The 134940-nt window shown below is 51.4% G+C and overlaps 14 protein-coding genes across 14 annotated transcripts; 5 read left to right on the top strand and 9 right to left on the bottom strand.

Moving 5' to 3' along the window:
• Nucleotides 1-9453: 9453 nt before the first annotated feature.
• Nucleotides 9454-14867, bottom strand: LOC100904009 (ras-responsive element-binding protein 1-like). Its single transcript, XM_003748375.1, has 4 exons — nucleotides 14618-14867; nucleotides 10020-10162; nucleotides 9731-9858; nucleotides 9454-9619 (listed from the first exon to the last, which is right to left on the bottom strand). The coding sequence occupies exons 1-4, from the start codon at nucleotides 14865-14867 to the stop codon at nucleotides 9454-9456; spliced, it is 687 nt and encodes a 228-aa protein (XP_003748423.1).
• A 22092-nt stretch (nucleotides 14868-36959) lies between these two features.
• LOC100904059 (transcription factor Sp8) lies at nucleotides 36960-49379 on the bottom strand. The gene is made up of 4 exons (XM_003748293.3): nucleotides 49322-49379; nucleotides 38770-39128; nucleotides 38396-38652; nucleotides 36960-38236 (listed from the first exon to the last, which is right to left on the bottom strand). Exons 1-4 carry the CDS (start codon nucleotides 49377-49379, stop codon nucleotides 38182-38184), a joined length of 729 nt encoding a protein of 242 aa, XP_003748341.2. The 3' UTR covers nucleotides 36960-38181.
• A 1038-nt stretch (nucleotides 49380-50417) lies between these two features.
• On the top strand, nucleotides 50418-55030 carry LOC100903860 (uncharacterized). The gene is made up of 12 exons (XM_003748374.1): nucleotides 50418-50605; nucleotides 51472-51598; nucleotides 51761-51917; nucleotides 52011-52248; nucleotides 52441-52660; nucleotides 52806-53024; nucleotides 53125-53232; nucleotides 53339-53488; nucleotides 53619-53840; nucleotides 53977-54359; nucleotides 54524-54688; nucleotides 54805-55030. The coding sequence occupies exons 2-12, from the start codon at nucleotides 51521-51523 to the stop codon at nucleotides 55028-55030; spliced, it is 2166 nt and encodes a 721-aa protein (XP_003748422.1). The 5' UTR covers nucleotides 50418-50605; nucleotides 51472-51520.
• A 1170-nt stretch (nucleotides 55031-56200) lies between these two features.
• On the bottom strand, nucleotides 56201-57827 carry LOC100903910 (uncharacterized). Its single transcript, XM_018641409.1, has 5 exons — nucleotides 57611-57827; nucleotides 57222-57529; nucleotides 56852-57040; nucleotides 56659-56719; nucleotides 56201-56571 (listed from the first exon to the last, which is right to left on the bottom strand). The coding sequence occupies exons 2-5, from the start codon at nucleotides 57468-57470 to the stop codon at nucleotides 56441-56443; spliced, it is 630 nt and encodes a 209-aa protein (XP_018496925.1). The 5' UTR covers nucleotides 57471-57529; nucleotides 57611-57827; the 3' UTR covers nucleotides 56201-56440.
• Nucleotides 57828-60314: 2487 nt separating this feature from the next.
• Nucleotides 60315-87901, top strand: LOC100903629 (CD63 antigen). The gene is made up of 4 exons (XM_003748290.2): nucleotides 60315-60739; nucleotides 85093-85281; nucleotides 85413-85592; nucleotides 85779-87901. The coding sequence occupies exons 1-4, from the start codon at nucleotides 60674-60676 to the stop codon at nucleotides 86001-86003; spliced, it is 660 nt and encodes a 219-aa protein (XP_003748338.1). The 5' UTR covers nucleotides 60315-60673; the 3' UTR covers nucleotides 86004-87901.
• An 86-nt stretch (nucleotides 87902-87987) lies between these two features.
• LOC100903767 (uncharacterized) lies at nucleotides 87988-88755 on the bottom strand. The gene is made up of 2 exons (XM_003748291.2): nucleotides 88545-88755; nucleotides 87988-88382 (listed from the first exon to the last, which is right to left on the bottom strand). The coding sequence occupies exons 1-2, from the start codon at nucleotides 88751-88753 to the stop codon at nucleotides 88286-88288; spliced, it is 306 nt and encodes a 101-aa protein (XP_003748339.1). The 5' UTR covers nucleotides 88754-88755; the 3' UTR covers nucleotides 87988-88285.
• A 928-nt stretch (nucleotides 88756-89683) lies between these two features.
• On the top strand, nucleotides 89684-92530 carry gkt (tyrosyl-DNA phosphodiesterase glaikit). The gene is made up of 11 exons (XM_018641369.1): nucleotides 89684-89810; nucleotides 90022-90204; nucleotides 90324-90534; nucleotides 90641-90761; nucleotides 90857-91070; nucleotides 91154-91267; nucleotides 91384-91521; nucleotides 91636-91733; nucleotides 91848-91928; nucleotides 92052-92335; nucleotides 92422-92530. The coding sequence occupies exons 1-11, from the start codon at nucleotides 89684-89686 to the stop codon at nucleotides 92528-92530; spliced, it is 1680 nt and encodes a 559-aa protein (XP_018496885.1).
• A 2053-nt stretch (nucleotides 92531-94583) lies between these two features.
• Nucleotides 94584-97021, top strand: LOC100903482 (probable serine carboxypeptidase CPVL). Its single transcript, XM_018641400.1, has 8 exons — nucleotides 94584-94900; nucleotides 95041-95151; nucleotides 95285-95504; nucleotides 95612-95786; nucleotides 95910-96069; nucleotides 96234-96410; nucleotides 96558-96689; nucleotides 96778-97021. The coding sequence occupies exons 1-8, from the start codon at nucleotides 94661-94663 to the stop codon at nucleotides 96922-96924; spliced, it is 1362 nt and encodes a 453-aa protein (XP_018496916.1). The 5' UTR covers nucleotides 94584-94660; the 3' UTR covers nucleotides 96925-97021.
• A 762-nt stretch (nucleotides 97022-97783) lies between these two features.
• Nucleotides 97784-99475, bottom strand: LOC100903721 (lipid droplet-associated hydrolase-like). Its single transcript, XM_029112858.1, has 5 exons — nucleotides 99253-99475; nucleotides 98945-99092; nucleotides 98679-98823; nucleotides 98178-98491; nucleotides 97784-98090 (listed from the first exon to the last, which is right to left on the bottom strand). The coding sequence occupies exons 1-5, from the start codon at nucleotides 99473-99475 to the stop codon at nucleotides 97784-97786; spliced, it is 1137 nt and encodes a 378-aa protein (XP_028968691.1).
• A 1166-nt stretch (nucleotides 99476-100641) lies between these two features.
• Nucleotides 100642-106952, bottom strand: LOC100903338 (protein CNPPD1). Its single transcript, XM_003748288.1, has 6 exons — nucleotides 106577-106952; nucleotides 102329-102516; nucleotides 101938-102202; nucleotides 101553-101726; nucleotides 101187-101457; nucleotides 100642-101059 (listed from the first exon to the last, which is right to left on the bottom strand). Exons 1-6 carry the CDS (start codon nucleotides 106670-106672, stop codon nucleotides 100902-100904), a joined length of 1152 nt encoding a protein of 383 aa, XP_003748336.1. The 5' UTR covers nucleotides 106673-106952; the 3' UTR covers nucleotides 100642-100901.
• A 6020-nt stretch (nucleotides 106953-112972) lies between these two features.
• On the top strand, nucleotides 112973-118227 carry LOC100903193 (lysosomal-associated transmembrane protein 4A). The gene is made up of 2 exons (XM_003748287.2): nucleotides 112973-113260; nucleotides 116487-118227. Exons 1-2 carry the CDS (start codon nucleotides 113167-113169, stop codon nucleotides 117404-117406), a joined length of 1014 nt encoding a protein of 337 aa, XP_003748335.1. The 5' UTR covers nucleotides 112973-113166; the 3' UTR covers nucleotides 117407-118227.
• Nucleotides 118228-118352: 125 nt separating this feature from the next.
• Nucleotides 118353-121874, bottom strand: LOC114828498 (uncharacterized). The gene is made up of 3 exons (XM_029112857.1): nucleotides 121726-121874; nucleotides 118831-118984; nucleotides 118353-118703 (listed from the first exon to the last, which is right to left on the bottom strand). The coding sequence occupies exons 1-3, from the start codon at nucleotides 121872-121874 to the stop codon at nucleotides 118353-118355; spliced, it is 654 nt and encodes a 217-aa protein (XP_028968690.1).
• A 1772-nt stretch (nucleotides 121875-123646) lies between these two features.
• LOC100902957 (probable serine carboxypeptidase CPVL) lies at nucleotides 123647-125864 on the bottom strand. The gene is made up of 4 exons (XM_003748285.2): nucleotides 125557-125864; nucleotides 124847-125177; nucleotides 124315-124655; nucleotides 123647-124179 (listed from the first exon to the last, which is right to left on the bottom strand). Exons 1-4 carry the CDS (start codon nucleotides 125842-125844, stop codon nucleotides 123727-123729), a joined length of 1413 nt encoding a protein of 470 aa, XP_003748333.1. The 5' UTR covers nucleotides 125845-125864; the 3' UTR covers nucleotides 123647-123726.
• Nucleotides 125865-126946: 1082 nt separating this feature from the next.
• On the bottom strand, nucleotides 126947-133489 carry LOC100903434 (activating signal cointegrator 1 complex subunit 3). The gene has a single exon (XM_029112856.1). It carries the CDS (start codon nucleotides 133487-133489, stop codon nucleotides 126947-126949), a length of 6543 nt encoding a protein of 2180 aa, XP_028968689.1.
• Nucleotides 133490-134940: the final 1451 nt, after the last annotated feature.

The following is a 134940-nucleotide window of genomic DNA, read 5'->3' as shown; positions in this document are numbered from 1 at the left end:
CTCGTAGCTGGACAGATCAGCCGTGGACTTTGTGGAGATGGATGATTTTTTCCTCATATACCAATCCGCGAGGATTTCCGCGTGCGAAGCGCCTTACATTCCAATCGTTTCGTTCAACTTCGAAGGAGCTCCTCCCTCATAAGCTTGCTCTCCCAATCAATCACCACTGAAGCGGCTCGGAACAATCAGCTCGACCTCCCATTCGATTCAGTAATCGTAGGTGTTTTCTTCATGTCTTTATTGATATATATTAGATTGCATTATAAAGACTTCTAGATCGATGATTAATCGCGTCGCAATACACAATCAGTCCTGTGCGGTGATCATATAAGCAGGCTCGATCTACATCAGCTTGAAAGACGAAGATACTTCGGTTTCTGTGAAACTCTGTCCTTCATTAAATTGCGTTTTCAATAGGGACCACTTTCTCACGGAGAATACCGGGAAAGCGAGTCCTTCATCCACTTTTCCGCATAGCTCTGGATTGTCATGTCATTGCACTATTGCACTATCGGATCGCACTGCTCTCGCTGCGCACTTTTTCGCCCTCGGAAACGATGGGTATTATTGCTCAGTTCGACAGCAAATCAAAGAGAGTTTGGATCCAGGTATAGCCACTCTCACTCGGTCAAGCGGCCTGCACGTGTATAGCTTAAATAATAATAATGATCTAATATTATTACTTCGGGATAAGTGATACGAATGAAGAAAAATCATAATTATTATCAAGATATCATATTAAAAAGTATCCATACTCGAATAATGAAACTATGAAGAATGGTATGTTAACGGTGTGTGGATATACTCGAAGTGATCGAAGCATGACTAGGTAAAATGCCAGTATGGATCAGCATCTCAACAGCTTGTTCGTCGGTATCATCTGTTATACCTTAGGGTGATTAGGGTATTATTCGATTCGACTCAAGTGTTCAAATGCCAAAGACGAGGCAAGAAGCTTAATCGTCCTTAAAAGATGTCACGTAGCGTCGGAGCCGTGAGATCGTATGGTTCCTCAAAATTGTAGCCCCGCTGATAAACCAGGTTCAGTGAGGGCTGTAGCTCTGCTTCCGGGAATTTCTTCGAATAATGAATCGTCTGAGCACGCTGCTGAGATGCGATCGAACCAAATATTGCAATGCCCGCTCTTAGCTCTTGACTCGCATAAGAACTCTTGCACCAGAAAGACTTCGCACGCTTCCCGCGCCGCGAACGATCCTTGCAGGAAGCGTGACGATCATGAAATCCCGCCCAGCTCTAGTCTAAGATTTCATAATTGTTAGCTTCTCCATGATCGGCCATCTACTGTGTATAAGCGGATAAATGCTCTCGCAGATATAGCATCGGGACAACCGATTCCATGGTGGCGTTCCCTTTGTACCGCCGCTGGCTATTGATATCTTTGCCGTAGATAATAATGATAAGAAGATATGATCATGAGAGCACGGCTGCTTAAACTCAAATTGTGGTACAGGCACCGACGTTCGGGTCCGACGCTCGTGGACTTCAGGGATGATAAATATATGGGGGAACATGACGAGAACGGACTTCGTATTGTTCATATGTTTTTTCTGCAGTAGATGATTGATGTGAGCTCAGTTCAAGAGCTCGGCCGCTTGATTCTTCAGCGTCCCCGCTCGGGAGTTGCTTTCTCATCGATTTCCGGGCGGGACGGAATAATGGAGTTGATCTCGATTCGATGTTCTGGTTGATCGAGTCAGTCGCGGAAGAATTTGGAATAGACGTGATGGGTATATATTATGTAAGCTTTTTTTGCTTCCGTTTTCCAGCTCTCGAACTTAGCTTGCGCGTCTATGGTAGATATTGCACTCATTGAAATCATATACACCAGGCTGTACGGCGCAGGGGCGGGAAACTTCGGTGGATGGGCTCGGCGTTGTTCATTAGTCGGGATCAGACCCGGTGATGATTCTCGAAACGTCCTTCTCCTTTCGAATCTCCTTATCAGGGACTTTCTTCTTCTTTTTGCTCTCGCGAGCGCGCACAAAGTAAGCGCCACCACCGCCGCGCCGCCGACGCAGTGCCACCCCCTCCCCTCGCTTGAATCCATCTATCGACGACAACGAGAGAAACTAGCGGTCAGTAAGTCACGTTTCTAGGCGGCTGCGTAAAGGCACAGAGCAATTACAACAACGGGTGGTAGAAGGCGACCCCATTATTTGCACTGACGACGTTCAGATGGGATGGGGGACCGAAGGACGGCCGGTCGCTTGGATGGATGGATGGGCGGGAAAGGGGGGCGGGCACTAAGCAGCGAACAATTCGTTGGAAAGCACGTTCGATGCAACGATGACTGCTGCTGCTCCTGCTTCACTTAAATTCGGCTAGCTATTTTTTCTCGGACTACATCGGACCAAACTCAAGGCACTGTGCTTGGCGGGGACGGCGTCACCACAATTGATGAGGGCAGACTGTCGATAGGACCTCTGAGAGCACTGATTATTGCACGAGGAGGAGAGTTGGTTCCCGAATCTCCGGGAGGCGGTGAAACGATCCCCACGCGCATCAGATCGACATCAGGTGGCATTCGGGAATTGGCGGGCATATCGGCAGGAAGAGTTTCCGGATGCTTCCTATAGGAAATGAAAACGTGAAATGAACAAAAAAAGCGAACGGAAAGGAATCAAGGAATCAATTGAATAATAATCAAATAACCAGTCAAGAGAGCTCGTGTAAGAGGGACGGATATCGAGTCGAATATGACGAAAACCAAACTTTATCATCTCAAGACGAAGAAATCAGAGAAAAGAACGAAATATCAATCAACCGAGAGGGGGGATCGCCATCGGAGGGCGCGGCATCCACGAGGAGCTTCCGAGTCCGATCCATCTTCATCACCGGCGCACCGCGCTCGCGTGTCGAGATCGTACCACATTTGGGAAATGTTCTCTCGGTCGAACTTGCCTTCTGATGTGCCTCCACAGGTGATCCTTCCGGCTTACGGCAGCGTTGCAGAAATGACAAGTGAAGGTGGTTCTGAACGGCGAGTGGATGTTGGCAATGTGACGGTTCAGAGCGCTTCTCGAACCGACAACTACCGTGCAGTAGGCGCAAGGCCATGACGCTGGTGTGTTGTCTCCCAGCTGCTTGCTGACGGCCAACATCTGCAAACCTTGGGGAGTGGCTGGTGTCAGCGGACCTGTTGGGACTACGTCACCTGCAAGGGTCGCACAGAGAGGTTATGAGAGATCGTCTGTCATTATATCGCTCGTTGTTCACCTCTGGTCGAGGTGATTCCGGAGTTTAATCGGAAATCCTCAAACGCCCAAGCAAGAAAGTAGGTCAGAGTGCATGACGCCAGCGGTGGTGAAGAAGACTGTTTTATTATTGAAGTTTTTTCCGACCATATTTACTGCTTCGAGGTAATAGAGCCGAGAGAGGTGATACTTTCTGTTAAGGTATAATAGAATAATGATAATAATAATAATGATAATATGATTCGTACTCGTCGTGGTTGAGGCTGCTGATCTCAGGCGTAAGTGTCGATCGATCTAGAGGTATAGTGGCATTCTCTGCGTTTGAATTGAATGTGTGCCGAAGTGTATACAAAATTTGTACTAAAAATAAGTCTTGTGGAAAGTCTACTCAATACTGATCTCTCACCAGCAATCAATATTCTTGAACCAAGCTTTTTTCTAGTTAGCCAAAGCTAACAAATGACAGGCGAAAAGCAGCCGAATCGGGGAGTCGAGGACTGGACTCATTGATTCATGATTTGATCGGCGCATTCACGGCTCGATTTGGGACCATCTTGCCGACTCTGGGATCTTTCCCGAAAGAATTCGCTCCGTGTGAGGAAGACTCAACCTTGCCGACTCGAACAGAGGAATCTTCAACCAAGAGCAAATTCATTGAATCAATATAGGTCATCGGATTGATAGAAGATGACGGAATGTTTTTGCTCTCGACGAACTCTCAGCTCGCGAGGAGGATCCGTGGATTCGATTTTCGTCTGAACTCAGCTCTAACGCTCGTGCCGAACGCGTTTCGCTGAATCGACGCAAAAGAATTCTGAGAGACTCGGGAAGTTTTTTGCAGACTATACCATTGAAGTGAATTCTCTCGAGCGATTTGTATTGTACAACAGGTATGTAAAATGTTCTATATGTATATGCATATATTAGCTCGACGACGATCGAAGTTGTATCTAGGTATGTATGCTTGGGTCTGGGGTGTAATCGATTGATTGTCAACTCGTCGGTCTCGAGTCTGATCCGTGTTTGTCTCTCCCCGTCATTGCGTTTGTCGCGCTGTGACTTTTTTTTCCAACTGTACCGGTTTGCATATCTAGTTACCGCTGGATCTCTCGACTCGCCCACGGTTCGTCAGATTGTACGTGAACGAAAGGAAGCTAGGTATGTTTATGTTTGTTTCCGACCGTACCCCAAGAGCAGCCTAAGGCACCTAATTCCTCTCCCCTGTACGATGATCAACGTGATTTGTTCTCGATGCTTCCTAGCTCTTTGGACTTTCATTGGAATTTTAACTTTCAAAGAGAGCTGCTCTGATAACTTCGGGGAATGTACAAGGGTTCTTTGGTTGTTATTGCACGCCTTCGTTTGAGCACAATAATACACTGAGACAGTGTTCTTGAACGCCATCAGTCCGACTGAAATCAAGCTTTTCCTTGACTGCTTACTAGTTTGAAGCGAGGAAAACTTGTCTGTGAATAGATAGCGCCCTGATTGGCGTCGATTGGACTAGCACGACCGAACGACCTGCGAAGTCAATGACGATTCGGATGACTCCTCCGAGACCGCTCAAATGAGTGGCTACGAGAAATTTTGATGGGTTTCGCTGAGACTCCCGCGAGGAACAGCCAACGATGGCTGTCAGCACCGATTAACCACCTAGGCGTATGATACGCATCATTTTCGATTTTCCGACGGAAGACCAATCGAGCGTCGAATCGATCGCCTCCATCGGATGGATTGATTGCCATCAGATTCAGGCGACGCATAAGCTATTGAGCGCGATAATCGACGCGACGCCAAATCAGATGGTCTGCCTGGTGTGAAAACCGACTGGCATTCGTGCCCTCCACCTGCGTTATTGTTACGGCGATTTGAAGTAGTTATTCCATGATCTTGTTTGAGTGCAAGTAGCAACAGCAGCGAAACAATCATCACGCGCATTTCTCCAACCCTCCACACCAGTGCGTATGATGTTTCAGCACAGAAACATTTTGTGAGGCTTTTCTCCGAAAAGTGCAAACTCCACTGCAATTCTTCGTGCAAGGAAGAAAAAAACATAGGTGCTAGTATGAGGGAGCAAAGCGTATAATAGAGACACGACAGGTGGCGCGGTGACTCTAAGAACAACGACGACGGCAGCTGCTGCGGCGGCCGCGGCGACAACTGCAGCGGCGATGGCGACGACAAATCGACGACTGATCCTGAGGAGTCCGTTGATCCTGCAACGAGACGAAAAAACAAAGATTCCCGTCATTCGAGCGATCGCAAGGAAGCAGGAACGACGATTCCGAGTCCTTCTCCGTCGCAGGGCCATTGATTGAGAAGCCGAAACTACGACGACTCCGAAGCGCACAGACACAACAGGCATTGCGGACATTGCAGGACGGGACCCGAACGTGCCGGCCGGAGAGATCAGACCGTGCCGTGGGCACTCACGGAGATTTACGCGTAGTTAGGCAGCTGATCAGGGTGTCGCATCCTGATGTGAACCTTCAAGTCTTGCTCCCACGAAAAACGTTTTTCACAAAGGGGGCACGTATGTTTCACTCTTATCGCTTGGTGAACCTGTTGATGTCTTTTCATGTTGTTCTTCGCGGTAAATAATCGCCCACATTCGGGACAAGAATACCGCTTGCGTTCTTCGAAGCCTAAAAAAAGAGAAGAGTTTAGATTTCATCCCTGAGAGAGCCAAGAGAATCCGGCCGAAATCGACGATTGGAAAACGGGTCGAACGGTGCAGCCTGATGGAAATAGGTAAGTGATTCCAGGATTGCTCGATGCGCCATGGATCAATCCTCATCTGGACACATCTTTTGTGCACCAATTAATCGATCCGTTCCCCCATCGTCGTTTCGACAATTGGATTGCAATATAGACGATACCCCGAAGCTCGGCTGACATACACATCGGACAAACGAAACGTACGAAAAGGAACTGATACCAACTGAGCAGAACTGACGCTAAGAGCCCTCGAATCCGAGTCCGAGAAGCTGGATACCGACTAGACAATTGAGAGGAGACTTGAGAAATCGGGTAAAAAATACTCCGGATCGACTGTCAGTGGGCGAACCAGTTCCAAGTCGGCAGTTCTCAGAGGACGAGACACAGTCTCACCTACCGACACGAACAACACCAGCTGAGGCAGCGAACATAAACCTGACAACAGAACACAAAACGCAGGGGGGAACCGAGTAGAGGAGGAGTTTTCGACAACACGATGACGACCAGAGAAGAAATCATAAGCATAACGGGTCCGATGATGTAGACGGCGCAGGGTATCCAATAGAGTTCTGAAAGGAAAAGCTTCGTTAGAATCTGCTCGTAATAGCACGATTCTGCTCACATCGACACTTGTGAGGAGATTGTCGGCAGACGGCTTCTGGCGCGGTCCGAGTATCTTGGTTCTCGGCGAACACGATAAAGAGACACATTTTGTTCCGATAGATCATAAAATCCTCGTTTTATTCAATGGGGCATGACTACTTAGTTCTCCTCTGCATCTGTGTTTGTCACTGCTTCCTATTTAAGTACTTCGATCATATACATTGCCCATTTGGGTGCGCAGTGTTCGAAACCCATCGATGGATGGAAACTCCTGGATGAGGCTGGGGCTTCTCGATAGAGGTTCTCGAAAATTAAACTTCCAGAACGATGAACGCGTAGGCATCGGCAAAACGAGCCTCGTGTCTCATGTTCGGCACTCGGGCTCCCCTCTTGCGTCGACCTGGGGTTCGAACACTGCGTTTCTTCCCACAATCTTCAGTTTGTCCTTAATATCATCATAGCGCCTAACTCAGAATGATTGACAGTAAAAACTCAGGCAACCGATCCCGAGGGAGAAAAAAAAGACATCGAATCGGAGAGGGAACTACTGGAGACCTGACAGGATACTTAAAATAGTGGGGATGGGTGAGATACTCAGAATCACAGAGAATATCGATTTCGGGCTTCGGATATAACTTTCCCCTATGTTGACAATGATATCTCCCTTCCACCGAGCTCGATTCCGTTTGAGGCGACCCTAGGTACGTTAGGATCGACTCTCAGGTAGAAGGGACCAGGTGAGTAGTTAACAGATCTCAAAACATAACTCAAGTCAAAATTAAAAACTCATAACATCGATTAACAAGAAAACCATGAAACAGAACCTCTGTCTCGTCTCGGTCTCCGATAATGCATGATTGATCGAGGCACATCATCGATCCATCAACGGAGCATACGATCTCGAAATTCATCAACGGTTGAGGGGATTGAGCGAGAGATGAGCAGCCTGAGCAGCAAAGGGTTCGTTGTGGATATGATGAGGAGGATCTCGATCAGGCGAGATGTTTCGCGAGGCCTCGAGACGAGCTGTCTAATCAGGCCAAGGGATACTCCGATGATTCATGGAGCGGGTAAGGAAGAACATGAAACATCAACTCAGTGATTGAGGTGAGATGAGAAGAAATCATGACTTCATGAGTTGATCGATGGATGAATGAAGGGCGCGTGATCAATCGATCGGTCGGTCGGTCGGTCAACAGGGGAGCAAACAGAAATTAATCGAAGAAGCGCTCCTACTCGGTCTGTCTCACAATACTTGCCCTACGACATCTGACCGACAAACTTTTCTTCGCTTGTCTCCTGTCTATATGTTCGTTCCATTAGGTAGTTGTCTCATTCGACAGAAACTATCGGGACTGTTCAAACAACCGGTTCCGCAGTTCCAGCGTTCCTGTATCTCACATTCGATATTTACAAAACTATCATCGTTATCTAGGATAATAATAATTATCTGCTTGGATAATAGATCATAATCGTCGCCGTCTTCGTCACCGCCAGGTGGTCATAGTCATTTTGACCATCATCGTATCATGGTATGAACAGCAAACTGGTCGGAGTTCTTCGACTGAGGGAGAGTGCTCACACCGTCAGGGACGCTTCTCGAACCCATGGAGGTCCACATTTCCAGCGATGCCGGGGGAGAGAAGCGAGGCAGTCGGGAGTTTGACAGACAGAGGCGAGACCTCACGGAATAGCCTAGCGAGTGTGCATGAGTTTGCCAGAGGCTATGAACTTCTTGTAGGACACGCTGTCGACGATATGAGCGGCTCGATGTCGAGCAGAGAGGATAGCAAACCATCCATCAATCAAGAATGATCGCGCTCTTGAGTGCTCAAGAGATATCAAAGTTTCGAATCATTCATTGATGGGTTTGTGGGCCTTGTGAGTCAATCGGTGGGCAAACGGTCGGCTGCGTTGACCGGTTCATGCGTGAGTTGATAAATTAACCGATTGTGAGAAAATATTAGGGACTAAATTAACGAGCAACTCATTAAAGGATGGCATCGACTTCCAATGAGAAAGGAAAGTAACGCAGGCAAGCCACCACGACAGACCATCAGGGGATCTCCCAAAATTGACTAGTTCATTGAATACTAAAATAAATAGAGATAAACACAACAAAAACAAATCTCGCGTATACTGAGTATATACGACGCTTAGGCAAAAGACTAGGACGAGACGCCGGCTCTGATGCTCAAAAGAGAACGGCTCATTTGGACTAGATTTGTTTTCTCTTCTGCGTGGGTTCTCCCGTGTGCTCTTCCCGCGGATTCCAGACTTGAGTCGGTGAGGGTTCATGAGGAACGTTCTGAAATGGTCCTGCTCTTCGATCAGATCGAGTCGTTCGCCGATGAGCCTTCACAAGCGATCACTGGATCGATGAGGAAATTTCGTGGATGATTCTACCCTTCGAATCCATCGAGCAGGGACCGGAGTGTACAGGGCATGACGAACACACCGATGAACGTGCGAGCACATCGGAAGTTCGACCTGTCGACTCGTCACCGACTTCATCCAAACAGAAATCTAATTTTCCTCCAGATTCTATCAGAATAACTTATCGATGATCGCCCCGAATTCATCGACGATCAGTTCCAAGATCAGCTGATCGACGAACCATATCGAGCAGGTCTGGATTCTTCACGGAGAAGCTCGCGGAAAATTGTGAGTTCTATGTGTGACCATTCAGTAGTATCTGCCTGCATGACTGTGGCGCCTTTCCGCGAACCGATTTCCTTAGGGCTGGGAACTTGCGTTTTTCCGCAAAAAGCTCACGGGCGCAGTCAGGCTAGGCGCGGCTTTGCGCGTAGGCATGACCGGCGGGTGACAGGTGGAATCGGGAGAGCAGTTTTCCGAGCGTCTGTCTCTGAGTATGTTCCATTCGTGACAAGGCGGAGATTATTCAGGATATTTCAACTTATTGGTTTCCAGCGGCGGAAGCTTCCAAAATTATTTCCTCTGGCTCGGGGAACTTGTAGTTTTTGAACTCGAACTCTTCAGGTCGCATCTGATGAATCGTTTGCAAATGGGTGCGAAGGTTTCCGGGCCAATTGAACATTTTCTGGCAGATGACGCATTCGAATCTGCGGGAGAAGAGAAGAATTCAGTGGACCTGCCCGACTGTCATCGATGGTCAGGGGGAAGCAGCGAGCTCATTAATTGAAAACTCCCTCAGTCCCCTCCGCGAGACGTACCTCCTATTGAAAGGCTTATGCATGAGCATATGCCTGCGCATCGAGTGTTTGGTTGAATAGGATTTCTTGCAGATCGGACATTGGTTGTCGCTGGTGGCGTTGCGATTCGCGCTGCCGGTGAAGTCGGTCTAAAAAGGAAATAATCACGTCTTAACCGCTGCTCGAATCCAGGATGAATGAGATCCCGAGAAAGCCATGGGAAGATCATCATAGGGTAGGCTCATTGATATTCTGTCTAAGATGAGATGTAGAATCAGTGTTCGAAAGCGGGCTTCAAACATTCCCGTACCTTGCCCTGGACAGAGGACTGCATATTGTTGATGAAACTGTTGTACCGCGTGAGGAATTCATCTTCGACCTCGTCGACGATCTCCTGTTTGATAGCTTTCGGACTGATAATTTTCAGCTCGCGGCTTTCTCTTCTGAGCGTAGCTGTGAATTACATCGAGTTTCCCCTATTAGTTCAGGAAGGAGACGCTAGATGGCACGAGCTTTCAAGAGCTTTCTCACTGACTGACTGAAAGCGGCATTCGCCTCGGCTCTGCTAGTAGTAATCGTAGTAGAAACAGCTCTGAAACCCCGTGAGAGGCGCCAGTAATGGATAAGATATCGTGGTCAGCAACGACAAGGAGAGGACGACGACGGCCAAGAACTAGCAGACAGCGACAAGTAGCATGGATGAGAGAACGTTGCCTCGAGACCTCGTACGGGAGACTTCCGAGAGTGGGCTCGACGGGTCTTCCTTCCGGTCGGCATGAAATCATGCGCGCGGGAAGACCCAAGTTCAAGGTGAACGAAAGTCAAAGTTCACAGAAAGGAGAAGGTTTCCTTTTCACTTCTGCGAAGGAGGCGCCACATGGCTCCGAGGCTTTTTATTTCCCCATTGGAATAACATCTCTCAGGGGCCCTAGAGCGAGGGAGAGAGGGAGCAAACTAATGAAGGACAGGTTAGGCTCGGTTGACCGAGTTCAATGCCAGAACGTGGCCACGACTCCGGTAAGATTAGTCGAGCCGGATGCTGCCGTCGCCGCGGTCCTCCTGACTGTATAACGTGCAGAGGCGTTTCCAATGCGGCGGGCAACGCTGCGACGGAAACGTGGTCCACCCCAGGGTTCATCCACCTTTCGGTGCCCCAAGCTCACTTGTGTTCGCTGCCGGTGCGTCTCCAGCGAGTGAGCCAGCCAGCCGAGCAACAGGCGGCAACGGTGGCCATGACACAGGCGGGCAGGCGGCAGGCAGGCCGGCAACACCCCTAGAACCGGCCGAAAAAGCGAGCGAGCGAGCGAGAACGGCTTCTTCTCGAAGCGACCGAACGACCGAATAGCAACCATGCCGTCGGCGGCGATCCCAGAAGAATCTGACTGAGTTGGTTCGGGGGAGAATCAAGAGTGGCTACACCACCATGGCACGGTTAACGCGGGTTCGGCTTCCATGCGTTCCCGCCCGAACTCGTCCGAAATTCTTGAGCAGCTGCGATTGACGGCACTTGCGTCGTTTGCTCCGGTTGCGAGAACGTGCCGTCTCCTCATCGATTGCACGCGCTTCGAGATAGCGTCACGGTGGGGAATCCCCTGAATCTACGGCAATCTCCCGGTCAGCACCTCCATTACTGATCGGGGTCTTCGAGCTGAAGTTCCTACTATGATTATTCCACCCTTACTTAGTCTAGCCGGTTGGGATGAACTGAGGAAATCTTCCTAGGTAGAAGATATACTTGCGGATCTTCACGGTGCACGCACGGTAGCAGAACGGTAGCTGACCAAGGGTAAAAACTCAACAGAACTCAATGGTGGGGATACATGCTAAACATATGGCGGCACCAAAATACAATACACGCGCCGCGTGACACTGCAAAACAGAAACGAGAAAAAACAACGTGCGTTAATGTAGCTCAAAGAGATGGTGGGCGACTAGGCAACGACAATTTCTTCTTCTTCGTCTTGCTTTCTTGCAGCAGGACGACCCGAAGAGAATATTATCGTTGCGACATCGAAATTTTCAGATTTGACGAAGATCCCTGAAACGAGAACTCCAAGTTAGTATCTGCAGAAATGAATCACTTTTACTCTCGGCAAAAATTTCCTCTTCAGTTCGGCATCCGGCAGCATGTGTTGCCAAGCATCGAACAGTTCGCCATCTGTTCTGAGCTGCCCGGGTACGCCTTCAGCCTGAAATGGACAACAAACGTTTTAGCGGATAAGGTCTGCAATGCTCTCTTAGTTCCGTTCGATCTGCGACGGCAGCGCAAGGAGCCGTGCAGAATCGCTGCGCGGAAGAGAGCGACGGATGAAAATCAAGATTAAGATCATGACCAAATCCACGATGCGTCGTCGCGGCTATCGTTGAAGTTCTGATGGGATCGAATGGAAATAAACACCGGTCTTTCGAACGAATCATCAACGAATGAAGTAAGTCGAACAAAGGTTTTGGTCGATGTATAGAACGGCGAACAAAAACAAACTGAAAATTTATGAAATGATATAATGGTTTATTAAAATATTCCTCGAACTATCAGAAAGAGGAGCTATGGATAAACTTATGCACATATCATTTGCACACTTTGCGAGCCCCGTAGACTTTCAGCAACTTCAGCCTCCTCTTTCACTCATCTACTTGAAAATTCTAGAGCTGTACTTCGTATTTAATGCTTCTTGCTGTTTTCTTGTTATCTCAAGAGGGTTGACAAGTAACCTCAAATCTGTGGGAACCGCCCCGCACTGGCAGAGATCGCGTGTTTTTCGCTCGCAATTGATCAATAGAGCACCATACAAATTGCAGCTCGACTCCATCTTCACACGTGGTAGGTTATATCGAGCATCATCTTCAAGATCATCGAACCATCTTCATTAATTACTGGATAAATGGAGCATGCTTCTCATCTATTTCCGTCAGGATCGGCGCCATGGTACTCGCCTTTGTCTTACATCTTAGTTGTCGGTTTTCAGTTGGACCATTCAAGGCACGCTTTGGTATGACAGTCCGCAACGATGCGGTTCTATGAAACAGCGATTACGGGTTTATAATATGTCGGCTTTTGGTGGGCAAAAAAGGTAAATCTTTGGTTTTTCTCAGTGTGGGGGTATTGGCAAGTGGGTCTACCTACGCGTAGCGGGACTGGACACAAATCGTCAGGCTTTGAGCGTTCGCGCGTCATTGTTTGAAGTCGTCGGTCGTCGAATCCGGCGTAACTCGAAGACTAGGAAGGATACCAATTTTGAACAACTACGACGAAAACATGCGTGACGGCAGCGACGAAACTCGCGCTCAACACTCGCATACGTTTGATTGCTTTTCTTTTGATTGTAATTGTAATGCATCAGTGATGTATAGATACCCTTAGTTTGATTTTGGCAACAGAAAATATCCCGGGACCCATGCGAGCATGGGTTCACTCCCCGTATTTCCGTTAGTTTCTGTACCGTCGCGCAGACTGCTATCGAATCCTCAAAACATGGAGCCAAGTGAGGGCGCATAACAAACAGTACGCCGTCAAAAAATGCATCTCGAATGCTGATCCAATGTGGAATTGTCTGTAGTTCCTCATCTCACGTTCGGGAATGGACGTTTGAGCCTCATAATGTGAATTGCTTATTCTCAAGCGTAATTAATGCTTTAAGGTATTGAGACCGATCGACCGACCAGCCGATCGATCCGACGCTCGACTCTGCGGGCGCAAATCTTTGGTTGCTGGACTTTTTCTGAGCTCGCAAACCTGGTCTTAACGTTTTTTCTCGTTCGAGATAGGAATTGCGCAGGAATCCATTTGCACATGAAAAATTGCGATTCTTCTCCGTTAACGCTGCGATGATGTAAAATAATAATAATCGTTATAATTATAGTCAGCGGAATAACCAGCGGAAATGTCTCTGAAACTCACTTACAGTTAACTCCAACCGCCTTCAATCAAAATATTATCGAATCTCTGTTCGTTGTATCTTTGGCAGCGAGACCGAGCAGAAGACGACAAACAGGGAACGTGAATTTACACAGATTCGTCAGTTTTGTCTTGATTGAGCTGAGAGGGGCTGGCGCAGCTTTAGCAGAATCCCGCCTCCCTCGAGGAAAAAAAACTTCAAAGTTGCTTTTGATTATTCGATGCTTCGAGTCCGAATGCAAGAGAATGTCTAAAGGGTCGCTTGCTGATTCCAGCCGGTTCCACTACTTGCCGCTCGGATCCACAACACGGTATTCATGCGAGAAAGAAAATAATCATGTCGGTTAATCCACTCTGAACTCCTGAGCCTCCGGCGTAGCTTTTTTCTCTAATACTTCCTTCGTGTTCTCGAACGCCTGCTCGACTGCCTCACACCTCTACCTACAATAGTTAACTAAGGTTCTTCGGAGGAGTATACCTAGTAAAAACAGTCCCACAACGAATTTTGGTCCTACCAAGCCAACCTCCGCTTGGCAATACTTTGCAACAATACTGCCATTCGCTTTAAAAGGCTCGGATTTCCAGGATTGACGAGGATTAGACATCCAGAGTCGAGTATGGGGAAGTCAGAGTCTAGACCGAAAGGTTCTCTGAGAGACCACCCCCGGGTCGAGAGTTCCGAAACCGGTGTCAATCGGTTCGATGAATGTATATTCAATCGGTGAATTATTCAATCGATATTCAGAGGAGAAGCTCGAATGGTTCACACTGTGAACCGATGATCGATCGAGCCCTTCCTTCCTATATCCATCCGTGAAGTGATGGTGAATTCGATGTGGGTTCTCTCTGAATGTGTTTACAATGAGATACGCAGATTTAAATGGTCGGTTGCCCCCTTGTTTTCGTCTGGGTAAGCGACGAGAGAAAACGTGTAGAGAAACGAACATCCCTACCGACGCCCTAGAAGTTGAATGTAGGCATTATAGCCACAGAGTTCGTCGAATTGTTATTACTGTTACTGCCAGGTGAGGTCGCGAGCGGGGCCTGTCTGGCGTGCACCGTTGCGATGTGTCGTTTCAGGTTGAACCCGAAGTTGCAGGTGTATGAGCAAAGCTGGCAATCGTAGATTTTACGGTTTCGGTCGTGGAGTTTCATGTGCTTCATCAGAACCGGCCGGGACTTCAGTGATCGGTTGCACGTTGGGCACACGAATGCTAGTCCGGGGGATGATAACGTCAAACCTAGAGGAAGAGAATGAACCATCGTGAGTGAAGTATTGCCAAGCATCGCACGAGCAAATGCGAAGCTCGATACACACGGAAGATCCCTCATCCGCTGGGAGAAGCATGCACGTCGTGCAGCGAGTCCCCTCAAGGGAACGGCTTCAACGACCGAACCTCCCTGATTTTAGGACACTACGACTACGGTTAGCGCTACTATGACAGCCTGTACTAGGAAACTCGCTAAGGCATGCGAAGCACAGTACGCTTTGGAAAGCGGTCTGGTGCCCGGGAGTATGCGTAACGAGCGTGTACGCAACCGAACCGCAGCTACGCGCTGCTACCAAGTCTCGAATTTCATCCGATCCCGTGAAGCTATGCTTCCGGAATCGTGAAGTCCAAAACTCCTGGCGTTCCAGAACCGGAGCGTCTGGGAAAATGTCATGCTCTCCTGCCGTAAGTCTCTTTCACACTAGTGGAACAGGGACATTGGAACCGAGGGAACTGGAGGAGACACAAACTCAAAAATGCACAGATAGCAAAGAAGGACGGCGGGAAAAAAAACGAGTAATTAATTCGACGATGATTCTGATCGACCCCTCTTCGGATAAAATTCCCGCGAGTTGTGCCTGTAATGAACCAAGAAAAAAACGAAAAAATCCTCGGAAAACCAGAAGTTGCAAATTAAACTGGAGGCATAAGAGGAATGAGAATCGAATTGTTCACCATACGGTATTTGAAAATCCTGGAATTGAAATGTTAAAGGTTAGTCACCTGTTACTCCAGTGGAAATACGGTTAGCTGGTGCCGGGTGCGCATCTATACCTATGACTCGTGAGAACAAAAATGATTCCAGAATCGGAGATAGTGAGCTCATTCATTCCTTATCCAAATAATCTCGGAGACGGTGCGTTTCTTCGCAGAAACTCGGATGTCGGTTTCTCCTTTCAGCGTTGCGTAAGAAGCAACACAACCACAAGTCCTTGTCGGCTCGTGGTCGAGTGCATCTACCGCGCTTAACTCAGTCAGAGAAGGTGCGGACGCAACTGAGGACCATCTATCTACAACACCATCACCAGTATCGCTAACAGATTCCATCAGGGATTGACTGAGCTGGCGCTATCGATCGGTCTGGTCGTCGTATGAGTACTGAGACGAGGTCGCGAGCGAACATGATAATCTCACGCAGCGCGCGTGAGATCTGAGATGAGGCCGATTCTTCGGTTTATTTACATCTGTGGAAACATTTCCTGCTTTTCACGCGAAATGCTCCGAGGCTACGAGAGGAATGCATCGAGGAGGAGGTGACGATCGATCAGTGAAATCGAAAACGCTCCTCGTATTACAGCCGAGGTAACCCAAAAAGAGAGAGAATCTCGGACCGAGAGTTCGAGCGGGTATGCGTCAGTTCACGAGTTCCGCCGGCGGATTCGATCGCTCCAAGTCTAACCAAAAGGTAATTCAGATGTCGACCGCTTCCTTAGATTCGATTACCAGAGACATCTCGAATTCCCTCCGTTTCCAAGCGATTAACGCATTCTGAATGTTCCGAGGCTCTTTCTCTCTCGGTGAATTTGGAGTACAGAATCCGGATTCCGTGAATATTGATGTCGACCCGCCGTCGAGTGTCGAATTCAAAGGCTCGAAACTAGCGGGGTGAAGGATAATTAAATCGCTTTCTGGGCCAGGAGGAAGCACCCGAAGACCCCGAGAGTAAAATGAATGCAGCATGAGCTACGGAAATCCTTCGATTTCTGTTCGCCGAAGCAGCGTCCGCGACAGGAAATTCTCGTTGCATGGGTGTCGCTAAACGTTCGCGTGAGAGAGTCGAGGGGTCTGCTGCTATTGCAGCAGCAACGGTCGTAGTCGTTGTTGTAGCATTGATGTTGCTGCTGCAGCTAGGTACAGGGAAGCGGACTGACAAACCGACGAGGCGCTCTACGTATTGTGTGAGCGGCGATGATGACGCCCTTCGTTCGTCAGTCGGCCCTCCGCCTATCTGTCGGTCTGTCTGTCCGTCCGCCGGAAAAAATCGTAAGTGGCAATATTGAAGTTTCTAGTGACGGACCGCCAGGGAGCGCTGCCATGCCTGTATCCAATCAGGGGCAAACACCCGCCGCCGCCGTAACCGCCCCCGCTCGGTATGTGAGCGGACGGACGAGTGAGTGAGTGAGGGAGTTTGTGTGTGAGTCCATCGTTGGCTTTACGCTGACGCTTAAGTCCACAAGTGCCGGCCCTCTGCGTGCCGAAGGATGATGACGACGACGGCGATCACAATAATCATCATCTTAGAGCGAAGGCTTTAGAGACCAACAACAGACTAGCTGTTGTTGGCGGTGTCGACGCAGCACGCCGCCTAGCGGTGAGCGCACGATGGGTTCCTCGCTGCCATGATGGCCGTTCTTTCCGAATCCTGGCGGTGGCATGGCCACCGACGACGACAGCCACAACGATGATGATGACGTCAGCGGCCGTAGCCATCGTCGCAGCACAATGCCGGAAAGCGTAACCAGCGCTCTCGAGGACTTTCCGCTCACTCGCGGCTTCTGCCGCCGCTGCAAGTTCGCGGAATGTCTGATTTTGGAAATATCGTATCCACCGCGACCGAAGTTTACTTTCTGAACGACACCTCGATCCACGCTCTTTTGGGAGCCGCCCGTACGATGGGAAGAATATTTCGAGCTCCCACCTCGGACGGAAGATCATCGGGGCGTCTCCAGGGCTTCCCCTTCGTGCAATTGGTTTCGAAGTGGAGCCATGCCGTGGGGAGCTGGATTTTTATTGGTTTATCGACCTCTAAATAGATCGATCGATCGAATCATCAAGCGCTCGAAATACTCGGGGCTCAATGAGTTAGAGGAAGACCATATCTGAATCTTCACGTCAGGCGTGACCTCGAGCCGCGAGTAGCTTTCTCGACTCGCTGCTCGTGGAACCGCGTCCGACAAGCGCCGCGACGCAATGTCGTCCTTGCATGGATTCGCCACGGTGAGGGAGAACAACAAACAACCCTTCGTGACGTCCGAGTCCCCTAATCTTCTTTATTTCCTCCCGAATAAATAGCCAATACTGGCGTGGCCGGAATTCTTTCCTCATTGAGGGTGAAGTTCGTTCGCAGAAGGCCCGTTCCATGTCCACCGGGAAAAGGTGACGGCGACTGGAAATAATTCCTGCTTCGACAGGCCGTCCACGGAATTCGGTGCTCGACTTGGGCAATATAGGAAATTATTCTGGGAAATCTGCTCCGCTCAGCTCCGCGCATGGAGTGCCGAGCCTCGAGTAATTCATTCAAGATTAGCTGCCCGCCTGCTTGTCTGACTGCTTGCATACAATCCACGATGGTGATCGATGCCTCAAACGGAGTGCCTAAGGAAATTCATCCAACTGCTGCTTGCTGGCTGGCCGATCGGTCGAGCCGACCGACGCACCATCGCGCCGGTTCGTTCGATATTTGGTTGTGCTCTGCAGCCGGCTGCGCTTGGTGGGCTGGGTGAGTGCGCGGGCATAATCCCCATCAGGGAGGGCCTCTTGGACTTTTCCTTTTCTCTCGTTCTTCTTCTTCCAACCCCTAGTCTCAAGGCTTCCCGATGCGCACAGCCAACCACTTGTACGCCTCCCTGCACACCGAAAGCATTGGTGGCAGAACGATTCGCTCATAGGAGGATGTTTCTCACAGAATCGAAGTGTATCCGCGATCCCGAAGCTAATGGGGAAAAGCAGCTGGATCGGCAGGGGACTTGGACGGAAATCGATCGCTCGGGCAGCCAGCCCTGCCACCAACACGAAAGTCGCCCCTGGGATGGAAGCGCTCCTGATATCATTCACCGGTCATCTTCGACGACATTCCGTCAACGGGAAGGCGATCACGCGCCATTTTCCAGTGGAGGACATCCGTGAGGAGAAAGCGCTCTACGGGGAAAATCTACGGAGCGGAAAACACTCCCGAAAAGTTACCCCTTAGTTCTTTGAGAAGAGCTTCGAGGAAGCGGATCGGGAGCGGCTCAAGGTTACAGGAAACTTCGTTTACCGCGGCCATTGAATCTCTTCAGCTTCTTTTTCCGCTGCGTTCAACTTCCTCCTCTCGCCCCTTCTCCACGATATCATTCAACTGGTTCAATTATCCCCAAATGGATCACCTCGACCTCGGAATCCCGATTTTGCTCCGTATACTTCAATCCTGACTCGGTCAGTCGGAATGCGGGATTGCCGACTCACTCGGTTCGTTGCCACTCGACCTATACGGAAGCATAACGTCTGCGTGGCCGCGAATCGCAATTCAAAGCACCCTGACTCTTCTGTTCTCACCACGAATCATGTGACAACCTAGCTCCCCTGTGAGATCATGATGGCAGATTGGCACCGTCACGAAGATTGCATCGGCGACTCCTTGACATCATATCGGATCTTTGTAGGGCCCGATTTGAACCCTCTACCCTCGCTCAAATCCTCGCGATGGATTATGGCGATATTAATTTCAGGTCGAGGAACCTCACGACCCTCGAACCAAATCTGGTAGCCACGATATTTCACGAATGAAATCCCACGTCCGACAGTTCTGGGAAATCTATGTAGGTATCATGCGAATGCAATGAATGGCATCGGGTTTTGAGATTTGAACCGGGGGTAGACTCTGCGGGAGTCCGGAAGGACGACGACTCCCCATCGATCCCCCGCCGATCCACGCAACCGAGAAACCTGCTCTGTCCTCGACAATCATGCCGATTGATTGGAGTGGATGTTTTTTTTCCTTTCTCGTTAATCCCCGTCCCGTCGAGGATTCGAAGCTCCGAGCTCCAGAATGGGATTAACGCAGCACTGAAGCGTTGAAGAGCGGTCTAAAATCCTACTATTCTACCTACTATGAATTCTTCCGTCTTTTGATCCATTCAAACGAACGTCGTTGGCGCGGCTTTTGCTTCGTTCGTCCGCATTGAGCCCGTCTTGGCGTGGCCTTCTGTGGCAAGCGTTCGTTGAGGCTAGGTCGTGCCTCACGCGTTTCGGCCGTGGCCCTAAAAGACGTAGGCGGCCGCTTGCCTGCCTGCCGACCTGCCTCGTTGACTAGCTGCTTGGTTGTTTAACTGGTTGGCTATCTATTGAGCTGGGGATCTCAGTCGGCAAGCGAAGTTGGAGGATTGGCCCGGCTCACTTCTGCCAATTACGACATCACAGCTAATCCACCGGAAACCGAGACGATTCCGTCAAGAACTCGGGTTTCCCGAGGCATTGACGACCGAGGGGTTCTACTCGTCTCAGTCTGCGAACCGTGTACTAGACTTCGGATTAGGCGCTATGGAGCTTTGATATTTCGAGAGAATTCCACAAACCCACGAATCAATAGCCGGCATTCCAGATCGATGGCAAGAGCTTCGATCCAAGAATTCGAATTATCCCCTTCCCCCCCCCATATTCGATCCTCCATTCTTCCTTTGAGACGAGACCCTGACAGCGAAGAGCTCCTTGCCCCACGAGCAAGCCTCGATAGTCAACACTTCAGTGATCAGCGACTCTGAGTCCCGATGCTAATGTTGAAGCAGCGCATGAGCCTGACTGCGAACGCCTACCCGCCCGCTTGCCCGGCTGCCTGAGTGAGTGACTGCCTAGTTTCCTGACTGTGGCTGTTTCTCCGTGTCGGCTTCGAGCTGGTATAGACACTCAATAGCAACACACCAAACTCAGCAGCCATTGAGCAGTTATTCGACGACCTCGCTGCCGCAGCGGCAGAACAGCCGCCACCATAGGCAGCCTGCACAAAGTTGGATGGTTCGATGGATGGCACACGAGCACAGATGGCCAACTCCCAGCGGCTCCTCTTGAATCCCCGCACATCATCCCACCAGCGGCAGCAGCAGCACCACCACCATCGCTACGACCAGTACCGTCGTCGATACGACCGCTACCACCAGCAGCTAGGTTCGCTTCAACATTTAGAGCTTCAGCTGACTCAGTCAGCCACTCAGAAATTTCTTTTAATTTTGGGTTCCGGAACCGGAGACGGCTCCGGGGATCAATCCCGAGGTCGTCGCAAGTCGAGGAGGAAACTCCGACCGGATAAACGCTCTTCTACGTCAGACAGAGCTTAGCCCGGGTGGTTTCCGCGAATGTGTTCCATGGGGGAAAAATAATGTGATTTTCAGCGACATCGGGCGCCCAGTTCTCCTCCGGGTGCGAGTTTTCGGGCACATCAAGTGGGAGCGATCGGACCCTTCCCGAAAACGTCAAGGTCTCCCCGGTCCTGTCAGGAACCCTGAAGACACGCGAAGCCGCCGAAACTCGATCAATTCCTCAGCCTCTGTCCTTGCCGCCGCCGCCGCCCCCATCCGCATGGTAGAGCATCGTCAGCGACACGCGCATACAGAAAATTGCAGGATCCGCGGAAGGATCCCTTCTTGTGCAACTACTCAAAATCTGTTTGGCAACGGCCTCAGCCGAAGCTGAAGTCGCTGCCGCAGCAGCGAGCACCGCCGTATTCGTCGTCACTGCCGTCGAGTTCTGGAGGAAGTGCTGCTGATTGTCGACGGAAACTCACGAGCAGATCAACCGACATCTAGGCGAGCCGCCGAACAAACCATCGGAGAAAGTGGAAACGGCCTCACTGGAAGACCAACAGACCGACCCCATCGGTGAGCCATCATCACGGACTTGGAAGTTTTCCAAGCACTTCCACGCCGGGCCTTCGTGTTTACCATCACGAGAGAGTTCTTCACTCAACCTGCTGCTGCGGCTACCGCCGCCGCCTGCGTGCTGTCTGTCTGCTCGGTTTCACTTATATGTCAGTATATGTTTCTGGCGCGGTCGACGCCACCGCATCATTTTCTTGTTCTACCCCAGTGTTGGAAGACCTTGAGCCACCCCGGCGACCGACCGACCGACCGACCGACGGTGGTGTTAGCACCAAGCAAGCGAACAGTCAGACAGCTCGCAAGCGAGCCGGACGACCTACGGAGAATCACACGATCGTCAGGCGTAGCGAAAATCCGCGTAGAAATATCCATGTGACAATGGCAAGTCGCGAACAGTCAAAACTATCGGAGGATCACGCCGACTTCAGTCGCCATTTCCCGGACCAGAAATCCCCCAGCTCGCGAGACATGACAATATGATTACATTATCAAAAATATGAAGGCTCCCCGAATCTCATTATTTTCAATTGGATATCGAGGGCACGAGAGTCGAGATCCTTCCACCGCTGCTCCCAGGAAGGGAATGGGACTAAAGTTCACGGATCGGTATCGGATAAACTGATATCACGGTTTTCGAGAAGACAGAACAAAGATCGGCACACTCGGACCTCCGATGACTGCCGATAGCCGAGAATCATTTCGGAGAATTCACTCATCGGAATTCATTCGATGATTATTATCCAAGAAGACGACGACGGCGGCCAGAGTTCGACAGCCCCACGACGCGAACCACTCGGATCCTTGACTATTGGTCGCAGCAGCCGAGACTAGCGGCGGCTTCACAGCGCGTGCTTTCTATTGTCAACCTTATTTATCGACAGCTACGAACTCGCCCCTATATGGGATCAAAGGACGTTCTGAACTCACCGATGAACCGTCTTTACTCCAATTCGTTGCAAGCTCCACGAACGAGCTATATGCGCACAAATACACCTTAGGAACCCAGACGCTGGCTAGAACCGCAGTCGACTTGATGACGCTCTTCGCGTTCACGCAGCAGAATCTCCGATCAGGGCTCTCCCGAATTTTCGCACACACGGTCTTCAACATAACAGCGGGGGCACCGACGGACGACGAGACTCGAAATCGAAGAACCAAGAACAACGACAGCGATTATCACAGTGTTCGATGGAAAACAAATCGTCCGTCAACTGTGTCCACTTCTCCACTTTGGGGAAACTCCCGAACTCGAACACCACACCTCCTCAACGACCGTAGGGATCCGTGGAGAGAACATCTCCCGGTCGATGGGATCGCACAGAGTTCAAAACCGACATTCCTCAGAGTTTTCCCGAGCGCGACCGTTGCGTCGTCGACGAGTAGAGAGCGCATCATGCTTGAGGCGAAGAGCCAAATGCGATCGAGCTTTCGAATGTGCAAGCGCTAAGCGCCATGCGCTAACTGCGGCCCCCAGCAGCTGACCTCAGCTGATCGTCGCGAGGCCAGCGGCGTGAGCGAGGTGGGGCATCGTGCGACTCTGAACTCGGTCCAGTTCTACAGTACCCGAGCGACTTCACTCCCTGCTGCCGCCACAGCAGCCGTTACCGCTCAACATGGGGTTGTGTTGTTGGGTTCGCTCGCTTGCTCTCTGCTAGCCGCTTGGCTGACTGGCAGCAGCGGCAGCCGCAGCAGCGAGCTAACAGACAGACAGTCAGTCAGTCAGGCTGGATGGCTCCGCTAGCTGTTAGCGCGAGCGATAGGCCGAGCGAGCGCTGAGGTTCTCTTGGCTCATGTCTAAATAGCGCATGCCCGACCAGCGGTGAGCATGCCGGACATGATCCCGACATGAAAGTTCCGAGCTCTCCGTGACGAGCCGAATTCGTGAGCGGTCGGTCCGAGGGTTCGATTCGATCGTCGAACCGGAGTCCGTTGGCGGGGAATCCAACACATTTTCCAGCGAGACTTCAGAATCGGATGTTGGAACTTCGGAGCGCTTTGTGCATCTAGTCAACACTCGGGAGATGAGAGCAAAGCGACGATGGTGCCCGCTTGCTGGTTGGTCGCTACGGCAGCAGCTCCTCTGCTGTCGATGCGACTAGATCAAGTGAGGACGCGCCGATTGTCATGGCTTGCCTTGGCTCACTAGTGCTCACTTGGCACACCGAGCGGGTGGGTAGCAGGCCCAGCGAGCGAGCGACCGGCCGGTCGTTACCACTCAGTCAGTCAGGCTATCTGGGAGGGAGGCATGCAGCGGACGAGCAGGCGCTGCTGCCACATCGGCGCGCGTTCATTGACTCCGGGGGCTCCCCATGAGCAAAGAGAGAGAAACATGCGCAGGGGTCCGTCCGCTCAACAATGCTACGGCAGTGCACTTCGTCGGCGGAACAGTCGTCGGCGGCGGCGGCGGCACGGCCAATATTCCGCCGCCGCTGCGCGCGATTCTTACTTACCGAGAGGCGAAAGACGAAGCCCTCTCAGCCTCATCAAGCCGTCGTCGACGATAAGAGGCATCCTCATGAATAATGATACCTAGTGATAATTCATATATGTTCTACGATAAGTTTCCTATTCCGAATTGTGATAAAGTCTAATTCCCGATTTTGACGGGAACTCGACGAAGCCGTCTTCGTGTATTCAGCGATCACGGCTCTCGATTCCACTCGTGATCAGCTGGCCATGCGCGCTCGCTCGATCTCGATTTCTCGATGCTGTCATTGTCGATGGCGTTGGGGAGCGCAGCATCACAATGTGTGCCGCCTCGACTCCCCAAGCAGCGAGCCATGCGAATGAATCATGTTCTCCGACGGCGCTCACTCCATGCTTCGGAAGTCTAACGGGGAGGTTGGGCGGCCAGGCATGGGCCGAGAGACGGGACTCTTGAACGAGAGGGAGTCACGCGGGGAGAAGCTACGAGAGCCGTTAGCATTGCGAGCAGCGGGGCTCGTTCGATACGGAGCCCGATTTAAAATCCATTCTCTCTCACGATTGACTTCGAGAGCCCTAGAGGTGGGTGAAAATATATAGATCCTCGACCCCATCGTCAACGTCGCCGATCGCGATTGGATTGTTTCCCGCTTACTTCGCGCGAACATATTTATCGGATCTCTAGCGTCAGATCCGCCTTCCTCCGATACGGCCGTACTTCGCGTGGGTAAACACCGCGTTTCGACGGATGCTGCTCACTCAGTACAGGCCTCAGAGATGATCCAGAAGGAAAGATTATGGTTTCGTTGGTTTTTGAACGGATATTGAGGCTCGCATATCACGTGAAGAATCCGGAGAAGACCAATGGGATGCTTGGAACGGGGTTATGTAAACGACAACGTGCCACTGAGCGATGTTCGCTGTTTGCCGACGCAGTTCGGCTCAGCTCCAGACTTTGAACTCTACACCGAACGCTCGGCTCCTATTTCGTTCCGTGAAGTTCTCGTCTTCGACGGCCCTCCAAAAGCGGACGAGCGAGCAATCAAGTCGAGACCTCGACTTCTCCCACCCCTCCTTGTCTGAAGAGCGAGGATTATTCATCGATGAATAATAATAATCGAGACCATCTCCATCGAAGCTCATGGGTCTAGGCAAGAAAACATTAGGTTCACCAGAGCTCTGAATTCCCGGATCTCAGCGAAATCTCCTGATCGACAGACGTACGAAGTATCTCATCTCCTCGAACTGCCCCGTGCTGAATATCAACCACGATCTTGTGGAGCTCTATCCCGTTGCTTCCACATTTCTGTACGTACGGAATGACGAGATATGAGAATTATACTATCTAGAGAGGGGGAGCATGTGACCGCAGGCAGTCATGCACGGAAGTTTCTACTTCAATCTCGTAACTCACGAAAACCTCTCGTACGAATGAGTTGTTTGCCGCGTTTCTTTCCAGCTGTGGTCAGAAGTGGAGAAGTCACGCGCGCAACCCTCTGCCAGCTCGAGAGACAGCCCTCGCGGTATAGTAGGGTTTTTACCGATGGGTCTCAGCCGCCGTGAGCGCCGACAATGATTACATGTCGATTGATTGCTCTCTGTCAGAGATGGAGGAAAAACAAATCAGACGTCCGCGGACAGAGTGGATATATTGGATTGATGATGGACCCGTGTGCATAACCCTCGTCGGTTCCGGCCGCGAGCGATGAATGGACCCACGCATAGCAGTCCACCTGCCGTCCTATCGTCTGACAAATAAGCGGAGTCTACTCGGCCGGGATCTCAACGAGCCGATTCGCTCGAGGAGGCCAGCGTCAGGGCAACTGGGTCCATGAATAGCTCCGGTCGACAAGGAAAAGTTCTGTGCTCCATCCATCGGTAAAACGCCCGCCTGCGCACCGACGCTCTCGTCGCTCGCCGTGTACTCAGCGCAGCTCAGGTGAGCCTGCCAGAACGCAAGAGAACCACCGAGTGAGCAGAGAGAAGCTCCTTATCGCTGCAGATAGCAGCCGAGAGCTAAAGCAAAGTGCGCGCCTGCTTGTCCGTTCGTTTGTCCAACGTTACTGACTCGACGGCCCTCCGGCGGACGCTCGTCGTCGAGTCGGCTCTCTGTTGAGCCACCGCACCGAAATCACCGATCCTTGGTCGCCTGCTGCGGCTGGATCGAGAATCGCAGGCAAGCAGGAAGGCTGGCTCGCTCGCTCGCTCTCTGGAGAAGGAAGGCAATCGCTGACTCAGACTCATTGAATAGGAGGTTCGCGATTGCCGTCAGTCAGTCAGCCAGCCAGTCCATAGGTCCGTCTATCTGTCCTTCTGCCCAGAGGCGCGTCCTGATATACGGCGCCACGTTGTCGAGAAACTGTTTTCGACGCTGTTCCGTCAACTCTGCCGTCGCCGAGCGACCGAGCGATCGACGGACCGACTGAGCGCAGTCGCGCTCGCAGTAACCTCCAAGGAGACGCTCGGTCGAAGTCAACACGCGAGACGGAGGATGACTGACGCAGCGATAAATTTCAGGATTTCGTTCGATCTCACTGCTGGGTGGCCAGAACGGGATCGGTCCCGATGGGGAGCATATTCCGAGAGACGAGACCAGCTCAGCGGCCAACTCCTGGTTGGTTGAACCCCCGAAGCACGCAACGACATCACGATATCATCTCTGCCGATGACTGGGGTCGGAGAGGGAGTCGAATCTGAGCATCATCAATCCATCTTCCAATCAGTTGCACCAAATGGATCGACGGGGCTGAGTTACGATCGGAACTCCCTGACCCTGATGAGCGCGAATGTCACAAAGCTCCCCGGGTCAGCTCCCACCTCGGATCGGAGCCGAGGCCGCCGTTTATATCTTTACTGAGATTCAATAAAGTGAATGAAGTAGCTCGAATAATTCAAGACATGATCATTCTTCGGCGATGAATGGAGCTCGCTCTCCTCTGTCGGCCGGCCGCCCGGTCTCCCTCGGAACCTCTCCCGATGGGTTGAGTGGCCTCCTCCCTCAATCTCTGCGAGATGTATACGGCAACTGTGTATGTTTCTGACTGAGTTAGTGAACAGCGGCTCGGAACATCTTCCTCGCGAATCTCTTTCTCCAGACATCGGGAAACTCAAGTCAGGCGAGCGCGCCGGCGAGCAGGCGGGCGGACAGGCGGCGACCAGTCAGTCAGCCAGTCGAGCTATCCTCATGATGGCGTGCAGAGTAAGAAACCTCCCATCTTCCCCCTGCTGCAGCAGCAGCGACGGCGGCTGCTGTCTTTCGTCCTCCGCCTCCCTCAGCTTCCATCTCGTGGAGAGTATTTTTAAACTATCCAGAAAGCCTCCCGAAGACCGGCTGATGCTGGATATCGGCTCGTCGTGATGTCAGCCGTGATGATGGTTGCGCTCGCCAGAAGAGGAGGCCCAGTTACTCGAATATCTGCCTATCCATCTATCCGTCCGTCCATCGCTGTTGGCTGAATCGTCACTCCTCCCTCACTTCTTCTAGAACTTCTATGGCCATTCCTCGTCGTCGTTTTTGGGATGAGCTCGGTTCCGCTCGGGGATCCCGACGAATGACGGACCCACAGACCGACCGAGCGACCGACCCAGCGACAGACCGATCAACGCTCTTGACTTGAGCTCCGCGATCTCAAGAAGAGCGCCCCAAATGTCTGAGGTGGGAGAAAGCCTCGGTCACCATCTGGAAGAAGTCTCTCTGAGAGAGTTCTCTCAAGAGGCAGATGTCGTCGCACGCTAGCGACATAATCACACGGTGTGAAGATGAGGGTGAGGAGGAGACCTCTTGGGGTTCTGGAATTCAAGGGAACTCCGGACCGTCCCCAAAGTCCTCGTCTCGCTGCTTATGGCTTTCACGCGACAATCGACATCAGATGTTCACGAAGTGGAATCGAGACCGCCCTTCGCAGAAAGCTATTCCACATCGGCCCCGAACGAACTCAAATAAAGATGAGGAGGAATGCGATGGTCTTCTGCATCTGATTGTCTGTACGTGCACATATACGCCCCGAGACCGGAAACCGACTTGGAACAAAAACACCAGTCTCCTAATTAATGCTTCCCCGAGCTCCATGCAGGGGGAGAGCGACTGCTCGTTGATTTTCTCGAGAGCTTCAAACATGTGCGTTCCCCCAATCTCGTGTACGATTATTCCGATTACGGTCCGATGTCTCGCTTTCGAATCGGCATGGGAAGACCGAGAATGTGAAAAGGGACGACGACATAGAAAACCGAAGCAAGCAGAGCCGCTTCGCTCTGATCTCATGGTCCGGCTTCGTTCTCCGAACATGAGCTTCCAAAACAACCACCGAGGTCATATCCAGTGCTTTCCGTCGGTTCTATCTAGACGAGGGGGAAGGAAGCGCCAGAATGCCTCGAAATCCTATCTCGGGAAAGAGCGTGTTCTTCGAAGGCGTTGAAGTTTTCCCGAACGAAGTTTCCAGAGCGAATGATACAATCATCGATCGAGCCTAGAGCCTGCCGGGTAAAGAAGAGTCCGACCGGAGGCCACCAGCCCCTCCACCCGCTGAACGGCAGTCTCCATTCGCTGGGGAAGAGCTCTCCTCCGAATCGAGCGAATTTCACGTCTGGGGATCGATTAGAGAGCTAGTACGTGTCGATGTCACCGTCGGTTCAACGGCCCGGAGAAGGAAGCTGCTCGCTTTCGGCAGCCCGCATAGAATCGTTCCCGAATTCGAGACCTCGGAGGTTTATTGTTGAGAATGTTCCTCCGGCGAGCGCAGCTCTGGCCGTTCGTTCCCTCACTCGCTCTTTCCCCTGTTTGCCTCTATCTATCGCATGTCGGTCGGTAGATCCATCCGCGAGTGCTGGCATCGTCGTTCTGCGCGAGCGATATATTTAGCTTTCCTCAAAGAAAGGAAGGAAGCCAGCTACTCTAGCCAGCAGCGGTGCAGTCAGCCGGCCAGCCAGTCAGTCAGTCAGTCGAGGGGAGGAGAGACAGACGAGCCAGTTGAATGGCTGAGGGAGGGAGGGAGGAGGGATGGGGAAACGTCGCCGACCAGAATGTTTCTCGGTTCGCCTCGTCTCCACATCATCCTCATCATCATCATCGCCACCATCCTCGTCGGCAATAACATCTTCTTCGAGGAAGAAGGATCTTAGAAATAGAAGCAGCACCCCTCGAGTTGGCGGCTGGAATCATCGGCCGATGCTTCTGACGCCGCCATCGCCTGCTGCAACCGTCGGTCGGTCGTCGTCGTCGTCGTCGCTTTCTACGGAGCGCTTCTGGGACGGACACAGCCGGCATCGCCGCCGAGCACGACCTAGAAGCGAGCTAGTAAGCAAACGAACGAACAAACGAGTGAGCAAGCAGAATCCACTTCGCTCAGTCCGATATTTGAGCTCAGTCCGCCGCCGACGACGACGACCATCAACAGATTAGATAGTCTCATCCAAGCAGCGGCCAGCGGACGGACAGGAAGGAAGGACAGGACTTCTTCATCTCTGTCCATCGGCAGCACCGATTCTCGGTGGCTCCCTGCCCACTCCATGTGGCCGCTCGCGAAGCCGGCGGCCGAGCGCTCTCGCCGGCAGAACCCGTGTGCCGGCAGCGGAAACGTCGCTATAAAGTCCACTTGGACAGCATGCGTCTTCTCCAGATGCAGCACGCCCGCGCGCTCTATCGCTCCGTCGGCCGGTCGCCCGCCTGACCGCCCTCCCGCCAGTCAGCCTGCCTGCCGGGCAGCTCGCTCACTCGCCCGCTACTTCCCTAACAGCCCGCCAACGGCATCACTTCGGGAGCAAGTCCACGACGCGGCAGACTCGCGAGGCCCCTTGGCCAGTTGGTCGAACCATCCAGCCTCGTAGGAAGTAAGGCGGGCGGGCAACAACATCTTGAGTCATCATCACACGGACTCCGCCCTATGGACAGAGTGCCGGAGAGCTCTCATTGTTTCATGCCGCGAACTCCTCGTTCCCATCCGCTTCATTGTTCCTACCAAGAGGCTTTCATGTTCATCATGAGCGTCGCCTCGCTCCCGATGACGATGCTCGTCGCGAAGCTTCTCGTCGCGAAGGTGGCGGCGGACTTTCACCGGAATCCGATGCGGAACAAAATCCATATGACTTCGCGCCTCCTCATATGGTCTCAATGAAGCGAGGACCGCGAAGATGTACTGCGTTCTATTCGTTTATCGCTCGGCGATGATGACGGCGACGACGACGACGACGATGATGTAGGACTATGTGAGAGTCGTCCTCATGTGGCGAACACGTGCGAACATTCTAACAGACTCACGCAGAGGAGGACGACGACGACGACGCCCACCGTCGACAACAGAACATCGGACTTCGCTTCAGACAGTTCTTCGAATGTTTGACCAGGCATCCGTTGCCATGCGAAGCCGATGACAAACGCTCTCTCGATCTTGGGTGTACTGGAACGTCAGACGGGGGAATAAAATCGAATTCCGTCGAGAACTCCGATCGAATCCTATCCGAAGAGTCCGTAGGCCATCGTCACCACTGCCGTCGCCAGTGCCGCTAGTTTTGCCGTCGCCGGAGCGAGGAGGAACAAGAGCCACATTCTATATGGAACACATGTGGCTCTCTTGCAGTAGCCATGGACGGACCCGGCGAGCAGCCGACGACCGACCGACCGATTGTCTGTCTGTCCGTCGATCCGCCCGTCCGTGCGTCTATCCGACCATCCATCTATCCATCCATCTACCAACGCCACAAACAGAACTATCCAACATACGGAGAGATCTGAGCAGCCGCTGTTTTACGTAGTTCCCAGGTCGGCTCGGACGGAATCGCGGCCGACGACGACGACGTTGCCACGGTAGCAGAGGTCTCGACCACTTCAGCTCTCGCTCGACGCGTCTCCTTCCGGCGGCAAATCGATGCTGTCGGTCTCCATCCTTGCATCGCCTCCGACTTGAAAAGTTTCGAAGCCGTGCAGCCACAGTCGGTCACTTCGGCTTCTGCTCTGCGTGCACCGCAAGCGAAGCTGAATGGCGTCGTGCCCGAGGCTCATTTCACTCGATCGACGAGTCGTGGTCGTCGAGAGAACGTTCCGTGTCACTCAATTCTTTTTTGTCGGGGAGAATTATTTCTCGATCTGCATTCTGAGAACGCAGCCGCCGCCGCCGCTACCGCCTCTCTCGAGAGGTGGTAGACCACCCGTAGCAGCCTCAGAGTGAACATGAACCGAGGGTATGCATTTGGCAAGCAACCAAAACCCGTCAAAACCCGCTCGATCCCTCCGATATCGGCGTCACACTAAGCCTCTTACAGAGAGTTCCTCAGCGTCGTCGTCTGCGGCGGCGGCGGCGGCAGCGGGGGCTTAGAACGAACACGACGATCCCTCCAAAGTAATCTACACTAGGTCGATGGAATCGGGGAGTCGACCCGGAGATCTTTCTGAATTTCATCGCTGCGAACTCGATGAACTCCGTCGAGAAGAAATCCGGTGACGAAGACGCCGAACACCGAATCGTTCTGCTCCGGAGCGAGCGACATCCGGGAAACTTGGGCCGTCGAGAAGTTCCGCGGTGCTCGCTGCGTCGATCGCGGCTTCGCGTCCGAAATCGCTCGAGTCTGACGTGACTCAAACCACCGCGAGTCGGAGAGCGTTCCTTCACCGCACTTATTGAAATCGGGAAAGGCGTGGATCTTACCATGGGCTGGGCCGATCTGATCTCCGGATCGATTCGGATACCTTACTTCGGAACAGCTCGGAATCCAGGTCTTCGGAGGCGCACATGAGGACAGAGCTCCGAGACACTCGTATCTTACCACTCGAGTGTCGAGCTCCGTCGGAGGTACCGTTATTCGAACGCTTGGCTCACCACTTCGATTACGGTGACGTCACTAGCACGCACGATGCAAACACTAGAAAAAAGAAACACATGAACACTTTCACATGAGCATGGAAAACGGCGCGGCACGTAAAACTTGGGCTGGCTCGTTCGCCAGCGTTCGAGATTGCGTGGAGTCCTGTCGAGGGTGACGGCGGCGTCGAGTCACCAATCGACGGGTTCCCTCGTCGTTGAAGCGAGTAGTAGAGTTCACAGCATTTCATTCCAGGGGCCAATCGGGGTACCGTCGTCGTGTTGAGGTTGTGGAAGGCAGATCTACCGCAACTGGTCGAGTGCTTTGGGAAAGAGTCGAGAGAGGAGACCACTGCTGCTGCCTGACTGCCTAGTCGCTCTACAACTCGCTTCTAGCTGCGGCGGCGGCGACGACGACGGCGGTTGCGGCCGCGGCGGCGGCTGCTGCCGCCGTCAGAACGTAACCTCTGCTGGGGCCATTTGTTGACCGTTTCTTCTAAACTCGCCTTCTCCCTTTCTCCCTGTCACGCCGTTCAGTCGCTGCCTGAGGCCGTCCTCCGGCCGCCTGAAGAGGTGCTGAAGTTCGTCGGCGGGCAGCTGAATTTTCCCTCCAGGGGTTCCGCTCACGGACCGGCGGAGATTGAGGAAGTCGGCAGGCCTCGAGCGTCGACGCCAGATCCTCACTCGGCGCCCAAGACCTCGCTCCGGGGAACTACGCGAGGGGCGAAGTTCCACATGAGGTCGCGGTAGATCCGACCACCCGGGTGGAGCCTCCCATCCGGCAAGTTAGTCCGTGCGTACGCTCTCGATGATCGCCGAGTAAGTTCCTCCGGTGGGTCTGACTCGGTCCGTGCTCCACTGAGTTGTGTTCAAGTGCGAGTGGACCGGTCGTCAAATGTTTCCGCTGCCGCCGCCGCCGACGACGTCGATCGCCGAGCTCGGCTACTCCAGCAACAACTGTTGGCACTTCGACGGCGCATGCCCAGTCCGCTCGCAGAACCTCATCACAGGGACCCCTGGCGGGAAATGGCGAAAGCTAAATGCGACTTCCTTACTCCGTCCTCGAAAGTCGTCGCTGTTGTCGTCGTCGTCGTCGTCGGAATCTAGGATCAAAATTACGCCACGAGCGTTCTCGGCCGGCACAAGTCGCTGGTCCCGTTGCACTCGAACCCAAGGAACTGGCAGATTCGTCTCATCCGGGGAGCTTGGCACTCGATTCGTACAGGGGAATCAAGTTGTGAAGCGATAGGTCGAAATTGTCCTTCTCGTCGACCGCTGAGTCGGAATCTTGATCCGAAAAGCCGCGCCGCAGAAGGAAACGCATGCAGAGCGTGACAAGAGGGCCCGCACGACCCCACTGCTACTTTTTCTCGACGACAATGACCGCGTTGCCTCAATGATGATGACTGAGATGACGCTGACACCGTGTGCGATCGTTGGAATCTCTGCTCGGAGGGAACCAGTGTTCGACGATTTAATGAGCGGAACCCGAGCGGAGATCCCCGACTGTTTTTCTTTCGGTGCAGATAAGCTTGCGGGTCAGACTCCCGGTTCGTTCGAGAAGGTCTGGATAGAGGATATTGAGAGCCGAGTGGCATCGCTCGTAATACTGGGCTCCGGAAGAGCGATAACCTTTCAAGTGCCCCCTGGAGACCCCAAATCCGGGATAAAAGAAGAGAGCTCTCTCGGTCAGGACGGTGGATATAAGTCGAGAAATTCAGAGGGAATCGCTCCAAAGAATCGCTCAAATAGCGTGAGATATTTTTCCCTTGAACATGCGAGGCATCCTTGGGCCCCGACGCGGCCTTGAGGCCGTGAACGGCCCTCAGTCAATGACTCGGGCCATGGTTCACGCACGGGACTCGAATGATTCGTTCTTATCCCTCGAGAGGACTATCTTCAGATTCTCGGGGCTGCGATGAGTTCGGCTGGACGAGAAGCATCTGCGGACGCCTGCGCCGTCAAACGTCCGGAGTTCTCAAATCTCTATCTGAATGAGTATCACGATTCTCTTCAAACAGACGGAGCTTCAGCGAGCGATCGGACGTTCACGAGCTTCAGATGTTTGTTGGCGAACACTCGTGTGATATCAAGACAGCGAGTTCTTTCATCCGGAACCGTATTGAAGGCACATGCCGTCCATACTGCAGAAAAGCACACATGTTCACAGACAACGGTTTCGAACAGCCCTCGAGAGAACTGATGCGGCTTCGGGAAATTCACGCATGTTGGCGGCATCATTCGGTGGAAGCGTTCTCTCTAACGTTATAACGTTCAGCTCTCCGAATCCTTCGGCTGAGTTATCCGGAGCTGGGACTGGATGCTGTCGTACATTAGGTCGCGGCTTCAGAGAGGGGAGGCGGGGCTTCGGTCGCACTTCACCGCTTCGTTCGTGTCGACCGGGTGTCGGCATCGAGTAGATTGCCGCATAATCACCTATGCTAGATTTCTGAAGATGTGACGTATCGAAAGCGAGAGAGGGAGAAAGCGTCTCCGGTACTCCCGTTCATCCGATTTTTTTTGTGAAGACTCCGAGATGGGCCGGCTGGAGAATGTCCCAGAGGGAGAGGCAGTCGATTGACACACGCATATTCCTTCCGGAAGTCTATAGGTAAGATCGGATACTCATTCCTGTAAAGCACGCCGGAACGAATTACCTATTCTACGCGGAGTTGATCCTTCGCCCCGATGGGATGCTCCGGGGAACTGTATCCGCTTCGTCCGGAGAAATCTTCAGGATTCGGAGGAGGGACCACCACGACGGAATGATGATCGACCTAGTGCTTGTGATAAGAGCCTCCGTGTCGAGTCTCGACAATGCCGGCTGGTCCGGAGAAAAAATCAAGCCGAAAATCCCCCCATGATCAGGCTACAGTTTCCACAGGTATGGGGGTATACGGCTGCCCCGAGCTTGGGGAATACGTGAGAATAAGTCGGGGATCCGCAGGATGGTTTCGCAATCGATAGCGGTACATCAGACAGAACACGATTGGTTCCCCGGATAATCTTGTGGCGCCAATGTTCGGAGAATTTCCTCACCGACTCGCTCACGAGTCGGAGATTCCTCCTGCTAAGATCAGCCAGACGGAAGCTTCCAGATTAGGCGCCTTCCATTCCATCGACGGGATTTCGGGGGATTCTTCCGATGCCACCGAGGCGGCAAGCGGTGATCAGCTCAATCCGTTCCCCCTCGATTCCATAGAACCTCCTTCACGTTCATCTGGATTGTCGTAGATGCGTCCTTCTCTTGTCAGTATCGTAGCGTGATCCTGTCACACGCTCCGAAAGCCTGGAAGAGCTCGCATAATCCAGCTGGTCGCAATCCTGGCTCGTCTTCAGGAAGAGGATGGGAGACACTAAGTGGGGAAGAAATTCGGCACTTCATGCGGGGATCGAGTCGGAGAATCCCCGCGAAAACCCACTCGTCATGATGAATTGTTCAATCGGGTCCACATACCACTGGGACGCCGCGTGACAACTCTTCTAAACCCAGCTGCCGATCCGTCCGTCCGACGAAGCCGAGCACCATGCCGACGGCTCGGTGTGGGCAAAGCGATGCAAACTGATGATTCCTGTGCCGACGAGCACAATGAGACGCCACTTGAGCTCTCATGTCTCGCAAGCGTATCCTGAGTCGCGTTGCCCCCTTCCCCCCGCCTGATCGATCTCCCAGAAGGCGATCGAGGGCGAATTTCATCGAGGACCAAGGCTCCTTTGGAGCTTCGGCTCCCGAAGATAATCTATTGTATCTTCTATTTCATTAGAAGAACCTGCAAGGTCCCTCTCGCGGAGCCGAGCTCAAAACGTATCGTCCCCGAAGATCTCGGGATCTTCGCCCACACGCGAATTTCGACGCTGAAAGCGACCGTCGCTCCATCAGACGATCCGTCTCGAGGAAGACAGGAGTCAGATGGCTCAATGCCGAGCGATGTCCTCCCGATTAAGGCAGATCTCTCGGTAGATGAGCTCTCGAAGTAAGCTCCTGGAAAGTACTCCTATCTGTATATCCCTAAGGATCTACGGAGGAGCAGCTACCCGAGGACTCTCCTAGCGGGAAGCTCGCTGCCGACCTGACTCATCCAGAACTTTAAGGTGTAAAAGTCGCTACTCTCATCATCCAAACTGACGCTCACTGAGGAAGGAGCGGAGTTCTGGTCGCAGTGGGACCAGAGTTCCAAACTCCGAGCCCTTTTGTTCCATGCTTTTGCCCTCGATCGGGTCCAGATCACTTCAGGAAAACCTCTCCCGAGGAATTAAAGTGAGTGACGAAAGTTTTGACAGATGCTCGCCTGAGGCGATCGAATATATCGTTCTTTATCCGTCGATGGAGACTTCGGGAGGTCTGATTTCGAAGTTCTTCATCGACGAATTAGTTCTCGATACGTACGTGCATATCGATTCACTCATTTGGGGACAATCTCTGCATACTCAAGCGTGATGTCTCCCACGCTATCCAGAAAGAGAGCCCAGTGGGTTTTGATGAAGCGCTCCACGGAAACTCCAACCGATAGCTGAGGAGTCGAAGCGGCCCCGCACATCGGATGCAGATACCCAGACACCTCATGAGACTTCCGTCGCTCGCTCGGACTAGGGCACAGGGTCGGGAATCGATCTCATTCAGAGTCGAGTTAATCGCATTTCATGGATCATTGGAATCATGAAATCCCTATTCGCCTCGAATCGGTACCGCAGACGTCTCTCCTAGGTATGGTGAAACAATCCTGATTGCGCCGGCACTCGGACTGCTCGCGGGTCCCCTTAGCATGTTCGGGTAAGACGTCCTTTGTCCACATGCTGCTCAATGAGGATCTGCATGCCGATGCATCTCGTGAGGGCGCTTCTCCCGAGCAGTCTCGATCGGGGAATCGTTTCCGGATTCTGCTTAGGGGAAGCCTACGGGGAACTAGCTGCTCTAAGAAAGGATCACCCGAAATGCACCGGGATCATCGCGCTCCTGTTTGTATCTTTGGGAAGCTTCTACAGGGAATAGAATATTGATCAATATTCTGCTCATGATATTGGCTCTCAGGCTCGCCCCGTATTCATCAACTGAGTATATGATATCACTGCGGCGGAAATCAAGAGCTATATCACCCCGCAATCGATTTCTACTTCTCCGGAAATCTGCGATCTCGGGAATATCCCTGCTAACGAGAAATTTCTTCCCTGCAGAGGCCGAGCATCCCCATCCATGGGTCGATAATACGAAGGTTTGGCATATGTACTTTTGATAGCCTGTCAATATAAATATCCTTTCGAGGTGGGGCCGACTTTGCTGAAGAACTGCGCCAATTCGTCGTCTTTAATTATTATTATCCGTCTCGCTTTATTATTGTAGTCGTCTGTTACTCGTGCTCCTTAATTACATGTTTCAAAGTCGCCTCTGCTGCAAACGTTTCACTCATGTCGAGACTTCTTCGTAACAGCAGTCGTTATGGTTAAAAACATTCATGCCTGTAGTAGAGGATTAGGACTGGTGTTCGAATGCCGTCGGAAAAATAGGCACCGATCCCGGCAGCCCCCTATGGCACTGTCCACTCTGGTCGAGAAAAATGAGATCATCGCTGTTTTCGTTCGTTCGCTAGCTCGAATGCTCGCTTCTACCTATAATACGAAATAGTTTGGCACACTCCTTGTGGAGTTCGCTTATCTGCCAACATCGAGCAGCCAGAGCACAAGGGATCTGAGCTGCTTATTGAGATCATGTTGCCGGAGGAAAACCATCTTTGGATATCGACTCTGCTTTACATGCGGTACTTTTTTCCCTGCGGTTATTTTCCTTCCTCGTACTCGTCCGAGACAAGCTATTGCCCCCCAAAAGTTCGCTTCGCCTAAACGTACACCCTGCTTCAGAACTCGGGGTCCTAGCTCCTTGTCTCTCGTAAGAGACAACGGTGTAGAGGTTCCTTCCTTCTACCTCTTGTCGCCCTACGAAGGACACCTTTGATATTTGTACTTTCCACTGTGTGTAAAACGGCTCCGATTTACTCGGAACTCCAAGCCCCATCTCTCCGCGATTGTTGTGCTAGCCGTGGCCTGTTCTATCGCACAATTATCGGAGCATTGACCAAAATAGGTCGCAGCCCGAGCGGCTCCGGGTGATGGTTGATGAACAATAGAAAAATAGTTTGAGCAATCGGTTCTCATTGCTACCACGACTTTGATTCGGTACGACGACACAATCGATGAGGTAGAGAACTATGTTGCTGGAAATGTTTGACAGCAGAAGACTCCGGTAGAAAATATAGACTTTGCAAAGATAACTTTGAGCAAGGACGGTGTGTATCTGACAAAGGGTGCTTTTGATGCTCTCCATCGGTTTACCTCTAATCATTCGCAGTGGATACCCATGCGAACGCGCTCGTTTCTTCTCCTTCATTCGCCCGACTGCGGGACTCCTGATGCGGATTTTCGGTGTTGTCGATTCCGGCTTGAGCGGAATTTCTCGCTCCAAACCGCGAGAGGGGCTCGACGGCTGAAAGATCGTGGCACAGCTCGTCGAAGACCCTATCCCAGAAGTCACTTATGAAGATTCGTTCGCCGATGACAGACTCAGAGGAGGTGATTCCACGGGGACTCTGCGCAGGAGAAAAAAATTAAGAATTTCGAAACTCAGAGAAACAAGCTTTTTAGCCGGGGTCCACTTGTATCAGAATTATGGTGGAATTCGGGCGAATTGTGATACTTCAGGAATATTCCTCAAGGCGTTGAATTACGGGACGTCTCCGGAAACTCACCTGTCGTGCCCGTTCTCGGGTTCCGGTTCGGCCTCCCCTTCATTGTCGGAAATGATGTTGCCGATCATGTTGAAGGTGTTGAGTTGTGTCTGAAGTCCCTCGAGTCTCCCCATGGTTCTGAGTTTCTCCATGAAACGAACCACTTCCCGCTCCGCGACTGGCAGAGATGCGATCGCCTCTGAAGACGGTCCGGGATGCTCGGGCGAGGACGCGGAGGACGGAGAATTCGTTCGCTCTGCAGGGCGTTCGTTTGAGCCCTGGGACAAAGGAATTACGGTCAATCCCCGGGAGCGGCATCCTTCACTCATCCCAGATACGGAATCTTCAGATTTCCTACAGATCGTGCGCGAAAAATGACGGACAAGTCGACTTACGTAAACCGTGAGAATGTGGCGGGCGGACTTCAAGTGATCTCGGAGTTTGTCTTTGCGGGTGAACGATTTACTACAGGCCACGCAGTCGTATGTCTCTCTGTCCGCGAAATGCCGCTTCATGTGCCGTTTCATCGTCGACCGGTCAAAGAAGGTTTTGAAGCAACAGGGGCAGGCAGAAGCTTTCATTGGACCTCCTGACGATCCTCCAGACTGGGGGGAGTCCGGCTGAGGAACTTGGTAATACGCACGTGCAGATGAAGCCGCGGCCGGAACAAGTGCTGAAACTCCGGGCTTGGCAATCAAGAGAGATCCAGTCACGACTGTCGGTGAGGGAGTTCCGTTGACAGCACGAGCCAGTACTGATATGGAATGAAAAAAAAAAAGTTAGGCCATCGTCCAAATGAACAGCCGAACAGTCACGATCTCGACAGGGAGAGGAAATGGACAGAATAAGCGACAGAGAGAAGAAGAAGAAGTTCGACGGCAGCGTCCGGACAGAAGCTCGCGAGATAATTTATTCTTATCGAAGCGTCGATTATTATCCCGCCGAAGGAGAAAACTCCTCCTCGCGGACATGAGGTTCCCCATATCTGGGATCAATTGCCTTTCCTTCAGCCGGCGTTCTCTCGTTCCCTGGAAGAAGAAGCGATATCAGTTCTCCGACTTTCCCTTGTCGAATCTCGCCTACGGATTAATCTGTGAGGGGCTCTCCAATCGTAGTGCAGTTCCGTAAGGGCTCAACTCTGGATCCCTCGGCTGCCGATTCGCGGACGTGAATGATATCCATCAACACTTTCCGTGTGATAGCGAGAAATTGTTCACCTGGAAACGAAATGAGGGCAAACTTAGTACGGCTCCTCCTCCTCTCTCTCGCGTCCAGAGCTCACGACTCGGGCCTGATACAGCGGAGCTCCATGATCCGGTACTATCTGACCACCGGCTGTTGCCAAAGATCGCATTTCCGAAGCGTGAAGAATTGATCAACCACGTCCTAATCATGAGCAAGTAGAGCGTGACCCGGTCGGTCGATGAATCCTTCTTTCCTCAATCGAAGATTCGGATCCACGTCACTCATCGACATAGCGCAAATCGAATCGCGCGAAGGCGGAGAGCTCCAAGGGAGGACCGACCAACATGCTCTTCTCGATCGCATACCGCCAAGTCTACTAGTAGCTCAATCTTATTTGTCAAACACGGTCGCGTCGAACATACGATCTCCGATGATCCTTTCTCTGACCTTCACCGAAGACAATTAGGACTTGTGTCAGACAGTGAATCACACCGGGAATCCCCGATGCGGCAACGGAAAGAAACGCGTCGCCCTGTGTAGAGCCACGCGGTCAGTCAGACAGAATGGCTGCTAGGCAAGCGGGCAGGCAGGCAGGCAGAGCCAGACAGAGTCCAGACAAAAGAGGCCCCTAACAGCAACACACCACCAGCGGCACCTCCTATATAGCGGCTGAAGGAGAGACGGCCAATAGATATATGGACATACCGACCGACCGACGCAGACACGCTAACCAACCGGCGGACAGACGGACAGACAGAGCGACCGACTCACCGACCAACTAGTCAACCAGCCAGGCAAAAGCTACAAGGCCCCAATCTTTGGTTACGAGCTTGCGTTCTGCCTCTTAAAAACAAATGACTGACTGAGTGCCTGCCTTCCCTACTGAGAAAAGTCGCCTACGAGTCCCACCCGAAGCCGAAATGTCTCCTTTTGTGTCTCTGGTCGCTTTCCGCTCTGCCCTTGACTTTGCTTACCAAAGCCCCTGACCTTCAGAGCCGATCCGCGCGGAACTCTCTCCGAATTGTGGGATTCCGAGCCGCGGGCGAGAGATATCTCGATCTCGAGGAAAAATGTCCAGGATAAACGGGCACCGAGGGAGGGAGTTCCGTGACCAGTTTTGCAGGACTACGGCTTCTCCTTTCTGATTTGTAGATGGAGCAATTGGCCTCGATTCGAAACTTGACCAGTAGCTACAGTCCGAAGCTCCGGCCGCTCGTTTCGGATCGTTATCAGACAATGTGTGCGAACGCACACGCTCGCACGCACTGTCAGACTCGTTTGCAAAGCAAGCTGCTTGAGGACGAAGTGCGAATGATTGCAAGACCCTCCCACCCCTTCGCCGATTCATTGCTGTTGGTCGGACGCCGACTCTGTACCCTACATATGGCCATTTAGGGACGCGGGCTCCCCGCTCGCTCCCAGCTCGGTGGTCCCTGCTCGGTGGGTCGGTCGGTCGGTCCGTCGGTCGGTCCGTCGAGGAGTCCGAGCGAGTCTAGTCGGTCTGGCCGGATCGGTGGGGCTCAGCAAACTCCGGCCCAGACTAGCCCAGCGCAGTCTGGCCGGGTGGCTGGCTGGGCGGCTGGCTGGCTGGCTCAGCCTAGCCCACCCTGGCTCAACACTCTGTCTTTCCTCTCTTCTTTTTGCCTGCTTGCTAGGCTGGCCGATTCGACGACGATGCTTTCGCCGCCGCCGCCGCCGACTCTGCTGCAACTGCTGCTGCTGCTGCCGCCGCCGCCTATATCCCCAGACAGCGTGTCTGCTTGCTCCCCAACTCCCCCAAGGATAAGGGTACGCGGACCCCTTGGGTTAAATGGCGCGGGGACCCGGCTCTCTCTCTTCGTAGAATCCTAGCATCGCTCCTTCGCTTCCCGACTGAACGGATGTTTGATGGTTTTCTGTTTTCAGAGCTGAATGCCCTCGACACACGGTTGCTCCGGGATGCCCGCCCGCCCGCCAGCCTCTCGAGCATTCGAAGGACCGACCGCCCGCCCGCCGCCCGCTCGCACCCGCCCGGTGCTCCGGAAGAGCTACCGTGGCGCGTACCTCACAAAGTCGCGGAAGAATTCTGCTTCTGCTCTTGAGAGAAGCTTTTACTCGACCGTGGAGCCGGGTACCCAAGAAACGGACTTGGTTAATAAAACCCAACCAGTCACAGCAGGAGGAAATCGTTGCCAATCCGAAGACTTTTCGATAAGCGGAGGAAAAAAATATGTCAAGTACCGGTGGTGGGCTCAAAGATTCCAAAGTCCCAAGATCTGAATTCCAGCATCGAGAAAGATGCGAGGCAAAAAGTCCCGATCTCGACCGAGATGCCGACCGCCCCTGTCAACCACCGACTAACACCTTGCACTTCGCGCGAATCATGTTTCTCATCTAGTCACATGAATGTGACATCGATTTCTTGAAACACTTGCATTCAAAATCGCCTTCCTGAAACTCACTTGGAATCGCAGCTGTGCTCCGAGCAGTGACGCCTTGTGGGTTGAGGGCTAGGCGCTTGTTCAGCCCCAAGGCCCGCTAGCTCCTCCAGCGATGATGACTCACGTGTGTGTATGAGGAGCGCATACTAAGAGTTGCATTGCACACGGGTACATTTGTTCACCGATGGAGTTTCGGAGAGCGACGAATTGAACTGACTAGACTCACAACCGAAGATACGAGCGCTTTTGGCAGTTGTCACGCGTCACAAACGCCGGGCGGACGGTCACGGAGTACTTCTTCACACACACCGCCTCATAACGGAGCTGAACTCACTCGGGGCTTGTCGCACATTTCCATCGTCGGCCGCGTGTTCGTGGACGAAGACGACGACGCTTGTTGCCACTAAACGTTTGTGAGCTCGATGAATTTAAGTGACGCTGCTCTCGGCGTCGCCGATGGGCCCCCGTTGGTAGTTGACGAGAGCGGAGGAGTTTGCTGGCTGCATGTCTAACTGGCAGCCAGCCTGTTAGGCATCCAGGCAGGCTACTACTGCTTGTGATCGTCGGATGGATGATGTCGGAGCTGGCTGGCTGGCTGGCTGTCGGACTGGCTGACTATGGTGGCTGTGAGCGAGCCCAGCGACCCCTAAGGCCGGGCTAGACATCCTCGAGAAGAGAGTAGAGCGACATTGAACAAATTCAGCTTCTGGCTTCTCGAGCTCTCGCTTCGACGAAAGTGATTTCAAGTCGATACGGTCGAGCTTATTAAACCTCCTGAACGGCCGGCGGCACCATCGACTCCTCTCCCAATTTTCTCGGGCTCTCGCGAAGAGGATGCACCCCCGGCATCGCGGGTCGGAGTTTTCGCAGCATTCCTCGATACTTCGCGATGGGGTTATTCTTCGGTCGCGTCGGCTTGGATACTGGTCGGGTAGAGGGAAAACCGAGTTTCCGAACGAGAACCTCCCATCAGGTAATACTCTGTGGGCATCGGGCCGCTGTCTATGTTTGGTTTCAAGGGTGACATGAAGTACTGAGGCGCGAGGGGTACATGCTCGCTGCACACTAACAAAGCCTCAACGGGGGTTGTGCTTGGTCGGGGTCCCTCTCTGCCTAGGCAGCCAGGCAGGCAGCCAGGCCGACAGAGCCCGCAGCGCCCGACTGCCATGCTATGCGAAGCTGACCGAGCAGGCGAGTCGCCACGGTATGTGTGTGCTGGAATTAGGACTCCAGACTTACACCTCTCTCAGCATTTTTCCTTTCGCGGGAGGGACGAGGTGCGAGTCCCCTGCTCCGACTCATTGATGCTTCGATAACATCCAATCTGTAGCTGCCGGTGTTGTCCTTCTGCATGAGAATTCTCCGATCGTTCCAATACTGAGAATTGCACGGTTTCATCTCCCTTCGGCTTCATATACCGTCCGGAGAATACTCGGAAACTCATGTTGTCGCTCTGAAGTTCCAGATGACATTCCTTGCGTTGACACATGCGTCTCAGAATTTTGCACGTATAGCAACCGATGTAACACCTTGAGCCAATTGATGCTGTCTTCGATTCCGACGGTCAGAGGGCGATCGAAAGGAGTCTGCGCATTCGTACTCTTGATTGCGATCTCATGTCCGGCCGAGGGGGCTCCAGATCGGGGATGAGGTACGGGGACGGGGGGCTTGAGCGCGGGCTCTATGGAGCGGCGAAGACTGAGACCCACGATTCCTTTGCGGTGAATTCATCGCCGTCCAGAATCCTGCTAGATAATAGATATGTGAGAAAAACGCTCAGCCCTTGATCATGGTCTCGGGAATCTCTCCTCCATGGAACCTCGAAAATCGTTTAGACACCCACGACCCACGATATTTTGAGATTTGACCAGTCGCGTTTTCTATTTGACAATAATGAAGATTTTTCGCGTCGCCAATTCAGTGAGAGCATAATAGCAAGGGTGGTGTGTTCTCATCCAGGACGCGGCGGAGAACCCGTGGGCAAAGTTCAGATATCACACGATGGCAAATGAGAGTGCAACGGTCGTATGAGATGAAAGCTCCGGCGAGCCTCTACGAAGAACCCTCCGGAAAATCGAGACTTGCCGAGGACGAAACTCAGGCAGCATGAGCTCAGAGACGCCCGCTATGTCCACAGACGTTGGGAACACAAACCAGGACCGGATTATCTCGGGAGCTCTTCCATGCAATGAGAAAAGTCATTCAGAGGACCCCCGGCGGGATGTTCCTGCGCCTAGAAGTCGCCAAGAAATTCTAGCCCCAGATGAGGCTAGGGCCATCGGAGGTGAATTCAATCTTTTTCCTCGAATGGACCCGATAACGAGAAAACTCGTTGTGTCTCGACTCATGCTGCAAGAAGCAGAACGCACTGCATCAACTCCGTGTTTAGACGAGAAAGCGACGATTTGCAGCTTAGCAATCGCAAGTGTGTGCCTCCTGATAATATATTTGCTCTACCATTTCGGGGTAATCGACCCCTTTCTTCTCCGGTTAGGCCTTCCGTCTTCGGGGGACAGGGGCGCCGCAACGTGATCTTAAAAGCACCTGGGTTTGTAGTCCAAACTGCTCCTCCTCTTTACGCTGAAGTCAACGCGGAATGCAGATGGTCGCACCTTATTCATAAGCGGCTCTGCCTAGTTTATCTTGAATATCGATGGGACCTGGCTTCGATTCACAAGCTTTCTCAATCACCCGACGAGAGGCTCTCGGAAATACGTCCCCAAAATGGAGAGTCCCTCTCCGGGCGAGGTAGAGCCAGGGCCCGGGGAACTCAGACTTCCCGGAGACTCACAAATGCGGAAGAGGTTTCGGATGATTGGCAATGAAATCGGGGCAAGAAGACCTTTTTCATTCTCGTGGTTTTCCTCTCCCTCGAGTTACTCTCGGAAAGCCCTCACAGGGTGACGCAGACGGGCAAACTTCTTTGAAATTTCGAAGATTTGCTCACCCACAGGCAGCCGCGTGATCTCGACGCGCTCTTCTTTTCACAATGGGCACATCAACAAGTCATCGACTATGACTTGTGACCGGGAAGCGACCCGTGTTCCAGCTGGTGGAATGTTGTCACGTCTGTGTCAGAAATGTCGGCACTCTGACTCGGTTTCCGTCTCAATCGAAGTTTTCGAAAAACGCGCCCCGCTTTCAGTCATCATTCGAACCGAATCACATGGCTGCGCCTGATTGGTGTATCAACGAGGCCCTGAGATAGAGGAGCACGTCGCGGCCGTCTTCTTCCTCGACACCAATTTGATATTTTCCTCTTCGCAGGAGGCTGTGCGATGCTCGATAGCCCTGCTCATTCCCTTTGTCCGTGTCGTCTTCGAACCCCGTGTGCGTCGATCCGCCGTGTCTGTGGCTCATTCGACTCTGCTGCGACACGCTCGTGTCCCTTTGTCTTAGCGGTAGAAAGAACTTGCTAGACATGGAGCTCGGCTTGCACAAGTCTCCGTCACGGCATATCCATGGACGCTTGTCCGCATGCAATGTTTAAGCTTGAGATCCATGTCACCCCGGAATCGCTTTGGGATCGTGCTGAAGAAATCCACCCGGACCGGCCCGCCTCCTCGGGGGTAGATCTGAAAGCGAAAGCGCAACAGGCTCACCCGGTCATCGTGGTCATCTCCGCGGGGCGGCGTCGTGTAATCAAGGCTGTGCGATTTCTAGCCCCTCAATTAACACCGTCCCGAGACTGTGATCTCTTTCTCTAGGGTGACCCGAGCTCACTACGCGAGTCTCGTAGCCGTCGATACGAAGAGGAGGGTTTCTCGCCTACTGGTACTTCTGCCATTCAGGAGAACAATTTCCCGACGAGGAGCGGACTTCTTCTTGGTGAGCTCCTGTGCGGAAAGCGCACAAGGGAAACGGACGCGAGCACTAAGCGATGAGGAATCCTCGATACACATAGAATCAGCATTGCATTTTTGATGTGACGACCTCCTTGACTACATCATGCCACATGATGACCGTCTGTAGTCATTTGGAATTCTTATTGATCTACTCGAAAAGCTTGAGCTCCCGAATCACTCACGCAGGGAACGCATGGTCCCGGGCCTCCTCACATACGTCGGGATCTCACGCGACCCTCCGGGGGATCCCTCTACATAGCTATACGTATCTTGAAATCAAACTTATCAATTACGACAGTAAATGAGCTGCTCTCGGGAGGGGGACATGAGGACGGAGGTTCTGGAGTCGATCTCTATTCCACACGAGATTTGTTGTCCACCAGGACTTTCCATTGGAGGTGTCTCGGTGGAGGTCTGTCCTCCGCGATCTCCCTACTCGATCTCGTGATTGCCGAAGTAGGCATGGGGATGGGAATCGTCTTACATTAGTGACTCATGATCACGCGCAAGACACCCGTGAGAAAATCTGATCTTGCTTGATCCGGATTCCTCCTTCGAGCCGAAGGAGCGAAGAAGCTTCAGTTCTGAGGCGGAAGCTCCGCCGCTCACAGGAGGATGCTGCGCTCAGGAAAGAGCGGAGAATTTCTGGAGCATGTGCACCAGCGACAGCCATCCTCGTGCTCATGATTAAGATCCCCATGATTACAACTTCCCGATTCGTGGTCTCGACAAACTTTGCGAATCTCTATCTCTGCCATGCACTCCACGCGGAACAGCGATGCTACTTTTTTCGTCTACAGTATCAGATAGGGGTGCGCACATAGAGCTCGCGAAGTTCCGAGCCGCTCCTGGTTGCAGCAAGGATCATTCGAGACTAAACCTCGCTTCTCATGGCTCGGCGTTCGAGGCTTACTAAGATTATGCCATGCAGACTTTATATCATCGATCCAGTATATCCTGATTCTAGAAGCCAGCGAAGTATCCGGGGTCAGGGGGCAACCAGGGCACGTGCCCCGGGCGCCGACATCAGGGAGGCGCAAAATCGAGATTTCTGTTCACACTAGCTGAGCGCGGAGTCGGAGGTTAGAATTGATTCTGATAGAGCGAAATTCAGAAAAAAACACAAGTGACACAAGAGCTATTTCCTTTCGTATTACGTACAGCCATCCTACATAATCTGGTCCGCTCGAATGGGGCGCAGTGTCTCCCAGAGAAATACTCTCTTTGTGACCCTCTAGACTCTAGATCCTCCTCGCCGTGTCTTAGCGCCAGACGGAATTCGCCATGGAGGGGGCGCATCCACGTCGTCTGCCCCGGGCGCAAAATGGGCTAGGTACGCCACTGCTAGAAGCTTTTCGGAATGGTTTGACAGCTCGGTAGAAGGCATCAAAATATGGGTGGGAGTAGGGCACAGCGCCTGCTCCACTTTGGCAATAGAGAGTCCGGCGGGATCTTGGAGGAACTATTCCCTCACCCTATTCCATCGTCTTCCCCGATGATTCCTTCGGGATATATTATAAGATTATGGAGACCTGAAATATGGAGACCTGAAATCGCGGTCCGATCAACAGTGATTTCGAACTCTTTCCTCCCATAGCGTCGAGGATCAACGCCTCGAGCCTGGCTTTGCTAGGATGCAGTAAGCATCGATCGTGAACTACGTCAACGTCGTCTCCATCATTCTCTGAGCATATCGTCGGCGTTGCGACCGTCTTGATCACGCGGGGAGATCAATCGCCCCCATAGAAAGTACGTTAGAAAACTCGTGGGTCATCGAGGACCATCATCAGTTCCTAGGCACGGGTCAAAACCTCGAAGAACCCGTGGGAGCGAGACCGGGAAACTTCGATGCAGTCCCCGATGGAATCCAGAGAACTGGAAAACGATTGGGTCTTCTACCTCAATATCATTGAAGTCTCTCCGGAGACGACTATTCGATCGTGCTGCGCGTCTTCCTTTGCTTTTCTGCGATTCCGTCAAGAGGTGAGGCTCTGACCGAACCGACGATGCGACGGTCGAACAATCGTTTGTATTGGAACGACGGAAGCTCGGCTTTAATCTTGAGCGTTGAGATGATTTGTGGAGACATCGAGCGGTAGTCGATGGGTCCATGAAGATCTGTATGATTTGGCAGGCTCGAAGCACAAAAAACCTCCCGACTCATGTAAGGTGAAATTGTTTGATTCGCGAAGCGATCACTCTGTGAATGATGCGTCTAAAACTTCGTGGGTCGGTGTCGGAGTTACCGCGGTCCTTCTCCGAGCTAATTGAGTGATCGAATCGATGAGGTCTACATCACATCCAGATCATAATTCTCTGAAAATATCTACCCTCGCCAGTCGGCTCTGGCTCAGTCAAGAATCAACCAGCCCCGAACGCTCGAGTGCGAAGCAGTTGCAATGTGGAGGCGACTCAAGGGACGCTCGATCCGGACCGGGGCTGCAACGACTGATTGAGTCGTAACAAATACGACCGAGCTCTCAAGGATCCCAACACTCTCTCGGTCACCTTCTAATTCTACCACAGAGGCTGCCTGTAGAGAAATGACGTCGATGCCCCTTCTCGAAGTTCTGACGCGGCTGCCCCCCGATTTCGAGTACGAGAAGAAGTGGCACTCAAGGTTCACAGCTCTCGAAGAGGAATTGGAATGAGCTTGCGGAGCCCCACCGACGTCTAGTTTCGATCTTCTACCGCGGGGAAGCTTGCCGCAAGGGGAAGGTGCCCGTAATATCTCGCCCCGCGGCAGAGCTCTTCTGTCGGCCTATTCGATTTTCAGTCTCCGTATTGACCTCGATCACCCCGAGCTCCGATTCGGGGTGGCTCCCTCACTTCTGACGGCCCCGGTCACCCTGATCGCGCGGTATGAATGGACGTGGAAGTCAATTACCCCGATGAATGAAAAAACTGCCGACTCTATTCCGCTTGTTTTTTATCCCAGTCGGAGGCCATCAGCTGCCGCTGCTGCCCCGTTTCACGTTCGCGGATGATCTGAGATCGAAACTATGTGCGTATTCTTGTCAAGCCGTCGTTATCTTGTCGCCTACTCGCGGAGCGGCTCGATGGAGATACTGAGCGAGTGAGCATTGAAATATCGGGTTATTAGCATTCAGATGCGAGATTAGCATAGTTGTCGAGGGGAGAACTGATTGCCGGACGGCGTGTTCCATCTTAGTCGGAACGATCGCTGGACGACGCTGGAAACATGATGAAAGGTTCCCCGCATACAAATTCCGTATCGATCGTTCCACTCCTCGCTTCCCAACATTCCCTGGGTTCCGCCAAGATTTTCCGAAAACCGTTCGAAAATCTTCGGAAACAAAGCCCATCAAGTCGGGCAGACCCCCAGCGTCGCGGCAGCGCCCACGAAACCTGCGCCTGGCGGCAGTGACCAAAACTCGGCGGCGTAGAAGGCCCGCATCGGAATGCTCGCGTCAGGACGCACAGGCCTGTACCGAAACCTTCTGTCGATTAGCTCACACACACCGAGTGAGCTTCACCATGCTGATACTGAGACATGTGGAAACTCGAAGTAGAGAGCAGATATGGTTTGCTCATGTCGATTAAGAGCGATTGCTCCGGGGGAGACACGGAAAAGGTTCCATTAACAGCCCTGTCCCCGGCCTCTATCACGACCCCCCACTTACAGAAAGCACGGCACGAAAAAATGGAATTCCTGAGGATCGGCAAGATGGTTGCTTGGCTTCGCGACATCGCGTTTCTGTGCTCCAGCTAACCAATGGCTCTCTGTCCGTGACTAGGTGACCAAGATTCCACGAGGTAGGAGTTCGGGCTCGTGTAGGCATGTCCACCGTATCTCCAGAGTTCGATGAAGTCAAGCGCAGATCTCCTCCTGGTGCTGAATTCCGACACTCGAGAACGAATTGGTCGCAGCAGTACATCTATGCCACAGAAATTCAACATGAATCATTGATCACTCGAGGACTCAGGGACCATGGAGATCAACAACTCGGAAGCCTCGCCATAAGCGAAGGCGCTTCATCACTGCTACACCCACGGTACTAGGTATAGCGGATCATCATAGACTGTCGGGCTGTCCAATCTGAGACGCCTATACGTTCAGGTCCATAGACTTATTGTTCGAATCTTCTGGCACGGGGCAGAAGACTCTCAGGGAAAGACGACCCGAAGCGAATCGCCAGCGGTCATTGGGCGGAATATTGCACAGTGACCTGCGACTCCCGGGGTTTGCGTTCTCCATCGGTTCTCGAAATCTCCGTCGCTCTGGACGGCCGATCGACGATAAGGTGCGATAAATTGAGTCTCCTTCTCGTCACGGGCGGTATTTCCCGCCGACCCAAGGACTCCAGCGGCCCATACGCGAGTACGGCCGCTGAGTATCCGACGTCGGAAGCCGAGCGAGCACCCGACAATGACGGTTAGGTATACGGGGGCACCAGCAACGACGCGCTCAATAGATAGCTGCCCGAGTTTCGAGCGCAACGCACAGGCGAAGCCTAAACTCCGTTAGAGCTTTTGAAAATCCCGCCGCGGCGGCGGAATCGTGCCGCCCGAGCGGTTTCGAAACCACTGAGGAACTCGCCGCTCCTCGTCTATCGTCGTCGGCAGCGGCGGCGGTGCGGTGTATCGAGCAAGCGACGACGACACCATCACCACCACCAGAGGAGAAACTACCTCACCAAACGCAAGCGTTCCGTTCGAAAAGTTTCCGGCTCGCCGCGACTTGCAGGAGCAGTTTTCCAGGCTCTCAATCGGATCCAAGAGACAACCAAAACTCCTGATCGAGGATCCTTTGTACTCAGGCAAGAAACTTTCTGAATTAGATTTTAGCCCTTTTCTGGTGAGGCGGCCAGCGGCAGCCGAGTTCGAGAGTGGTTTTCTGATATTCTGTGGGCCCTTTCAGTCTATCAAGACACTCGGTAGTAGCGAACGAACATCGTATGTAACTTTCTCCACTTTCCGGGGCAGAGTACTTACGGGAAATGCGTAGACGCAAACTTGGCCGAAACCTGTGTTTGTTCAAGAGGAACTCCTTCCCTCCCCGGCGGCCAGTAGGGAATAATTATGCGCTTGCGTCTCCGGTTGCCTGGTCGCGACGGATACTTGACAAAGTCCTCCTGAGCTCCGGGAACGACCGCGGGTCCACCATAGATCGTCGGCATGCCGCGAAGCAACACCAAACAACTTGTTGCATTCGCGTGCAACGCTCTGAAGGAGTGTAACTGCCCTCATACCTCAACATGACAAAATGGTGTAAACTTTGTTTTGGTGCTTCTCATATCGCATGGATACGAGGTTCTGAGTTAGATGTCCAGTACAAGCCTTCGTCATACTCCCGATTCCCACGAATGCGCTCGTGGATTCAGTTCCGCTCCGAAGCGTGCCCACGGAGAGCCTCCCGAGGAAAGTCACGGAGACAGAGGGTGGTTGTTTCTGTCTGGATCTATAAGCACGCCATGCTGTCCACCAAGTGGAATCTGGATGATCGCGAGAGTCTCGTTCTTTCTCGCGACTTCTCAGATTAAGGCAAATTTATTCCGGAGGCCTCTCTTGCAAGTCGAAGGTTTCTTCCTTCTGTGTTAAGCTCGGGGACACAGGTCTAGCGACCTTTCTCGGAGTCGAACCATACGCTGCCCATTTATTGAACGCATCGTTCTGCAATTTACAGGTACAATCATGACAAAGGGCCACGGCCTCAGACGCAGAGGATTCTGAGTATGTCTTGGAGTCCATTGGAGTTGAGTGAAACAACCAAGGAGCTCCTCTCGAAGTCTGCCATCGAAAAGCATCTCGTTGTGAGTATCCACCGACCCGCATTTCCTCTCGATGGATTTCTCCGCGGAAGCTTCGAATTCCTCGGCCAGACCGCCGGCTAGAGTTGCCGTGCGACTAGGTTTTGAGATCGCGAATCGCGAGAATGTCCTAAGATTCCCGTCTGCTCTCAATCGAAACCGTAGGTTCGCTTGGTCAAGCTTCCCCTGATGCCTTCCGACGCCGAGTGCATGGATCCCGAGCTCGAGACTGGAGGGCCCGATGATGAGCCCCCCAGCAAGAAGCAGAAGATCGTTCCATACAAACTCAAGGAGAGCGATAAGAAAATGGTCTACGACAGCGGTAGGTGCTGAAGTGATCGCAAGTTTGCCTGTCCCGTGAATAGTTGGTATGGAAGAGTCATGAACATTTTCGTAACTCCTTATTTCCTTCTAGGAACCGTCATCTACACTGAGGAATTCAAGAGGAGTGTCTGGGACTACCTGTGCATTCATTCCCTCGCCGACGGAGAAAAGCGCTATCCCGAAATCTCGCACTCGGTTCTGTACAAGTGGCGACGGAAGGCTTTAGAGGAACGAGGGGAATTCGTTCCTCAACGACATGTGGAGAGTAGGAAGAGTCTCCTGGCCGATCTCAAGAAGGAAAGAGTCGAGGTCGACGAGAGGGAACGAAGGTTTGTTGAGACGGAATCACTATGGTCACTATCGGACTCCTATAATCATAAAATCTTCCTGTATCCCTTGTCGAAATAAGAGAAAATCGGGAACAATATTCAGCCTTGGTTCGTGAAGGTCGACCGCCGCTCGATGAGGCATTTTCTTTGAACAACCGACGATCCCGAAGTCAAGAATCTTACTTCATCCAGGTATTCCGAACCGCCGAAAGTGCCGAAACTGAAGATATCTCTGAAAATGACGCAGCAACAGAAAGAAGAACCGAAAACGAAAGTTATCCACGCTTTGACCGACGACCTGAGTGTGGAGAAGAAGGTCAAAGTTGTCACCTTCGCCCTCCAAAACTCTACTCAGAAAGCAGCTGAGCATTATAATTTGAAACCGGGCGAGGTTCACAGCTATATGTCTCAGGTGCGAATAAGGCGCGACGAATCTGAGTCCTTCTGCTTAGCACAACCATGCGAAACGTCACTCTCCGAGATCAAAAGTCATGTAGTCGGAATTCGTCTTCCTGTTCACTTACGGACTTCGCGTTAAGGAACCGCTTATTCTCCAGAACGTTATCAGGCGCTTGGCCTTGGACAGAATAAGGAATCGAGTCACCAGAGGATCCAAGGGCGAGACGAAATCTCGCGAAGAGATCCTCGAGATCATCAACCTCGCAAGGAAAACTAACGTTGAACGAGCTGCCCGTCAGTACAGCGTCATGGAGGGCCAAGTATTGAAGTGGCTTCGGATGGGCGCTCCGTCGAGACCCGCGATCCAGTGTGAAAACGTACGTCCCGTGGAGGATCCGCGCAGCTAGTCTATTTCGATTTTACGGAATTCGTCGCGAGTTCAATCGCTCTTGCTTAAGATTTCTCCTCTGATCGCAGGGTTCGACCGACGGAAATACGCGCAACGATTTTGGAATCGACTTCCAAATGAAGGTCCTTGACCTGGCCAGGAAACAGAGCTTATCACGAGCTTGTAAAGTGTTTCAGGTAGGGTCCCCTCCTCTTGAGGGATGATTGCTGGCTTCACCGATACATTCCGGCGAGAGCGAGCCCCGCGGCAAGATTCTAACCGTGGGTGCATTGCCCTTTCCAGGTACAGCCAAGTATCGTCCAGGAATGGATGAAGAAATTCTTCCCTGAGGAAGAGGTCCACAAGGTCGTGAGCTACGATGAAGATGACCAAAGCCGTGTGATTCCGCGAGAAGTTAAGGCCGCGCCCGTCGATGCCGATGAGCTCGAGCAGGTAAGTTCTCGCTTAATGAGCTGCGCCTGCCCGAATTTTCCGACTTCTCTCGCATGAGCTAGCGGCATGAAGAATTGTCTTGTCGACCTCAGTGAGAAGAAGACACTGATCGGTATCGACACCCTTCCAGCTCCTCTATAAACATTTGCAAGAGCCCTCATCTCGTATTCGAGCACTCGATACAGGAGAAATGGGAATGGATACAATTGTCTCTATTCTCAAAGTGGCTCTTACGGCTGGCAGTAAGGTCGCTTCGATTCAGTTTAATATTCCGCGCACCACGATCGCAACTTGGATCACAAGGAACTCTCTAGAGGACCTCGTGAAAGGTTGCGTGAGGAGCAGTGTGACGGTGAGGAACCAAGCAAGGAACAGCTCGCATGTTTCCTTTTCATTTATCCTTTGCTCTATGTACGGGGAACCATCGCCCAGAGTGGAGGTTCCCAAACGAAAGCGAGATGTATCCTGAAATCGTAATCCCCTCCCAGGCGCGACGCAGCGACCCCACTCCGGCCCAGAAACAAACGCCCACCCTCCCAATGACGAACGGGAACACCTCACCGATCACGGAACGAAGCGCGCGAGCTTTTCAACGCAATCTTTCCTTAGAGAAGAGTCGAACTCCCAGTCCGACACCCGTGATGACGAATGGCGACGCCTTGGAAATGGACGAATTGCTCATGGACGCCAATAATAACGATAGTACAGTGACATCGAAAGAGGAGCCGAGCAATGCGAAGGTCGAGGAGCAAATCAACGGGACTGTGAGTTGCAAGAAGCAATTCAACGGAGATTCCGACGACAATTCAGCGTATGTCAAGCTTTCTGTCGATCAGATTGAAACAGCGAAAGAAATCGGAATATCCATGAGGTGAGTGAATTTCGGCGACGCAGAGGACACTTCAATCTTTGTGGACTCTTCTGGACGGAATTTTCCCGGACCAGCGAAAGGTTTCGGACCGAACTCGAGGGACGGGGACGAGGTTTCGCCTCACCATAGGCCGATGTCTAATGGAGCCTGTTTTTCCGATCTAGGTGTCTTTCTCGCTGGCTGGAATGCCGCAAACATTTTGTAAAGCTCCGAAAAAATAGACTTGCCGGTGCCAAGGGGGATAGCCTGAAAGAGATTCTCATGTTCAGATTGGAAGCTGTAGATTACGCTCAGAAGGAGGGACGGGTTTTCGCAGCCAGCGTTTTCAGGTAAGATGATATGGAGGTATTTCATTATCGGAATTCTTCCGCAAATCATGGAGTCCCCACCACGCAATGTGCTCCGACGCAGGATGTGTTCTAATTTAGTTCGCTCCGCTCCGCAGAGTTACCCTCGGTGAGCTCAATGAGTGGACCAACCGGCGCGACTCGTACATGAGAGCACTTTTGGGAGGATCCTCCGAGTCTCTGGCTCTTGTTGCACTGGATAAAGTTTCGGACCTTCTTTACGAAAACGAAGGCATTGCCCGAGCTCAGGCCATCGCGGAACGTTTGGGTCTGGACCTTAAATTAGCTAATCAGTTCATCCAGCAACTCTACGCCTCCATCTAGTTGAATCACTGCGTGCTGTATTTTGCTTCGAATCTCGAAGGACTTCATCGGGAAATCGCTACTGAGGCTACTCCATGAAATAGACATCCTCGAGCGGAAGCTTCACAAATGGGAGGGAAGAGAACGTAGGGGCAAAACCCTCCGGTCGACGAAAGACGACTGCAGCTCTCCTCAGAAGGAAACTTCCAGGTCTTGTACCGTATATTCCCGTTATATTCGCCGACAGCGGCACGGACCATGAACCCCCCTCCCTTTCCCCGGAGGCTTTGCTGATGCGCCACCATCGAGTCGGACATTCGTTGCTGATGCTCTGAATTTCTTTGCTCAGTTGCGCACGCCGCTCGTTTTGACGCGGTACTGAAGATTTTCTCCGAAAAGGCGTTGAGCTCAGTACCGAAATCCTTTCCGAATGTAGTGTTACTTGACGCGGATATTTACCTTAACGATCGGTATATATGTGACCTCAGCGACTTGTGATCGCTCGAACTTCATTAATATTTTAGTCGAGACGAGAGTCTCTTCCGACCCATCCCTCCTCGATCAGAGCGAGCACCGAATCACCATCATCCTCATCACCGTAATGTATAAATAGATTAACTTAGGAACAGATGCTTTTGCGCGGATGGAGGACATCGTTGACATCCGCAGCGATTGCGATTGTGGTAAGCTAGAGGCAGTCTGAAGATTGAATCAACTTGGTGGGATTTCGAGTTCCCACATATCTCAGTACAAACTTTTTACAGACTATATCCTAGCACAATTTATAAAATTTATCAAGGATTTTTGAAAATCGTTGAAGACACACCTGAGAGGTACAAGTTTTTCGGCCTTATACGAGCTCGTCCATACGCGAGCTATGAATTCGCGGGAGATCTTTCCCACGACGAACCGGAAGCGTATATTTTGCTACTTGCTGATAGTTACCCGAATCACGAGAAAGCGATTCAGTAGAATGACGGTCGCGACGAATCATACATAGCCGATGAATCATGAATAAAAGTCGATGTTCCGAGCGATCACCTGCTTCTTGTCTGTGCTGGAAGGTTCCGTCTGGAGCGAATCGATCGGCCCGTATATTTGTCAGAAAATTCAAGATAGGCAGATTCAAATTTCAGGGAGATACGATTTGAAATTCTGAAAGTCGAAGGATTTCAGCAGTATCAAGTCATGCTCTGCATCCGAACAATATTCCATCGAGTCGTCAATTTATTCTGGAATTCTGTCTGTCAACGAATTCTCTGCGGAAAACAATAGTTTCATAGATTCTCTGCGATCCTCGCGATATGTACCTTTTTCCTAGGGTAAGAGTCTGCTGTAGTCATCGACGAGGGCCATGATGAGGAGGATCATCTCAAGAATCACAATCTCCCTCGTTCGATCAATTAATTAAATTCGGCGAAGAGACATTATTCATAACTCCGGTGAGGGATTGTATCTCCTGAAGATGTTTATCATTCTCTTGAAGAACGGCCTTCGTGAAAGAGAGCTTCTTGATTGAGAAGGCGTCAGTTTGAGAACTTTGTGCGGTTGCTCCCCCGCCGCTGCAAAGCTCATCGCAATTAGCAGGGTAGCCATCGAAAAGGGAATTTCCCACAGATTGGCCCGATGGACTTAAATTCAAGACTCACAATCGGAACTTCGTTTGAGGTTTCTCGTCGGTGGTTCGATGGGTCCTATCGAACGTAGGCTCTGTAAGAGCGAGGATAGTCAGTTTGAAGCATAGGAAAGGGTGACGCTCCTCGCTTAGTCTCAAAAAGGGCTTGCTGACCGCACACTGAGTCCCTTCCCAATATTGACCCCGCTGGCGGGATACAAGTTTACCTCTTCGATCATTCGGAGATCGGCTTGCTTGGAGTGCCCATCTTCGCCAGGCCTGTACGGCTGTTTTTCCAATTGGCTCTTTGCGTCAACAAGCGCGGCGCGTAACTGCATCAAGGATTCTGCGTACTTTTGTCGCCAACATGTGCTCGAAGTACAATGAGAGTGCATTTGAAGCCATTCCTCATCCTCCTGGGTTTTTCGGAGAAAAAAAACAGGTCAGCGAAGAGAGTACTGGAAGCCCCGGTAAATCTTTCGGAGATCAGAAGTTCAGGGGAAACGTCACCTCACTTATCAATTATAATTATCATTACATATTAGGATTATTATGGATTCACACCGCGATATTTCATTCCCCAAGGAACCCGCGTACCTCGTCCTTCTCTGGAAGGATTCCGTTCCTGAGTTTGCATAGAAGCCTCTCGAGTTTGTCTACGTGAGCATCCGTGGCCTCCACTCTCCGTTCCAGCTCCTCCTTCTCTCTTCTCAAGGTATCCAAGAGTTCGTCCCGGGGGCTGGCCGCCAGACCTAGGTTCGTCATGAGACAATCTTCACGGTCTGTGGACGAGCTAACCGAATCGTCTTCCACGAGCGTGGGGAAACTCCAGTTCGTCTCACCCATCGCCGGGCTTCGAAATCGAGTTCACTCGAGCGGGATAAGGAATATCGCGAGAGCCTTTGCTGCAAATGAGCTACTTTGAGAAAAACCCGATGTATCCAAGAAGAAACAAAGGAAGGACATCAAACGGTCTAACACCGAACCTAGGAGACGTGACTGCGTCAATGAAACGACGATCGATGCTCCGGGTTTCGCGAATTTCGGGAAAGATCCGATTAGTGTCATGGGGACTGCTTGGTGCCACCGTATGGCGTACTTGGTCCGTATCCCATCGTGCTCGTCCATCCAAAGTTTGCGCTCGATCCTGTCTACATCCCGAACCAGCTCCAGGTAGCGTCCATGATTGATTAGTCTATGCCCGGAGCCAAGTTAGGATAGTAAATTTTCAACCCACCGAGCAGTCCTGCGAAAACGATCCTTCACATCGGTGAGCCGTAACTATCCGCACAACGTGCGCGTCGCGCTTCGATCATCAACACACAACATCACCGACTGAATTCGGCTGTTGCCACCAGGGGCGCGCACAGGTTTTTTTTTCGGGGGGGCAACTAGAGCTTTGGAGGGGCCAGACGACCAAAAATGATGACGCGCCTTCTCTCCATACTGTAGCATTGAAACCGAAGAGTGTGGGTAGGGGCCATGGCCCCCTTGCTCCCCCTGTGCGCGCCTCTGGTTGCCACCACGGAAATCATGTGAAGCACCCATCTGGAATCAACGTCCTCGCTTTCCTCTAGTCGGGGGCACTCCCTCCTGGACTTGAGAATTGGCTTATCCCGCCTGATCTTGCTCGAGTATATCTCGCCTGTATTCGAGGATCAGATGTCGAAGCTTGAGTTGTCTCATCGTCTGAGAGTCCAATGGGATCTAACCTATTCCCCCGCTCACGGCGAGTCATTTTCCTGATTAGCCAGGGGGAGCTTTCGCGGGCTCAGTCCCTTCATAATGGACAATGGTCCATTTCTAGAGTTGCAATTTCGGAGGGACACGCGGAGCCCGAACCACCTCCCGCAAACTAAATTGCCCACCCCTCCCGTCGGATTACTAATAGAGGAAGCCGGGGTCATGATCATCAGTGTGGGGAATGATTTCTGTCCGCCGCAAGGGATTATACCCAATTGACATGGGGATTCCGGGTGACAGCCGGGATTCGATGGGGAGCTTCCCGTGCGAAACTCGACGTTCCAGATCCGACATCGTTTCGAGATCCGACATCGTTTCGAGATCCCCCGCGATGTCCATGCCTCTTCCCGGATATCGATCGCCAGCCCGTAGTGGATTGACGAGCTCTGCTCGGTTTGAAATCGCGAAGTCACTGGCTTTCGCTCGGCTCTTCGCTCCTGAGCGGATCGTCAAGTATACGAAGGTCGAGTGGACAAGCCTCCTGCTCTGCTCTGCCTCGGATCATGAGCGCTCTGCATTCCTTCGTAGCTCATTCTTGCCATTGTATTCGCGACACGACAGCACTCACGCTTCATTTTGAACTTGAGAGCGATCGATACGAAACGGAGTGTCGGACGACGACGATGGCAATCGCCCGCGGTCGGCTCCGACTTCGGAGAAACTTCCTTAGCGTGTCTCTGATCCCTCCGAGGACGTCTCGATTCGACTCCGCACTAATGTTATCTGACCCGAGCTCGAGATCTTTGAAGAGACCCTCTAAGTTCTCGACCCTCATCGGTATGATTCGTCCTTCTCCTCATCCCTCTTTTCGATATGTCTGGAGCGCCAATTATGTGTTGGACCGATTTAATGGGGTGGATCGGTAGAGTCTCGTCATTCTTCTGCTTCCCTCGAGGAACTCCCTCTCATTCGATATTCAATGTTCCAGAGAGAAAATGCCTCGAGTGGAAGCCCCACAATCATGAGGGCAATGTCTATTGTTCGCTCCTGCGATAATCCACAATGGATCCAGACCTATTTTACTGCCTCTCGCGCGTCTGGGCGTTACTCTCGTAGTCATGACTTTTTCCTGGAAATCAGCGAGATCTTAAGCAGGCGCAGCAATAATAGAACTAGGAGATTGCCTCTCTGCGGACAATAGGCTCCAAGGCTAGACTGTTGACTTTTCCTCCCGGTTGATCCCTCCGTCTGATGACCGACTGGTCAAGGGTACCGACTGGTGACAGAAACTGAGTTACGTTGTGCGATGACAACTACATACAAGTACATATCACTGAGAGTACTGCGGGACGCGCGACCCCATCATTTGAGGGGAGACAAGCACGCTGTCCAGGAGACGAAGCATTGCCGAAGAGCCGGCAGGAATAGCCGGTAGAGAAAGGATCCACGATGCATGACCGGGGACACGACGATGTAAACGGAATCGACGGCTTCTCTGTGAGAATTCGTCGACCGTACTCGATTAAGGTCCTGCGGTCGGAGATCGACCCTCGGGTTTCCGGGTCAGTCGCGATTTCGGTCTGTGGCTCTAGATTTATCGACGCGAAATTCTCCGAAAGTCCGGAACTCTCGTTGATGCGGGGTGGTTCCCGATATCCATACGATTCCATCGAGAAATGTGCACGTGCGTGCCCTCGTCCACGACGCAGGTGTGGGAGGCAGACACCGTTTACTTTCCGCGTCAGCCATCTCTCGGGAAGACTTCTGTGAAAAACTTGCGCTCATTAGAAACCGAATCGTCCCTTCGGATTAAGAATATCCTGTTCTGTTCCGATATACGATCCATGGGTATTCATAATCGAGTCACAAAAGTAGGCTACACTCAGAATTATTGGAAGCGTGATCGCTGCGACGAGAACTGAAACTTTCTCTCGCCCGACCGGCCCTTACCCTGACAGCCTCTCTCCACCCAAACACCTGATGGACGTTACGGCGAAGTCCCAACCCATAGACAGCGGCCGGGTCGGCATTGAACGTTCGTTGCGGAGCTGCTTTGGAATTTCGTTGAAACAGTTTCACAAAATCCGTTCGCGTCGAAAGTGTCACAACTTAATCCGCTAAGTTATAATTAGCGATTGGGAGCTAGACAGCAAGGGAAAAACTCACGGAAAACGAGTGCAATAACGAAAAGTGCTCCGAATTTGGGTTCGTCGAGTGCATCCACTGCTTGTAGCTAGGAAAGAAGCCGCTTCAACGTGCCGGAAAGTCTCAAGGTGGAATCTTCGGGAGATAGCCCCTGAATTCGTGCTTGAATAGTTGATCACTCGTATTTTCAATCAGCTCGCAGGACTTCGCCATAGTTCATCATGGTTCAAAGTTGCGGGTTGGCGTGCATTAAAACGCTTCTATTCGTCTTCAACTTTCTATTCGCGGTAAGTACTGTGTTTGCAGAACTTCATTTGTTCAGATTTGGCGCAAAAACTGCATTTTACCAGCGTTGACTCTGATCCAGAGCGCCCATTCTGCCTCGAGCTCGCTGCCCATCCCAAAAGCGTGTATTCAACCGCCAGTTTTTGACGGCTCCAGTGCGGCTCCACTCAGCCCCGCCAAAAAGTCCCCGAATCGTTAAGGAATTCGATCGTTTCGGGAGGATTGTGGGGGAACAGCTATCGGTAGTTTTTATCTGAACAAAAACAAGTGTCCATTACGAGATGAATTTCTTCTCCGGAATCTGGATCGATCATGCGGAGCTGATCTCATGTATTTCTTCATCAGGCTTCGAGGGTCTCGGACGTTACTTTTGCTTCGAATCATCCCGCTAAGACTCTGTCCAGAGCCTATCGAGAATCGCTCTGATGCTCTGCCGTTTGAGATCTCCGGCATGAAAGGAAAACTGCATGCGGAACTCGATCGGAAACGATGTTCCATCCAATTTTCCGCGAGCTTGATGATAGAGCGAAGTTTTTCGGCGGGATCGAACATGCGGGCCCATGAAGATAAAATTGAAAGGGAGGATCGGAACGAATTGCGGAGGAGAAGTACTTTCTCAACAAACAGGCGAATGCAACTTTTGTTGTTCGAAAACAAGATCGAAATTCGGTCAGTGTTTTCTTCAGAACGCTCGGTGTTCGGAGCTCGAGTGCTGCGAAGCAAGTGCCGACACTTTACAAAATCCCGCAGTGATTCCAGAAATAGAAAGCATCCCTTCCGATCCGTCTTTCTCAGTCCGAATTCCTAGCGTTCATCTCTTTGTTGTTCGCTCCTATTAGAAATACTTACACATGGGGAGGATGATTACAAGAGGTGGAGGCCGGCTCCACCATCAATAGCTGGCCACCGGTAACTATCTGCCGGGGAGCGATTTTCTCCACGAAACACGTACGCTCGCTCTGTATAGGAGTCATGGATGTATGTCCCTGGAACTCGAGTGATGCTCGAGATATTTCAATTCATGGCTACAGAAGTGTTTCCGACGGCCGAAAGCGACTTTCGATTCGTTGACGCTCATTATTCGGTCGGGTTTGGACCAGGCAGCTGAAAGCAACATTGGCATACATGATGTTCGCAAACTAAATACCATCCTAAAATTAGTTTTCGTTGAGTCTTTAAGTGCAGATGGCTAACATCTGAATAACATCTGCTTCGTACGATATCATTCCCGCGGTGAAGCGCTCCTCCCGGCGAAAGGGAAGCCAAAAATAGCGAACGGATTTCGCGCTCAATATGGTGAACTTCGTTCCTTCTACCGGGCGTACTCGCATGCAGTCTGTTCTACGTTCAGACTATTCATGTTTGGATATCTGCGGCTGACGTGATGCGGCTCCGGGAGGCTTCTCCCCTTCGCCTCGCCTCGTACATCATCTCCCCATCGCCTAAGACGAATCCGTCGCGTCGGAGCTGCAAGCTATTAGCTTCGGTATTTGATTGCGTCCGCGATGAATGGTGGAATTTTATTGGTCATCGTAACGATAGTAAGGATTCGAAACTAGCAATCGACGGAGACATCGCGGCGTAATTCCGCGATCCGGAAGTTTTCAACAGCAGGGTTCGACGGCCTGTCGTTTTCCGAACGAGTCCGGTCTGGTCTCCATGCTCGGAGCCTTCACGCTTGTTCTTAGGATGATCTTGAAAGCAATGCCGCGAACTTCAAAACAGGAACATTCGGGAAAAAAACAGGCTGGGGAAGAAACCGTTGAACTTGATGGTGGAAAACGAAGCGGCTGGCTCGGGGAAGATTCCCGAAACAGTTGGCGAGTGTTGACGTGTGTAGGGTCGTCAACACAGCGGGTATCTCACAAAGAACACCGGCGATATTTTTCCTTTCTGACCACCTGTCCCAAGAGTGGCATGTAGGCGGTCACACAGCCGAATGGCGCGAGCAGTCCGACCGACCGTCGATCGGTCGGTCGCTCCATTGGTCGGACTGTCGGATACACAGACGCGGTTCTTTGTTACGATCCATGGAGGCTAGGTGGCTCCAAACGTGTGTTGGAACGTGCGTACTCATACGCGGATAATAACAACCCTGTCTCATGGTCGGTCGCGGACCTCGAAGATCGCTACATGCAGTTCAATCGAATTGAGGACCGAAGTTTCCGACTCCAGAGGGCCCATTTTGTGCTTCTGCGAAGTTCCCTTCGATTCTCCGGCTCGATCCCTCACCTACGCCTTCGACGAAGACGCGGCAGGGGGAAGATCCGACGTCCAAGGGGTCAGGCGATTTCGAGCTAATAATCCGCGAATCGATGCAGAGGAATGAGAGCCGCCAAATCATTACCGGTCACGGGAAATTGGTGAACTGCGACTTCAATAGACGGATACGGCGTCAGAGTACCCTGCAACCCGCAAAGGACGGCGTCCCGCGAGACGTTGGTATCGATCGCGAGGATTTCCACGCGAATCGCATCCTCTTGCGTCCTTTCCATCACTAGCGGAACGGTCTTCTGTGTTTGGCGTTGGTTGTCAAGGGAAAACGAGAGAGCAACCTTGAAATCTCCATTGATCAGCCCGATCTTCCCGGACACGACATCCTTGGGGCTCGTTTACCAATCGTCAGATCGCATTTCTGACTGAGAAGCTACATTCCTGACCGAATGGCTCTTCTCTCGGGGCTGGCGACGACGTCGACGACGAGGGAAGCTGCTTAGAATTAGCGCGAAGAAGAAGATGCAATGATTACAATGACATAGTTCCAGCTTTCGGGGCAGGTCTTGCCGGGCGTCGGCGAGTGCCGTTTGACGATGAATAGTCACGGAGCTCGGAATCGCCGTGCTTCTTGGGAGTTCGGTTCCGAGCAAGGTTAACTTCTTCCGGGAACGCGTATCGTTCCGTGACCGATGAGCGAGGGGCTCCTCCGAGCAACATCGGTATTCTACTGGTATCAGGCGTTCGACCATTGAAGTCTTCAGCTGTCCTCTCTGCGTCGCCTCGAGGAAAACGTTCGGAGCTCTTCTGCTCTTGGAGAAGGGCAGCCCTCACGGTCGGAGCGTGCGGAAAAAATTCGAATTCTAACGCAAAAAGCCCCGATGACAAAGGCGCAATGCGCATCGAAGCGATTGGTGGGGATGGAGGTACGAGACTGTCATGGCTTAAGGACTGTCAACTGTCACAACCGAAGTTGGAATGATGAAAAAAAAACGACCGGGAAGACGGCGAAAGAGACCTAGAAGGGGAGCGGGGATGGACAAAAAATGCTTGACGAGCATTCTCGCTGGCGACGCGTCGGTTTCTGAGTGAACGCCTATTTGGAGCTTTTCTTTTTGCGTGGAGTGGCAGACCGTGTCATCAACACCGAAGATAGTCTCCCGCTCTCGTTAATTCGATCCAATCACATTCGCTTCTCGAAATTTTCAAGGAAATTCTCGTCAGCTGATTCAGTACGAGACTCGCTCTGGGACCACAGAACTCTATGTCATTGGCCGACGACAAATTTCATGGATAGACCACGGGAAACGCCACTCCACCTCGGCGACAATCTCGTGGATTGCGGTGTCTGAACTTCGAGACGCGACTCACGTTGGCACAAAGCGGAGGAACCGTTGGTTATTTCCCTTCTTTTCATCCTCTTTTTTATTATCCCTCGCTTGAGATCCAGTGTAACACGAGAATGAGCCGAATACTCGCCGACTCGAGCGCTCCAGCTGAAGAAACGACGAGAAAGTCAACGTCTGCCGCAACGTCATCTGAAGCAATCGCGTCGGAAACGCGCCGTGTTTGTGAATCACAATGAGCGCATCGGACCGCCGGAACTAAAGCTCGAAGGGCCGCCACCTTCGGAGACACGACCGAAAATGCAAAGAGGATTGAAGAGTTTCTTCTTATTCATTCGCTTAAGCAGCTCCGTGAATGGTCTTCGGCACGTGGATCTGTGCGCTGCTAAAGCTGACTGTGACTCCGAATAATTTTTGTGCTTCATTTCGAAACTCGGCTGATGATCCGAGTTCGCTCCCGAAATTCCTCGGTCCTGGGAGTACCCGCGGGTCCTCTCCGAGATCCATGTGATGATTCGACCGCCACCCAACTTGACTCGTTGGAATATTGCCAGTCTCATTCGGTTGCTCGACAGTCGTGGAGTTTTCTTAAGGAGCGGACTTTCGGGAAGAATACGGAATCGGCAAAATCCGAAGAACATCTACCCAATATCGAGCGTATCAAGGAAACAGCTACGGGAGCGCTTCGAGAGATTTTCGTTCTGATAGGCGACGTCTTCGGAAACAAGAAGGAAGCTCTTGAAGAAAGTGAATACAATGAGATAGATAAATAGAAAGCGAATTCATGGTCCAAGCTGCGGACACGATTTGGATTGAAGCCTGGAACAATCGTTCCGCGGCGTTTCGGGAAAGAACGAAGAGTCAGAGCCGAAGAGTTACCTAGTTGAACGGAAGGAACGCCTGACACGCGCAGCTAAGTGACGAGACCGTGATCGCATTTCTCCGTTGTCCGCCCGATAAATTCGTGAACACAATGCCTCGGTCGCTTATTCCAACAATCTAGATTCATTGAAAAATCTCCACTCGCTACTCGCCCGAACTGCCATCTCGTTCTCTGGGAATTCTCTCTTGGAGACTTGGAGACGTTTTCGAATCGTCAATGTCCTCAGCCCGCGTTGCATTCGTGAGCGGCTCGTCATCATCGGGAAATATTCAATTTGCGACGCTTTCTGGAGCAATGACACTCATCGAATCAGACCTTTGTACAAACGGGCGGTAGAGCGACGAGCGGCCGGCCGAGCAAAGCGCGGCCAACCTTGGACAAATGATGGGCTCAAATGAGGATGTCCGATCCATGCGATATTTAATTTTTCCCTCTACGTTTATCTTTCTATTCCACCGACCAGCGTATCGATGTGAGCATCGCTCATAATGCCTAACGTGCCTCTCGATCATTGGAATCACGATCGCTTGAGATACGATTGCTTGCTTGCTCGGTTTTCATTCGGCTTGGCTTAGAACCCTTCGTCCGTCGATCAGCTGACGAAGCAGCTCAGCCTCCGAAACATACGTCACCCAGTCCGCGGCAAATAGGAGCAGCCCGAACGTGACAAGGCGCATTTGATCGTGACACGCTCTACATCAGAGATTCCTCTTGGAAGTTGCATTTACTCCGCGACATTCAATGCCCCATCTAATGCGGGATCGCGAGAACCGTCCTTAGTCTATTGGCAGATTCCCCCTAACCCCATTCCCCCGAAAGATTCCGTTTTTTTTCCTCATTTTGAGATCTTTGCGAATTGCACGCAATGGCAGCACGTCAATTGTGAGATACAGGGAATGACCAGGTGAGGATCGGGTCATCTACCTCTCCGGAACAAATCATTAAGAAGAGCAATGATCGAATTCGAGATCTTGTTCGTATCGATCCACGCTCACTCTGTCGCAGCGTCCATGCCTTGTGCGAGAATCGTGGATTCCATGGCATGATCGCCGCCATCCGGATGGGAATTATTCTATGAGAAGGCTCGTGGACTGTCAAGCCGGTGAAGGAGACTAGTTAGCTCCGACGGAGCTTCGATCGAACAGGAAGGGATCACCGTTTTCTCGACAGATTCTGATCGAGTCGTCTCACCAATTCATGGAAGAACTGACTAAGCGAGAGGAACCTACTCGAACATTCTTCGAACATTGTCGGACGACTATCTCGCGCGAATCATGACATTGTGTATTATTAGGTGAATATTTTTTCCCAATGCAATATCGATGTCTGCCAAAATAGTTTAGTCGAGAAGTAGGCGCTAACGAGATACTTCTATGAGTGAGGCGATGGCGGCGGTGAGGGAGCTGATTGTCCGGCGTCCAGGGAAAACCTTCGTATATTCGTCGGAAACAATCAAGGCCTGCATCGAGACAACATGCTTGATTGGAATTAAGTATCAGACGATGATGGAGGTTTCGTGTCGATAGCGTCTGTCAGCTTGGGTTGAGCTCCCGAGCCGGAAGCGACAGCCGAGTTCGGCTAGAACCCACGCTCGCTCTCCATGGAAGTGGACGAGATGGAGTCCGCGAACGGATACACTAAAAATGAACATAGGTAGTGTGGATTCATGTCAGCGACGATCTGAACTGCGACTGATAGAATTAGTTCTTGTTCGGTCGTGTCGAGCCAGAAGCTGAATCCTATATCTCCGTGTGCGATCCGGCAAGCTCCTCGATCACGCGCTAGCTCAAGCCCTTGTTGGCCAAATTGCTCGAATCGGTCCGACAGAGCCACCGTAGCTCGACGCGAAAGCTAGTCTAGCTCTGACGGACGCTGGCCCGACAACGAGTATGGATGGAAGTTCAGAAGTACCTACCTGTTTGTATACATTGAACACTACTGAGCGTTGGTCTCCGTGACATTCGAAAACTTCCCGACCGATCGCTTCCGAGAGATCACAGGATTGTTGCCGATATTTCGGTCATCCTTTCTTGGAATCTCACGGATAATAACTATACATATCCATCAAGGCGACCGCGTTAGAATTTTCCCGGAAGGATGACGGTGGTGGGCTCGGATTCATTCCGTACGGTGTCCAAATATCTCGAGCCCGGTTGTACTTCCGTATGCTCTTGGGGATTTTTTGCTCTGAGAGTGCCGCTCTATTGCTCCTTACTATGTAGTCGAAAAATTCAACCGTATCCATTGCTGAAGTTTCGCCAAGAAAATTCAACAATCTGGCAATCGTGAGACTTTTCGAACAAACAGACTTGACCAACTCAACGAGCGCATGATGGGATCAATGAATGCCCTGCCTGACAGAGTGACTTGAGGATTTGAAAGTGTTTGAGTGAGCTGTGTTACGGCCCCACAGCGAATGGCCCAAGCTGGAAGCCGTGGTCAAATGGACCCTGGCAAGATGTTCACGATGTTGACGCAAGGTCTTCTAACGGTTGGTTCACATCACGTGAGATGTCTAAATGTCGTTATCCTTTGAGCGGAAACATTCTCTCATCCGAAGTTGGTCCACTGACTGGGACTAGACGGAAAGAGCTGGTGATGATTACACACCCGGCGCGGCGAATCGAGCTGCTCCTACTGTAAGTGTCGATTCCATCGTGGTGAAGTCCGCGAATCTTCTTCGAATCCCCGATGCGTTTCTCCCATCTGAATTTCCCGATTGATGAGCTCTACTTCTCGGTCAGTCAGATTGAAGTCCGTCTAACGTCTAACCAATTGTAGCGGGGGCTATCATTCACCAACTGAAACATCCACTGCCATTCATTCGAGAGATGTTTCGCAATGAAGAAGGTTTTTCTGTTTGAGAATTCTTGATTATTCAACGAGCAGAGATAAGGACTGGGAACGTCCGCCAGGCGGTTTGTACGGAGCTGAAACGCTGGGCGGAAGTCCAGAAGACGGGAGGCTTGGTTTATGTTTGGTGCGAACCCGACGGCTGGGCCAGGCATCCAGCCGCCCCAACAGCGGCGATCGAAGATGACGTCCGCGTTTCCGCAGAAGGTGAAAGGAAAAAAAGCAGGACGCGAAATGGGAAGAGAGGAGGCGGAATCGTCAACGCGCATTTATCGAAAATCGGCACACACAGACAAAAAGATACTTACTCACACACCGCCACGGTATTGTCAATAGGAAGAACGGCTAGCCGAAGAGTTCATATAAAGTGTCAAAGGTACGTGTAGCTCCGTCGTGATCGTTCGCATGGTTCCATCCGTCTGGGAAAATCAGGCACGCGCTCAATCGCCGCCATGCGCTCGGGCACAGCGGCCACATATCTAGGTAGAATATTTCGGAAGCAACACTTTTCGGTGTCCCGTGGCGATGTTATAATGTTTATGGTGAGACTTTCCGCAGGGGAAATTCATCCGGCGTCAATGCCGCCCCTCCTGCGATGTTCCCGCGCAATACTTCCTTCCGCGGAGGCAAACCGCGGACATCGACATATAAAATATCGTTCCTGCTTGGTCACAGAAATTGAGACATGCTCGGAGTGTTAATTCAGAGGAATCGTAGGCTCGCGTACTCCAATTACATGTTCGGCTTTCTGGGAGAACGGTTCAGCGACCCGATCGACACATCCGGAGAGATGATGAGAAACAGTGGAAGCCCTCGACGGAATCGAAAGTCGATTGTGCAATTATTGCCGAATCGGTTTTATCTACCTCCAAACTTCTTCCTGGAGCCTCGCCTTAGAACGCAATCTCCCGAGCGTTTCGGAAACTTGTTCAGAAAACGAAACTCAGCGACGGATGAAGACTTCTCTACGGGCAGCGGCGAGCGAATCGATGGACAGGCATCCAAGCGAGAGAGATCTCTCGCTTTCTCTTCGGAGAGCCCTGGTTCATTACGCGCAAGTCTGCGCCGAAGTGTTCACTGACTTGCCCGCTCTCTGTATCGTTTCCGAGCGTGTGATCCACCCGCAAGCGTCGCAGATGCAGCCCATCGTGTGACGTGAGATGTAGCTCTATTCTCGAAAAAACCAAGGCCAGATCGATGCGACCCTTCTGCGAACAGTAGGCGCATCGGTCTCATTTTCGCTACACGACATGCGGAATCATCGACCTGAAGGATCCGAGCATCGACAGAAGCATTGAATCACGAGCTCATGAGGGCCGATTCAAGCTCTTTGGGTTCACTCCGAATAGAATCTCGGAGTCGTAATTCCCGCCTGATAATAATTGGCGGCTATTCCACATTGGATCACCACTGAAGCATTATGACCCCGTGATCATGTGGTCTCCCTGACTCTATACGAGTTATTGACTCGACGCCGACGCTAGAACACTTTGTTCATGAGCGCGGACTCTTCTCCATGTGAGCGTGGCATATTCCTTGCAATGGATTTGCCCGGTAAGCACCTAGCTCAGAACAAAGAGCGGACGGGCGACCCAGATCACAAGGCCGAGGCCGTCGTCGCTGTTGTCGGGCCTTTCTGAATGGCGCAGTTGAAGTGCGATTCTGGAATAAACGACGAGCCAGTCTTGAGCCCGAGAGGCGAGTCGAAAGTTGAAAAGCGTTCAGGATCTGGTTGTCGTTCGCTCGAGCCGTTACGCGGGAGGTCTAAAGAAGTTTCAGGTCTTTTTCTCCGCTCGAAACGGTCATCAGCGAGATTGCATTCCCTTTTTCTCTTCGCTATGATACGGAGCTAGAAAGAAATCTCCCGAAAGTCAAGTCGAATGCCCCGATGCTCCTCCTTGCGACTCAATTTTCGTATCCCCCGAGATCTGTGAGATCTTCGAACTTCTCTCACTCAGAATCGGAAGCGCGTTGGCAAAAAAGTTTGACGGTCCGTCGATTTGGTACAATGGACGGATCAGGAGGAAAACAGAAACGGCGCGGAGACACTCGTTGGAAGGCCCCCCCCAGTTAAAGACAGCTCTGGCGAGCAACCCTGTCACCGCGGTCGACCCGCTTCTTCTAAAGAGTTTTAATTCCTGCCGTCGTAACCGAGTCCGACCGCAGCAACGACAGAATCCGGCTTGGAACTGCATCGAGAGCTCGACATGAGGGCTGTTATAGCGATTGGTTGGCTCGTAAAAACGATCCTTTGAACTCGAAAGAGATGAACCGCCATACATCTGGAAAATAATTCCGACTCCTGTTACCGATGCTTCCGCTACTGCTCGGCTCGGGTTTACTCTTGTGCTACGGAACTGCGCCTCGACTTATTTTGATAGATCCTCTGGCACGAGCCCCGTCTCAAATGTGAAAACTCATTTCCCCACGCGAGGAGCACTCGGAGTATCATCACAGCGCCAGAGTTTTCTCGCTATCATACTTTCGGCGCTCCGGCAGAGTTTCTGAGGCGGAGAAAAGAAAAAAAAATGTCCTCTTGCGTGATGTTCCCGTCTGTGAATTCATTAAGTGTAGTGAGCGGAAAAACTTCTTTGTTGTTGTGTCCTGATTCCTCCGCTCACGTGCGGGGACCGTCTAGATATCAGCATCCAGCTTGATTCTTAATTTCTGGGTTCAATAACCTCTTCAGTGGCTGAATCAGAGTCCTTGAGAAATCCAGACCTCCCGCAAACGACCGCTTCTCTAGCCGAGGGCCGAGAGGCTCATATCGTGCACATGCATCACCAGGGAATATAAGTCCGGGTCTCCCTCAAGCCCTCCGTCAATGCCCCCATGAGGGGAGAACATGAGACTATTTCCCGTTTTCTCTCGCCATCGTTTGCTCGAGCTCACTCAATCTGTTTCCAGAGCTGATCCGCGAATTGCGACTCGGAGCAGAGCTTTGTGTGTATTCGGACACATCCGTGTACGACGAGCACACGAGTTGGGACAATGTTTTCTGATCGAGACGGCTCTACGGAGGTAAACTCACTCGAAAACGACGACGGGAACAATAGGCCGGAACGCATCTGGTATGAAAGGCTGCCCGGGTCCGCTCTGTCTGAGGACCCGATGAATCGAATATGTCAAAGAAACGGCGACGAAAATACCATGCAATCCCCCGAAGAAGTATCGAGTCTAAGTCGTTTATTTACTCAACATTGGGCGGAGAATGAAAATGCGAGTCGCGATGGTGCTCATGATATCCGCGATTCCTCCTTGACAAGCATCCTGAGCCTAGCTGATATAAGTGTTCATTATTTATTTACTTGGTCCGACGATTCGCTCAGCGGCTTGCCGCGAAAAGAATGACGAGATTCCCTCCTCGTCACTGAATTTGAATAAAGTAGTCAGCAGCGCTCGGTGGTTCCAGTTAGCGGACAACAAAGTACCCTTCAGACGACCGCTACGGGCGACACTCCGGGCTCGAGTGGGTAGCCCAAGTTCGTCGACAAGTGGGTTTTTCCCAAAATTTCCGCTTATTTTGTACCGATCAAAGATCCGACGAGTCACTCGTCGATTCAAAGTGTCAACTCCTCGATAGATCTGAACATTATCTTTCGGTTGTGGAATTAAGTAGGTAGATGTAGCTTCGGCAATGCAAATTTATCCGAGGCGATCATTCAAAAAGTAAAACAAACGACTGATGAGTGAAGTACCCGCTTGTACCACTCCTCCAGAGCGCCGAGCCCATAGCGCAATGCGGTCGGCTCATCCAGTAGGGAGATTCGTGATTCCGATTCGAAGTCGAACAGAAGTCCTTCCGTGATGATGCTGTGATGTCGCGCATCGGATCGCTCCATTGAAATTAACGACGACACGTACATTACGGCAGAAGTTAGGATGAATTCTCCGGTAGTCGCACGACGCTCAACGAGACCGATTCCCAAAATGAGAATTCGAAAGGAGTGAAACGAAACTTCAGTACCATTGTAAGTCCGTGGGAGTGGCAGGAAGAGATCGTGAGGGAGAGTCCCGTCGATCTTGTTTCGAATCGTGTCTCGCCGAGAATCGATACTTCCACTCTCCTTCCCCGATGGTCGACTGAAAGGAAGCCCTCGGCGATCGGTGAGCCAATCTTGAAGTGATTATGGACGCGTTCCGAACACGACACACTCCTGACCAAACAACAGACGACGCCATGGTCGATAAAGTGAAAGTGTGCCTTTGAAGCAAGCTTCATTGACTCCCCGGCCAACTGGGTTAATCTGCTCGCCGAAGATTGATACGCACCTGAAAATAGAGCGACGGCTTCCCTCAAGGGTCAGATGTGGTTCGCGGAGCTGTCGCGCCCGTAATCTAGATTCTGTTGTGCCTGATGATGAAAACAGAGACATATGGCGAATAATTTTTCGGAAGAGTCAATCAAACACCAGAGTTCGCGGCATCCAATTGACTTGTGTCTCAGTCAGTGCGTCAAAAACAAGTTGTCGGGGCTACGAGCCAGGCCCAAAGCGAGCCAGGCCCAGGCGAAGTCCATAGCCCTGGTTTAATTAGTTTGGGAGCCACGCTTTCCATGGAACCCAAAGGCTCATATGACGACGCCGCGTCGGCCTGTATGGGAATATTTTGAATCAGAGAGCATTCATGGAGTTCCCTGGCGCAACGGGGCCGCCGCTGGAGTTCCTGGGAGGAGATATTGGGTTCTGTTCCATCGTTGTGGGCAGGAAACGGGGAAGAGCGTAATAGAGAATCTGAACGAGTCGCGTGCACCTCGCTCCGTTATTTTAGCTATGAGCGAGTCCTTTACCGCGGGAACTTTCTGCCTGAGATTCGAAATTCGCTGAAAACCCGACTCCAGAGTTCTCGGTCGTTCTCAATAGAGCGGCTCCGAGCCAGATTGAGCTGGACATCGCTCAAGGCTGCTCGTCCGATCTGTGCCTCCGAACAATCACGGCATCAAGCCTGTCGGAAGTGGCTCTGGCTCCAACTGAAAATACCAATTCGTCATCATCCATACAGAGTGACTCATCCTCGACAATAATTGCAACGATGCACGTTTTTGTCTGTCGTCAACGTGGAGGGACTCTCCTCCTCTCACCTAGCATGGACTCATCAGGACCTAGTGATCCAACAGCTAGCCTTCATCGGAGCCGTCTACCGTATTTGATTTCTATTTTCGATTTCATGGAATCCACTGATTTCCTGGATAACCGGCCTTTATTCCTGGCGGTTCCGCCGATCGATTCAAAGTCGACGTAATCTGTCAATCTCCGGTTCAGGGATCTTCATGAAGCCCTTTGCGTGCTGTGGTGATAGAGAATTGAGCTTTGTTGATGGCTCTATCTGCTGTTGTTTGTGTTCAGATTCGCTCTTTGGACACCTATCGTCATTGCAGCAGCCGTCATACAACATCGTAGTCGACGCGTTTGGCTGCTGCGGCTTTCGGGGTTGCTGTCGACGTCGAAGGCGGGGTTTCCCAGTCTCCTTCCTGATCACCTCTGACCCTTCGGTGGTTATCGAAACCGTTTCTGGGTCAGTCTGCCGACGCCAAGCGCTCAGATTCCACATGGTTCTGTGATAAGCTAGCTGGAACCGTCCAGCAATCAAGCCCGTCATTATCCGTCCGATGTGATTTCCAATAGGGGTTTCGGGAAATGGGAGTTCGGGAATATAATTAAAATAGTCTCCAGACCCCGAGCAAGGTATTCGTCCCGGGATGGATCAGACACCAAACCGCGGAAGAAGAAAATCTCGTGCTGATGACGTCGAAACTCCCCGCTAATGAAGACTCGCTGCTGCATGCGAGTGGTCGTCCGTCTTCTGTTGAGAGCTAGTCCGGTCGTTTGAGGCTCCATTTCCGAGCACTACCAGCATTGGTAGTAGCGAAAGCGTCGCGGGCCAGAAGCACATGTGGTTTTGAAAATACGGCATATTTTTAAGTGAGGGGTGCCCCGCGAGTGTCCGTAGGACCGAATTTTGTGCTCGGGCATTGAGAATGGTGCACGGTGCATGCTCGCCGGACCGGCTGTAGACTTGACAGCTGTGCTCAGCAAAGCAAGACGGCGACTCGCAGTGAATCCACAGAGTCACATCCACTCGTTCGTCCGGGCGGAATAGAAACAGGAAAAATAGAAGCGATCCAGACACGAGAGCAACCCACCACCAGTTGTCGAGGTCTTCTGTTCGCTTCGGATTGATTCTCATTACGCAATACCGGTATCGATTCAGTGATTCTTCAGCGCTCACGGAAGCGTCAGACATAATCAGGATCTCCACAACTTCATCTGTGGATGTCCATATTTGTCTTGTTTGCTTGATCCTTTGAATGTCCTGGGTGGCCAATGTTTCGGAGCAATCGTCTTTCCGCGCTCTCGGTGGTCGGTCGGTTCTGATAAATGGAGTTGAGTCTCATTTCTAATCGTTTGTCAAAGGTCTGACGGAAAATCGAATCAGAAAAGCGTTTGGATGTTCACTCGCTCCATCGAGCAGCAGATCGACGAGCGAAAGTGGAAACCAAGGGGCGAAAAGCGCGTGAAATCGCTTGGACAAGCTTCGTCAACTTCTACAGGGAGTGGTAATGGATATTTTCAGCTGTTGCTAAAGAGAAGAAAAACCGGAAGTTCTGGAAATAGCGCCGATCGTGACCTGAGGTGACCAGGTCGTTCAGCGGTGTTCTGTGATTATTTTAAATCAAGGAATCAAGGAATATACAATGAGCGAGGATTTGTCGGAGAAAACTCCGAGACGATCTGGGTCGCGAGATGTCGCCTGACACACTGGTTCATCGGCCGCCAGTCCATTGTAGGGAGTCAATTCCGGATCAGGATCGAGAGAGGAGCCGAAGTTCGCGCTGGCATGAAAAAGTCTAGCGCGGAAATGATCGGCAATTAAGTCATTGTAAGAACAATTCCATGGAGGGTCGGAAGCGGGGTCGGGGCATTTTCGGCAGATGAAGATGCCGCGGAAGGTTCCAATGATTTTCATTTCCCGAATCATCTCGATTGCGGTATTCTCAAGTCGGATAGATGCCTCGGGATATTTTCTGTGCTCATCCATCCCAGCTGAGACAACCTTGGACTCGCGGCTCGCCGTCGAGAATCTGAGCTGCGCAGAGTCGACGTTTTTCCAGTCAGCAGAGACAAGCGGGGACTTTCGTATAAATTCCATGGCTTCCCACCTTCGGTACGGACATTCCTCCGCGGAAGCATCCCTAATCAAGCCAGTCCTGTTTCCACATTACCGTATGGAGGACTGGGATTTTTGAAGGACCTTCGTGCTGAATTTGAATGAAGAGTCGGCTTCAAAAAGCGACCATAATGTCTGCCCCCGAGAATGTGTGAGTCAGGACTATGTCGAACGGGATTTAGGATCTGCTTCGCAATCCTTCCGCGGATGAACTCATGTCAGTGCTGCTCAGATGCCCGCGTCTCCCACATCCCTGAATGGAGAGCTCGACTTATGTGGATCACCTGGATGGACACTCCCTCGGGGCGACCTTCGTTCCGCCGTCGTTCTTCGTTGATCTTGATTTCCAACCGGAGTTGTTCCAGCCTGATTGTTCAGGCTTAGTCTTGATCACAGTAGGGGTGCTGCCGAAACCGATCATGGTCATCCCCTCTTGCAGTTCTGACTTTAGGAGCTCAACGTCTCTGTTCCTCGGATCGAACGCTCTCTGAAATCGCATTCAAGCGAAATCTTAGAGCTGCATTTCTGGAAGGCTCGCCAAGTCGAGGAAGTCTACCATGTGTTCCGTGCGAATAGCTTTTGCGTAGCCGGTACAAGGGTTGACACAACGTCGCATGCCACAAAAGTTCCCGCGACTCCATTGTTCATGGTCGGTCATCGAAAAGCCGGGAGCTCTTGGAACCATTTGGCAACAACGACTTACGTCTTTCATAGATGTTTTTTTTGCATCCGCCTAAGCTCGACATATTGCTTCAAAGTCGCATAGTTCGCGAAATCTTGCGGCTGATCTGTTTATTTCGAAAAACGACAAGAAAGCATTTGCTCGCAAGCGGCTCAGGAAATCACGCCGGTGAGCATTTTGGGCTTCCCAATCAAAATGGGAAGTCAAGCTTCAGGGAACGCACTGCAGAATCTTGCTCTCCGGCCCTGATCGCTGCCCCGGACCTCAAAAGAGCACCATCGCCATGCCCCTAGTGAAAGGAGAATATCGAACAATTGAAGGCCCGAATCAGGCTTGGAGTCGGATGTCGGTACATTCAAAAACTTGTTACCGCAGTGCTGTCGTGAACACCCGCGGCATTTCCAGAAATTAATACCAAGATATTTTGAGTAAGCGTCATGACTCGAGACTGCGATGTGCGAAGAGAAGCAAAGTAACTTTTTCCGCATTGTTAGCATTCCGAGACCGAATCGCGATCCCGTGAATGAACACGATCGTATGCAGAGGCAAGAATGTTCCGCCCGTAGTCACTGGTGAACGTCTTGGGGGTGAACGTCTCTGGCAGGATCGAAGCTTGTGTATATTGCTATTGATTTTGGAGGTGGAAACTCGCCGTCTCGACCACTGCCTGCTGGCGTGCCGTTCGGTTGTCCGACTGCACATTCGCTCGCTTGTCTCGCTGTGGAATCGTCTCACACTATCGGTTCTTCTCACGTCTTTTACGACGCTATTTTGGTGAGATTGACTCACCAGGGAACCGTAACAATATCGCAATTACATCTCTTACAGGACAAGACTTCCCTATTTTCGAGAATTGAGGAAGCAATATTGCACCTAATGAATAGATTATCTGGAGCAGGCTTGTCGCTAATGCACCTTCAGTCGCCGTCATCGGTTCCGTGGTTCGCCGTGCTGGGCCACAATAATGCAGATGGATGGCTGCTTGTTCTCTCTTGATCGTCTCCTCGTGATTGTTGCTAACGAATAAGGGGACTCCCCGGGCAACGGGCACCAGAACCGATGATGAGCGGTGAGAGACAAACGGCCACGCAAATTGGATGCCCGCAGAAGCGAGTGGGCCAAGCACCAAGTGCCGAGCTTGCATGATACATATGAATGTTTCGTTTCGACACGAAGCAGCACTAACGCTTCCGCCATTCAGGAATCAGCGAAAACTCACGTCGTCTTGAGTAGTAAATGACACGTGAATGCTTTCGTCTCGGCCCTCCTTTTTTCCTCGCAAGCTTGATAGAATACTCACCGCCATGGGTTTCGGAGACTTGAGTTAAGAACCCGACATGAGCCAGCGCAGCGATTTGTATATGAAAAAAAAGTGGAAGTCTGATAGGTGCGTCGGACCGACGGGTGGTCGATCGAATTGCGCGTTTATCACCTCTCGAGCAAACGTACATAATCGCAACGACGCCGCTCGTGCGAGAGGTGACGTGGGTTCGATCCCCCGCTGTCGGCGGAATATTCTTGCCGGAAGCCATGTGGAAAAATATACCCAAGACCTTAAAGCTTGGTTGAGCGGTCCCGCCCGACGAAGGTTTTTTTTCATGGGTGCGTCGAGAACATACTGAATGCATTCCAAGACTCAAACTCGCACGGGAGACTCGAATATTCGCAATAATTCAGGCATCATCTCCGATTCTGAGGCCTCCCTGATCGGACGTAGACTCCTTCCGAAACGCCTTCATTTTCGAAACCGGACGTAATCAGGACAGAGACGATCTCAGACAGGTTAGAGAAAGGAATTCACGGAGTTCTTGAATATTCAAATTTGATTGGCCGTCACAACATTGCGGTCGACGGAAAAGAGATCGCACCACCGCGTTTTGCTCCATGCTCGAGAATACCGTGATCGGTCGTAGTTGCTCTGCAGAAACCTCAGCAACAATAACGCGAACGTCCGGTCCCGACATTCGTCCGTCGGTCCGATCGCTGGTTGTTTCGAAGCTGAAGGAGCATCTCAGTCAGCTGAAACGAAACGTGGAGTGCTATAGAGAAAAAAAAATAAAATGTATTATCTCGTGTGAGTGACATCGACGACGAAGCGCCAGCCAGCAGTGGCGATCGCGAACCACCTTCACCAACCCGTAGTGGCTTCGAAAACAGCAATTGTGATAGCAGTAAAACACTAAGGGTAACGATGGTGATGGTTTCCCGTCGTTTCGTATGACAGTGCCGAGTGGGTCTGGGTCTGTCGGAAGGGTTTTTTTGAGGAGCTTCACGTGCTATACGGACGATCAGCGAGCTTCGAAGGAGTATTACGGACGAGAGCAGCTTCGCAAACTGAAAACGCGAAGCGAACTGACACGATTTTACGCAATGGCTTTCCATGCGAAAATGCTGGATTTGTTGGAGGAGTTCGCTTCCGCGTCGAACACCGCCAAGCTGTTCAAACTCAGCGCATTAGAAAGGGCTCTCTCGACCAAGTTCATGAAACTCCAGCAAGTTAACCAGCGGATCATGATAAATGTCACGACGGAAAGGTTCGATATCAGATCTCTGGTTTGAAAAAAGATTTCGATGCGGTACTTGGTGACCCCAATCGGTTCCGTTCGCCACGATCGCGAGCACGGTGAAGAAGGCCTCAGACATACCCGCGGATCGGAGCATCGATTGATCAGATTATCTTACTGTCCGTAGGGGCGGGCTGACAGAAATCGATCGCTGCCTCGAGAGAGTTCCGTCGAACCACGGGACATTGAGCGCTCTGAAGACTTTTCCTAACGTCGAAATCTGGCACGGCAATATCGAGATTCCCCCGTCGGTTTTGACAGGTTACAAAAGATGTGCTCTCCATTTTCCCCAATCAGTGACCTCAATACTCAGGCGGGAAATCCCGCTGCGCTGAACCCTTTCGTGATTTCCGACCGCTCATTTGGGAAGCAATCGTTTCAGGGCAGGAGTTAGGTAAGAATGTCATGTGCGCTTTAGCCGGTTCGCCTCCGTCAGAGGGGAACGCGTCAGCTATTTGGAGGTGCTGCCTATTCTACGGACCCTCGGGCGTCGGGAAAACTTTGGCTCTTCGGGTACGAAGTAATCTACAAAGAGTATTTTTCTCGTCCTACGGATGCGTGATCCGATGTGGTCCATCGCCATCTCGGATGGAATGATGGATTCCGGAAGCTTAACAAAAGAACTCTTGACAGATCTTGTATGAAAACTGCCCCAAGCCCTGGCTTGGTTTTTGGCTCGATGTTGAAGAACTGCGGCGTTGTCAAGACAACCTGACCGAGCTTGTGTTCTTCTCTGCCGTCTGCCATAGTCCCGCAATAATCATTTTGGATAATATCGACAAGCTCCGTTCCACAGATCGCGCCGTCAACGTGAGAATTTGCTGCGATTCGCTTTTAGCGGGAAAAGCGAACAGGGGGATTCTCCCTTTTCTTTGGAAATCTTCCTCTTGCACATGTCTCCGAGAAAGCCGTCGTGCCGTCAAACTACAATGCAACTCTGGCGGACTACCGTGAAGCTCTAATGCTATCGGGCCATTCCGACGTCTGAGTTTCCATATACGTCTCGAGTGTCGGACGACATCATCATGTACCGAGTCTCCGATCCGGAGAGAGTTTTCCTTAGTGAGGGAGAATCCCTTCAGATTCTTTGTCGTTCGAAAAGCTGCAAAGCGGTGAAGGAGGACGCTTTCCCTCATAAAAAAGCCACGCTTCGAATTTCACGCATTTTTATGGGTTAGCTGGACGAGTTAGTTGGAAAGCATCGGCTTATTCGCTTGTTCACTTCATTCCATGCGTTCGGAAATCGTGAGCAGGATCTTGCGGAGCGCCTGAACTGGTTGCGTAAGCAAAACTATGAGAACGCGCAAAGCGTCAACTTCCTCGCCGCTTGTCGCGAGCCCTGGAAACTGCCTCAATCGCTGGTTCGTGAGCTGAAACTCAAGATCTATTTCGAACTTCCTCGCGCGTCACAAAGACTCCGAATTCTGCGATCGCATTTGCCGTCGTCTCCATCCAAGTCGACTTCTGCGGTTCCGCCGCTATCGCTCAGCAACGAAGATCTACTGCGGTTAGCGAATCAAACGGGTACGTTGGTCCGTCGACACCGATGATCGGGGGCATGGAGGAGGCTCTCCATTGTTCAGCACTTCACAGTTCGTCCGCAATTTGATTTCAGACGGTTATTCGGGTGGACAGATTGTCGAAGCTTTGCGGAGCTCCCGAACGCATCTGACTGTTGAATCAGTGGTGGGAAAGCTCAAGGAAGACTACCGGAGGATATGCGAGGCCGATTATCTCGCTTATCTCGAGTCGGATACGGGCGCGAAATTCTGAGCGGCTGACACGCTGATCGAACTCCGTCGAAACAGCCGCTGTGGCTGCGAGTTCCCGCGGGAGAAGAGCGTCGGGCGCAGCGTAGAATCTGAAAATATCTCGTGAATCAATTAATTATTCTCTCAATGATTTTTCCCTATCCGATTCGTTTCGTATTACGGTTCCCCGCCCGGCTCGGTCCATTCGATTTCGGTCGAAGTAGGGACAAGTTCTCTTCCGTTTCACGCTGCGCTGGCCGTACGCACCCGTGAGATGTTCTTCACGGCGGATTGTTGTAACACAGAATTGATTACTGTCTTCCTCTTCCTATTGTGATGCGAATAACGACGAACATGAGTCAATCGGTGAATACCCTGCTTTCGAACAGGTGACAGTCCGCGTCGATCACATCCAGGAAGTGAACGCCGGCCCTGCCGGGGCGAGCGGAGGGCGTGGGTGAGGGGCCCCTGGGGACGGCGGGGGACCAGGGAGCAATCGTATCGATCGCGGGGGTGGACGGCCTGAGCAGTCAGGCGGTCGGTTGGCCGCATGCACGGACCGAGTGGCCTAAACGCCAACTGTTTCAGCGATACATGTTTGGAAGGCTAGTCAAACGTTTCGTTGGTGACGGTTGAGCATTCCTTTGGTGAGCGTTCCGTCATTCGGGTCGAAAATGATCTTCGTATAGCGCCGCTTGTCCATTAAGTCGCGGCCTCAACTCCGACCTGGAGACCGATTAGAAGTTCGAAATAAGTCAAGTCTTCGAACTACTCGCTGGGGTCTTCCCAGAACACAAGCGAGTGAGTTCATTGTTTGCGAAGCGGACAATGATGTTTGACTGAAGTCATCGCAGATTGAGGGGTGAAGTAAGGGACCTTGACTTCAAGTTTCACATTCGAGCTGAGGCCGCGCGCGCGGACACACCAACAACACTCCGCAATTCGAAGTTTTGACGCGTTTTCGTCGTTCTCAAGTTCTTCGCCGAGAGTCCGCTCTGCTAGACATGTCAAAAGACTGCGGACGGCGGATCGTCACGGAGCTTTGTTCACTTTCTATTGAAGCATATAAAAAGCGATGGGGCATCAACCGAGACTCGAGAATTTTATTCCAAACACTTCTTCTTTCGGTACGCGGTACCGTTAGTTTTGAGCGGAGCATTCAGAAAGTCACACACGATTTCTGTGAGGATTCCAATCGCTTTCTCCGCTTCCTTCCAATGACAACAATTGTCATCCGAATCGAAGGTTCAGTGGACAATTTCACGGGGCCGCTCATTCTGACCGTGGTCCAGACTCCTTCGAATGAAGATCGAGAAATGGTTGTTCTCCCGCCCATGGAATGGATCCTTCCCACGCTGTTCTCCGATGCGGGTCGCCTTTCAGCGCTAGGATCGAAGAGTTGGTTCCCAGGTTTTCCTATCCATGTCTCTCGGTCAAATAGTTAGGAACCATCAAGGCTCGGGTGATCTGCTCAACAAACTCAAGTATCGCCCGCCAGACTCGAGACCTCCTCCAGAAAGTGGAAAGAAATGAAAAATTCAGCTGAGGTGTCCGAGTACCCATCGCGGTCCTGTTTGTTGGAGTTCCTCGCCGGCTCAAAATTGCTCCTGGGAACGCCCGGGAAGCGTTTTCTTTCGGCTTGAACTTCTGACACGACGAAGAAGTCCCTGTTACGCATTTCATCAAGTTGCGTGGCATCGCTGACCTAGATCTCACATTCATTTACCAGAAAACGCCTCAATTGGCGAGAGCCATCTATTTGACAGAGCGGCCCGGGCTGTCGGTTGAGCGGAGAGCGGTGATCGCTGCACTTGTTGCTGATGCATCAGGCTGGTAGTTTCGGCGTCTCTAATTATGAGATTTTGCGAAACGACTTCCATGTCGGGTTGTCTGAAAACATCAGACAGTCAACCGATCAGCGATCAGCAAGCTATACGAGCTACTGGTCGAAACTCGAGACTTCACGAACGACTGTTGAAACAAACACGAGTGAGGCAAGTTATTGTGGATTGCACTTTTCACTTCGTGCTTGCTCCGCCATGCCAACAAACAGAAAATAGACGACCTTCGGTAACCTGCTCTGCCGAGCAAACAAGAGAAGCCATTAAGGACCTCTTCCAACATCTAATGATGAGAAAAGAGGGGTGAGAAGCAGCGAATAATAATAATCGTCCTAATTGGGCCCGGATATAAACAGTGATGCGCAGTATTTCGATTTGCACCAGGAAAAAAACGCGAGAAACTCAGCGAGAGAAAGCCGCGAAGCTCTACGCAAACAGAAGGAAAGCGATCCCTGACACTTCGTCAGCGTCTCTTTCGTAGCCTGGAAATGAGCCGTCCCGGCAACGTGACGATATCTGTAATTGAATTATCTTCGGGACGGTGAGAAAGTCAGCAGACCTTCCAGCGAATGAAACCCAGACCCGATCCGTGAAGCGAGGCCGCTGATCATTGGGCTCCCATCGTCAACCGAACGAAGGGCTCTCGCTAGAGTTTCCGAGGGCATCGGCGTCCTTCAAAATTTCTAAGCCTCACCCTTGAATATCATCAGTCCCAACGCGCATCCATCGGCGTTTTCCTGTCTCGGTCGACCTGAGCTCCGAAGTGCACTCGGAGATGAACTCGCAAAAGAATCAATTTGATCCCCCCACGACGGACATCCATACAAGATACATGCAATATATGAAGTTCGGATCAAATTACGGCAATTCATGGGACCGAATCTCTTGGACATGTTTCGCTCGTATACGTGACTAGTCCCGCACGAGAAATAGGTTGCCGGGAGCCTTGATTTGATCTGCCGCTATTTCCCCGTATCTGGGTGACAAAAGCCATATTCGTGAGAGTTCTCACCCTATCGATCCGTAAACTCAACTCGAGCCGGCGATCTCGCTCGAATCTGGCCCGCCGAAATGGAATGCATCCGTTCGCCCTCATTTTTGCCGACACGGCCAGATTTGCTGCGGACAATCCGGAGAGCTCCGGGGTCGAGGCAACGAATTCCGAGCCGATAAGAGGTTCCTTCAAATTACACCTAGCATAGAAACTAAGTCACGGACTTCAAGGTCCCCTCGATAGGGATCTGCGTATCGCGCCTATCGGTCTCGTGGGGTTTAAGGGAACGAGCCGAACCCACATGCAGGATCAATCTTAGGTCGGTGGGGGCGAGATCGGAGATTAAATAATGTCGGCGTGTTGTAGTTGGAACTGTACCGAGACGACAGACCACAAGGCCAAGGTGAAAGCAAATCGAACGTAGAACCCCCAAACTATAAGCAAAAACTCCGCATTATCCACGCTGCTGCATTCTTAGGCAAATGGGTCCTTCTATCCCGAATGGACGAATGCTTGAACGATCCTGAACTTACGGAAGTTTGGGACTTTTTCCTCGTCAGACAACTGTGAATACGGGCAAAACTTTATTGAACCAACCGTGGAAAAGTGACATGAGTAAAGGCAGTAGGGAATAGTTCCGATATCCAGAACTTTATTCGCTCGTTTCCATCAACGTTGATTGGCATCGGAGCGCCTACGCGACGGAAGTCTTGAATGTTTGGAAATCTTGAGTTTTCGAACTTCAGAGTAGGTTATGAGGGGTTCCCGGATCGCAGAATTAGGGAAATCCGAGAATTCGAAAGCGACGGAGGGCTCTCGGAGTACCACATGCTGACGCTAGATTTTCTATCCGATGGGAATCGGAAGTCTTTTACGGGTCTGGAATAAACTCGTACCGCTGCCGTGGACGCTCCTGGGCAATGAGGCTGAGTGTTAGACTCGGGATCATTGTCGACAGCTGTTCAAATATAAATTGGAGCGATTTCGAGCAATCATATCGATTGCCTGCTATCGCGGAGTAAACTTGAGCTGACAAAACTGTTTTTTTATGGTTGAAGATGCAATTCTGATCTTTCTTCCCGCTATATTTTTTCTATGGGACTCTTCGCCATTGTATTCCTGACAAATTTTGGTTACTTCCGACAAGCGTGGTCCAGCTCTTCTCTTTGAATCGGAGGGATTCATCCTTCGGAAGGGCTTTCAAAGGAAAGAAAAAATCGTTCGCGATGGGAACCGCGAACATCGAATGACGGATCGGATGCTCGGACCAAGGATGTATGTTACTTTGCGTTCCGCTGAGCAGGAACACGGCGATTTGTCCGGTCGGAAGCTCATAGGTGGAAGATTCGTCTTCTTCTCCCGTTACTCCGAAAGGCGCGAAAACGGGGTGTCAGTTCCTGTCGCAGCTCAAATTCGCCCAGGGAGATCCTCTATTCCTGACCGTCTATCCTCTGCGAGACGGCATCGCGCCATTCGGAAAGAATCGCGTGAACTTTCGTCTTTTCGCTAAAAATAAGTCGCCTCGATCGAACGACAACTCGTGTTCTCGGGTCAATGCTCCCATCCGACGAGCCCTTTTCGAGTTGACAACGGGAAACGCTCGGGAGCAGTTCGAGCAGTGATTCTGATGCAGACAGGCGCCTTCCCGATCCGTTTAATAAGGTTCCCGAGAACCCATTCTCAAGGTTTCCGGCGACGCGGAGTCGGAGCCGACCGAGAACTTGAGGCGATCGATTACCGCAAACGAATTCTCGTGCAAGCAAAATATGCGTCCTGATGGGAGCTCGATGATCTTGGCGGTCACGAACGTGAATTCCGTGTCGCTGTCGCGAGCTGTAGTCTCAGAAAACCGATTCGACTCGTAATTATATCGCCTCCCTCCATGGCACATTGAGTTACAGGATTATTTCCAAGCGAACACTTGAAATTCCGCCGCCGTCAGTCCGGCGTTGCGGCACCCGATGAAGGCTTTTATCGCCCTCCCGGATATCATTCGAATCCTTTCCCGACTCGCCGCTGACGTACGACGTGGTCTAAAGTTCTTTTTCTTCGTTTTCCAGGTATGCGGTATAGTTATCATCGTATGCGGTGCAGTGTCCCTGCATTTCATGAAGGGGACTGGGCCACTCATCGGAGAAAACTATGTCAGCGCACCCATCGCGCTCATTGTAATCGGGGTAGCTGTGTTCCTGCTAGCTTTCTTAGGATGCTGCGGGGCGTCCCAGGAGAGCTATTGCATGCTCACTATGGTAGGTTTCGCTCGATACGGGAGTTCCAACATGAATACGAACATTGTTCCGTCGTAGAAATCGGGAAGTCACACAGAATTCCGACGTCTTTACTCTGATGGGTCTAACACGCTGTCGTATCTTGCCTACAGTTTTCGACTTTGTTGTTCCTTCTGCTGTGCGCTGAAATCACGGTCGGCGTTCTCGCATTCGTTTACCGAGGTAAGGCGAAAGAGATCACCGAGCAGCAGTTGAGGGCATCAATGAATGACTACTACAAGAGGATCGAGGTCAATCCGACCAAGCAAGCCTGGGACTTCGTGCAAGAGAAGGTGCGGGTAACACTTTGACAATACTCAATTCCTTTATACCGGAAATTCTCCACAACAATATAAATTACATACCTTTCTCGCTCGAGGCATCTTTCACGTTTCCGAAAGGAAACTCTGAGCCTGAATTTCTGTTTGCCCGTATTTCCAAGCAGGCATTTTTCTAATATCCTCTCTTTATGTTTCCAGCTGGAATGCTGCGGCGTGACCTCCTCCATCGACTGGAATAGCGTCGGGAACGTACCGCAATCTTGTGGGAGTAACCCTATCCACCTCAAAGGGTGTCTGGATACGCTTGTGGCTAAAGTTGAACAATTTTCAGTTTACGTAGGCGTCGCAGGTTTCGTCATCGGGGCAATCGAGCTGATAGGAATTTGTTTCGCTTGTTGTCTGGCGAATGGGGTTAGATCCTAAGAGTTACAGTTGCCTCAGGTGAAGGAATGTAATGCTTTCATCGCGCTCAGAAAACCATTATTTTTTGGCATTGATTAGGCAGGAAGAATTCCGTGTTTGGAAGGAGCAGGTGGATCGAAAACGATGAGCGAATGGGAACTTAGTCGAAAATCATCTTGATGATGCAGCGGGGAGGATAATTGAGGAACCAAAGAATTATCCGTGCGCCTGTCACATCCGAACGGTATGAAGCGGCCGTTATGGTATCAAGCATCCGAGCGAAATTCTGGAAGATTCTGTAAGGTCAGAGTTTGATGAATGGCTTCCGCATCAAAATGATCATCATCGGATCCACGGAACGGTATTCATCGATCAAGAACCCGAGCAGAACTTCAAGTTCCTCCACTTTCTTTCTCGGTAGCATCGAACCTCTAGACAGCAGATGCCCGAGAGCTTTCACTGACCCTGATGTTTCGCCAGGACTTGAGTTTCTGGGGAGATCTTCCGATTGCACTTCTGAAAATTTCTTCCCGACGACCCGTAGCATCTGTAAATACGGGCAACAATGTTTTGGAGCTGATTGCCGCACCCGGTCCTCTACATAAACTCGACACACGATCGACGCGCCTGGCTTTCGGAGTGAAGTAATTCACACCTCAATAGGAAGACTTATCCACGTCTTCGCGGCGCGCGCTCAGCGGCTCGCGGATCACCAGAGAACGGATACTCGTGCCTAGTAGAAAAGATCTTCGAACTCCGATGTGCGAAACATTTCGATACTGAGAGAGAATCGACTCGTAAGAAAAGTCTCATCGACATGAAGACTCTAGTCATCGAATCAAAGTAGATACACCTCGAACCTTTCGAAATGGCCGATCCTGATCACTGCGAGCTCACTCAAAACTCGAAACTTGGAGAACTCCCGAGCGTATCCGAAACCTTGAGAAGGAAGACCGCTGTTGAAAACAGCTCCAGAATCGCCCGGCTGCGTCGTGTGGCATAGATTGTTTTTCATTTTCGGATGCCATGCGTCCCACGGGTCATGGAAGTGCTTTTAGCTTATTTATACAGAACGATCATTGGTGGGGAGATCTGAGGACGGCTGGATTTTATTTCAAATTCACACGATGTATTCCATACCTTCTTGCCCATAAGGATGGATGATCGCGGATTCCAACCATTGAAGTCTCAAACCCGTTGGTTCTGCAGTGTATGCTCCCCGTCTACGTAGACTGGAGAACTCCTCGAGTTGGCATATCCAGTCTTGCATTGCCTAATGGGTGTTTCCGCCCCGTTCCCTCACTAGATTGCCTCAAAATCTCCCGGAAGTCTGGAGACTGCCCGGGGACATGTAGGGATTACGTCACGATTTTTTATGGTCGAATTCCGTCGTTCTGGCTGAAGAAAACGTTATCGACCTCTAATTCGTCCGATCAGTTTCCGCGAGCGAGTCCCAAGTGCATTTGTAAGGAGCCCCGCATTTCGCGACCGCATTTTGGGTTTCTCTACCGGTTCGGCTGTTCGCGAGAGTAGATAGAAGTTTTACAGAGCAGTGCGGATCGGAGGAAACAGGGATTCGAGATCTTAGCAGCGTTGGAGCACTATCGATCGGCAGCCGGAACCCGGGACGACTCTCTTTCCGTGACTCATGAAGACTCTGGCATTTGGTGTTTTATGAAACGGGAGGCGGGTATCGAATACCTCGCTCATTTCTTATGCCTATATGCCAATGCACATTCCAAAGAAAAGAAAATCGTTTCAAGCGACGAGTTCGGGCCCTACATACATATAAGGACTCCAGGGAACGCTGGGGGTATTCAGATCCCCTGATGAAAGATGAGAATAATGTTTGCGAAGACGAATACTGCTATGTACTACAGAATAATAATGTTTGAATAAAGTAAATTTACTATTTATAACTTGACCTCTGGGTTCTCGATCTTGCTAATGATTTCCAGGGGCTCCAGTTTGACTCTCAATCAAAAACGAATCTGCACCATACATCATCCTCCTCACAACGGAGGGAGTTTCCGTTCCAATTTATTCGAGTCCAGAACAATGTCTCCGATACGCCACAAGAAGTCCCCTCTCTGCGAGGAACGACTCACGACAAGAGTCGCTCCTCTATATTGTTTGGCTCTGATTGTGAGACGCGGAATCAGATTCGAGCCTCGTCACATAGCCAATGATTGCGCCTATTCAAAGAGTCCCGCGTCGACTTTCCCGGCGCTTTCCAAGGTCGCGAGGAAAGCCGACATCGGGGAAGCATTCCCGAAGCTTTCGTCGGACACATGGTCTTCAGATCAGACTGAGCGGAAAGAGTAGAAGAAGCAGCGTCTCCGATGTGCGAGCAGATCTTTGACTTCCAGGACATCTTTACAACGACACATCACCTTCACCCTGTAGGAGCAGTCAAAGCGTCAATCAGAGCATCACATTTTACACATCCATATGCAAGACTCGAAGAATCTTCCCACAGCTTCGAGATTTTCGGCTTGACGGGCGCCAGCACTCGTTCTTCGAGCTCTGGATTCTCTCATAGGTTATCTTTCTTTTCCTTACCTGTGGAGGAAAGCAGCGTGCAAGAGTACTCGCGCTCTGAATTTGTACCAGAACCCACAACATAGGATGAACAAGCCATTGAATTCGGTCACACACTGGGGACACACGAAGCTCTTGGGATATTCTTTCGTGCTCTTGGAAATCGCACCGGGAAAATATCCGATCCCTGAGGTCTCGAACATTTCCGGCTTGATAGCGTTGCACGACATGCAGATGGGAACGTCAGATCGCTGCCCAGCGAGCTGCAAGTCAAATTCTTCGACCTTGAGATTCGGGAAACCGGCGATTCGCATCTTTATCGGAGGCAAACGATTCCGATAAGAATTCGGTGGTGGCCACAACGACGTTGGGATGACGGAAAGTAGCTCAAATGAATGCTGGGAGCAGCTGTTATGAGAAGAATCGCGACATGCTCGCTACATCGGACGTTGCCTGTTTGACGACGCGCATCTGCACAGGGAGCGTAGCTGGCCGCCTGAATTGAACTCCACGCCGAGCTGTTCCTCAATTCAAAAAGAGACCGCTGCTCCTGAGAGCTCCCTCGGAGCGATGGATTTATCAAACGACGCTCCTAGGATTCGGATTGTTTGGAAAAATTCTGAATCCGTAATCTGACGATAGTTCTCCTTGTGTAGTCCAGCGTCCTCTGCCGAATGTCTGTGGTTCGCATCCGCAGCCCATGGAATGGGGACACCAGAGATCACAGCTACCGATTCCCTGACGGCCTGGCATTGTGATGTTCAGAAATAATTCCTTCATTAGTCCGAAATGATCTACCGATGGGGGGGGAGAGATGCCGAAAGCCCGCGCTGAGCGGACGGAATCGGAGAGAAAATTCTTTCGGCTCTTCTTCAGCCCAGTCGCATCGGTGGACCAGCTGACGGTGGCGGCAAAATATTTAAAAACATATGTTCGAAGTCGGAGAAATTCTCCATGGCACCTCGCAAGGGGTTCGAATGTATCTAGATCACTCGATAAGCTGCACGTTTCTATTCAGCTCCACATCGTGATGATAAGCCTCTCGTTTCCGAAGACCTCCGCAAATAGTAGCCGAACGGCGGAAATCGTGCTCTCCAACGAGAAACCGTCCATCCGAGGGACCTGTTGAACATCTCAGACTAGTGGGACGGGAAGGAGCGATGTCTGAAAGGACGAGAAAGGTTCACGATATATCGGACAGTGAAGAGGAAGACATCGAAATCGTTCCCGTTGTGAGGAACGCGGTCGGAGACATAAAGCCACCGCGCGACCTAAGCGTGCGACCAGGTAAAATTGACATCGGAGGAATCCGGACTTGGAAAGACTGTCCGGAGACGACCTCCTTCATTGATTGACCACGGTACCGGCACCGAATCGAGTCGAGATCCTTCCGGTGACTCCGCCTCAGAGGGCGGAAGGAATTCCGCGGAGCTGTCGGCATGGAGCTCCGCGTGAGGCTCATTGTGAGAGACGTTCTCTTACGTATCGATTCATACAGGGACTAGCGCATCGGCCTCAATGATCTCGCGAGAGTCTCCGACGAAAAGATTTAGCGAGAGCCAAGAGAAGAACATTGAAATCCTGAAGAAAAGAAAACTCGACTCCGCGTCTGATGCCGGCGACACCCTCGGGCCGGCTCTGGATGCTATCATTCAAGAATCCAGCGAAATCGTCGATCTTGGTACGTCTCCGATTGAGCGTCATTCGGTCGAGGAGTTCGTCGGGGTCGAGCTAGGAAATTCGTGCCCGCGCGATCAAGCTGTGCGATTGCATTCCTAAAAATATGATTCCCTCCATCAGATCTCCCACCCTGTCGCTACGGCTCGATGTGCTATCAGACCAATCAGACACACGTCGCAGCTTTTTCGCACATCAATCGAGGCTTGGGTTTTTACTTAACAAAGTGTGAAGGCATCAGCGCAAAATATAACGCGGATACATTCACACGATCCCTGAAACAGATCTTACATGAAGATGTCGGTGACACCTTGGAGTCAGCGGTTCATTTCAGGTGGGCATTCTCGAACCAGATGGGATAGGATTTGATTCTATTGACTCGCATGAGACGATTTCGTCCCCCGGATCGTTAAAGACTCAGAATGACTCTCCCCCTTCAGTTACGTTTTTGAAATGGAATGGTTACTCAACCAGTATCCAGAACCATATCGGAAACTACCGATGTTATTGGTTGTCCAGCAAAACAAGGAACTTCTCGACCTGCTCATAGCCCAACGACAAGTAGGTGAAATTCGACACCTTTTCGCGTATGCAGCCGATCTCGACTTCGTCCCGAATTCCCAATGGCCTGAAATCTGATCCTCGTCCCGGCTTAGGTTTATCGGAACGTGTCCCTGTTGCCGATCGAGCTTGCCCGCTTCGGAACGCACCACACGAAAATGATTTCCCTCAAATACAAAAACTCTCTGAGGATAATCGTGACCACAGCTAACCTGTACGAGGCCGATTGGTCCCAGAAAAGCCAGATGCTTTGGGTCAGTCCACTTTTGAAAAAACTCGAGCCAAAACGAGGTCCGGATTCGTCGACAGGTTCGTTCACGCTTGCTGAGGAACCAGAATGCTCAATCCGGTCTCTGATTGGAGGGCTGAAACGATATTCATCGTCTCCGCAGGTTTCCGGGCGTCATTATGCGCTTATTTGCGTTCATATGGAAAACCGAAATTGATCGATCTCGCCGAAAGTTACGCAGATTATGACTTCTCCAGAATACAGAGCTTCTTCATAGGTGAGTATTTAGGCGGAAGGAAAATAATTGGACCCGGTCCCTAGGAATGCGTCGAATCGAATCGTCGCCCGATTTGTATCAACCATCTGACGACACAGAAAAAACATCGCTCACAGGTTCTTCTCCGCACTCGCCACGCAGCGGTCTCATGACCTTGGAGTCGGTTCTGAAGAAGAACGTTCCACCGGTTCCTAGTAACTGTCCGGTCTCATTTTGCTTCTCAAGCGTAGGGACGCTCGGGAATGATGATGGGGGTAAGGATTGATTCTCGTACCGATGGCGTTGTATGGCCAGCAGTAGACTCTGTGGAGACCTATCTCTCATGAGCGTGTCAGGGGTCGAGAAAATTGTTCTTCGAATCTTCGCAGCTTGGTTCCGATCCGTGCTCGGAAGGCGGCTTATGTCATCGGATGCGACAACACGTAAAGCCTTGAGCGTCAGTGACGTCACGAGAAGCAACTTTCAGGTGCAGAATGATAAGCGCGAAAATGTTGTTTGACGGAAGAGTTTTGTCGGAGTATAGCGAGTGGTTCGCATCCAGACCCTCTCGGATTTCGATAGACCAACACTTCATTTTCAGCCGATCTATCCGACCGTGGAAGAGGTTCGGAAAAGTCTGGAAGGGTACGCAGCAGGGCGTAGTCTGCCCTACTCCGGAGCGGTGAGCAACCAAGCAACCCATAATCTGAAAGTTTGTTGAATGCTCTTCAAGGAGCAGGAAATATTGGTGAACCAGGGAAATTTATCCATCTATTACAATGGAGCCTTTCCGCTCTCACCGCAGACCCATAATCGACAAAAATGGCTGTCCCACTGGCTCCATCACTGGAAGGCTGATCACTGTGGGCGTTCTCGAGCCGCTCCTCATGTTAAATTCTACATTCGTACTTCTGAGGACTTCGATGACACTTATTGGTTCTTAATGACATCCGCGAATCTCTCCAAAGCGGCATGGGGCAATGTAGAATTAAGGGCGCCACTTTCTTACGAATGTGGAATTCTGTACGTTCCCGGACGACCCGTGAAGACAAAAGATCTGGTGGTCCCCTTCGACCTCCCACCGGAGCGGTGAGCGTAGGTAGAGATGAGCATCCGAAGAGACCGTAGAATATGTTCACAAATACTGATGCAGAACCGATACATCTGATTTCCAGCTACAAACTGTCCGATCGTCTCTGGGTGCAAGACTCGCGCTATGCAGCTCTTGACGACTTCGGGAACACTTGGGACCCCAGCAAGGGAGGAGCAGTGGAGAGCGTGTGAAGCTCACGTGATACGCATGACGTCGGGGGGAATCCCTTACAATACAGATTCAATTGAGTATCCGACCAACCTGCACCGATCCTGGTATTCCCCTCGTGGAAGTCCGACCATATGATATCAATTTTTTCGATCTCTCATCTTGGCAGAAGTTCATGGAGTTTCCAAATGCTAACACCTCACCTCATTCCATTCCATCCGAATAAAGACGACTGTGATTCCGTTGATGAGCTTCTTGCTCTAAGATCGATCAGAGATTTGATCCGGTCCCGACGTTCACGTTCCAAAAGAACAATAACCACTATTTATTGAAATCCAGACTATGAATCGCTGTCCTCTTCGTCGCCTGAATCACTGTCCTCATCATCATCGTCATCATCATCATCAGAAGACTCTTGGGTTCCTGCAGGCTTTGGCGGCTCGCCCTCCTCAGACTTGGGGACAGACCAATCTTTCGCTCTCGGAGGAGCTTCCCTAATCTGTGCGGCTCCTTTTTCAGCAACTGTGGGCCGAGTTCTCGGTGGTGGGACCGGAAGCTCGCTAGGCGGCGGGGAGCGAACTCTTTGCATCATCAGAGAATTCTGCATGGGAGATTTCTTCAAGGGGACAGGTCTCATGAGAGCCGCCGGGGAAGTCGTGTCAGCCCCTTTCGAAGTCGATACCGGTCCCTCCGCGGAAGACTTGAGGAACGATTTCTGTGCAGGAAGGACCGGTTTCGGGGGACCCAAGACTTCCGATTCGATTTGCTGCACACGTTTGTTGAGAGCGGTCAACTTCCTCTCGTATTCTGTAGCCTGTTGTTTCCGTTTCGCGGCACCCCAAGAGCTGAAGAAGGGAATCGAAGCGGTCTGCAAAGAGCGACCCAACGGATAGAGCGAGAAAACGGGGAATGGCCGATTTGCCGCATGAGCTCAGAGAGGAAATGCCGGCCTCGGGTGACTCGTGCCCTCTGGTTGAAAAAAGGGATTTCAGCTCACCGAAACGGCGCTTTTTAGCGTGGAGTCTTGCGCTTGCATGACTTTCGATACCTCTTGGGCGATATTGACGAGCTCACGTCTGTGATTGAGCTTCGGCTTCACGAACTTTTGGCGGCCTTCAGCGAAAGGAGAGATGGCCTCCTCATCGACCATGGACAAGCGTATCTTCACGCTGTTTGCGGGAGATTCTACGCACGGTTGCGTCTTGGTTCGCCGCTTGCTCTTCCTGGGAAAGCGAGCGTTTTGAGTCTTCCAAAGAGCAATATTGGAAGTAATGGCAGCATGCCGCTAGAACACAGGGGATGCAGAAATTACCCACTTGAGGATAGGAACGGGTCCCCTCGCCATGGCTGCGGAATGGGATTGTAGCTAATTGAGGAAGGATCGACAGAGCAAACACCGAACACGGAAAAAAATCATCGGACTTGAATGATCTACAAGACCCGTACGGTTGCCGGAGCTAAGACAGAACCGACTTTTCAGCCAAGACCAACAACCAGTGCTGCGTCTCTCGCTGGGGACCCATATTGGGGGCGTGAATTCGAGCTGTCTGCTGTGCATTCCTTCGCTATCACGGAAGGCTTCGTTGTTTCATCCGCTTCTTTTCAGATCTGTCGTCTCTTTCAGAAACTTCAGACATAAGCTTTCCTCCGATCCTGCTGACTAGGAACTCTTCGATCGGGTTGTCTGCGTTGGGATGGTCCCGATGGAGTGTTCCCTCTTCGGGGAAAAATCTTGGTCTGGCTTCGAAGCCGGGTCATCCCCGTTCATGGCTCCTAGGATCTCCAATCTCCATCTGAGGGATGCGATGGGGCGATCCCGAGTTGCTGATCGATCAATTGCCGATTTTTCGAGGGTCGTTCAGGAGATGAGTTTGGACGGGATTTTTACGTATCACTCGAGACACGTTAGTCACGATCGGCGGGGCGACAGATAAAGGGCTCCAGGCTCCATAACGTCTGATTATGAATGGCGATTGCTTCGATGACCCGGATAACACTTAGAACATCCCCGAAAAGTCCCTCGCTTATGCGCTCCTTGCCGCCGGTGATATCCCGTCGTAATATCGCAGGGCTGGTAGAAGAGGTATTGAGATTCAGTAGAGAGTTGGAGCGTGAAAAGCTATTATTCTTGCTGATCAGTCACGATCGAGAACATGCGGTGGATTCATGCGGCGATCTTCCTCTTGACTGCCACCAAATGTCTCGCCAGTCGAGACGATACTGACGACCCGCTATTTCTTACGCCCTTCATCAGAGCAGGGAGACTCGGAGAGGCTAGGAAGTTGAGTTCTGTGCCGCCGTTCGACAAAAATAACATTCGGAGTTATTCGGGATACCTCACCGTGAACGAGACCACGAGTTCCAACTTGTTCTTCTGGTTTTTCCCGGCTAGGGTAAGTTTAGGAAGCCATACTTCTCCTTTCAAGGCTAGGGTAAGTTTAGGAAGCCATACTTCTCCTTTCAAGGCCATACTTCTCCCTGGGGTGGGGGCTTGATCCGAAATTCCCGATCACTGAAATTTGCTCTCGCCCAGAATCTGCGGAAGGATGCGCCAACGCTTCTGTTCTTGCAAGGAGGCCCCGGAGCTTCTTCAATGTTCAGCATTTTCATCGAGACTGGTCCCTACCGGATTAATGAGAAGCTCGTATGTTCATGCATTTCAACCTCCAGATAGTAGATTGTCGTAGCCTGATCCCATTGAATTGATTCGTGTGTATCGACAGCGCTCGACGATACATTATTCACTCGTTCTCATGCTTAAACTTTTCTCTCTTCAGACAACTGAGTTGCGAGAGGTAGCGTGGAGTCACGATTTCAACATGCTGTATATCGACAATCCAGTAGGCACCGGTTTCTCATTCACCGGCTCCGATGCGGGCTTTGTGACAACCGAGGAGGAAGTCGGTCGAGATCTCTTCGAGGCTCTCCAACAGTTTTTCACTTTGTTCAACGAATATGCTGATAATGAGTTTTACGTCTCCGGCGAATCATACGCAGGTAGGTCAGACTCTCCCCAAGGGGAATCCCTTGTCGGAACTCCCGCTCCCGGAATTCGAGTCGCTATAGGGTACGGAGAAGCCCTCGCAGATTTTCCGTTCCCGAAGGCAAATATGTCCCCGCCACGGCATACACTATCCACAAGAATAGGGGTCGAGCCAAGATGAAGCTATCCGGAATCATCATCGGCGACGGGTGGACGGATCCGATCAACATGATGGATTACGATCAACTTCTACAGCAGCTCGGATTGATCAGCGCTATTCAGGCCGACCACTTCAAGTAGGTCCACCTAAGGCGAATTCAGCATCTCCCGAGCCGATGTCTCCTAGCGGTCGACATCCGAGTCTTTCCATCAGTCTCAATCTGAACTCGAGAGCTTGACAGTCTCCTCATGTTTTTCAGAAAAGTACAAGACCAAGCCAAAGCTTTCATCAGACAAGGAAATTACGGGAATGCCTACAAGATCATGAATGAGTTGATGGACGGCGATCAGCTACCTTACAAATCTTACTTCTATAATGCGACGGGGCTGGATTTCTACTTCAATCTACTCCAGTCGTCGGTGAGCTTCCAAGTCCCGGGCTCTATTTAGTGGTCGGTGGACTTGATTGATAAGTGATAAGTATTGATACACTATTCTGCAACCATGGCTAGGAGGTCAAGGAGCGATATGTCATAATGCCGGCTCAGCATGACGGCAGAACTCATCGGGGGGTAATTTTCCAGGCGCCGCCTGAATTCGAGTACTATCCCAAGTTTCTTCAATTGAATGAAACTCGACGAGCCATACACGTCGGCTCGCTTCCCTTCAATGACGGCTCTAAGGTAGAGAACAAACTCATGCTGGATCAGTACGTGTCTGCCAAGGCTTTCGTAGAGGAGATTCTGAACAACGACTACAAGGTATTATATCTGACCAGTTCTCTGAGCGATCCGAGCGCCCCGAATATGTTGGCTTTTCCCAAGCGAGTGGGTACAACCGAGAGCAGCTCCTGAGCAAACCCAATCAGGGCTGGGACGATACCATGATTACGTATTCTGATTCTTCAGGTTCTTATATACAACGGTCAACTGGATTTGATCGTGCCGTATGCCTTGACCATGAAGTTCATCAGAAATCTCGACTGGAAGAACGCTTCAAAGTTCATCAGCGCTCCGAGGACTATCTGGAAAAATCCAGCGGTAGATATCGAAGCTCAACACGGATTCCGAGCGCTCCGCACTCGATTCACCTCCACCCGATTCCGGGACTGACTTTTCTATTTCACAGGGAACGCCGGTCGGCTACGTTCATCGACTCGGAAACTTCACCGAGGCTCTCGTGAGGAATGCTGGTCACATGGTACCTTACGACCAACCTGTGAACGCATTAGATCTCATCACCCGCTTCATCTACAACAAGCCTTTCGAGACTTAGTTAGTCAAGACCCTTAGCGTAATCTTTCATAGGCTACAGGAAAGTAGAAGAACGCAGACGTCGGGGAGCCACTTTGCAATAGAATGAGGAACTTTGACACGAAATTGTGAGTCCTGACTTGACATTCCGAGTCTCCGATCGTCCTGTGAGCTTTATTCATCATAACCGCATCCGTTATTCCTTCCAAATCGAGCTCAAAAATGCTGATTTGCTCTCGAGCGGCGTTTCTCTGAAGAGCACGTTCCTTTCGAGCATTCAGGCTTGAGACATGGAAACTCACAGGCCGCTGACGATCATCTAGACTTTAAGTACCATTCACTCTCTCGTCTGTTCACCAGACCATCATGGTCCTGATAATCACGGATCTGAATCAACGACTTTCATCATCAATCAACTTTTAGGCGCAGCGGTCGGGTCATTCATCGCAATAGTCTAATCTCAGGACCGGCGCAAAATGTTTTGGAAAGTGAATGCCCGAACAGGGAGGGCGTTTGTCGGAATGTCGGTCTATCCTCGATTTTCAGCTCCAGCGTCCACCTTGGGTGAGGTACTAGATCGGGGGGATCACCTTCTCGAGACGGGACCACTGAACGGGAGTCAAATCTGAACATTAATCGTGGCTTCGTAAACTTCGCTTACGAGTTCGGATAGTACTAGCGAGTCTCCGTGGAGCTTCATGCGGCTCTGATTGCAAACACGGCGGCTCACAGAGAGATCGACTCAGTCGAAGGCGGGCCGCTCGGGCGTTAATTCGACTGGCCAGCCATATCCGGGCCTCTTCTGATGTGAAGTCCGGGCTCCTCTATCTACAATCATGAGTTTCTAGGCGGACCCTTGATCACTGGGAATTTTTATTTTTTTAGACTGAAACGGTCATGATTCCACTTGGCACCGTTGATGCCATGGTTATGGTCGATGGTATCGTTGGAGCGAGAGAAGCATTGTTTTCAGTAGGGGAACCGAAGGGCAGGATATTCTGAGACCTCATCCAGTTCTTGACGATGTCTCCCATCTCTCGTCCTGCATCCACGACGAAAGCGTGCCGGAAGCCTTCCAAACAGAATCTCACGTCGGATCTGGGAAACATCCTACGTAGCTGCATGGGGAACTCCCGCGGTGCCCAATGATCGTTCAGCCCGTAATAGAACGTCAGTTTGTCCAAGTTTCTGTAATGAGCGAAACGAGTGGGAATTCCAATCCTCAAGTACCTCCATCCTGCTGCACTGAGATTCCGGTTTCTGCACTCGGCTGACCTCGCAATGGCGTCGTCGTCACGATCTCCGACTTGTTTCAGGATGTCTTGAGTCGTGTCGATTACGGCTCGCATCACAGACGGCGACGAGAGCGACAGGACGTTCTGTACGAAAGATTCTTTTCCATCCCCGTAATGCACTCGAACAGCGAGCTGGAACATGCGTTTCACGAGCATCGCGGGAACCATGTGGATGGAGTACACTAAAGCCATGAACGGCTGCCGTAAATACGTCGACAGGGCGTTCAACATAGGTGCGTTCATTCCTCGGGCTAAACGCTCGATGGCGGGGAATAAGAGATACGTGTGTACAATCTGGAAATCAACGATCTTGTGAGAACCGTAGCCCGAGGGAAAACCCGCGGCGGGCAGGATGGGAATGGGTACCCAGAGGAAAAGCCCAGAGGAAGTTCCTCGGATGGAAATTATATGTACATTAGGAGGACCCATGTGGAAATCTAAATGGAGGAGGTCCAGATGTATTTTCTCCATGAGGACTAACATTGTGATCCTTGAGTTTGTCGGTTATCTGAAGTGCCATGTAGCTGCCTATGGAATGCCCAATCAGAACCAGCGGTGTTTCTTTAGGTACGTATTTTTGAAGGAAACGCATTTTGTGTTCCACTTCCCCAGCGGTAGAGAACCATCTTGAAAGAGATCGCAGAGGAGTACGATATTACAATACATTAGACTGGCGATTGGAGATCGCAAGTGAGCGTCCCCACCAAGAGCCTTCCGGAGGCTCATCGAATGCAACTCCTGACAGACCTTTTCATGTCCGAGTAGGGTTTCTGCATGTTTTTCGGTAGAACCACATGCCCTGCGTGAGAAACTCCCCAGACCTCGATACCATCCTCGTTCCCGGCGAAAATTTCCTTCATGAAGTCGGCGTAGAATCCGATCGGTCCCGGGTTTCCTGAGACGAAGTCAGAGACAGAGATTCGATTCATTCCGAGCTGCTCGAGAGACGCCCGACTGTCCAGGGACCGAGCCGTGGAGTCTTGCCGGACGTAAGCGAAGAAAAGTCGTCGTCCTGTCACCCGTCGAGGCGGAGTCGAATCTCATTGGACACTTACCGGGAACCACGAAAACGATCATCTTCTGTTTTCCTTCGGCGATTATGCCATTGGAGGAATCATCTAAAGTGTCAGAAACGTTGGTTTCGGACGTCGTGAAGCGCAACAGCTGCGTGGGGCAGTCGTCAACCATCAGGTAGGAGAATGGGAGATGATCCTTCGACGCGCGGACACAGCATGGTGGCGCAGTGAGGAGAAACAAGACAATCCAGAGACTCGTCATCACAACAAGATCGTTGCGATGTCCATCCCACCGAACGGCTCGAAAGAGTCGGAAGAAAAGCTTCGCTCGGCGAAAGCATCGAGAAGCCGCTCACGACAGCCAGGTCGATGGCTGGCCTGCTGCTGCTGCTGCTGCTGGTATGTAGTGACTGAAATTCATCCGACTCCTTTCTTCTGCTGGAGAGGGATTCGGAATACTTGCTCTTTTACTGGTTTGCCGCTGTCTCCTGACGCGGCTCTGATTCCATTGATTCATTGGTTCCGCAGTGCTGGGACAACGAATCCATCGTTTGATCGAGCAATGGAACGTCGGAGCGGCAACGTCGAAATACCAGGACGTTTCGACAAACGAACCGGTCGAAGCAACGCCACCGCCTTTATTCTGGACGGTGTTGAGCATTTCCGTCGATCGATTATTATCTAAGCCCGAAGCCCGAACCGCCGCCGATGATATCGTCAAGAATTTCACATCTGTCAATCGAAGTATGTCTGGAGTCGAAGTAGCCGGCAGATCGACCGCGCGTCGATGAGAGGCTCGCTGGAAAGCTCCGCTGATTGGGACGGGGGTCTGCTCATCGGCTCGGATGCTTTTCGGCTTGTTCGCCGCCTGTAGGTTTATCGACTCTGTTTGACAAATTCTCATCGCTCGATTCTGTCCACGCTGGACTTTCCCGCGCGGAACGATGTTTTGCATGGCGGGTCGATGACCGGTCGACTTCTCTGGTGGTAAGATCGTCGATTTCGAGTCCCGAAACAAGGGTCAGCATTTGGAGGGGGACGCTCCTTGAGTGCTGGACCTCGCGATCTTAGCGGAGAGCTATCAAGATGAGATTCTGAAGAATTCCCGTCTGGATTTCCGGGTGAGCTCAGATAGAGGACCGGAGTCTCCTCTGCATGAGGAATCAGCGAAGACGCCGATCGGGAATTTTTTTCCGCGAATCCCCGATATTCCCTACATGCTTCGATTGATTCTCGGAAAGGTCAGGAGTATCATCGACCGATGTGTTTCGAGGAGAGCAGAGAATCGGCGCCCAGCTCTCCGGGAATGACCTCTGGGACGGATGACTGATCCCCGACAGCTGCTCGACTTGGTTCTGACGCTAGTTTCGGATCAAGTTTCTCGATAGTGTCGGTTTTCCTAGCGCAATCAAAACTAGCTTATTTGGCAAACTGTGGCAATAATTTATTCGACAGGTTGTATACTTGGCGGAAGTTACGCTCAACGCTGAACCTTACTCCGTGAGAATCGGTTCATCGGCTCGACGAATAACACAGTGTAACCTTTCCCGCAAGTTTTGAGCCTTACAACGTGCATGAAATATTAAGTACCCATCGCACGACGAGTGCGCGTGCATCGAGACCCGATAATATATTATTTGGCGCCAGTTTGGCATTGAAACTCAACTCGACGAGAAAAATCAATCCGTTCAGGCAAATATCACTCGAGGCTCTCTCGAGAAGGGGAAGACATCGTTGGGTAGTACGCCAAATCTCGAATTCATCCTCATTTGATCCAATATCTCCCACGATCTCGGTCCGAACGAGTTTGGCTTCTGCTCCCGACCAGCGAGGACGTCGATATCATCTGAAAGAGGAATCAAGCACCGTCAGCGTCATGCTCGATGTCGGTCCCCACATCGGATGCTCGACCGCGAACACCGCGCATCCTCTAGGACAAAGCTCCCCGATGAGGAGGATCGGTAGAAACTGACCGGAATACTCTCGGCAGCAGAAGGTCGAGTTTTCGATCTCGACTCCCTCTCTCAGAATGATGGCCAACTCTTTCTGATGCTCCAAAAGGAGACCAGATTGAGGCAATGAGCTCTCTCCGGCAATTGGCATGGTGGCGTTGGTCTCAGAACTCGTGGTGGGCAAGCCCAGTTTGGAGGTTTTCAGCACGGGAATCACATAGTTCACTGCGGCCACGGACGCGAAAACCGTCAGAAGACAGGCGCAGTAGCTCATCAAGGATACGGACACGACCTGGAAAGAGATTCGGTCAGCTTTGCTGAATCGCTATATGGGTACGCTATGTGGCGCCGCCTCGATTATGCGCAGGAAGCCTCGATGGTACGTGCCTTGAGCATATGGTCGTATAGCGCGGCATAGATGTCTGATATTGGGCGAGATTGTTTCGTGAGCACGTCAAGTTCGGTGTACGTCAAAGTCGAATCTTTCCGGCGCGATAACTCTTTGAGAGCGATTCGTTTTTCCATGTCGGCGACTACCAAATCGAATTCGTTGGCCTTGACCTGTGAACAACAGAGAGATCGTGAGCTACACAGACTTACGGCTCAATTCCTATCGAGCCTGAGCTGATAGTTTCTGTCACTAGAAAATCCATCTCACAGCATTCGAAAGAGAACTTTCGGAAATTCGAAAGTCGAATCGATCCGCTCGACTTGAGCAGATGCAGCCTTGTTTCGCCTCGATCGAGTGCTCGACCCTCGAGATGCGACGTACCATTAGCTTCCACTGAATCGCTTGAAGGAACTTCCTCTCCTCGCGATTCAGCTGCGAGAGTTCTAGTCCAGCAGCTTCTGCCCAGTCTCCGTTGAAAACTTCGTCCTCAGCTCCGTCGTCGTAGAGGAATTTGGAGGCAACCAGCATCGACACTAGGAAGAGATCGCAAGAGTTCGCTTGAGCCATGTATTGAGGATTGTTTTGGCGAAGTCGATCGGCGTACATCAGGGCAATAACCACCGAGGCAGGCGTGACGCAGGCGTTCCTGAAAAAAGAACGAAATCCCCATGAAGTATGGAATCGCATTAAATCGCTTGGATTGCAACTCGAATGTTCATTCTCTCCCCATGGAATGCTGGCCTCGAACACCTGCTCAATAGGGGCGACCTACCTCATCACTCTCGAAGCGTATTCCATATCCAAAAATCGAAGTTCATCTCGAGGCGGTAAAGATTTCGTAAAGAATTCCAGTGCGAGTGAAGTCAGTGCCAGAGAAGGCCGGTCGGAGTATTGAGGCAGTTCCCCATAGTAGAGGGTCTTTCGGAATCTCTTGGATTGCTTCTCGTGCTCGTCGAATAACTGGAATTATCGTGATCATTTTAATTTTCCGAAATGTGACCATCTCTTCTAAGGAATCAGGCCGTGAAACCCCACATGGAGCATCTTCTGAAAATCGAAAACTATTCCATAGAATGTGATTTCGAACGGATTCGAGTCGACTCTGAACCTCAGCGGAAAAGTTCGCAGTATATTTATTTTCCTCTCTCGTGTGTTCCGAGCAGCGCCAGAGAGATCGAAATGCGCGCGGGTGACTCATGGCCCTTCGGAAGCGATTTTTCCGATCGTAAACAGGTCTCCAATCTCCAGCAGGTCACTAGGCGGGATTTAGGGGCAAGCTCTGAGCACGGAGATTCGCATCTATCCCACCGCAGGTATATATCCAACCGTGGGTAATGACTCCGATGCCAAACCGAATCCTTCCGAAAAACGAATCGCTCAGCATTGGAATGGTGACATTGCGAGGAATCCCGTGCTTATGATTTTTGGAGTGTTGAAGACAGGCACGTGGATGTCGAATAATCGAAGATCGCAATCTTTGGCTCACTTGGAACCGGTCCCTGAAGCGTGCGTTTCCGACAACAGATGCCGGAATTTTCAACGGCTTCCGGTCACATCAAAATAGAAATTCTCCTGCAGCGCTCAATTTTTAATTGATTCACGTAGTGCCTCCTCCTCCTCGAGCGGGCCTTCGGATGGACTTGATGGACCAGAAAACAAACTTTTCCTCCGGGACGGCGCTCCCAAGGTCCACCAAAAACGGATCGGAAACGTCGGCAGCCCCGCTCTCGACTGCTCCATTGCGTGAGTCACGCCTTTGTTGGCCTCTTTTTTTCCTGTTGTAGCCTCCGTGTGCTCTCGGAAGACCGCATGTCCGTTTCCACGCGATCCCTGTCGCACTTTGGTGCTGATTTTTTCGACGGCGGAGAGACAACACACCCCGCGCGACTTCCGACGAACAAAACACTTGGAAGTCTATCGGTGAGATTGCTTTCATCTCGAGCAGACTCGCCGCCTCAGGAGACTAATCTATCATGCGATCTACAGACAACAATCATGCGCTCCCACGCGAGCGCACTACGCGGCGCCGAAGCGGTGATTCATTAGTCGAGCGCTCTCTGCAATCCTCGGAGGGCGTAGCTGACTCTCGATGGATTCGACCGATGGAAAGAATACCTCTAGGTCAAGTAACAAGTTCGCGTTTATTTCCGAAGATTCCGCTCTCTTAGAGACAAGGCGCCGCCGTTCTTCGAGAGGCAGGCTTCCGAAGAACTTGAAATTCCGTCAACCACTCTGAGGACTCGGCGGGGAGTCTGTGAATGCTCAAACTCATACTTTGGTGCAGAGCGACAATCGGAGCGATACAATAGGTATATTCATCACATATTGGCTCGTGTTTTTTGGATTGATTCCTTCGACAGTTGTACCTATCCAACAACTATGTACCTATTTGACATCTGTATATAAAGGTGTATATCATGTCAGATCTCAGCTTATGACTGGTCGCATCTGTTGAGTATTTCTCTCGAACTTCTCATTTTGTTGTGTAACCTCGCCTGGTTTCAAGCAGAGGGCTCCGGGATCGATAACGTAAGAACCCGTCTTCACGTACATACAGGAAAGGAGCCATGCTTGTAAATTGCACGGGGGAGAATCGTTTTCAATGTTCGACCGAAAGAATGACGCACGACGCAAGCTTGCTCTCTCATCGGGTGATCCCTACCTACGTCCCATCGTATCAATACCTCGAGGTACTGATCGCGAAGAGCCGGTGCCATCGGGAGTTCCCGCGAGAAGATCATCTCATTTGACATTCCATATCACGTATAGTGATTGACTTGGACATCGTCACGCAGACGAACGTCCGCTCAACGCTTCGCTTCATCGGATGGACATGTGGCTCCCTCAAGCTCGACGTCTCCCATAAAAGGTAAAAGTCGCTCGCATCTGATGCTACGACATTGACGCGGCCGCAACGGCGACGATGATGAATCGCCGCGATATCGGATGACATTCTCCGTCAGCAGGATCTCTAGTTCAGAATCAGTCTCGATTGATGAAACCATTTAATTTTTTTTTCAGCACATCGAACGAGCCGCTGTTCTCTTGAGGGGTTCCGACGAAAGTCCAATCTTCCTCTTCGATGTCCTCAGCCCCGGACATCTCCTTTAGTTGGTCTCGGATGCTTTTCAATTGAGCCAGGGCAACCAACGCCTCTTCGGCTATTCCTGTGGACCTGACGGCGTTCTGGAGCGTCGAAAGATTCGCGTCCATGGCCAGCGCACATTCTGCCACCCTTGTTCGCATTTGAACGAGCTGTCGACCTGTCGTCGTCATGCCGAGCTCTCGAGCCGTTCCTCCGTTTCCACTACTGACCATGTTTTGCCAATCGGTCTCGTCCGAATCGGGCGAGAGAAATTCGAGAGTCTGTGGCCTGTTTGGCTTGTTGTGCGGTCGTTTCGGTGATCTCGGTCGTTCAATCGAGGTCTGGTCGATGTTCGGTCGGGGATATTTGTAGTTGTCCCGGAAATGCAGGGCCAGCTTCATGACGAAATATACGTCGACGTCCTCGGGATAGCGCATGAGGAAACCGAGACAATCGGTATAATCCGAGGCTAGGAGACGATCCCGCAGAGCGACCAACATGGCCGCGAAAATGTAGTCGGCCAAGTCGAGTGATATGGAATCCGCGAATATCGTGTCCCAAAGACAGAGTACACTGTGCAAGGGATACTCTCTTCCGAACAAGAGGCGCAGCCATCTGATCCCGAACACTTGCGGATTGATTTCGAGAGTCTGTAGATGCGCATAGAGCGTCGAATCCAATCGCTTGAGTATGTAGTGGTTGATTTTGTTCAGTTTGAGACCGAGAACCGTTTGAACTTCCAGGGACGACTTCGAGAATGGCTGGGGATTGTGTTGAACGACCTGACCGTTCTCTGTGCACGAGTACCAGCTCTCCAGGGTTTCCATCAAAAAGCAGAACATCGCGTAGGAATCGTGGGCCGTGAACGCAGGGTCGAGCACATCCTCGAGCATCCGTAAATCACTTTCACTGAGACCGTTGACGTCACCGCTGTTCTTGGCATTCGTAAATGCGACCTGATCACAGTGTATCACGTAGATTATGGGCGCGAGGATTTCGTGCATACCTTGCCGGTACGACAGGGCGGGCTTTGCTTTCGAATAATAGAAGAGTATCGCTGTCATCATGTCGTGGATCTCCACCTTCTGGAATACGTCGATCTCGGGCCAGGTTCGAACCACATCTTGTTGGATCATCTGCCGGAGTTCTTCATCCTGGAAGTACTGGTGCCACTTGGACTGATTGTCCTGAGACAAGGGGTTGTCGCCGACCTCTTCTCGTGGATTGAAATCGAACTCGGACATTTTCTCTGTGTACTCGAGACGTTTCCGTTGCAGTGCTTGCGGCCATTCATGCCGATCTTCGGGGAGACAGTCCAGAAAAATCCGCCAGTATATAGATCGGAACCCGGACTCGGGTTTCAGCTTCAAGTCGAGAGCCAAACCCCTGAGATAATCGTCGAGGTCGGCCCGAGATTTCTCGAAAAGGAGATCGAATTCTTCCTTGTATTCCGACATGGTGAGCGGTCGGCAGGTTCCGGGTTCCCAGGCTCTTTTTCTTTCTTGAGGTTATAATCCCGAGACCGGAATCGCTTCCGTGCCGTCGCAACTGTCTCGGCACCTCGGCGCGTCGCTCCTCGACGTCGAGCTGTACGTTGGTGACGTAATCGAACTTGTACCGCTGCCAAGTTTGCACAAGATGCGTACTTCTCGCTCGCTGCCGTGGACCACGTAGCGTTTGCCCATCAGTCGTCAATGCTCTGAGAATCGGTCCTCGTTGTACCAAACACACGTTAAGCGCTGCTGCTGTTGCGACTTCCACCACGACTACTGACGGTGTTTACGTCGCGGTGCAGTCTAGATGGAGTTGTTAGTAGTCGTGATCGCAACGACCGCCCTCGTTCACGTTGTAGTTGTGGTAGTAGTGGTTTTAGAGAAGCAAAAATGAAGTCGCAACTACATCAAGCCTTATCACTTATCACAGATCAACACTCACTTGGGTATCGCAGGAAAACTCGTCATCGGAGACATCGTCCTGAGGAGGCTGCGGCTGTTGGCGACCTGGGCTCCGCCTTGGGCTCGGCGAGGCCATGACGAGTGGCTCTAAACCCTGCTCGAGTGGATGATTCACTTTTTCAGAACGAGGCTCTTCCCCAACGTTTCCGATCACTCGACGTTCAAATGGCACGACCCGACGAAGCGTGAAGCTGATGTGGCTCGAGGTTGCTTGCTTTTCTGTCCGTCGCTTTTCTGCCCGTCTGCCTTCTGCCGCTGCTTGTGGCGGTGACGGTGATGGAAGCGTCGACGGCGGCGGCGGATTCGGTGATGGTAAGCTCCCTCCTGTGGTACGGACGCTGCTGCTGCTCCAGCTAGCTACACCAGCTTTCTGTTCGCTCGGTGGCCAGTGCTGGATCTGCCTGGCCTGGTGCGACGTTCAGTACGTTGGATTCTACCGACTGACAATCTCTGCGTGTCGTCTGTCGTCGTCGATAGATGGTGACCAGAAGTTTCTCTTCTTGGCCTACTTCAACCTCGACTCCACGGTCTCTTGCGAAGCAGGCCAACTCTTCTCTCCAAAGATCTCTGAGCCTCAATTCGGGATCGGTCGAGGCCTGTCTAGAGAATCAGTGAGGGCGCGAGGCCTTCTCTCTCAGTCACTCCGATAAGCGCAGTGGAGTGACTCATATAGGTACAAACCTTTTGCCGTGACCGTTTGTGAGCTGACCCTGCAATCGAGACCCGCGGAATTCCAAAGAAAAGCGGCGGCGCGGCGCTTTGATGGCTCTTTATTTCGGCAAGGGCGAGACGAGTGCTCGCGATGGTCTCTTCCCGCATGACGATTGATTCAGAGGAAACGCTGAAGGAGGACACCGAGATGTCGGACTTCCTCCGATCCTGATTTAAAATAAGCTGATACGCGGTAGCTATCTGAAGAGCCATCGACAGGGGACTCTGAACCATCTTCCGATTTTCGGGCCGGTCAGCTCTCGAAACGAACTCCCGATGACGCTTACTCATTTCATTGGCCTTTCACGATCCTGCCGGGGAACAGCTCATCACTGGGAATTCTGTTTCCGGCTGAAGTCTGTCTCGGAGTAGTTCCGGGGAAATGCCGCCCAGGTGTTCCCGTCCATACGCCGCCGAGTGATCGACGATGAGTGACGCTCCTCGAGTCGGGATTTAGACTTTCGAGGACCCGGAGACCCCCGAGAGGATAGAGCCAACACCGATTCTCCGGAATAGAGCGCCTGCGAGATACGACGAGGCTAACGAGCAATCCGAGCTGCGGGAAAATAGCCCTCGCGATTCGTTCGCCTTAGAGGAACAGAAACCGCGGGATTGGTCCCAGCATGGAGTAGTTCAGGAGTGGAGAATCAAGATTCCTCCTTAGGAAGATTCCGTGGGGAAATCAGCTCCTGAACTCCATTCGGAGGAGTTTCTCGACTTTTCAGGGTTAGCCCTTTCTGTGTATTCCTCCTTGCCTGTTCCGAAGAGCGTACTACATCGGATAATTGCTGCCGCATGTTTCTCGTGAATTACAGACTCCTTGAGATCACGCGATAGAGATGAGATTCGATACGCTTGCTTTGAAACGAGAAGATTGTGAATGAAACGGGAGTACTGCGAGACAAAGGCAATTATCAGGCCGAGGGAATGGTAGACTCAAGGAGCAGCAGCACCATTATCATTCTCACGAAAACGAATTGCCTCTCCAATCTGGAAAGACGCTCCCCTCTCTCCGTATAGAGAGAGAGAGAGGAGCAATTGTCTGCTCGCCGCAGGCACGTACAGCTACGCAACGTTCAGAAATAATGAATAGTGTTCCTCATGTTGATCTGGATCTTGAGTAGCCGCTTCGGCACGGGTCCTCATTCGGCAAAGAACCCACCAGAGCGATCCGCAAGCGGCTTGGTGCGCTCTCTCCAAGCCAAAAATCATAGAACTGAGACGGCCTCACACATATGATCAAGGGGTTTGGTTAACTCAGATTGGTCGAAAGATTGGAGGAGAGCGATTATCTGCCGACGGGAGCTGAGCAATTCAACGAGACGTCTCTCTCCTGATATTTCATGCCAGGATAGCAGACTGAGCCTGTTTATCCCTCCTTCGTTCGGACGTCGACGCTTCTACTATGAAAAACGAAAGAAAAACAGAATTTTCTTTTCCAATTCTATGATTTCAGTCCGGAGAAGAACGCCTCCATCATTGGCAAGACTAAGGGTCAGCTAGATTTTCGGATGACGCCGAAGCACGTATGGATAAATTACTGAAGCGATACTTGTCGAGATCTTCCAGAAAGCTCAAACTGAAGAGCGAATACGGAGGATAGGAGACGGGCGTTCGAATCGAGGAAGCGTCATGTTTCAGGCATTCGCTGGTCTCATTCTATATGATTCAACCGCCTTAAGAGACCACGCGATCGCCCTCTAGATTCGGTTATGGTCCGTCGCGCCTCTGATGGTCTGTGCTGTCCGCGGATAAGCAATTGCATTGCCTTGTCCGAGGCGTCCTGACGTGTGTCGGGAGTTTCGTGGCCGCACCAAACTAGCGATATAATACTTTGTAATGAAGGAAGGAATACTCCAACATGTCTTCATCGAGAAAGTCCCTCCGTCAATGATGATGGTGATGGTAATGTCAAGAGTCAGAGAAGCCTGCCTCTCCTCCGCTCCTCTCAAAGCTCTCCCATTCTCTGAGGTCAATGTGGACTTTTTGCGCATGAGTCGAACTCAGGGTGAAATGTGTTTACGGGTTCGCGGACAATAATATGGTGGAGAGCTGGTCCTCGACCGGCTTATCCAACGCAACTGGCATCTCCAGCAGCGGGATCCGCCTGCACTAAGAAACAGAGCTGATGTCCTGGCGAACGTCGCCGAACCCGTCGGCGCTAGAGGACACTGACTGAGACCTGCATAGACTCTGAGTCCGGGCTTTGGAGATCATAATCAATGTTTGACCGGCTTCGGGCAGACTATTTTCGGGCAGACGTCGACGGATTAGCCCCATATTTTGGTCCCTGATTTCTACCGGCTACGGAGATTCGTTGCCGATTCTGCTTACCGCCCCAGAGCACCCACAGCGCTATTCGATTGAAAATCCAGGGACAAGATAAGACTGTTTTTATTAAAGTTCCTCAATCTATAAGAATATTTTTCCGTGCTACCTACGGATGCATATAACCAACACTTGTACATAAATTAAGTGGAGTGTTTGCTCTGCGACTCCCCCTCCAGATTGTGGACTTCGATTATAATTGAAGTCCACAGGAATTTTTATTCCCGGGAATGGAACTGAGATGACTCATGAAAACACGAGGTACCTACCTACGTCTCCGGTTGGACTGCAAGCATCAGGTGACCAGACGAGGATGCCCTATGGTCATTATGATGGAGGTTTTCCTGCATCACGACTTGCCAGAATGCTGGAAGTCCGGGGAAAGTACATTGACGAATCGATTATCCCCATGGATGTTGAGTGACATGTGATTCGCTTTATTGCCCTGAATAATCTGTGCATATCCCTTCCCAGCAAACGTGGGCCGGGAAGAGCCGTTCGTCGAATTATCGGGAGAAGCCTCGAATTATTTCTCAATCTCTTCAAACCGGGAAGTATCGGAGAGCGAAAGAATAGGACCGCGACGTCGAGCATTCGGAGGTCCTAGTATCCACAGTCTCTATGAACTATCTGGAAACATGCTTCGGCAATTCGGTCGTGTGTAATTCATGACTTCATGACCAACTCTCATGAATGTTACGGACATGTTTTCTTTGGAACACAATGATATCGTGTCAACGCCTGGTGAGCGAACATTCTTCGGAGATCAGAGCGAGAGGAAGAAGATCAAGTTCAATACGGTATTATAAGGTTTGGAGCTATTTGACGCTCATTTTCAGTTTCCGTCGCAGTAAAGCTGCTTCCTTCTTCTTCTGAATTTCTTCCTGCGTACATTTCACCCGTGAGGGCTCATCTAGAAAGATACGGTCGGGTTATGATTCTGTACTGAGCTATCATAATTAGGTATCCTCCTTTCGAATGATCCGAATTTCATTGCCTAAGCGGGATACATCCTCCAGTCTGAATTTACTATATGGATGTCTGAATAGAGCAATGCTTACTGGGTTCACGGAGCGCTGCCCTAGTGGTCGTTATCGGGAGCTTTTTCGGGGTTTGAGATGACCTCAGCTTGTTTTTGAAATCTTCAGACTTGCTCTTCGAATTCAAGTTCGAAATATTCAAGGTGGACATCGGCCTCACCCGACCGGCGGTTCTGGGCGTTTCATTCGCTGAATTGTCTCTGAGCACACTTGGCTTGGGAGACCTGCTGACGAGGGACGTTTCTAGTGAGACGAAGCTGGCACCGTGGACGGCTACAAGGATATTCAATGGTGAAGGGGATAAGTGAAATCACCTAGGCTTTGGGATTCTTTGACTGAGTGCGAGCTGAGCTTCAACCCTCTGAGTTGCTTCATTCAAGATATCCTCGTCCAGAGAATCTTCGTCATCATCTCCTCGGTTTTCATCTTTTTTGGAAGAACCGCCGTAACCAGTCGATCCTGTCGAACGGTCCAGACCGAATGAGCTGCTCGAGGCGGCGCGCTCTCGGCTCGAATTTTTCGCTCGTGACGGTCGCTTGAGGGAGGAATCGGGCGTACTGGTACTGCTGCGGAACAAAGGATCGTTCCCTCAATCAGATAATCTTCCGAGTTCTTGAGCTCCGATCCAGATTCATCATATCAGTGACTGCGAGATCCTGGATCCAACTCACTTTATCTCGCTCCTTCTAAAAGGCACGACTCGATTGTTACGTGGCGTGAAATTCTTCTGGGTTCGCTCGAGGTTCGGCGTGGGCGGTAGAGCACCGAAAATAGCTTCCGTACTGTCGTCCAGCGATGGTTTCGACCTCGCGTCTCTCGTCGGCGTTGCGCTCTCCGCCGTTTGCGAGCGCGTGACAGGACCAGGTGAGCTCGGCTGAAGAAGAAATAAAATTTCACTGTAGCGGTGATTGCCGGATATATGTATTTCGCAAACAGCTACAAGGAAATAGTTGCGGATCGCAGCTGTGATCGATCATAGAAGGTCAAAGAATCGCACGAAGATCTCGGGGACGACGGCTGTCAGATACTAGGAATTCGAATATTAGAAGAATGTCGATCTATCGGTCTTATCTGCAGAAGTATGAGGAATGTGAAACTCGTAGAGACAGAGACGACGACGTGTGGATGGTTCGTCAGTCACTAGCACAATATTATCGTCGTGTAGAGAATATGTAGAAGTCCAAGTGAGGAAGGCTGGAACATTAAGAGCCAGGGAGAAAATGCTCGAGGAAAACACTCACTTTACGAATAGGATTTTTCAGAGCTCGGAGAGCGGACTCGACTTCTTTGCTGTCTCTGCGCTGCTTCCTCAGCTGTCCGAGTCGACCGCCGTGAAGTTTCATCGGCGGCGGTGGGGTTTTGACAGCATCTTGGTTGTTTGCTCTTGCTTTCTCAATGAGTTCTTCAGAGCGGGGAATCAGAGGAAAATATTAATTCTATCGAGAAGCTACCCTAGGCCGCGGACATCGGGAAACATCAATCTCTATCTGTCACCGATACGTCTTTTTGGAATCTTACTGCTGACGAAGTCGTTGTGACCTCCGTATCCAATTTCCGCCCTGTCGTCCTGACTGAACAGAGCATCATTGAGCTCATCGACACTCATTCCGAACGAGGACCGTTCGGACCCCGAACACCCGATGCCAGAAGTTTTTGTCTCACAGAACTCTCTGGCACGATCTCTCTCCGTCGTCGATGTTTGCGTACGAAAAGCTCAGGACAGCGAAAATCTGAGACTCCTCCGAGCGCGACACCACCGACGGGAGCTCCACCAGATACGAAAAATGTCGAGGATTCAACGCTTGAAGCAAAGAGTCTTATTGCACTGTAAGAGACTAAGTAGTGTGAATATTTCTCGACGTTCAGTTATTATTGTTCTCTTATTCCGCGCGCCATCTCTCTCATACCACCTCATACCCGTGTACCCGTGTCCATGGGGGTTGGGATATACCTCGTCGGATGAATGCATTCGATGCAGAATGCGGCACAGAGACCCTCTTCGGTGAGAAACGTGGATAAGCGATCCAGGAAACCTTGCTTGGCTTACCGCGATTTTACCCCGACGACGATCTGATCAGTCCTTGATTATGAACCGGGAACGCGCAGGTCGGGAAGCTGATACGGAGGAGATGGGAGTGATAGACTCATTCCGATGGGAGCTTGGAGATGTCTGTTTCGAGAAGTGGCGGACGACTTCCGTTTGGGTCGCCCGTCAGGCCGCCCCTGGATAGACAAGATCATCATCTTTTGTTGTCCTGGAGAGGAATAGGCAAACACAAGCAACAGCCAGCGTCAAGCAGCCAGACGAGCAGTCCTTTACTCTAGCGAGAGCAACCGCAGTTACTGAGAAGCCATTGCTCGTTGCACTCTGGCTGCCGTGCTTGTGCAGCGCTTTCTAAAGAACTCGAAAAGGGGACATCCGATCCCTTGCTGAGCCACCAGACTGGCGGCGTCGACAGAAGAATCGACTCCGAGACGTCGGATCGATGCCATGGAGGCGGGTAGGAATTCGCGGATCAAAACTCATCATGACCTACTCCACAGCAGAGATTTCCAATGCTGCTGCTGCGTTCATGTTCGCACAGGTGAGCGTCTTTGCGATAGACAGCATTGTCAATCATCAATTACATATACATTGCGGTTTTGCGTCGCGATCCGCCAAAAGGGCTCGAACTCTATCTGCGTCTCTGGAGCTGGGGAGGGGAATTTAGGTCTCCCGATCGTCCGGGGGGCCGAGAGCGACGGCCCTCGATGAACGCGAAAGTGTGAGGAATATGTACACGATCTCTCATAGATTTCGCTCGCAGTTCGTGCTACCTGCGTATCCTGATTGCGTGAGAGCAGCTCCGATTAAGCCAATAGTTCGTGTTGTTTCGGGCATTGTTAACTCATAGCCACAGACGAAGATGCGCAAATTGATTTGGAAACAGCCTGCAGTCAGAAGAAATGACATAAGCCAGTGATGACTGCGCGAGCGACGCTGTCGAAACTTCGGATCACGGCTACGAAGCTGAATTCGACTGTGATCCAATCGTTCGCACGGGTAGCGGGTCGACGCCGTACGACTCTTAGTTTCTGGATTAATGATTCCGTACCGAATATTTCTGTCAACAACGATGCCTCGGCGGCAGAGATCGCCCAATGGTGATATTGCGGTCGGAGCAAAGTCGAATCTTTCGAATCTTGCGTCATGTCGCGCAAGCCAGACAATCTTCAAGGGTTCGATGAATTGATAGGCTCGGTGGTCTAAGTTTGGCATCTTCCTGATGTTGAGAGCGTACTCGCGAGCCTCCCGTCGATAGACATATTACAGTATCAGAGGATATATGTGGCCATCATCGTCGACGTTCGAGCGGCACTTTTTTCGACGCTTGTAGTTCGATCGAATGGCTCCCATAAATCATTTGCTGAGACATTCATGTTCCCCCTACGTTCAGGTCCAGGATTCAAGGCCTTCCGATGAGAGGCACGATTTCCTCCTGTGTTTGAGAGTCACCTCGTTTCCATCCCGGAGAAGCGCTCTCTTCCTGGTTCTTTTTTTCTCGTTACATTTTTCTTGACGCGATACGCACCTATGATTACGGAAGAGAGGCCAACCCCGACCTGTGTAGACGTTTTGCAGTCTAATCGAGTAAATTTTTGCTCGGTACCGTCGGCTGCCAGGATCTTGGGAAGAGCGGAGTACTGACCGTCCATCGATTCACAGCGACGCGACGCTTCAATTGACATATGTAGAACAATGCTTCGCACGAGCTTGTTCTCGTGCGTTCCGCCGGTTCAACCTTGTGCGACGCTCGAATTCGTGAAGCTCATTGGTTTCGTGTCAGTGTATTGCGGCGAAACTCGTTGTGAATTCAGGCCTTGCTGAATGGATTCAAATATTTCGTGGCTGGTCTCTATCACGCTGATACGATGGGCGGATCGACACCTTGTCAAGCCAACATGCTATCAGAGCCTTTGGATAGGGGTCCAGTTCCTGTTTCGCGTCATACAACGCAAGGCGTCGACGTCAAATATGGGATGGAGGAGTATGCACCAGCATTCTTTCGGAGACTAAGCGGTACCTTGGGATGATACTTCGTTTTTCATGAATGAATCATCCATGGCGTGTTCCCCCGCGCTTTCCATATTGGGCAGATCCTTGCAGGAGCTATGTGCTGTCTGAAATCATGTCTCAACTTGAGGATTTCGTGGCTGACTCAATGTCCGAAGCGGAAATCGATCGGTCGGAGGGAACAAGATCGACCCTATTCGACATGAGCATCAGGATCGGCATAGGGCTCCTCGGAAAGCCGTTCGGAATGGCTTCGTGGGGTTTAGCCGGGGGAAGAAACAAAGTTCTCTGGCTCTCTACGCCAATCTACGCCTTTCACGAACGCCTGTGATCACATCTCCTGGAAACCGGCCTATTTCCCAGTTTCCCGGGGCGCGCTCGCAATTATGACATATGATCCCGAGACGAGACGGCGACCGGAAAGAAGATGCTGTCCAATTTGTAAAGCTCGTGGCATTCGTACACTCTCACCGACGTCTAGAATAGATGTCTCCTCGCCGCTCTCATCGAAACGGATGTAGGATTAGGCTCCAACTCTTTCGCTACCGTCTGCCAGAGAGTTCATCGACGTCATCGAGGAGTATTAGCCTAAATGTCATGCGGAAGTATACTCGGCTCTGAGCCTTATGCAGGCCACTCTCACAGCTTCCCTTTTCTTCGATGGAGGCGTCAGGCTTGAGAGCGGTGCGACGAGGACCAATTATTCGATCGTTTCTCTTGAGTATTGTAAGGGCATGTCCTGGTCAGTGAGAGCCGACGCCCGAGCGACCTTAGCCAGCTAGACGGCCGCTTCGATTCCGACTTCGTTTCATGAAGAGATTTCGAGTGGAGTGTCGGCTCAGAGGTCGACGCATCTCTCCTCTTATCTTTCCCGAATCGACCTCCTTCCCGAACCCACCTGATTGGTGGTCATTCTTTTCGAGAGGTCACTCTCAAATTGTTGTTCGAAGGATACTGTCTCTAAATGCCATAGCGCAAACACTTGGACTGACCACTATTCCGCGATTCGTTGGTCTAGTACGATTGAAAACTCTGGAGTACAAGCGAGAGGGTGAGACGTGATCCTGTTCGCCCGAGAAGCGAGAATTCCGTGGACGTGCCTGCAACCGATGCTCGGTGGTGGAAACGAGGAGCATTTTTTGTTCCGAGGCTTCTCACCGCGTCACATTGGTCACGGAATGAAATATTTCTGATCGCGTTTCGCATTGTGTTCCAAGCTTCTGGGAATGTCGGAAACGATTCGATAAGCCTGCACTCTTTCCCTACACTGAGTGAGAATCTTTTTCTGTGCAACGGCTCGATGTTGGGCGCCATTTCCGGATGATCCAAGAGAATAGTCATTGGCAGAGGCTTAAAACGAATAGGCAAAAAATATATGGGCTCCTCGGAGCATGAGCTACGCCTAGGAGCAACCCTGGAAAATAAGCTCCGAGTTCGAGCGCGGAAGCGTCAGGTTATGGAGTCTAGAGGAGAAGCAGATCAATTAATATCGATCGAGGCCTAGATTGGCCTCGCCATTTACTGCGTCGCTTGCCTCCCTCCAGCTTCCTCTAATAGTGAGGCGCCGAGCGAAAAACGCCGGGGTTCGCGCTGTCTCTTTCCCAGAGATGCCGTAATTCGGAACTTGCACGAAGAACTTCGATGTCTGTCCATGCGGAGGCCAATCGATCGCTCGTTGAGTCCTTCTTTACGATATGATACCAAAGTCGCTCAGCGCGAGAGATCCCTCCTAAATGCAATCTCTCATCCAATTTCAGGAACCATCGCTTCCGGACTGTTCCATGTCATGATGCAGATGGCCGCTGTGGCCATCCTGGCCACAGCAATCCTCAACCCGGACGCTCTGATCCCACCGAAGACAGCGGTGGTGCAGACGAGCATGGATCTGGATCAAAACTACATGGAAATCCATCGGGATACCATAATTGAGATATCGAAGGTGGTCATGGCTCCGAAGAAGAATCTCGTCTCGTCGTTGTTGTTGAACATCCTCTTCGGATTCATCGCCATGCTCGTTGTATATGGAGCCTTTTGGGGACAGCCACCGTATATTCTCCCGTTTTTCGCGTATCTTTGCTTCGATTTCGCTATCGCAATGCTCGATCTGATCGGCAGCTTCGCTGAACACCACACTTCCCCGCACAGCCGAGAGCCTCCTCTGCACGGTTTCCATCTCATGATGGCGGTGATCTTCAAGGCTTACCTGCTAAACATGGTTTGGTCGTGCTACAAATACCTCCGACTCCGTCAAGAACTGTTGCGCAATCCCCCGGTAGCAATTTCGAACCAGCCTACCATGGCGCATCGTCCCGCGACCATGGAGGCTAGCCAGTTGCTACCCGATTACGAAGCTACGCAGAAGTATCCGTACAACTTCTACACTGCACCGCCGCCGCCCTATCAGATGGCGACGCAGATGCCGACCATCGACCAGGTGCAAGCGCCACCGCCGTCATATGATGACGTCGCAGGCACCTCTCGGCAGGTCGATCTGCCTCCGGAGACCGAGGTACTCGAAGGAGCGGTTGGCGGTGCTGTAGGAGGACCCGTTGATGTCCAAGGCTGTGGACAACCGTCATACAGTGCGGTCAGAACGGATGGGTCGAGTGGTCCGCGAGAGCCTCACCCAGCTTCGGAATCGGCGGCGCAGAGTAGCGACAGATCGAGAGAGGATTAATCCCGTGCGTGCTGTTTCGAAATTTCTCCTAGGGGCTCGGTTATGGCGATCGTGGAATCAGCGAAAGCAATCTTGAGTGAATCAGAATTCTCTAACGGGAACGTTCACTTGCTCACCCGTCAATTTTCTAAATCCTCTGGATGTCGGTATGCTTCTGTTTGATCGCGTCGGTCGGCCAGCTGTGATAGGATCAGCGGTTTTTTATGCGAACAGCGAGAGTGTTCACTCCTGTGTCTTATCGTTTTCGTCCCTCACTTGCGTTCTTTTGGTGTTCCTTGATCTTACAATCAATGCTTCAGGCTCTCAGAGAATTGTACACATGCATTCAGATCCGAGTCTCTGTCCTCGCGTAATGAACACGTTAGAATCTCGCTTGTTCCACGCTGGAAAATGTTGCCGTTCATAATTACCTACTGTTAAGATGTACGTGGTTGAATCAACGCGGAAGAAGCCCGACGATGCTGAAAGACGGCAAGTCGACGAGATCGCGCTCCAGAGCCTCGCGAGCCGAGGTCCGCGCTCCAATGACCCCTGGGTGGTTTCAAGATATGCGGTCACCCAGGAATAATGAGTCTGATTCGAGAGAAAAAAAATTGCGCCGCTTGCGATCCCCATCGCGGTTGAGATACCAAAAGAATCCAATACTGCAGAGTCTGCGAACTGCACGCCTAATTCTTGGAAATTCCTCGGGGAAGGGAAAGGGGTGGGTCCCGTTCAATCGGCTTTTGTCGAAGGCTACTTATTCGATGAGCATAGGAGAGAAGAAAGAAAGAAAAAAGAGAAAATCTCCGATTTCGAATAAAATATTTTGTTTGTACCTAATGAAATCGACCTTCTTCTCGCAGGCATTGTCATGGCATACACTGTTATATTCGTACAGAGACTCTTTGTACAAGATTGAATCATTGGTGACACGGAATGTATGGCGCTATGTGATTCATGCGATTCATTTTCGTTTTCGTTTACTTCTGTAATAGTCGTAGTCGTATCGTGGTCCCGTAGACCCGACCTGCTCTTGGCCAGCAGGAGGGGCGTATTCGCTGTATCGCCCGTTTGGATGACTCGTCATGGCAATCGGAGCCGAATAGTCATTTTGAGGGAAAACCATATCTCGCTGACCTAAACCTCTGTTCCAAACCGCGTTATGGTAAGGGCTGCCCTGGCCGTAGCCGTAATCCCTTTGATACGGCGGATAATTATTCACGGTGACTATTCGTATCCTTTTCGGCTTGCCGCGCTCTCCATTTGCTCCAGGCTGTAGATATATGGTCATCGGAGGAGCTGTGTCTTCAGAGTCCTGAAAAACAGGCATAGGAATTTTCTCTGCTCGAATGATTGAATGAAGCTCCGCGGGGACTTGAAATCCCCGGGTGAGCATCGTACAATGCGAGAGAGTCCTTCTATCTAGAGATAACGCAACTGACCTGTTCCTTGTGGGGCTTGGTTTTTCGATAAGAAGGCGGAGGTCGTTTAGGTGGCCGAGCAATAGAATGATCTCGGTGGTAATCGTCGTCGTCCGGATCGTACTTGTACGGATCGTGGTCGGGAGGGCGTCGGCGTCGGTATGGAGGAGGCCGTCTTCAGAAAGACCGAGAAAGAGCTCAGTGTTATGTAATCTCGTATCACCTATACCTATACGTGGATTCTACGGCGTTCCCTTGGGAGGACCAGTGGTATCTCTATCCATTCGAAGACTTCGTGGAGTGCAAGACCGGGGGAACTATCACAGCGATTCCCCCCGCAGGATTATGCGACGCTATGGAAGTTTAGTGCCGGCAACGCTCAGAACTCGCTTACAATCGTCGTCCACGCTTAGTTCCGCTATTCGAGCCCAGTTGTCGATTTGTAAGTCATATTCAAGCAGCTTTCAGCGATAACACGTTCTACTCATCCTTTCAAAGGAGCCGAATAGCGGAGGGATCTTTACTTCCGCGAGCAAACAGCGTCCTTTGATTGAGAGCTCAAGTCGTTACAGTTCTTGAGCTCACCTGCTGTTTGTGCAAGCGAAGCGAAAAATTTCAATAATGAAGCAAGATTGGAGTCAACGAGGCGCGTTCCTCTCGCGCTCTAGGATTGAGTCTTCTGTAAATAATTGCAGAAACAACGCTCCGATGATGACACCATCCTAATCCAGTGATTTGATGAGAAGCACGAGCAATGTGAATTTCGCGTCGGTTCCAATGCTTGAAATTGGCTTCTTGACGACTCTTCACGCTTCCGCGATCAGCTGGAAGAGTCGATGCAAAGACCCGATATTGGCGGAATATTTGTCCCCGGAGAATCGTTACCCTCCTAGTAGCGAGCTTCAGGAGATGCAAGCGGGGAAATCACTGAGTTTCTTGGACTTCTTCCTCGAGCCTGCGGACCAGAGGTCGTAAATAACCTCAGTGGGAACTTTCGCTCAATCTTTAAAGCGACACTCGCTCAACAACGAGTATTCGGCTAGGAACGCTAAATTTTCCCTTAATGTCGGATGAAGGACTCGACGCCGGAGGATGGATTCGAATACATATATTCGTTCACGAAGAAGCATCTGCTGGAAATTCCGCTCTGGGGATGACAGGTGTATCGTTTCTGCTGCAGGAAGGCATAATGCGTCAAGATGCGCGGAAACTCTTGTGAATCACGAGCCGGACGAAACAATTCAATGAGCGAGCGCTTGAGCCTCCGTGGAGCGAAGCGGAGTGGAAAGCTCGAACGCAATGCTCTTGTTAATGAGAGTAACAGAAAGGCGGACAGCAGAGCGTTACGGAGGTTTTTACGAACAGCGAGAAGAGCTTCCTCGTGGAGCGGAAGGGATCGATCCCTTATTCCAAACAGAAAACTCTTGGTGTCATGGATTACAGGCTTCCGCTGTTCGAGTCGACACTCCGCATACGCTCATTCAACGGAGCGACTTGCGACATAGCCAAGCGCTGCGAGGAATTAGCGCGCCACATTTTTCTCATTCGCGTGTCTGCATTCGAGTCGTATCGAGTGAAATGTCTCTGGCTCGAATCTGACCGCTCACTCACGACCGGAGCTCATCGACGTCGTCTTCAATTATCTCGGAACTCTTTGACGGTATCTGGAGCCATCGCCAGCCGCACTGTGGCACCGGAACTTGACGCCGCACCCTTCTGAGGCCCCTCACGAAGGGGTCGGAAAAGAGCAAGGATCAGAAAAGAAACATCGCGTGTGACGCAGAAGCGATGAGGCTCTCCCCGCCCGGAAAGAGGGATCAAGTTGCAGTCTTCCTCGTTTGATGCCAGAATTCATCTGATCTGATCGATTCCGGAGGAAGTTGGAATAATATCAGTACTGGACGTGAGCAAGAAAATCCGACAAACGAAAGTAGAACTTTCTGTCACATGCTGGCAGAGAGGAAGAAGCCGGTGGCAATATTGGCGCATTCGGTGAGAGCACGGAGTCATTTCTCAGAGATTTGAGACGACGCATCGAGGCAGAGTCGGGAGATAGAAGGCCACTGAGTTCCTCCTCCAGCGATTATCTATGGAGGTTCAGAGAGGAAAGGCCGCCGCAGTCCACGGCTCAATGCCTTCGGGTAACGGGTTGCCCGGAGTTGGGCGAACGTGTCGAATGTACTCTACATACATATTTAAAATTATTGTGGAATAATTTTTTTCTGTCACACGACAAGTTCCGCGAGCTCTAAACTAGGAGCATTCATTGCGAATGTATTCCATCACGGTGGGAGTTCGTAACACACGAGACTCGCGGGACCGGCGGATTTCCTACCTTGTAACGAATGTTTGTCACAGGGAAAATTTCGAAGCGTGTACTCCACGGCTCTCCAGTCAAATTATCAAGCCTCATTTTTCGTTTGTGATAATAAACTTTCGTTATGACGGTGTTCGGCACGACAAGGTTCCATTGGACCATTTCAGCGCCGGTATCCGGCCATCGACCGAAAATTTTCTGATTCCTCGCTGACGATGTCTCTTGGCTCTAGTTCTACGATAAAGCGTCTGGCACTTCCCGACGTAACTTCGGGATCGGTGAATAATTTTTTCAGGAGTTCCGCGAGCTCATCTCTGATTGAACTTAGCGACAATGCTTGCATTCCACAGTCTCCGCTATTTCACAGAACAGGAGGCTCGATGAATGTCATCGCAGTCTCCGCTATTTCACAGCAGAGGAGGCTCGATGAAAGTCATCGCGCCATTGATACGACGTCCAGCAGAAGCCTCCGGTCCTGCACATCTGGAGGAGTTGTGTCCGCCTTCTCTTGAGCCGCATGAGATTACGAAGAACCCAGTCTTCCAGGCCGCGAATCCTCGTCAGAGTCCTATCGGGGTTTTTACTGCGTCCGTACTCACCTTCTCGGATATGGGGGATAGTCATCTTCTTCGGAATTCCGTTTCGAAAACAGCAGACGATTCAGTAAACGCGAGAGCAGCTGTGCCTCGACAACTGCAAGTATTTGCACACAAATCACAAACAGTACAACGCAGTTCCACGTTTTCATGTTGGAAAATCACCGCCGAGCGAGCCACATGATGGCGATCCGTTACTTAACTTGGCTCGTTTGAGCGAACCTAGTGGCGCCGGAGCTCCGGTAGCTTCAGGGAAGGGCCAAAAGTTCTCACGCTTGCGGAAGTCAGAAGAAACCGAAGTCGTGCCCCCAAAGAGCATCGCTGCGTGGAGCGAGACCAGTTGTTTTTGATCGAAGCGAAAATTTCGTCCAGGAATCGAAGCGACCCGTTGTTCGGGAACAGAAAGGGAGGCAAGCAGCGAGGCAGCTCGAGCTGACGCGTGAACGAGTGACAGAAGACACATTGATCACTACAGCCATTCATCTGCGGCTCCATCCGACCTGCGCTCAATTATTGCTGAATTGAAGAACTCCGGCTCGGAATAGATTAGGGAAGCCCTAGCGGAAAGACATGACATCGCTGATCACTCGGAAGTACATGGCGAGAACACCTGTTTCCCACGAACATCCTGTGTTAGCTGAGCTTCTCCTCTGTATATCGAGCGTTCTTCTTTCCTCCGTCCAGACCCGCATAGACAGAGAATTCCTCGAATTAGATTCCTCGGGGCTTTGAGTTATAAGCCCGGTACATTCGATACGCTGAGGAAATGCTATTTGCTATCTGGTTCCCAGGATTCGGGCCTGAACAACGGGAGCTCGGACGAACCTCCTGCAGTCGGTCATCGCCCATGTTCGGTTCCTCGGTCCCTGTCCCGAAAAGCGTTGCAAAACGTCCCTCCCTGTGGGAGCTCCTTTTTTTGCGTGTGGTTGTGACGGATCGAACGAGTGATGAATGCCGCTGGAACATAACGTTGCGTGTCGTCGGGCTGCCCTGGTGTGGATACAAGTTTTCGAGTTATTTTTTCACGAGCAAGAGGGACCGTGAAAAGCTTCGTCGATCGAAGGATTCCTCTTCTGCGGGGACTGCAGAGGACGAGGAACCTTCTATTTACTCTTCGACTCAAGCCGCGGAGAATCAGTTTCTTCCGAAGATTCGCTTCCATGGAGCCCTGGACATCGATTGAATCGCCTGATGTGAAACTGATGATTCCGAAGACCACAGGCAGCCTCGATGTTTTTTCGGATTCGATGTACATAGTTCCCGAGCTTTGACCCTCTTGGAAGCCTGCATATCTCTTCTATATTACATCAACCTTGCTATGATTGATGCGGGCGGAAAGCGAGATGGATCGTGAGACGAGATGACGAGAGTGCCATCATCAACGCTGGGATGAATAATATTCTCGCAACTCTCCCACTCACATCCGACGCTGGCGAGTCTTTCTTAAGCTATTTATGCTAGTTTTTGAAATTGATATATCAGGCATTTCGGACTTGGGAGATAATTCGTTTCCGGCGTGTGCGTCTCCCCGGAATGCAAATTTCTCTCGGTTGATTTTTCTTCATAGCATCTGATGGATTTACGTGTGACTCCACGTGAGCAATCAGCTTCCAAATTCAGATCTCCGGAATGAGAGCTCCTCTCGGCACATCTCAACTTCGGCAGGAGTTCCTCCGCTGTTCGTCCGCCGCGATGGATCCGACCGATATTTTGCCCATGCAAAGGTCCTTCCGACTGATTGTCTCCTTGATGGTGGAGCCTGAATTTTGTCCGGAAGGGTTGGGTTCACCGTAAGTCGTCCATCGGAGTCAGCTCCTGATTATCTGGTTCCTCGACCCATGGCTAATCCCCGAACGAGAAGATTCTTATCGCTCATACGAACTCATGTGGCGAACATATATTTCGATGTAGAGGAGTGGTCGGATTCTAGATTTGCACAATTTTTTTATTATCTCATTAATGTCTTTCGAGGGTTCTTCCAGTTCTGAGTGTTCTCCCCGGAGCTCAGTTGAAGGGTTTGTCGTTGACGAATCGATCGATCATGTCGAGAGCGTTGTCCGGCTGATCGTAGGGGAGAATGTGCCCGGCGTTCCGGACCATGACCTCGGTGAAATTCCTGACCTTCCTGACGTATCCTGCGGGCTCACCCGTCTTGAGGCTCTTCCAGACGATACGCTCGGCTCCGGACAGATCGTTAGCTCCGCTCCATTCAATGGATTTCACGAACGAAGCTGTCAAGGGGTAAGCGATGATGATGTCCAACTGACCGTTGTAGATCATGACTTTGTAGTGCTCCATGAGCTCGGCGATCCAGGGTTTGACTGATTTCATCACGTCGTTCTCGAGCTTCGTTTCCACCACTGAACCATCGTTATACGTCAGGTTCCCAACGTGGATGGCGGCTCGAGTTTTCTCGCTCTGAACGAAAGCGTTGTAGTAGCCGAAAGAGGCAGGTTCCTGAGGAAGAGTCGCAGATTTCATTATGAGCCTGAGGAGCTTCAAAAATGACCTCAGAACTGCGTCTGACAGAAAACCCTAGCGTCGTTCTTCGGGGCCTTATCGATAAGCCGGGAATATTCTCTTTCCCCTTACCTTAGTCAGCAAGTAGTTGTAATAGAAGTTTAGGCCAGTGATTTGTCGGAAATAGGGCAGAGTTCCGTTCGGTAATTTGTCGCCGTTTAGAAGCTGATCGAAGATGAGGAAGGCGTTACGCCAATCTTCCTTTTCGATGAAGGCCTTGGCTCTGGCCTGTTCGCTCCGGAAATGATCAGCCTGAGCGTCATCGAGGAGACCGATGCTCTGCAGGAAGTCGCCGTAGTCAAGCATCGTGACCGGATCGCAGAGACCGTCGCCGATGGCGATGCCTTTGAGCTTCATCTTGGCCTTGTCCTGGTTTTTGTGGATGGTGTAGGCGACGGCGGGCACGTACTTTCCTGACCGGCATGATTTCGAGACTTCATTCAGGTTTGTGATGATGATGAATATTCAGTCAAGGGACTGAGTGAATTTGATATTCATTCCCAGAATCCATTAATTCAACAAAGATCAGAGTTGATAGTGACTGAGAAACCATCGGACCGGATGATCGTAGATGACACCTCTCCGGTAGGGAGCTGGAACTCACCGGCGTAGGACTCCCCCGTGACGTAGAAATCGTTGTTGGCGTACTCGCTGAAGACAGTGAAGAACTGATTCAGAGCTTCGAATAGATCCCTCCCCACCTCGCTCTGGTTCGTAACATAGCCTTCGTCGTGCTTCGTGAACGAGAAACCGGTTCCGACGGGGTTGTCGATATACAACAGGTTGAACTTGGCGGCCCAGGTGGTTTTCCGGAGCTTCGCAAATTGGTCGGCTGTGATCTCGAGGGGACCGTGCTCAACGAACAATCCGAAAAGAGACGAACCCCCGGGTCCACCTTGTAGCCATAGCAGGGTCGGGGCATTAGCATCTTCGTTCTGCAAATACCAACCTTCCAGCGTAGCCATTTTAATTCATTGCTCGGCTATCCCGTTCACTGAGTGATAGAGTTCGATTCGCTAAAACGATTGAGATACCGGTTGGAGTGCTCATGCTGTTCCGCGTACGGGTCGAGCCCACGAAAAATGGAGATAAACTCCCGGAATGTCTCATCGCTCTCGGTATCTCTCTGCATCTAGGTATGTTTAGCTCGCCATGGCTCGGCCGAAGATTCGTGTGAGGAAAACCTCAAAGCACAATATCTCGTTTGTCGGAATCATTGAACTCGATCAAGTCTCGTGGACAACGACTGTGAGCGAGTGAGTCGAGAGCACACAAATCGATCTTAACGAATTCAATAAACTAATCCGTTCTCACCAACGCTGGGAAGAACCAGAAGAACATATTCGATTCCGTGGTCTTATTGACTGTGAAATAGCCGGCGTAACTCGGAATGTTGACGCCATTGATAGGTCCGACTTTGCTGAGCTCTTTCGCGAGATCGTATTGATGATCTTCGATGAAGGGGGTTAGGAACAAGGCTTCCCCAGGACCTTTCTTAGTCTGCTGCGGACCTGACTGGATGGGTCGATTTTTGTACACCTCACGCAGCATGGAGGCCGAAGCCCCAGCCAAGAAACAGCCGATCAGCACTTCCCGAATCATCTTGCGACTGACGCTGCGTTCGAGATTCTTGGCGTTACTGTATTGACAGTCCAACGGGGAAGGGTTCCAGAGAGGAGGTTTATCGGCCGAAACCAGATATCTTGGAGATCAATGGTCACCCTCTTGGCGGTTGAAGCTCCATTGCTGCGGCCTGTTCGTCAAGGATTAAAGTGATTAGTGAGCGGAGTCGTACATCGATTATGGGAACCGGTAAAACGATTCGGTTCTGACCAGGCGTCCACGCTCGCTTGCTGGAATTTTCTAGAGCCGAATTAGGCTGTCGGCGACAATCTCACTAAAAACTTCGGGTGGCAATTTCGACACTGAAGGGATATGAGGATGCGGAGGAGCTTTTTCCTCCATCCCGTTCAACTGCACTGTGTCGGGCACTTCATGCATGGAGCTCGAAGGTCATAACTTCGCACGAGATTTTCTCCGGTCGACTCCTAAGACGAGGAGTATTGCGGATGGAAACTTCCCGCATGCAAATCCTTCTGACTCGGCTCGGAGATAGACCGGGCGATCTATTCCGAATCGTACCGAGTTTCCCGGAAAGTTCGGGCTGCTCATAGGCTTTTTTTTCAGTTCTTGGGGAGAAGGGGTTCACGGCTCTTCAGTTCTCTCCTCGGTCAAGAGAATGTTTTCGAATTATTCAAGTGAGGTAAGTAAGAGCTCCGCTGCTGCCGAATCGCTCAATCGTCGGGTCAAAATCCTCCGCCAATCCTCAATCGGGCTGGAGATCGCTCATCATGGAGGGGGAGGGGGGCGGGAGTGGCAAGGAGACGCTCCGGAACATTCCCGGAGATCGCGTTCGCCTCCGTCCCCTAATCACCAGATATGAATCCTGCAGGACCATGTTTCGTTGAAGACTCGTGCAGCGAATTCCGAACCCCTCATCAGATCGATCTGCAGACCCATCCGAAGCCCAGTCATGCCCCTATGAGGGCCGGTAATCTTCCTACCTACCTCCTCCATGGGGACGACCTGAACTCGAGTATTGAGGAAAACTAACAAGCATTCTTCCTGAATAAATAAGATAAATAGATATTTATTACATCAACAAATACTCATCAAAAATAGTATCCGCTTCAACATATCACTCTCAATTGCTCACATCCAAGTAAACGTTATACTCTTGATCCAGACCTAAATACACGTCGGATAACAGAAACACTGTGAGGATCATTCGTGTTGGAGTTTCGGGTGTCATGAAAGTCGATTGATAAGTCATTGTCTGGTAGAATCCTGAGCAGCGTTTGAGCATTGTCAGAGTCCCCGATTCCTTGCTGCCGATCACGAAAAACCATCCTTCATCCTTCGCTTTCACTTTCCTCGATTGTATAGCGGCTTTCGGAACGCCTCTCTGGCTAGGCATCGAGTTCTGCCGAGTAGTCTCAAAACTGATCGTATACTCCGTCTGGCTTTTGACTCGAATCCATGCTCGGTCCGGCACGGCACCCTGGAAACGCTCAACCGGGATTTGAACTCCCTGACAATCAGGCCCATCAATGAAGAGGCGGGTCTTGATCAGAGGGAGATCTTTGATGGCAAAAAGAATCTTCTTCGTTATCTCAGCGGAAAACTCCAGTCGCAGCGATTGCTGTAACTTGCTGAACATTTCCCTATCTCTTATTTTCGTCACAGCTTCTGCCAGAGAGTCGAATCCAGCTTTGCGGAACATGTAGAGGTGGCTGTCCTCGACCTCGGGGAGACAGGTCAGCGGGTCGTCGATGTCATGGTACCGGGCTTGGTTCAGAGTTTGTAGAAGTAAAATGCAGGAGAGCACCGGCGAAAGCAGGCCCTTGGCGCTCAGAATATCGATCTCAGCTTGAATGACTCTGGGCACTTGATCGAGCATTGACTTCAGGTCCAGCAGATAATCGGAGCTCGGCATGGGGCAGCGCTCCATATGGGCTTGCAGTAAGAGGAAAGCTTTCGTGTGTGGACTATCGTAGTTTCTCCGATGTCTTCCCCATCTGAGGTTCTCGGCCAATTCGGCGTTCTCGAGATCTTCGTTGTGACGGACGGGCAATTCAGCGAATTCTTTGCATTCGCAAGTGAGTTCCATAAGTCTGAGGTAATTGCAGTCCTTATTGAGGGACTCGTGGAAGAATTTCGCTGTTTCGTGATACAAGTAATAAAACGAAATGATCTTCGCAAGAGGGGTAGGAATCAATGTTCGATCGTCTTCGTCGAGCTCGACACAGTACGAGCGTATGAGAGTGTCGATTGTCCGAGCAATCAGATCCGATAAGTACTTATTGACCTCAGCAGACGCGACGTCTTCGAGATCGTAGTAGCTGGGGTTCTGCAGCAGACGTCTGAAGAAATAGGTCCACGTCATGTACTCCATGCAGTCCTGGGTGGTCGTCAGCGTTCCCGCCACAATTTCCGCATTGATGTGATCGGGCAGCACTTTCAGCAGAGAGCTCTCGACGGGGAACGGCTCGTACAAGAACTTTTGGTAGAACTTTTTCTTCTGATCGTGAACCATGACCACGGCGACACCGTGGGTGTCGAACTGAGGTCGACCGGCTCTCCCGATCATTTGGAGGACGTCGGTGATCGGATAATCGGAGTAGCGATTGACTTTGGCGTCGAAGTATTCGGTTCCTTTGACGACGACCAGATGTGCGGGGAGATTCACACCCCAAGCCAGCGTGGAAGTCGCAATGAGAACCTGGATTTTACAGTTCAGGAAGAGTTCTTCGACGATCTGTCGATCTTTCTCCTGCAATCCCGCGTGGTGCATTCCGACGCCAAAGTTGAGGGAATGCCTCAGATACTGGTCGTTGACCTGCTGCAAGACCTGCTCCATGGAGGCTTCGTCCATGTTCAGCCACACTTTCGAGTCGGGCGTACCACCCAAGAAGGCTATCAGGTCATTGGCGGTCAGTCGAGTTTGACGTCTCGACGATACGAAAATGAGAACCGGCTTCGATGGGGAGTGCTGTTGGATCGCTCTGAACGTGGGCTTGTTCATCAGGGCCATCCTGGGGCAGTAATGTTTCCCCGGGTGGCCCGAAACGTGAACTTCCAGCTGGACCGGTCGCACGGAGGGTTTGAAATTGAATAGGCCCACTTCTCCAATCTGGAGCCAATCCGCGAGATCGCGAGCGTTCGCAAGAGCGGTGGAGAGACCGATGATCCGAATCTTGGTCTCGTTGAAATTCCCTATGAAATTAGCTCGCGACACAATGACCTCGAGGACAGGGCCTCGGTCTTCTCCCAACAGGTGAATTTCGTCGATAACGATCAGAGCCACATCCTGAACGTAGCATCGCGTCTGCCAGGATCGGGAAACGCCGTCCCATTTTTCCGGAGTTGTGACGATGATGTCGGCTTCGGCTATCGTCCGGAAATCGGGGGTGACATCACCGGTCAATTCGGCCATTTTGAAACCGAGTCTCTGGACGAGTCGGTCGTTCCAGTCTTTCACTCGTTCCTTCACCAAACTCTTCAGAGGTGCGATATAAACGACTTTCCGTCGCTTTTGTTGCATTTGGAATACTCGGAACATCGCGATCTCCGCGACAATGGTTTTTCCGGAGCCGGTGGGTGCGCCGAGTAACACGTTGTGATCCGTATGGTACAGGGTATGGAACAGCTGGGTTTGGATCGGATTGAAATGCGTGAAGGGGTAGAGCGACTCGAAGAGTTCGTTTTTCAGTGCCGTTTTCGGCAGTGGTTGCAAATCCAACAGTTCGGTGTGGGGCAGATGCCTCGTCGGGAGAATGAGATGCTTGAAGCTCATGGGGATCTCATCCTCAGAACCGATCCAGCGGTCTGAGTCCACGTGTATCAAATACTGTCCAGGCGGAGGATCGGTGACCGGTATGGTGAACACGAGGTTTTGCCTCTCTTTCAGCATGACTTGTTTCTTCGTGAGAATGAAGTATTCTGAATGAGTGATGTGATCGGATTCCGGATCTTCGATCCAAATCCAGAACGCCTCTGAATTATGATGGAAGTTGTCGTCCCACGTAAACGCGGGTTCGATGTCGAGAGTGACCTTGAAAACGGTTCTCGTAATGGGATGGACCGTGCAATCAATCTCAATATAAGGCACATTATGAGCATATTGATGAACGAGGGCGCCCTGGCCCTGGTTCTGAACGAGTTGTCCGACTTCTTTGGGGTCCATGCCCCGGAGGGCGTCGAGTGTGCAGTCCTTTCTTTCAAGGAATTCAATCGTCTTGTACGAAACTCCAGGGAATTGTCTCAAGGGGCTGTTGAAGTACCACGACTGCCTTTCCAACATTTTCGAATTCAGGAGCAGCCGACCGGCCGCCAAAGCGTTCCCTTTGCGCAGAGCCATCTCGAAAAGGGCTCTGCCGATCCTAGTAGCGTTCTGTACAATGTAGTTCGAATCGGAAACGAGGGAAAACGTTTCGACGTCTCCGCGTGAGATGTAGTTCTGTATGAGCGTATTGATTTTCCCTCCTTGAACGCCCTGCTTCACCACCAACTCGCATCTCCGCTCCATCTTAATGAGTTCCTCGGACTCGTCTTCACGCATTTGCAGCTGATCGAACTCCTGCGCCTGACTTATCATGGCGATGACGTCAGCGTCCTGCAAAGTGGACACTTTCCTCAAGAACCACTCGTTTATGCGTTCGACAGTCTCGTATTTTATGTAGAAATGTGAGGCGGTTCGACCCAAGTCGGTTGCGTCTAGCGAACCCGTCGCTTCATGATAGCGGATCATCTTGGCGGAGTCGAGTTTTCGGGCCGCCTCCTCGATCAGCCCGCGCCGATGGTTGAATAGTTCGGGATCTTCTCTCAACGATTTCGGAGTCAGTCCGTAGACGAGCGGATTTTTCTTCATACGAACAAAAAGATACGTGTAGCTCAACCATTCGACGGCCTCGTCGATGTTGGTGACGGTGCCGAGAACGATTTCTGCGATGAGGTTGTCCGCAAGGTTCTGGTGGAACTTGCTCTCGATCGGCCATTGGTTCGTCATCAGAGACACGTAATTACTCATCTTCGAATGGTGCGTGATTATCATCGCCTCTCCCGTCTGCTGAAATTGCGGTCGACCCGCTCTACCGAAAATCTGGAGCACGTCGAGTATGCCCAGATCGACGAAGGCACCGTGAGTCGAGTCGTAGACATCGGTCCCCTTGATGATGACGCAGTTAGCGGGGAGATTCACACCCCAAGCAAGAGTCGACGTGCAGAACAGGACGCTGATCGCGCCTTTCGAAAACGCTTTCTCGACGAAATTCCTGTCCTGACGCAGCATACCCGCGTGATGGAATCCGAAACCGACACGGAATAGCTCCTGCAGTTTCTTGTTTCGAGAACTGGCCAGATTCTTCTCGAGCAACGAGTACTGGGGATGGTTGTTTTGGAGGAAGAATTCGAGTTTCCCATGCTCGCTGGCGATGTCGCGCATCGCCCCCGCCGACCGTATGGTATTGTTCCGGGAATGAACGAATACCATCACCTGGTTCCCGGCTTTAACGATTTCCAGCGCTTTCTCATAGGTTATGTCGTTCATCTGTTGATTCTGTTCGAGACGAGACCTCCCTTTGTAGCCGACGAATGTCTGCGCCAGAGGGACCGGACGGAAACGATGATCGAAGTAAAACAGTCCGCTGGCTAGGTTCACTCCGAGAAAATTCGCCACGTCTGTGTAGTTCGGAAGGGTGGCCGACAGCCCTATGATCCGGATCATGGATTGGGTGCTCTCTACCTGACGGATTGTCCGGGCCACGAGGGCCTCGAGCACCGGGCCACGATCCCCGTGCAACAAATGGACTTCGTCGAGAATGAGTAGAGTCACCATTTTCACCATCTGGACGTCGCCGCTACCTTTGCGAGTGACAACGTCCCATTTCTCGGGGGTTGTGACGAGCATATGAGTTTTCATCATCTCCGTTTTCGTCAGCTGCATGTCTCCGGTGAGCTCTCTGACCGACATTCCGAATACCGAGAGCCGACTCCCGAAGTTCGACACCATTTCTGACGCGAGTGCCTTCATCGGAGCGACGTAGACGATTTTAAAATCGTTGCTCGCGCGACCCGTAACCGGATCGAGCCGTTTCATGACTTCTCTCATGATGGTCAGCATCGCGACGTTCGTCTTTCCGGCTCCTGTCGGAGCGCAAATGAGCATGTTCTCATTTGATTGATAGGCAACAGGGTAGACGGCGCTCTGAATAAGATTCAAACGTTCCGTTTTTGGGAAGGCCGCTTGGAGTGGCTCTTCGAGATCCATAATACTGATCAGGGTACAGACTCTGGGAATCGTGGAGTCCGAAACTGGAATTCGAATTTCATCGTAGGTGCCCGTGGTGATTTGTTTCGCGGACTCAGGTAGCATGAGGTTCAAGCCGCCCACGAACGTTTTCGAGGTCCGGAGCTGCGAGAGACTGTCATATACGTGCGGCATTGACGAGTTGTCAACCTTGCTCGACGACGAAACATAAACTCCTGTCGGGCTCCGGTAGCGCTCGGTGAGTTCTTGTTGGCGAATCTGTCGGAGCTCGTCGATCGTCAAATCATCGATTGCGTTCGATTTGAGTTTGTGTAGTTTTTTCTCCTCTTTGGATAATTTCTTCTGCAGGAGAATCTCGCTCTCCAAATTAACGCTGACAGTTTGTCCGAGCGGATTACTTGACTGCGACGACGGCATCTGTTTCTGACGGGCGCCTGAAGCCCCGATCGAGTCTATATGAGCTTGTCGAGCAACAGCTTTCATTATGTCCTTGCGCCGTTTCATGACTTCACTGATCAGCTCGAGGAAATCCATTCCGAGAGCCTCGAAGAGCTCCGAAGAAACCACGTCGTCACTGCTTGCGGATTCGAGGCGATTCACGATTATTTTGACGATTTCCTCCGGAGGCACAGAAGGTGTGAGGTCCCGAGTGATGTCTCTGACTTTCCGTTGCAGCCACGCTTCGTTGTAGGTCTCTGTCGGAGTTTCGTCCTTCCCCGATTGAATGTTGGTTTGCTTGACGATCTCATCGAAACCCAGCCGACTCTTCGAACTCTCCATCGGCGTCTTGGCTATGAGGAGGAACTCTCGTTCCAGCCATTCCGGGTCTCTGACAATCGGTAGTTTGACCTCAGCTGTTTCCTTCAAGAAAGCATTGCTATCGTTCGAGTTTTCTGCGATTTCGTTCACGGCGGTGCTCAAATACTCCCCGCAGAAATCTTCAAGGATCGATACGTGCTCCATGATTTTGGTGAGTACATCCTTCGGAATCGGGGCCACACAACATCTCACTTTCACGACATCTTGATCCCGAAGATAGCCACCCGCGTGATCAACGAATATGGAAAGCAACTTGAGAGCTGCTGCATGACAGAGGCCCTCTTGGACGTCTCCCAGGGCTTCTTGACACAGTGTTTGGAAGGTCCGAATCAAGTCCAATATCGTCGATTCAGGCACCCCTTTGCGATGAGCGACCAACAAGTCTTTGAGACGCTGCCAGTCCGCCGAGGCTTTACGATCCGAGCATTCCAAGATATTTTCGCTTTTCTCCCTCAGGAAATCAGGTTGATCGGCTAGGCCCAATTTGTAAAAATTCGGTTCGGAGCGCAGAGGACCGAGTCGCCGGCGGAGATGCTCTGCCGGCGAACGGCGCAGGAAGTCCATATCGACCTGCCGGTCGCAGAAAGGAGCATTCTGCATTTTTACCTGTAAGAAAAAAACTTTTGTCAGAAAGCCTTCAACCTCGTCCTGGAGCGCTGTCCCGGGGAAAGGGGAAAAGTTCAAGCACATGTTTCTCATTTCATTCCACATTTAGACATTCATGGGTCCGGTTGCGAATCCGTTCTCCCAAGGCAATCATCTAGCTTGATTGGTGAGCCTGTTCTCCTCGCGGCCACAGAAGAGGTACACGCGTTGCTGCCAGGGCAGGAGCGGGCGATCGCTGGCGCCGTCTCCGTCGCTGCCCACCGGCTCTGTGACACGGTGGATTTCGAACGATGGGTCACCGAACCTCGGAGATCACCCGAATTTCCCGCAAGAACTTGATAGCGACTTCGACACCATATATGTCACATCCCACCGGAATCTCAAGCCGCACAGGATCTCCATAAATAAATCCAGCTGGAGACATTAGATTCGCCGAATAAAAGAGCATATTGAAAGAGCCCCTTCGAAATCTCTCTCGAAGACTCAACTGGTGAGGCTGGAGAAGACCGCCCACGACCGACCTTATTCAATCCTCCCTGAACTCCGACTAATTTCTTTTCCATAGCTCTGACCCCTTCCCCTGAGCGGCGGAAGAGGTTCGCCGCAAAACACCGGATAACGTTCGATTAATTATTATCAATGATTCTATGAATTGAAGAGGAGCAAGGGAGTACCATTGTAGCTCTCCTCTCCATTTATTTACCCTGGGTAGATTTTGCGAGTTGGTAAGAAAATCATTTACGACACTCTTCAAGAATCCAGGATACTCACAGGTGGCCGCAGCGGTTTCCCATCGCTCAATACATCATCAGCTTACCATTCGGCTCTGGCCCGAAGGATTCGAACAACTTGTCGTCTGCTACAGACGATGCTCCGACAACCAGTCGGTGTGTGAGCTGCGGGCAAAGGAAAAATATTATGGAGACAAAAAAACCATCAGCAGATGATCGCTGTGCCCTTGTGGTGGTCGATGTCGCTTACATCAGATGATTTCTCGCGGGACCATCGCGAACACGTCGCGACCCGCGCCCAACATCGTGCTCGACGAACGGCAGACGCTCTGAGCTGGTCAGGTTCAAATGGAGCGCGCGTCGACCTCGAACAGTTGTCCTTATGGATTCCGCGACTTGAACTACACTCCGAATAATCCACGTACATGATTAAGTCTCTCGGCTCAAACCCTGCCAGCCGGAGGATTTTTGGAAGCCTGAGGACGGCTCCTCACAGGGATCCAAGACCGACACTCTGACAACCCTCAAGTTCTGGGGAGCAATGTCATGGTCTCCGGGCAAATCCGGCAAGAAGAAAGATGCACCGCTGGACTCAGGCAGGGACTTTCCGAAAGTGCAAGTCCCTGGGAAGCTCACCTTTCTCTAGCCGGCAAAAGGATAATCCGTAAGGTTTCGAGGAGCTCTTCGGGAAGAAGTCCACGTCGATTGAATGCT

This window comes from Galendromus occidentalis, unplaced genomic scaffold (assembly GCF_000255335.2).
Source record: "Galendromus occidentalis unplaced genomic scaffold, Mocc_1.1 scf7180000077530, whole genome shotgun sequence".
Classification (NCBI taxonomy): Eukaryota; Metazoa; Arthropoda; class Arachnida; order Mesostigmata; family Phytoseiidae; genus Galendromus; species Galendromus occidentalis.
The sequence above is the reverse complement of the archived record's forward strand: the minus strand, read 5'-3'. Positions and strand labels throughout refer to the sequence as shown.

Excerpts from the sequence above, each read along its gene's own strand:
- LOC100903910 (XM_018641409.1), bottom strand. The coding sequence starts at position 57,470 with ATGGGTGAGACGAACTGGAGTTTCCCCACGCTCGTGGAAGACGATTCG. Across the intron at positions 56,720-56,851 it reads ATCTCCGAATGATCGAAGAG|AGCCTACGTTCGATAGGACC; the intron begins GTAAACTTGTAT and ends TCGCTCTTACAG. Across the intron at positions 56,572-56,658 it reads CCTCAAACGAAGTTCCGATT|CGGCGGGGGAGCAACCGCAC; the intron begins GTGAGTCTTGAA and ends TGAGCTTTGCAG.
- LOC100904059 (XM_003748293.3), bottom strand. The coding sequence starts at position 49,379 with ATGAGCAAACCATATCTGCTCTCTACTTCGAGTTTCCACATGTCTCAG. Across the intron at positions 39,129-49,321 it reads CATGTCTCAGTATCAGCATG|TACTGGCTCGTGCTGTCAAC; the intron begins GTGAAGCTCACT and ends ATTCCATATCAG. Across the intron at positions 38,653-38,769 it reads GCCACATTCTCACGGTTTAC|GGCTCAAACGAACGCCCTGC; the intron begins GTAAGTCGACTT and ends CCTTTGTCCCAG.
- LOC100903338 (XM_003748288.1), bottom strand. The coding sequence starts at position 106,672 with ATGGCCTCGCCGAGCCCAAGGCGGAGCCCAGGTCGCCAACAGCCGCAG. Across the intron at positions 102,203-102,328 it reads TACGCTTCGAGAGTGATGAG|GAACGCCTGCGTCACGCCTG; the intron begins GTAGGTCGCCCC and ends TTCTTTTTTCAG. Across the intron at positions 101,727-101,937 it reads CGATTCAGTGGAAGCTAATG|GTCAAGGCCAACGAATTCGA; the intron begins GTACGTCGCATC and ends TGTTGTTCACAG.
- LOC100903767 (XM_003748291.2), bottom strand. The coding sequence starts at position 88,753 with ATGTCGTGCAACGCTATCAAGCCGGAAATGTTCGAGACCTCAGGGATC. Across the intron at positions 88,383-88,544 it reads CACGCTGCTTTCCTCCACAG|GGTGAAGGTGATGTGTCGTT; the intron begins GTAAGGAAAAGA and ends CTGCTCCTACAG.
- LOC100902957 (XM_003748285.2), bottom strand. The coding sequence starts at position 125,844 with ATGATTCGGGAAGTGCTGATCGGCTGTTTCTTGGCTGGGGCTTCGGCC. Across the intron at positions 125,178-125,556 it reads TCTGGTTCTTCCCAGCGTTG|AACGAAGATGCTAATGCCCC; the intron begins GTGAGAACGGAT and ends TGGTATTTGCAG. Across the intron at positions 124,180-124,314 it reads ACAACTACTTGCTGACTAAG|GAACCTGCCTCTTTCGGCTA; the intron begins GTAAGGGGAAAG and ends ACTCTTCCTCAG.
- LOC100903434 (XM_029112856.1), bottom strand. The coding sequence starts at position 133,489 with ATGCAGAATGCTCCTTTCTGCGACCGGCAGGTCGATATGGACTTCCTG.
- LOC100904009 (XM_003748375.1), bottom strand. The coding sequence starts at position 14,867 with ATGGTTCATTCTCTTCCTCTAGGTTTGACGTTATCATCCCCCGGACTA. Across the intron at positions 10,163-14,617 it reads GACCTCACCTGGCAGTAACA|CTACGCTCAGAAGAGAAAGC; the intron begins GTAATAACAATT and ends TGTAATTCACAG. Across the intron at positions 9,859-10,019 it reads AGTCCTCTGTCCAGGGCAAG|ACCGACTTCACCGGCAGCGC; the intron begins GTACGGGAATGT and ends TTTCCTTTTTAG.
- LOC114828498 (XM_029112857.1), bottom strand. The coding sequence starts at position 121,874 with ATGAAAACGTGGAACTGCGTTGTACTGTTTGTGATTTGTGTGCAAATA. Across the intron at positions 118,985-121,725 it reads TATCCCCCATATCCGAGAAG|ACGGCCTCCTCCATACCGAC; the intron begins GTGAGTACGGAC and ends GTCTTTCTGAAG. Across the intron at positions 118,704-118,830 it reads CCAAGCCCCACAAGGAACAG|GACTCTGAAGACACAGCTCC; the intron begins GTCAGTTGCGTT and ends CCTGTTTTTCAG.
- LOC100903482 (XM_018641400.1), top strand. The coding sequence starts at position 94,661 with ATGCGGTGGATTCATGCGGCGATCTTCCTCTTGACTGCCACCAAATGT. Across the intron at positions 94,901-95,040 it reads TCTGGTTTTTCCCGGCTAGG|AATCTGCGGAAGGATGCGCC; the intron begins GTAAGTTTAGGA and ends GCTCTCGCCCAG. Across the intron at positions 95,505-95,611 it reads CTCCGGCGAATCATACGCAG|GCAAATATGTCCCCGCCACG; the intron begins GTAGGTCAGACT and ends CCGTTCCCGAAG.
- LOC100903629 (XM_003748290.2), top strand. The coding sequence starts at position 60,674 with ATGGTTCAAAGTTGCGGGTTGGCGTGCATTAAAACGCTTCTATTCGTC. Across the intron at positions 60,740-85,092 it reads TCTTCAACTTTCTATTCGCG|GTATGCGGTATAGTTATCAT; the intron begins GTAAGTACTGTG and ends TTCGTTTTCCAG. Across the intron at positions 85,593-85,778 it reads GGGACTTCGTGCAAGAGAAG|CTGGAATGCTGCGGCGTGAC; the intron begins GTGCGGGTAACA and ends TTATGTTTCCAG.
- LOC100903193 (XM_003748287.2), top strand. The coding sequence starts at position 113,167 with ATGGAGGCGGGTAGGAATTCGCGGATCAAAACTCATCATGACCTACTC. Across the intron at positions 113,261-116,486 it reads CTGCGTTCATGTTCGCACAG|GAACCATCGCTTCCGGACTG; the intron begins GTGAGCGTCTTT and ends ATCCAATTTCAG.
- LOC100903721 (XM_029112858.1), bottom strand. The coding sequence starts at position 99,475 with ATGACGAGTCTCTGGATTGTCTTGTTTCTCCTCACTGCGCCACCATGC. Across the intron at positions 99,093-99,252 it reads GATCGTTTTCGTGGTTCCCG|GAAACCCGGGACCGATCGGA; the intron begins GTAAGTGTCCAA and ends ACTTCGTCTCAG. Across the intron at positions 98,824-98,944 it reads CCCTACTCGGACATGAAAAG|ATGGTTCTCTACCGCTGGGG; the intron begins GTCTGTCAGGAG and ends ATCTCTTTCAAG.
- LOC100903860 (XM_003748374.1), top strand. The coding sequence starts at position 51,521 with ATGTCTTGGAGTCCATTGGAGTTGAGTGAAACAACCAAGGAGCTCCTC. Across the intron at positions 52,661-52,805 it reads TTCACAGCTATATGTCTCAG|AACGTTATCAGGCGCTTGGC; the intron begins GTGCGAATAAGG and ends CTTATTCTCCAG. Across the intron at positions 53,489-53,618 it reads ATGCCGATGAGCTCGAGCAG|CTCCTCTATAAACATTTGCA; the intron begins GTAAGTTCTCGC and ends ACACCCTTCCAG.
- gkt (XM_018641369.1), top strand. The coding sequence starts at position 89,684 with ATGTCTGAAAGGACGAGAAAGGTTCACGATATATCGGACAGTGAAGAG. Across the intron at positions 90,535-90,640 it reads GAGTCAGCGGTTCATTTCAG|TTACGTTTTTGAAATGGAAT; the intron begins GTGGGCATTCTC and ends CTCCCCCTTCAG. Across the intron at positions 91,522-91,635 it reads GCTCGGGAATGATGATGGGG|CTTGGTTCCGATCCGTGCTC; the intron begins GTAAGGATTGAT and ends GAATCTTCGCAG.